This window comes from Colletotrichum gloeosporioides, assembly GCF_011800055.1.
Source record: "Colletotrichum gloeosporioides strain Lc1 chromosome Unknown consensus_63, whole genome shotgun sequence".
Taxonomy (NCBI): domain Eukaryota; kingdom Fungi; phylum Ascomycota; class Sordariomycetes; order Glomerellales; family Glomerellaceae; genus Colletotrichum; species Colletotrichum gloeosporioides.
The window spans coordinates 359,471-494,530 of NW_025544708.1; the positions used below are offsets into that span (position 1 = coordinate 359,471).

The 135,060-nt window shown below is 55.3% G+C and overlaps 35 protein-coding genes and 2 pseudogenes across 37 annotated transcripts in view; 16 read left to right on the forward strand and 21 right to left on the reverse strand.

Annotated features, from left to right (window-relative positions):
* Positions 1–5,365: 5,365 nt before the first annotated feature.
* GCG54_00003264 (uncharacterized protein) lies at positions 5,366–7,123 on the forward strand (the record flags this gene model as incomplete). Its single annotated transcript, XM_045403339.1, has 1 exon — positions 5,366–7,123. The coding sequence occupies one exon, from the start codon at positions 5,366–5,368 to the stop codon at positions 7,121–7,123; it is 1,758 nt and encodes a 585-aa protein (XP_045261620.1).
* A 553-nt stretch (positions 7,124–7,676) lies between these two features.
* Positions 7,677–8,611, reverse strand: GCG54_00003265 (uncharacterized protein; the record flags this gene model as incomplete). Its single annotated transcript, XM_045403340.1, has 2 exons — positions 7,677–8,326; positions 8,404–8,611. 2 exons carry the CDS (start codon positions 8,609–8,611, stop codon positions 7,677–7,679), a joined length of 858 nt encoding a protein of 285 aa, XP_045261621.1.
* Positions 8,612–9,168: 557 nt separating this feature from the next.
* Positions 9,169–10,515, reverse strand: GCG54_00003266 (Arylsulfatase F; the record flags this gene model as incomplete). The annotated part of the gene is made up of 1 exon (XM_045403341.1): positions 9,169–10,515. The coding sequence occupies one exon, from the start codon at positions 10,513–10,515 to the stop codon at positions 9,169–9,171; it is 1,347 nt and encodes a 448-aa protein (XP_045261622.1).
* A 1,585-nt stretch (positions 10,516–12,100) lies between these two features.
* Positions 12,101–12,629, reverse strand: GCG54_00003267 (60S ribosomal protein L26-1; the record flags this gene model as incomplete). The annotated part of the gene is made up of 3 exons (XM_045403342.1): positions 12,101–12,379; positions 12,435–12,547; positions 12,611–12,629. The coding sequence occupies 3 exons, from the start codon at positions 12,627–12,629 to the stop codon at positions 12,101–12,103; spliced, it is 411 nt and encodes a 136-aa protein (XP_045261623.1).
* Positions 12,630–13,304: 675 nt separating this feature from the next.
* On the reverse strand, positions 13,305–16,348 carry GCG54_00003268 (Cytochrome c oxidase assembly protein COX11; the record flags this gene model as incomplete). Its single annotated transcript, XM_045403343.1, has 7 exons — positions 13,305–13,363; positions 13,416–13,869; positions 13,931–14,000; positions 14,058–14,239; positions 14,779–15,565; positions 15,615–16,032; positions 16,084–16,348. 7 exons carry the CDS (start codon positions 16,346–16,348, stop codon positions 13,305–13,307), a joined length of 2,235 nt encoding a protein of 744 aa, XP_045261624.1.
* Positions 16,349–17,878: 1,530 nt separating this feature from the next.
* On the forward strand, positions 17,879–18,118 carry GCG54_00003269 (uncharacterized protein; the record flags this gene model as incomplete). Its single annotated transcript, XM_045403344.1, has 1 exon — positions 17,879–18,118. A coding segment is annotated over one exon (240 nt), but the record flags the coding sequence as incomplete, so codon positions are not given.
* A 1,716-nt stretch (positions 18,119–19,834) lies between these two features.
* On the forward strand, positions 19,835–20,652 carry GCG54_00003270 (Vesicle transport v-SNARE protein vti1; the record flags this gene model as incomplete). Its single annotated transcript, XM_045403345.1, has 3 exons — positions 19,835–20,014; positions 20,076–20,494; positions 20,565–20,652. The coding sequence occupies 3 exons, from the start codon at positions 19,835–19,837 to the stop codon at positions 20,650–20,652; spliced, it is 687 nt and encodes a 228-aa protein (XP_045261626.1).
* A 501-nt stretch (positions 20,653–21,153) lies between these two features.
* On the reverse strand, positions 21,154–24,974 carry GCG54_00003271 (Ribosomal RNA-processing protein 12; the record flags this gene model as incomplete). Its single annotated transcript, XM_045403346.1, has 2 exons — positions 21,154–24,849; positions 24,906–24,974. The coding sequence occupies 2 exons, from the start codon at positions 24,972–24,974 to the stop codon at positions 21,154–21,156; spliced, it is 3,765 nt and encodes a 1,254-aa protein (XP_045261627.1).
* A 511-nt stretch (positions 24,975–25,485) lies between these two features.
* On the reverse strand, positions 25,486–28,018 carry GCG54_00003272 (uncharacterized protein; the record flags this gene model as incomplete). Its single annotated transcript, XM_045403347.1, has 4 exons — positions 25,486–25,497; positions 25,552–25,819; positions 25,975–27,850; positions 27,907–28,018. The coding sequence occupies 4 exons, from the start codon at positions 28,016–28,018 to the stop codon at positions 25,486–25,488; spliced, it is 2,268 nt and encodes a 755-aa protein (XP_045261628.1).
* Positions 28,019–33,841: 5,823 nt separating this feature from the next.
* Positions 33,842–34,810, forward strand: GCG54_00003273 (uncharacterized protein; the record flags this gene model as incomplete). Its single annotated transcript, XM_045403348.1, has 3 exons — positions 33,842–34,177; positions 34,204–34,272; positions 34,391–34,810. 3 exons carry the CDS (start codon positions 33,842–33,844, stop codon positions 34,808–34,810), a joined length of 825 nt encoding a protein of 274 aa, XP_045261629.1.
* A 524-nt stretch (positions 34,811–35,334) lies between these two features.
* On the reverse strand, positions 35,335–37,203 carry GCG54_00003274 (uncharacterized protein; the record flags this gene model as incomplete). The annotated part of the gene is made up of 1 exon (XM_045403349.1): positions 35,335–37,203. The coding sequence occupies one exon, from the start codon at positions 37,201–37,203 to the stop codon at positions 35,335–35,337; it is 1,869 nt and encodes a 622-aa protein (XP_045261630.1).
* Positions 37,204–38,374: 1,171 nt separating this feature from the next.
* On the forward strand, positions 38,375–39,341 carry GCG54_00003275 (uncharacterized protein; the record flags this gene model as incomplete). Its single annotated transcript, XM_045403350.1, has 2 exons — positions 38,375–38,645; positions 38,695–39,341. The coding sequence occupies 2 exons, from the start codon at positions 38,375–38,377 to the stop codon at positions 39,339–39,341; spliced, it is 918 nt and encodes a 305-aa protein (XP_045261631.1).
* A 445-nt stretch (positions 39,342–39,786) lies between these two features.
* On the forward strand, positions 39,787–40,841 carry GCG54_00003276 (Pyridoxal phosphate homeostasis protein; the record flags this gene model as incomplete). Its single annotated transcript, XM_045403351.1, has 3 exons — positions 39,787–39,975; positions 40,048–40,219; positions 40,336–40,841. The coding sequence occupies 3 exons, from the start codon at positions 39,787–39,789 to the stop codon at positions 40,839–40,841; spliced, it is 867 nt and encodes a 288-aa protein (XP_045261632.1).
* A 2,290-nt stretch (positions 40,842–43,131) lies between these two features.
* Positions 43,132–44,397, forward strand: GCG54_00003277 (NADPH dehydrogenase afvA; the record flags this gene model as incomplete). Its single annotated transcript, XM_045403352.1, has 1 exon — positions 43,132–44,397. One exon carries the CDS (start codon positions 43,132–43,134, stop codon positions 44,395–44,397), a length of 1,266 nt encoding a protein of 421 aa, XP_045261633.1.
* Positions 44,398–45,033: 636 nt separating this feature from the next.
* On the forward strand, positions 45,034–46,071 carry GCG54_00003278 (uncharacterized protein; the record flags this gene model as incomplete). Its single annotated transcript, XM_045403353.1, has 1 exon — positions 45,034–46,071. One exon carries the CDS (start codon positions 45,034–45,036, stop codon positions 46,069–46,071), a length of 1,038 nt encoding a protein of 345 aa, XP_045261634.1.
* A 1,481-nt stretch (positions 46,072–47,552) lies between these two features.
* GCG54_00003279 lies at positions 47,553–49,758 on the forward strand (annotated as a pseudogene). Its single transcript has 4 exons — positions 47,553–47,613; positions 47,663–47,995; positions 48,060–48,323; positions 48,379–49,758. Coding segments are annotated over exons 1-4 (2,038 nt in total).
* Positions 49,759–50,261: 503 nt separating this feature from the next.
* Positions 50,262–54,106, reverse strand: GCG54_00003280 (Meiotically up-regulated protein; the record flags this gene model as incomplete). The annotated part of the gene is made up of 5 exons (XM_045403354.1): positions 50,262–52,493; positions 52,543–52,754; positions 52,803–53,220; positions 53,271–53,714; positions 53,777–54,106. The coding sequence occupies 5 exons, from the start codon at positions 54,104–54,106 to the stop codon at positions 50,262–50,264; spliced, it is 3,636 nt and encodes a 1,211-aa protein (XP_045261635.1).
* A 1,795-nt stretch (positions 54,107–55,901) lies between these two features.
* Positions 55,902–57,236, reverse strand: GCG54_00003281 (uncharacterized protein; the record flags this gene model as incomplete). The annotated part of the gene is made up of 1 exon (XM_045403355.1): positions 55,902–57,236. The coding sequence occupies one exon, from the start codon at positions 57,234–57,236 to the stop codon at positions 55,902–55,904; it is 1,335 nt and encodes a 444-aa protein (XP_045261636.1).
* A 2,210-nt stretch (positions 57,237–59,446) lies between these two features.
* GCG54_00003282 (Urea amidolyase) lies at positions 59,447–65,009 on the forward strand (the record flags this gene model as incomplete). The annotated part of the gene is made up of 2 exons (XM_045403356.1): positions 59,447–59,450; positions 59,548–65,009. The coding sequence occupies 2 exons, from the start codon at positions 59,447–59,449 to the stop codon at positions 65,007–65,009; spliced, it is 5,466 nt and encodes a 1,821-aa protein (XP_045261637.1).
* A 393-nt stretch (positions 65,010–65,402) lies between these two features.
* GCG54_00003283 (Vacuolar amino acid transporter 2) lies at positions 65,403–67,307 on the reverse strand (the record flags this gene model as incomplete). The annotated part of the gene is made up of 2 exons (XM_045403357.1): positions 65,403–66,278; positions 66,336–67,307. 2 exons carry the CDS (start codon positions 67,305–67,307, stop codon positions 65,403–65,405), a joined length of 1,848 nt encoding a protein of 615 aa, XP_045261638.1.
* Positions 67,308–68,553: 1,246 nt separating this feature from the next.
* On the forward strand, positions 68,554–70,856 carry GCG54_00003284 (Transcriptional activator protein DAL81; the record flags this gene model as incomplete). The annotated part of the gene is made up of 3 exons (XM_045403358.1): positions 68,554–69,005; positions 69,229–70,364; positions 70,423–70,856. 3 exons carry the CDS (start codon positions 68,554–68,556, stop codon positions 70,854–70,856), a joined length of 2,022 nt encoding a protein of 673 aa, XP_045261639.1.
* Positions 70,857–72,169: 1,313 nt separating this feature from the next.
* On the reverse strand, positions 72,170–73,925 carry GCG54_00003285 (putative aspartic-type endopeptidase CTSD; the record flags this gene model as incomplete). The annotated part of the gene is made up of 3 exons (XM_045403359.1): positions 72,170–72,441; positions 72,505–73,606; positions 73,701–73,925. 3 exons carry the CDS (start codon positions 73,923–73,925, stop codon positions 72,170–72,172), a joined length of 1,599 nt encoding a protein of 532 aa, XP_045261640.1.
* Positions 73,926–78,076: 4,151 nt separating this feature from the next.
* Positions 78,077–79,168, reverse strand: GCG54_00003286 (annotated as a pseudogene). The gene has a single exon. A coding segment is annotated over exon 1 (1,092 nt).
* Positions 79,169–79,545: 377 nt separating this feature from the next.
* On the forward strand, positions 79,546–80,416 carry GCG54_00003287 (Protein GET1; the record flags this gene model as incomplete). The annotated part of the gene is made up of 3 exons (XM_045403360.1): positions 79,546–79,653; positions 79,750–79,936; positions 80,022–80,416. Coding segments are annotated over 3 exons (690 nt in total), but the record flags the coding sequence as incomplete, so codon positions are not given.
* Positions 80,417–81,106: 690 nt separating this feature from the next.
* GCG54_00003288 (V-type proton ATPase subunit a) lies at positions 81,107–83,999 on the forward strand (the record flags this gene model as incomplete). The annotated part of the gene is made up of 5 exons (XM_045403361.1): positions 81,107–81,286; positions 81,360–81,438; positions 81,515–83,542; positions 83,595–83,774; positions 83,827–83,999. The coding sequence occupies 5 exons, from the start codon at positions 81,107–81,109 to the stop codon at positions 83,997–83,999; spliced, it is 2,640 nt and encodes an 879-aa protein (XP_045261642.1).
* Positions 84,000–84,384: 385 nt separating this feature from the next.
* GCG54_00003289 (Endoribonuclease YSH1) lies at positions 84,385–87,313 on the reverse strand (the record flags this gene model as incomplete). Its single annotated transcript, XM_045403362.1, has 4 exons — positions 84,385–84,863; positions 84,919–86,726; positions 87,013–87,110; positions 87,161–87,313. 4 exons carry the CDS (start codon positions 87,311–87,313, stop codon positions 84,385–84,387), a joined length of 2,538 nt encoding a protein of 845 aa, XP_045261643.1.
* Positions 87,314–87,971: 658 nt separating this feature from the next.
* GCG54_00003290 (uncharacterized protein) lies at positions 87,972–89,937 on the forward strand (the record flags this gene model as incomplete). Its single annotated transcript, XM_045403363.1, has 2 exons — positions 87,972–89,229; positions 89,282–89,937. The coding sequence occupies 2 exons, from the start codon at positions 87,972–87,974 to the stop codon at positions 89,935–89,937; spliced, it is 1,914 nt and encodes a 637-aa protein (XP_045261644.1).
* Positions 89,938–90,554: 617 nt separating this feature from the next.
* GCG54_00003291 (2-(3-amino-3-carboxypropyl)histidine synthase subunit 1) lies at positions 90,555–91,974 on the forward strand (the record flags this gene model as incomplete). Its single annotated transcript, XM_045403364.1, has 2 exons — positions 90,555–90,753; positions 90,812–91,974. The coding sequence occupies 2 exons, from the start codon at positions 90,555–90,557 to the stop codon at positions 91,972–91,974; spliced, it is 1,362 nt and encodes a 453-aa protein (XP_045261645.1).
* A 309-nt stretch (positions 91,975–92,283) lies between these two features.
* Positions 92,284–93,566, reverse strand: GCG54_00003292 (putative aldose 1-epimerase; the record flags this gene model as incomplete). Its single annotated transcript, XM_045403365.1, has 2 exons — positions 92,284–92,663; positions 92,714–93,566. 2 exons carry the CDS (start codon positions 93,564–93,566, stop codon positions 92,284–92,286), a joined length of 1,233 nt encoding a protein of 410 aa, XP_045261646.1.
* A 24,590-nt stretch (positions 93,567–118,156) lies between these two features.
* Positions 118,157–119,240, reverse strand: GCG54_00003293 (putative hydrolase nit2; the record flags this gene model as incomplete). Its single annotated transcript, XM_045403366.1, has 3 exons — positions 118,157–118,939; positions 119,062–119,154; positions 119,229–119,240. 3 exons carry the CDS (start codon positions 119,238–119,240, stop codon positions 118,157–118,159), a joined length of 888 nt encoding a protein of 295 aa, XP_045261647.1.
* Positions 119,241–119,661: 421 nt separating this feature from the next.
* GCG54_00003294 (uncharacterized protein) lies at positions 119,662–120,293 on the reverse strand (the record flags this gene model as incomplete). The annotated part of the gene is made up of 2 exons (XM_045403367.1): positions 119,662–120,029; positions 120,110–120,293. The coding sequence occupies 2 exons, from the start codon at positions 120,291–120,293 to the stop codon at positions 119,662–119,664; spliced, it is 552 nt and encodes a 183-aa protein (XP_045261648.1).
* Positions 120,294–120,696: 403 nt separating this feature from the next.
* GCG54_00003295 (uncharacterized protein) lies at positions 120,697–122,022 on the reverse strand (the record flags this gene model as incomplete). Its single annotated transcript, XM_045403368.1, has 4 exons — positions 120,697–120,771; positions 120,824–120,972; positions 121,028–121,742; positions 121,813–122,022. 4 exons carry the CDS (start codon positions 122,020–122,022, stop codon positions 120,697–120,699), a joined length of 1,149 nt encoding a protein of 382 aa, XP_045261649.1.
* A 1,533-nt stretch (positions 122,023–123,555) lies between these two features.
* Positions 123,556–124,767, reverse strand: GCG54_00003296 (Endo-1 4-beta-xylanase 1; the record flags this gene model as incomplete). Its single annotated transcript, XM_045403369.1, has 3 exons — positions 123,556–123,795; positions 123,851–124,486; positions 124,540–124,767. The coding sequence occupies 3 exons, from the start codon at positions 124,765–124,767 to the stop codon at positions 123,556–123,558; spliced, it is 1,104 nt and encodes a 367-aa protein (XP_045261650.1).
* Positions 124,768–126,637: 1,870 nt separating this feature from the next.
* GCG54_00003297 (uncharacterized protein) lies at positions 126,638–127,081 on the reverse strand (the record flags this gene model as incomplete). The annotated part of the gene is made up of 1 exon (XM_045403370.1): positions 126,638–127,081. The coding sequence occupies one exon, from the start codon at positions 127,079–127,081 to the stop codon at positions 126,638–126,640; it is 444 nt and encodes a 147-aa protein (XP_045261651.1).
* Positions 127,082–127,475: 394 nt separating this feature from the next.
* On the forward strand, positions 127,476–128,930 carry GCG54_00003298 (40S ribosomal protein S6-B; the record flags this gene model as incomplete). Its single annotated transcript, XM_045403371.1, has 5 exons — positions 127,476–127,481; positions 127,639–127,725; positions 127,834–128,196; positions 128,608–128,775; positions 128,835–128,930. The coding sequence occupies 5 exons, from the start codon at positions 127,476–127,478 to the stop codon at positions 128,928–128,930; spliced, it is 720 nt and encodes a 239-aa protein (XP_045261652.1).
* Positions 128,931–129,794: 864 nt separating this feature from the next.
* On the reverse strand, positions 129,795–131,287 carry GCG54_00003299 (Ribose-phosphate pyrophosphokinase 2; the record flags this gene model as incomplete). The annotated part of the gene is made up of 8 exons (XM_045403372.1): positions 129,795–130,021; positions 130,075–130,112; positions 130,166–130,491; positions 130,569–130,663; positions 130,723–130,853; positions 130,943–130,969; positions 131,105–131,134; positions 131,211–131,287. 8 exons carry the CDS (start codon positions 131,285–131,287, stop codon positions 129,795–129,797), a joined length of 951 nt encoding a protein of 316 aa, XP_045261653.1.
* A 1,198-nt stretch (positions 131,288–132,485) lies between these two features.
* The window catches only part of GCG54_00003300 (E3 ubiquitin-protein ligase TOM1-like), a gene marked incomplete at both ends in the record, with an annotated part of 12,367 nt that continues 9,792 nt past the window's right edge, over positions 132,486–135,060 (reverse strand). Inside the window, 2 exons of the mRNA XM_045403373.1 lie at positions 132,486–132,580; positions 132,637–135,060. The exon at positions 132,637–135,060 is cut by the window's right edge and continues 1,851 nt beyond it. Coding sequence (XP_045261654.1) covers positions 132,486–132,580; positions 132,637–135,060 — 2,519 coding nt within the window. The remainder of the gene's footprint in view (positions 132,581–132,636) is intronic.

Below are 135,060 nucleotides of genomic sequence, written 5' to 3' on the forward strand. Positions count from 1 at the left end.
CTCCCGCAACTCCATCAACGCTGTTGACCCATATTTCTCTCGATAGCTTCATCAAGCTCACCACAGCACACAACGCTCGGGGATGAGACCATTTGCCCATCCTTTGAATATCCAACATTCACGGTCTTGAAAACTTCGACCACCGAACAAACTCGCTTCAATTTGCATGAAATAGCTTTGGAACTTCTGCCCTGGCTAGCGTGCTGCACAATTCAACCACCCTCAGGGTGCAGCCGGACGGCACAGCAAACGGAGCTGGGTACAGATTGAAACAAGAACGACTTACCTTTTTTTTCCCGGAACTTGATGGCAACAGGGCTCTGTTCTGGCTTAACCACTATTCTTTCTTTCGGTGGCTCGTTCCCTTGATATCGGATCTTCTATCGCTCACTGATGGTCAACAGGTAGCGTAGCCTTTGAGTAACACAATTTAGACGGCCACTTTGCTCTATTCAGACGATTCTCTTCGTCTGATCGTGGCCTCCGCATCGTCAGATCGAGAAGTCAGCCTCTCATTAACCCCTTTTGCTTTCTGCCTTCTTTCTCACCATGAGTGAGCTAGCAAGTGCGCAACCTATGACACATGCGAGCACATTAAGTGTCATTCCAGGGTTATCTGGGCCTTAGAAACCGGTAATCACCTCTTTAAATGCACTCTGTGCTACAAAGGGCCTCATCGCACCGTGGCTATAAGTCATTTTTGGGTGGAAGGTAACGGATGTAGGCTGATGAAGATCCAGATCATATCTGTCCTGGACAAACTCCGTATTGCTTGCGCAGTCGCTAGAAGAAGTTTATGCTGGCCAGAGTCAAAAAGTTAATCCAGCTCAGCCGTTCAAACGACGGGCCAGTATGTGCTCTTTCCTCTCAATTTACAATCGCTGTCCGTCGACCAGGAGTCAGCAAAAAGAATTTCGGAAAAGCAACAAAGGAAGACATTAAAAAAAAAAGGTCAAAAAGTTCGGATCGAAACCAGGGCCCTGGTCTCAATCCTATGAAAACCCAACATAGGATTTTGCACTTAGAGATTGACGTGTTCAGCCATGCACGCCCAGTAACTGCGAGCTAGTTATCTGGGATTCGGAAGGCAAAGCGACTCACTCCTTGATAAACCATACAGTGAGCTGAGCAAGTTGACAAGGTGCCTCCGCCAGGGATTGTCTGAGCCGTCGTCTGCTCTACCGAGGTACCACCTCTTCACCCAGCAGCTTGTCAGGTACCTGCCCTGGTATTGCAGCTACCGATACCAGTACCTTTCATCGCCAAACGATGGCCATATATGGTGCAGCTACGCCGATTCCGAGGCCGAGTATCCCCGACGGGGGGCTGGTACTTTGGCTGTGCCATTTAGGCTTGGTGTAGCTGCCATTCTGGAAGCATTGGTTTCTGCATAGGTCGTTCTTTTGCAACACAGGATCCATTCCCTAAGCACAGAATTTGATGATATTTGGATATCCATTGATCAGTAACCTAAGTTGCAGCACGATATACAAAGATGATGTCTTCCTGTAAGCACCTCCTGCTATCATCATGGAGTTCGGTGGCTCTTCTGGGGAGTCAGGCCTACAGCAGCAAAACTATCGACCATCTAGTTTCTCAGGCAAAGGCATTTCTCAATCACTTCACCACGTCTGCTAGGTACCTAGGTATGGTACTGAAATCTTGTAGCAAACCTCGAGAATGCCACTCCATACGAAGTACCTGGAGCGCTGCTATGTGCTGGGGTCTACGGTTCAGCTTTGTCAGACATCTCTAGAAAGTTCCCAAGTCTTTCGATGAGTAAGAACAAATTCTCACCCATGCATAGAGTTCAGAGCGGTGAAGGCCAAGTGAAGATGGTGGAAGTTCTCGGAAAGAACCGTACGCAGCAGGTACTTGCCCGGTCCACCTTCCCTCTCGAGAGGCCACCATACTTTGCTGGATAGCGAATCTTTAGCGTATCGACCTTGGTGCCAAACCGATTGGCGAGCAGCAAGGTCTTTCTTGTGTCCTCTGACTGACTGTTGGTGTGCCGTTGGGAAGGGGCCACGATGAAGCCAGGAAGGGGCGAGATTTTCGGGAATGAAGAAGCCACGGCTTCTCTGACCACAATATCCAGGTACCTCAAGTGGATGATACACTTCCAGCAACGGCTCAGGAGCCATTGGTTTCCAACTGTCGAGCAAGATGGGAGCAGTCGTGGTTCACTGCGCACCATCGCGGTGCCTCCAATTGACCTTTGTGGTACAACGCACACTTGGAAGAAAGGAAGGGTGTGCGCAGGGTGTGCGCCAAACTGAGGCAAGGTACACTGTGCAGAAGCGAACGGGTGGGGTGGGGTGTAAGTGAAGGGGCGTGTCGGAGAAACTCGACAGGCAGGAGGGTGGGCGAGAGGAAGGGATGAGCGAGAGGAAGGGTTGGGCGAGAGGAGGGGGGGGCTGCGAAAGGGGACGTGTGAGGAGCTGCCACGATAGACTCAAATTCATAAGGGTGAGTGAGATGGGCAGAAAGATTGGGTGAGATGAATGAAAACCAGTTTCCAGGTGAATTTGGGGGCTGCGTCTAGTTGTTGTTTTCTCTCGGGGCGTGGACGATTCCCAAGCAAAGAGTAGGGGCAATGGCGAGTGAGTGGCCCGTCGTTGTGGTGAGATAAGAATGCGCGAGAAAGAAAACTTCAGGCCGAAGAGGGAGGATAATATCGTCAGCTTCAACTACTAGAGGGACACTACAATACTCGCAGCTTCGCGATCGCCTCACGTGGCAGCTGAGAGAGAACGTGGGCCCCGGACCAGGCAGCCGCGCAAGGTGAGGGCACAACACAAAGAATCGCGTCAACCACGACCACAACGGATCATACGGACTACAGCAAAAGCAGAACCCGGGGGGATATAGATCAACGCAGGACCAACTCTTTCGTCAGCGGCCAAGGGACGCCTTGGCCGCTGGCACAGTGGTATGAGGTCTAGGATCAAGGAGGGTGGTGTGGAGGATATGGGTTCGAGCCTACGCGACGACAGGCAAAAACTACCGATCGATCGAAAATTCCCGGCATGTGCACCAGAGATTAGCCCACACCGGTGGGTGAACTCTTTTGCCATTTTGACCTTTGATATTGCTATCGCATTTCATTTCGTTTCGCGGCAATTGAGTCTGAGATATACTGCGTTAGATATATTATTTATGCTGATATCTAACTGGGTGTGAGCGTCACTTGTGTTGTGATATCCACCCCTGAATGTCAATTATCGTGATCGCATCCTATATAAACGGACACTGGCTCACTGAAGCTCCAATTCCTTTAATAACACGAGAACGTCGATAGCAACAAATGATACCAGCGACACATACACAACGTCGGTTTGTCAATTGGATGGATCGCTTAACTTGGTTGGGCTGCGACTCCTTGGATCCTTCGTTCGCATCGACCCAACGCAGGCGTTGCAAATGACGGCCGTCCAGACGCTTGCCATCAAGATGTAATCAATGCGAATATCAAAATTATCGATATCCTGCTCTCTTTTGAAAGACACTCGTGGTCAAGCTAGCATGATATGAACGCCCCCTGAGAGTCTGCAGACACCCAGCCATCGTTCAACAGCCGTCATGCCCATTCCTTGATCGCGACCGACGCATATTCTACCTTGTCCTTGTCATGTTCACTATCTGTCTACTAATATCATATTTCTCGGTCTCTCTTCTCAGTCTCGAAAGGTAGCGAAGGGGAGAGGGCGCCCCGTCTCCGGTAGCGCAGCACCAACCCGGATGTGCTCTCTCTCTCTTTCTTTTCCAGACGCTTCTTCAATGAGCCAGGTAGTACCACGGAGTTATTACGAGAAGAACACCAACAGGGTTGAAATCGTCTCCCAGGCATGAAATTTTGGCCCCTTCACACCCGGGGAGCATCCTGGGCAGGCAGAGCAGGAGGGCCGAAGCAGTGCACCGCCACCAAGCTCGCGCTGTATACCTTGTCGGAAAAGATTCAGATGTACACTTGACTCACATTGTGACTTTTTATTCGCCAATTGATGGCCTTGGGAGGCGCTGGACGCTCGTTTACGGCCACTTACACTCCTATCCTGCTGCTTTGTAAACCACATGTCGTTGTTTTACGGACAAGGGTGCCTGGCGGGGATGGCTTGCGGGGAACCTTAAAAATCTCCGCGGACGCACATGTCCCCGATTTTTCCAGGAACACCCGTGCGAAGGCGCCCAGCAGGCCAATCAGGTTGGTCGCTCCCCTGGCTGTCGTTACCAGTGCCTGGTTGCCCCTGATTCCAGTGTAAGCGCAGCGCCCCGATAATTTCGACGACATCGCTCGGCAGAAATAGTGGGATGTTCTCAATTGCTCGCGACTGCGCATCCAATTTGAACCAAACTGATAGCTTTCCGATCGAGTCTGTAGTGAAGTTTTTGAGAGTTGTGACGGAACCGAAAGAAAATGCCTGTACACCCTGACAATTCGGTAAACCCTGGTGCTCAGGTAAGTCGACTTGATATGCGCATAACACCGTCATTTTCTGCATTTCTTACCCATCGACACCGACAGGATACCTCTTCAGCGCTTCTTTTTGCTTCTCTGGCGTCGTCAAGCTTTTCCCTACAAGCTTTCAGCATGTTCCCGTGTTGCTTACACTGTCTCGCTCGCCAGCAATGTCGCAACTCATGGTCAGCGGGCTCAAAACTGACTCACTCGCCCATGTTATTGTCTACCCAGGTCACGAACTAAATCTCTGCTGAAGTCAGATATCTGGGGCTATTCGGGACTTTTCGGCCGGGTAAAGATGAAGTACTCCAGAGGATGGACGCGCATGAATGGCTATGGGGCAGGTTGTACCCTCGTCATTGGTGCGCAGCTGCCGATGACATATCCTCATCGAGCTCCAAAACCCCTTTGATCTTCTTCAGTGCGGACTGTAAACTCAAATGGGCGGCGTCGTGAAGCCTCAAGTCGTGACCATAGAGGGTGCAATGTGGTCAGCCCAAACGGGGTGGCAACTAGCCAGAGTCATCGGTGGAATCACCAGACAACTTCCAGGTGTGAAATGGCTGTTGGGAGTTGCAAAGGTCTGTAAATATGTATGCCACAAGCTCGAGAGGTTCCTAATCTCAAAGTATATAGAGAAAGATTCGCAGCTCGAGTAGTCTGCCTTGTTTCTTCCCTCCTCTGCATCATCGTAACGATAGGTCAGATTCTCTCTTGTCTTCCATTATCGCAACGATACATCGCCGTCTTCCATCATCTTCACCATCGGTCACTGCCCTTCTATTCGTCTGAATTACCCGTACACACATTTTCGGTTTCCTCATACACCCCCTTTTACCCCGTGTGTACTAGCGGGCAATACTCCATACACCCAACCCCTGACTCTATTGGCATATTGAACCAATGGATCACCAGAGTCAAAACGAGCAGTTGATGGAGAGGGGCGTCACCCAAGCGGGTTCGGACGACGTTGTTAGTTCTAACAATGAAATCCACCCCCAGGCCTTCCCCCCGGCCACCAACGAGGAACTTTTTAACTTCCATGTAGAAGAGGAGGACGAAGTCTTTTACGAGAGGCTCACCGAAACACTCCGAATTGACGCCCAGTCGCCACCAAACAACCTCTTAGACGCCGAGCAAGACATGGTAGCCATCGCTACCGACGAGGCGAACAATGGACAGGCCCCGTTCGACCCACAGACATTGCCCCAGCTCTCCCTAGAGCAGGTAGATGCCGCCATTGCACAGGCCTGCCCCAATGGCACCGTAGAAGAGCTATCTGCCGCCATCGACCTTCTCAACAATCACCCAGTCCCGTTCTCGAGCAACCTCTTGGGCTTGGAGCAAGACAAGGTAGCCATCGCTACTGAGGGGACTTACAGCGGACAGGCCACCTTCCAATCACAAGCCTGTACCCAGCTCCCCTGCTACAACTCCCCATACAGCCCTTATGGTAACTACCAATCGAATGTTGCCAACACCTTGCCCAGCCAGCCCCAGTACGTCAACCCGGCTGAACTTCAGAACAACGGCGGCAACAGCTGCCAAAGGGTCGTCACCCAACAGATGGCGAACCCCGGTACTGGTTTCTTAGGTACCGGTGGCTTCGATCCTCGGACCATCGCCCAGGTCCCCAAGCCGTCCGAATACATGGACGTAGACTCAGTCCCCGGGGCCGAGAATATTGATCCGGCGCTCCTTGAGGACACAGTCCCGGGCCCTATCCACAATATGTCCGGACATATGGACATAGATTTCCCCGTCGCCGGTCAGCTCTCTACCCCGGGCCGGGCCCCGATCTCCGGCAACGGCAACGGCAACGGCAACGACGAGGGCAACGGCAACGGCGACGACGACGACGCGGACGCCGACCTGTCTCTGGCCCCACCTCAGCCTCTCATCGTCCCTGAAGCCCTCAGAGCCAACACCGCAGGCAACAGGGTGGAAAAGAAACCCAACAAAAGACAAGTCGGCAAGAAAGCCTGCTCTGGGTGCAGAAAGTCAAAGCTGAGGTGCAACTCCGTCCCGGGCGGCATTACTTGCCTCGAGTGCCTCCGGAGAAGCCGGCCTTGCGACAAGGGCCAGACGACTGACGACCGCACGAGGGAAGCGAACCGGGACAAGCTCCTTCGAACCGTCGAGAGATGCGAGAAGTACCTGGCGGATCTCCTGCTACTGATTTACAGCATGAAGATCGCGATGGACCAGGGCAAGCTGAACGACAAGATGACCATGATCAGGAGCCAGCTCTCAAGCGGTCTTACCGAGATCGGCATGTTGGTTTATTACCTCACAGACCAGCCCCTGACACCCCAAGATGAGCAAAGTGCTCATGCGTGTGTTCGCCTGGACGCGCTCGCCGGTCTACAATTAGACCTCCAAGGCATCGAAGAAAACCTAGCCGAGATGCGCAAAACGGGTCGCCTATGCGTTGAACGTACCAAGGACCGCGTCAAAACGTTGGGCCAATACCTTAACGTCGTGATGAACGATAAAGGCCATGTTAGGGACGCCCAGATTTCCTTGGGCAAGGTCAAAGGGTCGCGGACCCCTTTCAGTCAGATCGGCACCGATATGAGTGTCCAATTCAGCAACATCGCTGACAATAGCGATATTGTCCCCAGTCTTGTTGGCCATGTCGACAAACTCAAAGCCGTCTAAGAGACGAGAGAAACCGAGATGAGAGAGACGAAGGAGGCCGAGGGAGACGGAGGGAGACGGATGGGGACGATGGGGGACGAAGGGGGACGATGGGGGACGATGAGAGATAGGGGTGACGGAAACAGACGGAGAGGTTGATAATGCACAATACAACTTCGTCATCGCATTGTGTTCCATATTCATAATTTGATGTGATGTGATGATGAGTTTTGTTAGCCGGGCAATGTTCACCACACGCGTGTAATCCGTATATCGCCTCTAATTTCCTGTACTATTATCATATACTGTCGTCTTCGCTGTCTCCGTCGTCCATCATCTCTATCCCTATCGTTTTCTCCAGTACTATTGTCCATATAGAAGTATCAAGTACGCTAAGATCGGAGATATAGTGAATACTACCCGAATATAAAAGCTCATGATGATGTTTGTTTCCCATGTGTCTTGTCTCTCTGCTGGTGACTGGCTGGAATAATCGGAGAATGTCTCGTAAGCGGCGAAAGGCAGCCATATCAATTACTTCACGATGCTAATTCAACGGGACGACTATTCCCTTCTACCTCTGCAGCCCTTGTATTTGAGGACAGCTCAATCGCGTCGGGTATATGATTTCCATCTCTCTCTCTTCAGGGCCATAACCCAAAACACCGTGCTTGCTATCATAAGTCACACCATGGTGATTGTGGTCTCCTTCAGTGGGAGTAACCCCAGACCGAGAAACACGTTCGTCCCTTTTCTGCCTCTTTCGCAAGCCGACGAACAAGACACCTACAACCAGAGCAAGAAGTCCAACAACTATCCCTACAACAATTCCAGCTAAAGCTCCCGGCGACAAATCATTTCCTCCTCCGCTTTGAGTGTCGAAATCAACATCCTTGCCGTAGAGCGGGAACACCGGGTGAGTGATATAGATTGGCCCCGAACTCGACGGATCCGATACCGAAACTTTTCTGTAAGAGCCATAAATCGGTTTTCCTCCGCTTTCAGAAGCCCTGATCCAGACCTCTGTTGGCGTCTGAAGAAGACTCGTACAATCCCGCCATGGTGGGCCGATGGAAGCTGTTAGACAATTCCACCCTCCTGGGGGACAACACCAAGTTTGGACGTATTTGCCAGTGGGGACGTTGTAGGTAAGGGAAGTCGTACATGCGGGTGTCCAGCCGCTGATACATGCTGTGCCCGGGTATCCTAAAGTGGACGCTTCACCTACATTCAGAACATTGTCAGCGGAAGTACCCTTTCTTAATCAAAGCGGGAGTCGCCATGGATGAGCCGAGGTGAACGTAATGAAATCATCGCCCGCTGGGGACTGCACATCTTTTTAAGTCGTTGGGAAACATTCTTCAGGAAAAGAAGCTGCTGAAGAAGTAATGAATTTGTCGGCCCAGCAGCTGACTCCACGAGTGATGCTCTAAGTCTTGACTTCGTTGCATAAGATGGACCTGGGGAAATAGGTGCATGTTCTGGCTGGGGGAGTAAAAGGAACGGCATGCAGCGGAAGTGCAAAGGTTCTCTGCAAAGACGAGTAGCCCTCTGAATCGTAAAAGACTGTTTGCAACAACGTCTGGTTGGTAGTTGTTGAAGATGCCATGGCTTCTTGAGTATCTAGCTTGAAGCTTGATTTGGGTTGGAGGGTCTCAAGGGAGAACAATGAGCCATGTCAATCAGAGAAACAATCAAATTGAAACACGCAGCCAGACCCCCGGGACAGGGACCATGTCCCAGACTTTATGCAGGCGGGCTGTTTCACGAAATCTTGACTACCATGACATTGATGCTTGCACTCAGATTTTCACAGAATGGGGCTAGTCTATGTTTTCGGTCATACTTGAGACGAGAATTGAATCATCTAGTTGCATAAGTCGTTTATCGGGGCATAGCTGTTCACAGTAAGACAGGGTTCCACGGCTGTTCTCACTACTGTCCATGGTGAGATTTTGGACAAGGTCTAGAACCTGACGGCTTCAGCCTTGGATCGACAAGTGCGCGACGAACGGCAATGATATTTTCACACAGCCAAATGAAAGCTAAAAGCATGCTCAAGCTCCTCAACGGAAGAAGTCCTTCAACGGATCAGGCGGCGCCGGGTCCTTCATCAAACTCTTCTGAAATTCTGTCCTCAACCTCATCATCGGCTGCAAGACCCACGTGTTGAAGGCCAAGATGTCCGTCTCTTCCTTCGGGTCCCTCACGGTGTTGAACAAGTACGGCGACTCGAGGTGGCCCGAGGACTGGTTGACCTTGGGCTCCCACACCAGATGCAGCTTCCAGTCCTTCCATTTGACGGCCCGCAACTCCTCCTTGATGTAGAAGAGAAACCCCTCCCTCTCGGACTTGACCGTGCTTGGCTGCTTGAAGAACGCCGTCTGGTCGATGCCGTCGATTGGCCGGTCCTTTGGCAACTTGGACCCGGTGATGGCTAGCACCGTTGTGAAGATGTCTGTGACGTGGACGATTTCGTTGGACATCACGCCCTCCGGGACCTGGCCAGGCCAGCGAATGATGAACGGCACGCGCAGGCTTCCCTCCATGGCCGTGTGGTACGTCCCGGACCAGGGGCCGGCGGTGCCCCGGTATGGCTCTCTGAACTCGGGCCCGTTGTCCGAGGCGAATATGAAGATGGTGTTGTCCCTGACCCCCAAGGAATCGACGTGATCCAACAGCTCGCCAACGCGGTAGTCCATCTCGGCCATCGAGTCCGCAAAGTCACCCTGCCCCGTCTTCCCAGCGAAGTCTTTGTGGGGCAGGGTCGGGAAGTGAAGGTGGACGAGAGGGTGGTAGAGGAAGAAGGGCTTCTCTGCCTCCACCTGCCGTGTAAGCCAATCCTTTGATCGCTCGACCAACATCTCGTCAATCAGCCGCCTAGCCTCGAGGTCATAGATGCGAACATTCTCTGAATTCTCCCCAGCCACACCCTTCATGATGTACGGAAGCTCCGCGACCTCGGGCGTGTATCCGATGGCCGAGGTGAACTGCGTCTCGTCCGTGGTCCTCGGGATCCCGAACCACTCGTCGAAACCGCGATCAGACGGGTACCGCCCGGGAACGTCGCCCAGATGCCACTTCCCATGGTGTGCGGTGGCGTAGTGGTTGTCCTTGAGACACTCGGCGAGCGTCTTCTCCCACGGCGTGAGACCTTGCGGGAAGCCGGCCGGAACCGACTGCCGGCATCCCGTCCGGATGGGGTGGCGCCCCGTCATCAACGCGGACCGCGTGGGCACGCAGTCGCTCTCGACGTTGAAGTTGTGCAAGAGGAGGCCCTCGGTAGCGAGCTTGTCGATTCGGGGAGTCGCGGCGCCCCGGAGAGCGCCTCCGCCGTAGCATCCCAGCTCTCCCCAGCCCAGATTGTCGGCTAGAGCTAGGACGATATTTGGTCGATTTGGATCGCGAGACATCTTTGAGCGCAAGAAGAGTACCGTATCAATGGGCTGTTTGAATTTGGTCTCCTGCGTCAACCAGCCTGAGTTCGACAATGAAGTTATATGCATAATGGGCGACCGGCGTTCGCCTGATGGCCGTTGTCGCTGACCTCCGATCGCGTTACCGGACGGAGATGACCTCCGTTGCGCTGCTGAATCATGAGACAGACAGTCGGAAAATGACTAACAAAGCATTCCCGTTTGCGCTTTGCTGCTGTTTCGCATTTGGCCAAAGTAAGATTGAACCAGGACAAAATCCAGCTCGAGGAGAATGGTATCGCGCAACAACTTTTGAAGGTGAGCAAGTGCAGCCACTGATGTATTGATGCCATGCACTTGTAAGATGTCAACCCCAGCCAACCTCCTCTTCCCTCCTCCATAGAAAATGCAATAGATATGAATGATAAACCAATGTATCGTTGAATCCCTGATGGCTTACTTTGGCTTCAGTCTCAAGTAGCGACTGCGACTGTTCCGCCAACTTACAAGATCCACCGGGTGAAAACGCGGAACTGAGCGAGATGATTCAGTCAAGTACGAAAGCTTGCAATCAAGCCTTCATTCTCGAGAACTTCCCGCTAGTTGAGCGTCTTCCGCAGCATCACTTGGCTTCAAGAGCGATTCATATTGCAATTGGCGGCGGCCTTTGGTAGCGCCCATGGACGGCAGGTGTGGGGGAGAGAAACGAGAGTACTGGAAACTGTTTGTATTGGCCTTGTAACCTAGCTACCTACTTGAACGTAGCTGTGTGCGCAGCACCTTGGGCTACCTGACAGCAATTGCGTCGGATCTTTTCAAGACAACCGGGGTTCATGCCAAAAGACAAAACGCAAGGAGAAAGTATGTACCTCACCATCAAATTTCCGACCTCATAGACAAAGCTCAGTGAAAATCTTCGGGCGAGAGCAGGAGAGTGGTGATTCCAATTGGAAAAGTCTCTCCTACCGGTTTACTCTTCGCCAGTCGTATACCTCGAAAACCATGGATCTTGTTGGTTAACGCGGAGATATCCTAGCGTACATGCACACGAACTTCTACGACGGACCTACCGTTGAGAGGACATTCCAATTTCATGTAAGGGAACGAGTATCCTCTTCGCCAGCAGTGCTGTGGTCAGGTTAGCAGGTCACAAGATGTGTGTAGCAGAAAGGGGGGTGTGGCCCCAAGACAGCATCGCCCCAGGAGGGGCGGGCGATGGTGGCTTCGGGAGGACCTCCCATGGAGCACTTCACGGAAGACGTGGAAGTGGCCATTGAGAAAGAGTATTTCTCATTTGATTTTCTAGAAACTTTTTTGCTTTTTAGCCTTGTGATTCCCTCATGTCCTTTCCCATTCCAGGCAATGCCATTGCCAAAACGCGTTCAAGGTATTGCGTCGTCATCGCAAAACGCCGTCGATGGATATCGTAGTATGTCATTCCCGCCGCCGTGCTTTTGAGTAATACCGTTTTGTGTTGTCCCTTGAATTGCCGCTGATCGTTGGGTGAATCCCAGCCAGAGACAGAACTTTTTCAAACCCTGCTCAGGCTGGGATGGTCGTCATCATTGACATTGGAGAAAATTTAGGCGGAGGCGGTGGACTTGACGCGGAGCTCGCGGCCGACCTTGATGCGCTCAAGGATGGACTCACGGTCCTTGTCGAGCTTGAGCTTGGTGATGACGACGTTGGAGGGGTGGATGCCCAGAGGGACGGACTGGCCGGAGGCCTTGTCGCGGACGACGCGCTCGACGTGGACGACGTACTTGAGGCGGTAGACGGAGGTGATCTTGCCCTCACGGCCCTTGTTGGTGCCGCGGACGATGGTGACCTCGTCGTCCTTGCGGATGGGGATGCTGCGGACCTTTGTGGGAGTCAGTATCTGTCGTTCGGAAAACCGTCATGGCGGGTTGACGTACGTTGTACTTCTCACGGAGCTCCTTGGAGAGGGGAGCGCTCATGATGAAGCGACGGGTGCTGGAGGGGGCACCGAAGTGGGCAGCACGCGACTTGCGGCGGCTGGAGTGAACCACTTTGTGGAAAAGTCAGCATTTTTTTTTTGTCAATTGACCGCAAGAATAGCAGTTGAACGTACTCTTGTTAACCTTGGTCATTTTGGCTGGGCGTTAGTAGGAACGTCGTTGGGCGGGAATGAGTTCTTGATGGTTGTCGGAGAGCGGAATGGCCAAAAGAAAAGCGAAAAAAAGTTTCGACAGGCAATGGTCGATTTTGCACGCCCACATAAAATTCTGCTGCCGGCTGGCACGTGACCAAAAACTGCCCTAGGTGGTGGTCCACGTGATGGTTCCTGAGCGATGGTCCAAGCTTCTGTACCTGCCTAAACTTTCGAAGGTCCGCGGCATCGGCGATAAGATAACGAATCTCAGCTCGCATGTCGCCAGTGTATTTACCAAGGGACGAGTCCAGACAATGAAGTCATGCACTTTTTCCTTCTCTAAAGTGAGCTTCTCACGGAATATCTGAATATAATTTTGCACGGCCATTCAAGCGTCATGCTTCTCGGTTGCATTTACGATGTTCACAGGCCTGTGGTATTTTCTGACCATTGTCGGAATGATATCCTACAGATGTCCACCTACATGTCGCTTACTTCATGTCCTCAGATGCTTGTAGCCTGTAAACGCCTGTCAAAATGCCCCTCCTTTTGAAATGCCATGGCTTCATAGTATGACACGGGCGTAGGAGCCCAATCTTTTTATACAGTAGTGTTTCGGTGGATGGTATTGGAGTGGCGATATCCCGCAGTGCGGATTCGTTCAGGTCAAAGGTTACTTCTGCTCAATCGGCACAGGTGCCTTGAACCTGCCATTGTCGTCGTACTTGGCCTCTGCTCAACCTGTTAGCAACAACCCAACACTGTACGAACCAACGAAACGTACTGAAGAATGTATAATTCAACGTCACGGTCTCGATACCGCGCATATTGACATCGTTCACGATATCCGGATCAAGGTAGAAGAAGACGGGCATATCGACCGTCTCGCCCGCGTTCAGCCGCTGCTCTTCAAAGCAAAAGCATTGGATCTTGCTAAAGTACGGCGCCACCTGCCCAGGAGTCACGCTGTAAGTCGCCACGCCGATGATGTCCGTGTCGGAGGTGTTCGTCGCGGTGTAAAACGCCAGCGCCGTCTCGCCGGGGAGCACGCGCACCTCCCTCTGCTGGGGCGTGAACTTCCATGGGAGCACGTCGGAGACGGAGGAGCTGAATGTGACACGGATGCGGTTGGCCGAGGTCACGGGGACCAGGCGCGAGGCGAGGCCGTCTTCGCTGTAGTCGACGTCGGGGCCGTGGGCACGGATGGGTTGGCCACCCCAGCCTGTTGTTTGGCAGATCTAGAACAGAGGGGTCAGCTTTGCGGATTGCATATCTGAAGAAAGAGAAGGGAATGCGCACCATCTTGTAAAGAGGTACAGAACCGTATGACAATGCGACCGTACCAAGGATGACGCTGAGGGTGTAGTACCTGCGTACTCTCTTAGCAACCTTTCCGAGGCCCAATTGAATATGTATGTGTTCCTACGCTGTCGTAGCGTTCTTCCGTCTGTAATGCGCATGCACCTGTTCCATGGACGGGGCGCCGCCGAAGCTAGGACCGGTTTGCTGCTTCGGCGAAGGTGTGGTCGATGCGGCGCGGCGGGCGGCGGGAGAGGCAAGGTTTCGAGGGGAGGGGCGGGCGTGTTGGCAAAAGAAGCAGTTCCATCTCTGCGCCGACTGTCGCCATGGGAGGCGCGGTAAGGCGTTCATGATCGCGGACGATTTTGCGATTTGAGGATGGAGCGTGTGAGTATCATGCCATTCGGGAATTCGAGGTGAGGTGGGTTGAGCTTCTGGAGCGCCGGCAGACGCCGAAGGTGCCGGGACGGGTGGGGTTTGATCCGCACCACCGGGCTTTGACTTTAGCGGTTTTTAGGGGTCTTTGCGCTAAGGGGCTGGGTGGACATCCCGCTGTAGGTCCCAGGGGCATGTGCTTCACTTCCTGGGCGGCTGCGGACTTGCATGCATCGACACGACACCTGCATATCTGTGTAGTATCGACCTTTCTTTGGATGATGGGAATATAATAGGTAGGTATTTATTTACGGTGGTTTGCCAGCCTGTACGCTGCCTCATGCAGCCTTCCCGTTCTTGACGGCCCTTTTCAGGCGGTTTGCACGCGGAGTAACGACCCTCAGCGCTGCGCCAATGGCTCTCTCCAACACCCTCACGACAAAAACCTGAATTATGAGAATGATGAGTCTCACAAATAAATCAGCAAGTCCCAGTGAGGGCTTCCTCCCTCGGCTATACGTGGAATCGACAAACTGGAACGGCAGCTTCGCGTAGAGGTGATCCTGTGCAATGTGCAGACCGCTGCTGAAGCCGTCTTCGTGAAAGCCGTACTTCGTCCACGCTCCGGCGTAACTGATTCCACGCTTGTTCTGAATGCGTGGCAGGAGCTTCTGTGCGCGAACGGCCTCCGGGGTATAGAGGGGGTGGCGGTAAGTGAAAGAGCCCTGGATCGTGTCCGGGTTCGGCTGGTGCAGGGGGTTCATCGTGACGAGGACATCGCCGAAGGTCTCGCGGGGGATATGCTGCAGAATGTTCATGTTGTACGTCAAGGAGACCTGGTCAATATTCTGCTTCCCAGTTGAGGGTGATGAGAGAGTGAGGTAGTTCCAGCTCGACCAGGCCTTCTCTGAGGCTGGCATGTGCGAGAGGTCGGAGTGCAGCACGACTGAGTTCTCTGACGTCTTGAACGCAGACAGAATCTCCTTCTCCTCTGGCGTTGCGGATGACCCAATTATCCTGAGGGCCTGGTCTCCATGAGTTGCCAAGATGACATGGTCGTATACGTCGGACTTTCCGTTGTGGGTGTGGACTCGTACTCTGCCGTCCTCCTCGCTCGTGACCTGGGTAACTTGCGTGTTAAGGAAGAGGTGGTTTGAAGGGAACCCGTGCATCACGGCGTCAATGTATGACTTTCCACATTTCTTCAGGGTGAGCCACTGCGGTCTGGTCGAAATGGTTGACAGGAGATGGTGATTCCACCTGCATTGATGTCAGCATCAACAATTGTCCATCAGCGGGAAACACTTACATGAAACGAACGAGGGTGACAGCCGGGAAATCGAGTGTACACTTGTCTGGGCTCGTGCTCCACACCGCAGCGGTCATGGGAATAAGGTAGTCGTCCCTGAAGGCGTCCGAGTAGCCTTCCCTATCGAGGTATTCGCCAATCGTCTCCTCCCGCTTTGCTCCCTTGCTGTACCCATTCATTGCGGCGGCATCATTCTCATCATCGACCATCAACAAGTCCAGGGCAAACTGATTGAAGCGAATGATGTCGAAGATCATCCTCCACATGCGCAGCGAAAAGATGTTCTTGCGCTGGGAAAAGAGGGCGTCCAAGCTCGTGCCGGCCCATTCGAATAAGCCGTGATCTCGCGTTACACCGAACGTCATCTCCGTCGGGACCGTATCCACCTTGACCCTCTTCAGGAAGTTGATGAAGTTTGCTGTTCACCGTGTGAGTAGAAGCCCTCATCTGGCCAGTATGGTGGACTCACGGTACGTCGCCGCGTTGAGGACGATGAATCCCGTGTCGACCCTCGTCTCGTACTTTCCATTCTTCCAAGTTACGGTATTCGTGTGTCCACCGAGCCTCGACGCGGCCTCATACATGTAGACATCATGATAACTTCGATTCAACGCCCAGAGGGCAGCAATGCCGGCACATCCACTGCCGACGACGGCGACCTTTTTCCTAAGCTTCGGGTCAATGGGGGAGCCCACAGAACCCACGGATTCCAACGACGGAGGTCGACGGGGCATTATTGAAGCAGTAGACATCACTGAGACACCTGCAAACGGTACGAACAATGCAGAGCCTCAAGTTTGGCCAAGCCACGTCTCGTAGGTGCAAGGTTGAGAAGAGATTTTGCGATGTTACAGTAACATAAGGTGTATAAAAGGCAAGAGCGGGCAGAAGAAAGAGACAGGAATCAGGGAGGCCGGTAAGCTTCGCAGCTTGCGCAGCTCTCAGCCCGAAATGTCTTGGAATGGCGGGGTCCAAGGTGCAAGCCACGGGCGTCGATTTGGGGAAGAAGAACAATGGGATGGACGGGTTTCGCACATGCCAACCCCGCGCCACCGCTCATCCCAAACTTGGGCTTTTGGAGAAGAACTAAGTCTCGAGAGTCTCTGGGAGTTTGAGGAGTCTGAGGAGGCGAATGTGGTGGGCATGGTTGCACACACCGCACACACCGGGCTGTGGACCAATGCACCTAGTGCTGCAACTCGCGCAGGTGACGGACGGGTTCGGGGGGAGGGGAGTGCGGCAGCAGTGGTAACATGCAGATACTTGGTGGACGAGCATGTGGGAAAGCGTTTGTACGGGAAAAGGATGGAAAATCCACTGGCAGGAAGACGTGCAGATAGACAGGGAACAACAGAACGAACAACTTACAGCGGCTGACCTGGCGCCATTCCTGCTCCGTTTCGTGGGTTTCCGGTATGGATCCGATATGGGTATCCCTCAGAGGACTGGACTGTAGAGCGATCGACACGTGGCTACCAACAAGCTGCACCGGGTGCGTCCTCCGATGTTTTTAAGATAAGTTTTGATGTTTTTAAGATAAGTTTTGACAGCGACGAGGGAGAAGGGGTACGAGGAGGAGGAGAGACGGTATGCAAATGTGTGTCGGGAAAGGGAGCGTTCGGTTCGGCCGCGGATCACGATGCGATGAAACGAAACTCTGCTGCCGGAGCTCCCAGGCGCAATGACGCTTGCATTGACAATCCCTGCAACCTGCGCGCCTGATCTTCAGAAGTCCCCAGCGCTCCCCAGCCCCTCCTTGTCACGACGTTCTTTGCGACTGTTCACGATCCCGACGCCACAGGGTGGCTGGCCGATTTCCTTGACTACACACTTGTCGAACGAAGACTGATGGAGGCTGATATCTGGATCAACGTTTGACAGTGCATCTGCTTTATTTGATATCTGACGAGTCCGCGCGACAGCTTAACACGTAAAGGGTGAGACGTCTTGCATGTCGCAGCCCAATAATCGCCTCAGGGGCGTTGACTATCGCCGGCGTCTGCAGCATCGCATACTCCTAGCTATTGCATCGCGAGACCCCTGACCGTTGGTCTGGCATTGGTTCCTCGAGCGACAAATTTCGAATGGTGGCTGGCAAAATCAGCAGGAGCGGTCCTTCGAGAAATGAGTGACTGCAAGTTCGGACGTGTGATCATTCAATATTATACGGAGACACAAGCGACACACGAATACTCTAGGAGAGAGCTTCTTCTTCGCAACCAGGGCAAGCCCCAGACAGCAATGAAAAAGAGAAAAAAGACACGCCTGTCAGACGTCCATCGACACCCACCCTGACCGTGCGCCCAAGGGCAAGACCACAGTCAGGGACGAGATCATCACCGCCTTCTATACAGCCCAAGCCTCAAGGGCAAGAACCGCCCTCCAGAACGGAGAGTGCGAAAGCAACCAGAGTTCTTCACTCTAGGGTGTCGAGGATATCATTCATCAACCAGGGTGGGATCTGTGGCTCCTGTAGGGAACCAAGAATAGGTCGAATACTATAGAAATGATTCTCTGAAGTATTGTCGACATAAGGAAAAAAGAAGAAGAAAAGTCTAAGATTCGCGTCGAGAGGTCGCCCTTATATAGATCTCTGGCGGACGGCCAAGACGCACGGGCCAGAGTGGATTTTTCTGTGGGGGTTTCTGCCTGCGGTGGGCGACGACGGCGCAAATTTTTAGAAAGAGGCGGGTGACCGCCTTGATATTGCCGCTTTTTCGGCTCAACATGTTGCTGACGCCAGAACTTGTCTTTGCAAACCACGAAAAGTGAGGGAGAGAGTCGATCCAAAGTGGTCTTTGTGGGCGAAGGCAGGTTCCAACCATTTGACTGGCAGTTAGGCAGGTGTATTGTGTTGCGAACGTGGTTCTGTGTCGTGGCGCATGATAGATGATCGATGCGCCTGGTAAGCGCGCAGAAAGCGTCTGCTGGAAATCCCTTCACTTCCAACGCCTCTACCATCAGAAATTTCTCGAGATGCCTCCAGTGCTCCCGGTGCCTGGTTGACCCACATGGGCGATAGTGGATAACTGTCACATGAAAATTTCAAGAAGCAGTCGGTCTGCCTATACTGTTACTCACGAGACGGACACGCAATATTGAGTCCCTGTCTTAAGACGTGGCATTGCGTCGGACGTCAGGCAGATAGATATTCTCACACCCAGCCTAGGTACTTGAGAACGACTTAAAGGAAATCGGTAAGACGAGGCATCAACTTCATCTTGTGATTCTTGGCGATAGGTTCACTGTCTGAACGGGAAGTTTCCATGTTGCGGTTGCCTTATGCTTGGGATCTGCACCAGCGGAATACCCATACAGACAGACATAGGTCACCGCGAGAACTTCAGGCCAACAGTGAGCCGAACGCGGCAGTTTCTCTATCGTAGCAGCGTTCATGTCGCTTGCCTACGAGACACATATCATTTGGAGACTTCAAAAAATTGTCTACGATGAAAAAATGTCGAGCACTCAACGGGATCGGAAAACGTGAGATCGAGTTCCCAATTCTTAAAAGCGACGTGACGAGGCATCTTCCCGAAAGGAGACACCCACCATCCTTCTGCCCGGCTTAAGTTCAACTCGACGTCCGTCAGGCACCGAAATGCCAGTCGACGCAGAGCCGGTTTTCCTCGAACCGGGGGTATAATCAACTTGAAGAAAAAAGAAGAGAAAGGAAAGAACTTCGTTTGCGCCGCCAAACTGCCATTAAAAGCCTGCAGCGGACGGGGCCAGCAGCCGGCGCACGGTCCAGGTTGGTCACGTGTTTCTGGCGTTCTCCAGGCACCGGCCGCCAGCCGGGCACTAGCCACTGTGGACCTGAGCGCCTCGTCAGACCCCATTGGAGCACCAGCCACTCGGGAGCATGATGTCGCCAAGGCCGGTCCAGACTTACGCATGCTACTTGCCCGACGACCTTCCAACAACGCAATCGCTCGCCCCCCATCCCACCCTTTGATCGCATCCGGCCGTTCCAGCGCTCCTACAACATCAACGTTCCCGACAATCCTATCTGTTTCCACAATTCGACTCCCGACGAAACGACGTCCGCATTCGCTGTGAGATTACACGCAGAAGTCCATAAAGGAGGCGCTCCGCTGTCCATCCAGGGTATCCGCCGTCCCCTAATCGCCGTCGAGGGCGAACACCATCTCTTACGCTTGCTTGGCCAAGCCCTCTGATCATCCTCGAAACCGCCGACTTCGACGCAGCACTCGCCCAACATGTCCAACCCTCTCGAGACCGAGCCCGGCTCTGAGCGCTTCAGCGACTACGAAGCCGAGCTCAAGCTCGTCCAGGCCGACCTGGTCCAGAAGCTCGACCAGATCCCCGAACTCTCGGGCGAGCCGCGCAAAGCAGCTCTCAGCTCCGCAGAGCGCGCCCTCGAAGAGGCAGATGAACTTGTAATTGCGAGCCCCATAACCCTGAGCAAGGCAAGACGGTGCTAACAGTGACATATCACAGCTCGCCCAGATGCGCCTCGAAAAGGCAAACATCCCCACGACCCTCCGCTCCAAGATCAACGCCCGCTTCCGCAACCACGAATCCGACATCGACTCCCAGAAGCGCAAGCTCCGCTCCCTTGCCGACGACCGCGCTGCACTCTTCGGCGCTCGCTATACCGACAACCCATCAGGCTCCGGCCAAGACGTTCAGCTCGAGCAGCGCCAGCAGCTGCTCAACGGCACCGACCGTCTCGACCGCTCCACCCAGCGCCTCAAGGCCTCCCAGGCTCTGGCCAACGAGACGGAGTCCATCGGCGCCAGCACCCTCGCTGACCTGCACCGCCAGCGCGAAACCATCCAGCACACCCATGACCGCCTCCTTGAGAGCGAGGGATATGTGGACCGTAGTGTCAAGACACTGCGGGGGATGGCCCGTAGGTAAATATCGTCCTTTTCCCCATCTACTGGATTTGAATGATGGCGAAATGCTAACGCCGGTCCGCTGTAGGATGGCTACCAATCGGGTGATTACCATCTCCATCATCACGATCCTTGTTCTCCTTATTGTCGCCGTTATTTTCAGCAAGTTCAGGTGAAGCAGCAGCATCGGCAGCAGCAGCCACCCACTGGGTTCGGAGTTTTGGGTTGTACGTTTATCATCACGATGTGCCTTTTGTTTCTCGGGAGCTTCGTGGGGTTGTTGTATTATGTGTCCCCCCACGTGTTTTATGCAAAGAGAATGGGCTTCAATGCATGTTATATAACGATGTGAAAAAATGAAGCCCCTGGTCTGGGTTTTAAGCCGGCCGCAAGTCGCAACAGAGACGTCTTTCTCTCAATCTTTCTCTCTCTCTTTTATTTTGATCAAACCGTGCCACGATAAAACACAAACTTGAAAGTCATGCATACAGTAGATGGGATTACGAGTCGTTCGTTTGTAAATACCAATTTCGTTCTTCTTTTTCTCTACCTGCCGTTAAGACGCCACGTGAAAGACCCTTTTCGGAAAAGAGGGATCGCTTTTTACCTCATTTAGACGGGTATAATCAGACTGTACATCCCAAAGAAAACACACACACATATATCAGACGTGTCCACTACCTTCGGCCGCCACCTCTGCTGCGGCCCTTGTTCACACCACCACCAGACATCGGGCCCCGTCTCCTCTCCTCACCAAGCCCCTTGCGCCCGGCAGCGATACCACCCCTGCCACCGCGTCCGCCGCGCGCACCACCGCCACGGCCACCCCGACCGCCGCGGAAAGGCCTGCCGCCGCCGGCGCCGCCTCTGTTCCTGTCGACCTGCGCCTTGACCGCAGCCGCGTCGCCCTCGTCCATGTCCTCCATGTCCTCGTCGTCCTGGCCGCGCTTGTTGCTGAACTTGAGCTTGCCGCCGCGGCCCTTGCGGGCGACGTCCTTGCCCTTGAGCGCCGCGACGTAGGCGTTGACGCCGGAGCCTTCGCCGGCGCCGCCGTCCACCTCCATCTCGTCGTCGCTGTCCTTGCCGAGGATGAGCTTGCCGTCGAGGTCCGTCTTCGCCTTGGACCGTGCCGGCTTGCGCATCTTGACGGGCTTGGTCGAGGAGATGTTGGCGAGGGCGTTGCGGTCGAGCAGGTCGAGCGGCTCGTCCTCGTCCTCGACAATGTACGTGTTTCCGCCCTTGCGGTTGCCGCGCTTGGCCTTGAAAGCGGCGGCCCCCTCGCCGTCGTCGGAATCGTCGTCGTCGGAGCCGTCCGAGTCACTGCTGTAGAGGGCCTGGTCGAGCTCATTGTCGAACTTGCGGCCGTGGCGGGCGTCGCCGTCATCGTCGCTGTCCTCGCCAGCCTGGCGCGCGGCCTCCTTCTTCTTCTTGCTGCGCTCCTTGGTCTTGCGGATGTTGTTGATGAGCTTGCGGTCGGACTCGGGGCAGTTCTGGTTGACGAGGTCGTAGCCGAACTTGCGAACCATGCGCTCGAGAATGTGGCGGACCTTGCTCTTGAAGTGGCCCTTGTGCTCGTGACCCCAGATGATGAGATTGGGGATCAGGCTCGACAGGCGGGGGATGACGAGCTCCGAGGGCAGACTGACGACGCAGATCTTGACGAAGCCCAGGACGCTCTTGACGATCTCGCGGTTGTTGGAGGTCAGGAAGAGGTCCATTGTTTGGACGAGGTCGGCGAGGGTGTTCGTGCTGAAGGAGCGACGGAACTCGTAGAGGACGCGGCTGAGGGCCGTGATGGAGGCGGAGATCATGTGCGGCGTGCTGCCGACGAGACCGGCGCTGACCATGGTGAGGAACTCCTCGATGTTGGCCTTGCCGGCGGGTGCATCGGCGGGCATGTGCGGGACTCTGGAGTTGTCAATGATGGCGTTGTTGGCGGCCTCCATGCGCTGGCCCATCTGGACGAGAAGGTCATAGGCGGCTTCTCTGGCGCGCTCGTTATTCTCCTTGCAGCAGATAACGACCTCGCTAAGGATTGCGGGGATGAAGTGAAGGGAGGTGTCGGGGATGAAGGCGAGGAGAGATGAGAGGGCGCCGAGACGCTCACGACGAGCTGGAGCGGAAACCTTCTCAGCACTGTTGAGGAACATTTGTTGCAGCTCTTCGGTACGCTCCTGGAGGGCGAGCTTGCCAGTCTCGGACTCGGCCAGACGAGGAACCAACTTGTAGGCCTTCTTCTGCAGTTGCGGCTCGTTCTCTTTGAAAATGATGACGGCGGCGATCTCGAAAAGAGCAGAGAAGCTTTCACGGGGCAGGTAGACCGAGATGGTGATGATCAGGTCCATAAGCGTGTTGCTTGTTGACGGCATTTGTTCCGATGACTTCTGCTGCTGCTTGGGCTTCTCTTGCTCGGCAGTCTGCTGCAGTTCCGCTGCGAGCATTTTGCTGACGCGATCGAAGGTCTCGACAAGCTCCTTCTCGGGAGTGACGCTCAGGAAAGCGTTGATAGTAAGTAGGATAGGTCCCCTTGACTGGGGCAGGGTCTGCGTGTAAACGTTGAAGAGGACAGCCAGCATGTTGGCCGCAAATCCGCCCAAGTGCTCCAGGTTCTTCTTCGCTGTGGCCCTGGAGACACGGCTCTGAAGGACGAGGTCTTCCTCGGCGTCCTCAATAGAGGCGATGGCCTGGTTCGACTCAACAAGGATCTTGAGCGCACGGCAAACCTCCAGGCGCAACTCAACCTGCTTGTACAAAATGTTGGCCAGAAGCTCGGCAAAACCCTGGTCGAAGGCCTGAGTCAGGTCGAGGGGAAGGTCGCAGTATCCCGGCAGAGTCGCCCAGATTTGTTGCACGAGGGTCTCGAAGATCTTGACCTCCATCGTCTTCTCCGCCTTACCATGGTCCAGGACCCTTTGGAACATGAGCTCACTTAGAGGAACCATCTCGCGGCGGAAGTGAGCAAGGTTGGTGTTGCTGACGTAGTCGCGGAGGATGGGGAACATCCACGCACGACCCTGCTGGCCCTTCACAGGCTTGGCCAGGTTCAAAGGAAGGATAGAGAGCACCGCCTCAGGGCCCATGGCGCGGATGGCCTTTCCAATGACCTCGTCGGCCTCTTTTTTGCCCTGGAAGGAATCGCTACCACGAAGATCGCCAACGGCCTTGGTGATGTTGAGCATCATGGGGTGAGCGCGCCACCTCAGGGAATCAAACATGGCTCCGAACACATTGAAGCTCTCCATCCAAGCCTGCTGATACTTTACGCTAAGAAGGGTTTCTGCAATCTTGGCAATCTTGTCCAGAGTCTTCTCGTCGTAGATGGATGGTTCGAGGATGACTTGCTTAGGAACGCAGTTTGCAAGAAACGAGACTAGGCACTCAGACGCAGAGACACGGATGTTGTGGGCGGAAGACTCCAGGTACTGGGCGACCATGGAGAAAATCTCGGGCAAGTTCTGAAACACATCCTCGGGCTCAAGCTGCGCAGAAACGTCGTAGCCTCTTGAAAGGATAGCGAGCCATGGCGGAATAAGCTGGGTGTCGTTTGCAGCAGGGCGCAATTCGGAAATGATCTCCATAAGTCGGGGGAGCTTGGCCGAAGCAACCTCATCGGCCATGCCCTCGAAAATCATCTCAAAAATCTCAAAAGAGGCCATGGTCATGTACTCGTTGCCTGATCTGGAAATACCCAGGAGCAGCTCGCACAGAGACTCAATCTTCTTGCTGGGCCAACCACCGCTGGAGGACGCGACGGTCTTGATGAGCTGGAGGGCGTGGATCAGAGCGGGATCGTGCGCTGACTCGGCTCCATTCTTCTGCTTCCTGGCCTGCGCAGCCTTGGTGGCTAGATCTTCTAGGTTCGCGAGAGCGGTGTGCGCGCACATGTCGGCGGCCGGGTGATCTAGCGAAGGACTCGGAGGCGGGTTCGTCAGAACCTTGCGTAGGGCCTCTTGCGCCCTCTTTCGGATCTTCGGGCGATGGTCGAGGGCAAGGTTCAGCAGGCCAGCAACGGCTCTTCGGGGGCCAATTTGGGTGATGCCCAGCTCCCAGGCGGCGGAGTCCTGCGCGAGCAGCAGAGACTCCAGGCAGCCGATAGAGGACCTGAGAAGTAGAGCTTCGGCATCTTCGAGGAGGAGGACGGGGGCGAGGGAAGTGAGGATCTGGGTGAACTTCGCTCGGAGGATTGGTTGGGGCGCAAACGGGGTAACGGTATCGAGTAGGTAGACAACGGAGGTCGTTGTTTCGGAGGCAACGTTGCCGCTCTCGACGGCTTGTGTGAGAAGGGCCAAAAGGGCGGCGAAGTAGCCGGTCGGCGTGGGCTCAGTTTTCTGCTCCTTCAATGTCGTGTCGACCGCCTCGAGGACTACTGCGGTCTTGACTTCGGTCAGTGACATACCCTCAAGCAAATAATGGCCCGAGCAAACCATACCCTCTTCTGGCTCTGGAGGCCGGGGGACCGGATCTTGTCCAGCTTCTCGGCAAGAGTTGGAGTCGACATTGTGCTTGTCGTATTCCAATCCGTCGGGACCAACTGTGGAAGACGATGGGACCGATACTTCCAAGAGCGATTCCCACCCAAATTTTTTTCCCAGGCGCAAAAAAAATCCTTATCGTAGCACACCCCGCCCCTCGCTTATCGCAATGTATACAGTGCATTTCGTCGCATCTCGGGCAAGTTCCCTACCTTCGCACTGTCCCATCAACCGGCTTGCGGTCGAGCATCATCGTAATCACAGTTGATAGGCGGCTTCTTTCACCATTCCTGAATACCACGCAAAGTGGACCTTTGGCCTCTGACACGCCATGAACAAGGCATTTTTGACCGTGTAATATATCAATTCTCTATTGCATCTGTTTTTGTCCTTCTGCCATTCGTTTTGATCGTATTCATACCATTATTCGTCATTACACCCCTGAATACTTGAAATCATGCCTTGATCTGGGCTTCTGAACGCACTTCATAATCATACATTGGATAGCAATTTCTCGCAACGTTCGATGTGATGCGTTTACTTGATTTGCTGTATGCGTCTGTCAGTGTCTATCTTGATGTGGTCCATCCACAAGCAACTTACAATGGAACGATGAGGAGGCTGGTTCTCGGGCCGACCATCGGCTGAGATCGCCAGGCGGCTAAGCGCCGCATGAAGATTGTCATTGTCATTTGCCTTAGCAGGAGACAAGCGGACAGGCTGTCCTGCGGCTTTGACAATGGCAGGAGAAAGTGAAGCGGCAGCGTGGCCGATGGAGTATTGCGGAAGGTAACCCTGAGCATTCTCCGACGTGACGGCGCCGGGAAGTGCGGCCGCGGTGGCAGTCACTCGCTCAGACCAGGCGCGAACGCTTCAATGTGTCAGCGATAATCTCGGCGAAGATAGACGGAGGTGATGGGCGAAGTAGACAGAGCAGACGACAGGAACCAAAGACAGAGAGAGACGACAGAAGGCACAGGAAAGGCCAAATGAAGTGGTGATGAGAGACAATGACAGCTGACTTACCAAGAGTTGAAGTACGCCCGCTCTGACTCCGTCTCGCCAACCTGGTCAGACGAGCCGGAACTATCCTTCGACTCGACACCTTGGCTGTTGAAGTAAGCTACCGGGCGAAGCTTGTTGCCACTGCGAGGCTTCATGGGAGAAGTCACGTTATCCGACTTTGTAGCTCGCTTCTGGTCGCGCTCGCGGGCCGACACGGTTCTGGTCTTCAACACATTGCGGTATGGCTCCAGGGGCGCGAACGGATCCAGGTCAGTAGCGGCAGGCAGCGAGAAACCGTAGTCCTTCTCAGGTCTTCCCGTAGGCAGCTTCTCGACAACATTGCCTTCGGGCCGGGGCTGCTTCTCGGGAGAGACTGGGTAGAAGTCCTTGCCATCGAACTTGGGGAACTTCTTGCGCAGGTGCACAGGAGCATCGGTCCAAAAGAGGTGTTTGGCCATCTCCTCGTCTTGCGTGAGAGAGCGATGGTAGATGTAGTCGCGAAGATCAGGGCTAGGGTCCAGTCCGAAAGGCACCTCTCCAACAAGATAGGGCAGTCCCAGGCCCGCGTTATCACGTGCAAAATTAGAGAATGCGTCGTCGGCTGGTGTAGGGGGCATGGAAAGATAGCGGCTTTCCTCCAGATTGGCGGGAATGGGGCCGTGGTACCTACCACCGTTGAAGGCATCCTTGGGTTGGTCTTGAACTGTCTTTCGGTGAATCGAAACGCTAGGCTCACGGACACTCTCAGCCTGCGGCTGGAAGACGGGAGCCAGAGCCGCAGAGGGTAGCAGAGAAGGCTTGAAAGAGGTGTCGACAGTTAGCTTGACCTTCTCCCTCTTGCGAGGCTTCGGCTTGTCATCGCCGTCGCTCTTGGTCTTGGCGTCGGCGCTGTCCTCAGTCTTGTCCGCCGAGTATTGACGACCCAAGTTGTTGCCGGCCTCGCGAGCCAGCTCTCCCTTGAGCTTGAGCTCGAAGTGCTGAATATCCCCCCGAAGCTGGCGTGCGTACTCCTCCATGTGTCGCTCATCGATTTGGTGACGATTGTATGCCAGCTGTGCCTCAGCTTTCTTGAGACTGGTGCGGAGGCCTGCGAGCTGGTTCTTTGTGATGATACTAGGTCGAATGCTCGAGAGGTACTGGTCAGAAGCGGCGTCACCAGAGGTGGGGGTCGGGGTGGGAGCGGTCTGGGGAATACCGGCCGTCATGGGCGTAGGGGGAGGCTGCTGCTGGTAAACAGGGCCAAGAGGACCCATGATCGGGCCAGGGAACGGCATGCCCATAGGCATCATGGGGTGAGGAGGGAAGAACCATTGGCCGCCAAAGGGAGGCGTCATGAGGTAGCCGGGGTGCATAGGCATCGGCATCGCCGGCATACCAGGCTGCATGGGAGCCATCATCGGGTGACCAGGAAGGAATGGCATGTTGGGAGCTTGGGCCTGACCGAAAGGCAGCTGACCATTGTTCTCTGTAAGTCTCTCCTTGCTGCCCTTGCCAGTGGGCGATGAGTGGGAGGGATCAAGAGTGTTGGGGACAATTCTTCCGCCAGCAGTCACGCGGACATGCGTAGGAGATCGCACGGCCTCGTAGAACTGCTCGAAACCTTTCCGCTTCTGGTCAGGCAGAGTCGGTCGCTGTGATACTGGCTCGGGGGCCAGGATCTCGGGCTCGGCATCTTGTCCGTCGAGTTGGCGGCTGCCCTGACCATCGAGCTGGTTGGCATCAGCAGCGGCGACAGTGGCGACAAAGGCTTGCTCCGGGAGCTGAGGAGGAGCCTGTGTCTTGACAATGGGTACAGTCTCCGATTCCGTGGAAGACGACTTGCGGGCCTCGGCATTGGCTGCTCTGGACAACGAAGGCAGGCCTCTTCTGTAGCGAACTCTGTGGCTCATGATGTGGGCTGCAAACTTTGGTCAGTTTGCATAGTAGCAACAAGTGACAGCGATAGGTACTCACAGAGGACCTGGCTGTCTTTGGTTGTCTCGAACAATGCTTTCTCCATGTACAGCTCCCGCTTGGATCCCTTTAGGGCCAAGAGCTGGTCGGCGGTGTACTTTCGGGAAGCCATCGATATCTCCGGACGACAGAGGACGAAGATGGGTGAAGCCGAGCTACGCAAACAAGGACGATGGTGACAACGACGGTCGTGACAGTGAGCGAAATTGGTTGATCTGCCAGGTAAGCTTATGAGAATGATGCGGCAAGACGGATGCGCAAGATAAGAGACAAGGAAGAGCGCCGTCCAGGTAAATAGCGAAATGTAAGGATGGATGACGACGAGGGTAGCTTGAAATGGAAATTGAGAGAGGCAAAGAAGATGCCAGCGACAGCAGGAATTGAATAAACTTACCAAGTTCGACGGAGCAATGGTCTCTTCGGCAAGCTGCCGCGTTCCAAAATTGAGGTGAAGCAAAGTGAGGCCGACGGTGAGGGTTGAGGTGGGTGTTGTTGGGAGAAGAATGGGGGTGGGTGAGGGTGAGGAGAGGAGAAGAAGTACGAGAGGAGGTTTGGGGACTTGAAGATCAATCAGACGGATGAGAGGGTAGCGAGTCCTCTCCAGAAGCGAAGGTGCGGGTGAGAAAAAAAACAGAACAAGGTGGGAAGGTGGGATGCCAGTCTGAGAGTGAAGAATTTTCAACGGGATATCCTTAGGGGAAAGAGGAACGAGAACCTCGCCGAAAGGGCAAGCACAACCGCATATTTGGTAGTCTTTCTTACTGCTGGTTGGACAAGTGAAGGAAGGAGTGAATTGTGCCTACTTGGTGCGCAGGGTTGGAAGGAGGTGAAGGGAGTTAACTGGACCAGCTTAATAGTGAAATTATGGACTTGCTGTGACTTCTTTCCATTGATTGCACCTGAGATGACGCCGGGCTGGATGCTGTAAATCCTTTCACCAAGCAGCACCCAGCCTTCTGACACAGCAACAACAGATGAAATGAGACATTCTTTGATCCGATACGACGACATCAACTGGCACCAATTGCACGAAGGTCTTTCAAAGGCGTAGACCTCTGCAGCACCATAGCTTGTGAAGAGGGTGCAATGAACTTTATAGGACTTCTTTGTATCATTGACAAGTACTCTTTCTGGACTGCTCAAGACTGATTTAGTTGTTGGGAAGCTAATACATACATTGTCCACAAGCAATACGATTACCCAAAGTTATCAGCAGCCTGAACCAGACATCAAGAGATCCAGTCAACTGGAGCAGCTGTTGAAGCAACTGCCTCTTCAGATACAGGGAATAAAGGCATGGGAAGCTTCGGGTCCCAAGCCTGGAGTCAATGGAAGGGAGGAACCATGAAGTCAATATAAGGTGTTACCCACTAATCCAGATCGACAAACACAGAAGACAAGGAAGGTGGTGGCCAAGGCGACGACGTTGCGTTGGCTAAGGGAAGGCATGGGAAATTTGCAGTGCCCTTGCCATTATGTACCTTAGGTAGATGGATCGATAAGCGAGAAAACATGAGCTGCCATCAGAGATACCCCTTCCGCTTCTGCCAACACATTTTGCCATAGCTGCCCCATCCATTCGCTACCTTACCTACCTAGGTAGGTACAAGGCAGCCTCCAGCTTTGCCGTCTTTCCGCACGGCAACATCGATACCCCAAGCCTGCTTCAGTTTCTGCCATTACATCAACCTCCTCTCGCCACTGCACGCGTGCAGTCCGATAGGGTCGGAAATCACCTCCCGCCGAATATCTTTTGTCCACGTCGAGTTGACTTTACCAAAGAAAGACATGGTAACCGCGCACTCGTCCACGGCTACGAGCCCAGATACCAGACCCTGGCAAGTTTGAAATTCCGAACACCCAGAAAAACGCCAACGGGGGAGTGACCGCATTGGTTCTTGTTGCTGAATAGGAAATAGGTGGATGCCGTGCCTGCTACCCTGCGCAGTAGTCGGCAGATCCTCGCAGGGATGTCTCTCAAACTGGCCCAACTGAGCTGGCAAGCATCGCATGAGCATCCCAGAGGGTGATGTCCCCCCCATGCGAGCTTGCCGCAATTCCGCAATTCCGTCAACTTGCCGTGTGGCTTTGCTATTTGGATTTGAGGATGCCCGGTGTGCTGGCATGTCGTATCGTACGAGTTGGAAACACCGAAACCAGAGAAGAAGCGCCGTGTAGTCGGTCCTTGTCTTGCAGCGCAAGGAGACGGAGCTGTGGGAAGTGACCCTACTCTGTGCTATCCAAATCGGCACCCAGGAGGATGGCACAGAACTGAATCGACACTACCAGCCAGAATCATTGGTCCACAGTTGGATCCTAGACCCGCTGCCTGTCGTCTGGATTGTCGGGGACAGGCACCGGAGGATCAGGTTGGGGCTTGGGGCGTGGCTTGTCAGCCTCCTGCAATGGAGCAAATGCTGATGCCGCCTGCATGTTGCGGGAGATATCTTGGAGAAGGCCGCTGATACCCATGATTTGCTGCGTCTGGTTGTCCAGCCAGCACCAGTCTGGAACTAAATATGTTCTTGGGTAGTAAGGTTGACGAGGCGCCATACGAAAGCGAGACAGAGGCCCGGTGCGGATGAGCGCTGGTTCAAATACTGCAACAGCTGAGTGATCGAGAAAACAAAGACGAATGGGATGATAAAGACCGCCATCAAGGCAGGGAGGCTGACCATCTGCATCTTTTTAAAGAGCTTCTCAGGGCCCTGCCTTACCTTGCCATGCCACCCCACCCCACCTTCGCGAGCCCAAGACGCTCGAGCGGCGGGAGGGATTGGATGCGGAGCTCACAGCCCTTTCGGAGGCCCTCCCAAGCTTCCAAGTTACCCGACGGTAGGGACGGGAAGGATGTTTTCTTGGTTCTCCTATGGGAGTCTCTGCCGAAGGAGCACGTGGCTCGCAGCAATGAAACCTCTTGATACTTTGATCACCAGGATGAGCTTCGAAGGCGACGAGCAAAAGACAATCGGCGGGCGGCGGTGGGCTGCTGGCGGGCACCTCCCAGGAACCCCTCATAGACTTGCCGATATGACAGGCCCCGACCTGAAGTCTACTAGGAGTCGACCTACGCACAGGCTCTCACCTGTCACACTTTCTTTTTATATATCAGGGACATATCACGGAGGATCATGGGTACGGACAGGGATACAAAACCTGCTTAGTCCGTCCAGCTGACGATGACCAAACACGGGACCAAATAATGAAAGACGGCGGAACACAAGACGGTCAGTCCAGATGGCGTGTCGAGCTCGACTCTGCCGCCCTTGCGGCCTGCGCACGCGCTTCTCGGGGTTCTTGTATCACAACAGACGACTGCTCCGCTGGCATCAGCTCAAAACGAACGCTAGGGCGCAGCATGGGAACGTATTAGACCGGGCAGGCCGTCAAGGTTGGGTTCGGTGAGCGGCAGATCGACTCGGGCGGGGCCACTGAACGTTGGGCTTCGGCAGGGCAGTCCTGCGCCGCGGGAGATGTGCCGGAAATTGGACAGATTGGACAGGATTTTGCGGTTTTGACAGGTGTTTATCCGCTGGAGCTGAGCTTCGCTGGAAGCTGCTCGCCATTGCCGCCCCTCAACTGGAGCCTGTCATCAAGCTTTACGTCCTGAAACGACAGGGACATGAAAACGGCGACAGGGATCCTAGTTGGGATTGAGCGGCCCGTGAAATGGACGACAACTGCCTGAACGGGACGACATCGACCCATCCGCTTTACGCTCTCTGATATGGGAGAAACTGAGTGAAACCGGGATGCCCGTCATTCGAGACTCGTCTACGACTTATTGAGGGAGAGCCATGCTGCCACAAGACCGATTGTTGTCTCCCTGGCTAGAACCGAGCCGATTCGGCGGGTCTTGCATACGGTAACTTGGCCCGAGAGTCACAGTCCGCAGCTCCGTTCCGGTCAAGGTACCCGGCGAAAGGCCGCCCACGCGCGTCGCAAACCCCCCTTCTTTCCGCTCGCACTTACCGACTTCACATGTTGCCTCCGCCGAGGACAAATCCTATCCGCTTGCAGCAGACACCACCGTCACGCCATTGATGCCGGAGATACGTCGAAAAACCAATCCATGACGAACGAAAGCATCTCAATCGGTCGATGAGGTCTGGCAGTCCTACGGTTGTCGTCGATCGATGATGGAGTCGGGCGCAGTAATGAAGCACGCGAGGACGGGATGTGAGGGCGGCCCGAGCGGTGGACGCGTGACCGTCACATCAGTCTGGCTGGTGTTGGTGGGATGGGACACTCTTGTGGGACACTCTTGTTGTCGTACAAGGGGGCATGCCAATAAATTGGCAGCTGGACAATGCCTCAACGTATTCACCACCGTTCTCTGCCAGGGTCGACTGCAGCCTTTAGATATCGGGAGAACCGGAATGGAGGAGTGTCCCGCGATACGGGCCACCAGCAGCAAACATGGCCGTCTGTGTGACCAAAATCATACCCTTACCGTACCATTTGGGTCGAACACTACCTCAAAGGAATGGGGAAGTGCAACGTCGAAACACACACGCTTGCACATCCTGGGTACCTAATGGACAGGCTTCCAAGTGCCGGAGATCTTGACGATGTCTAGCCAAACGACGCAAATACAAAGGCCGGCAATAGGCAAAGTCAAATAGCCCAGCCCTCGTCGACGGAGATTCTGTTTCTAGCGTGCATGCCACCACTGCCTCTGCTGCTGGCATGGGACATAGGATGGAAGTTTCGGCGATGGGAGAACCCACCTCGAACAAGTAGGGTCTGCGTCATCAATGGCCATCATCCTCGGCCGTCGGGCCAAAGCAAACTAGGGGAAAGGGGGAAATGGACGCCAATGTACTCCGCACCCAGTTTACTGCCACTCAGTACAGCCGGGACCCCCACTCTCTTCTGGGAGCACTAGGAAGAGTTTGGATGCACCAGCAGAACGCACAAAGAGGGGCAACACGGGATATCTTTGAGAAGCAATGAGGGGTATTCGGGGCGCTGCAGACATCGAGCATCCCTCAAGCAACCACACCCCGTGGCCCCCGTTCCGACCCTGTATCATGACTTGCAGCTAGGCTAACTGTGGTCTAGTCAGGCTGTGTACAGCGTACATGACCTGCACCGTCAGGGGCTGGAGAGGGGCCGCTTTTGACCGGATTCGTCGCCGAGGCTCTTGTCATTGGCCGGCTTCAAGGAACCTCTCTTTTACCCGCGAGAGCCAGTCCGCGCCGGAGTCCCTTCTTTTCCTACTGTACGACCTTGTGCAGCGCCGGAGACACTTGACCGACGGATTTCACAAGTCTTGGATTGCTTGCACCCGATTCTCAATTCAATGCTCATCCCCATCCCTTGCCCCGCAACGCCAGAACACCAGCGAGCACCCCGCAACCCAATGCACAAATGCATGTGAGGGCGGAAGAAGATTGAGCGATCCAGCAACGAATGAGCCTCCTGACTGGCTGCGGGCCTCAACATGATGCTCGTGAAACCTTGGACAACCTTGGGAAGCTCGGCACATGTTGATGTCAGACGGCTTACCCCTCCTGTTCCGTACAAGAACACCTGGAGTTGTCCCCGATGCTTCGTCTGTTCTGGTACTCTCTCTTTTCCCTCTTCACAATCACAACCACCAACCACCCCGACCAATTAGTGCGAACTGAGGGTCTGATCACTCGACACACCAGCCTTTCTACTTGTAATATACACATTAGCCTTGGGGACACAAAAAGCTTTGTTTTGATCCCTGACATTTCTTCTTCACGCATTTTCATCCAGTGTCTTGCATTCTTCGAACCAGACCCCCACGTTGGTGATGTCCCACCCTCAACATGTGACGACGCGACTGACCCAACAATCAGGAACCACCGTCTAACCGTCCGAGCGACCGCACCCTGTTCGTTCGACATCTAGACGAGACGACTGACGACCAGCCTCGTCCTCGACTTCAAAATCTTTCACAACCATGGCACCACTCACGCCCCATTGGACCCAGCCGTCCCACCCGGACATCCAGGATGTTATCAAGGCGAGCGAGACTGAATTTCTCACCAAGAGCTTCTCCAAGGTGGCTCTGCCGCCTTTCGCAGTCTATGCAAAGATGTCTTTCCCACCTTGCAACTTGGCAGATGAGCCAACATACGCGACCGTCCAGTGCGGCAAGGATAAACACCTCAACCTCAACAGTGACCTGCTGTACATCAACCACTCCTGCGAACCGTCTCTAGTCAGTCATCTTCCTGGGCCCTCGCCAGGTCCCCAGAACCGCGAGCACGGACAGGCAGGGTCATCCTGGGAATATGTGAGATTGACAGGTGCTATTTATAGATCTTCGACACGGGCAACTTTAACGTTCTGGCTGGCCCGAAAGGACTCCAGCCAGGCGACGAACTGACTGTAAGTTTGATTGACATCCGTCACAATTTCTCCCGAGACCGAGGAAACCCCCTCGCCCCGCGAAACCAGAACATCACTCATATACCTGGTCATCACATCCGTACTAACCGGACCACAGTTCTTCTACCCCTCTACGGAGTGGCACATGGCCCAGCCCTTCGACTGCTTCTGCGGCACCCCGTCTTGCCGCGGCCGCATCGCCGGCGCACGCGACATGCCCCGCGCCCAGCTCGAAGGCCTCTGGCTGAACGGCCACATCCGCGAGCTCCTCGACGAGCGCGACTCTGGTCGCTCTGGAAATGACGACCCGACCGCCCAAGCGCTGAGAGACGCGCTCAAGGCCGCTGAGCGCGTTGTCGAGGCAGCCCGCTCCGCTCTGAGGACCTACACCGAGTCATCCTCCGCCGGTGGCAACAACGCCCCGCAGCAGGCGCAGGCGATCAAGAACGGCGTCAACGGATCCAAGACCAATGGCAGCAGGAACGGGGCGAGTGCCCGAGAGCTGGGCGGCGAGTTGGGTGGTGACACGACTGCGTAGATGCGGGCCGGTAGCGGAAAGGTGGCCCGCTGAAAGCGTGGGGAGGCAACTCAACTTGTCTTGCGCACACTTGATCTGAACTGAGCATTTCCCCCGTGTTTCTCTTTCCTTGCGAATTCAACATCTCGCTTCTCATATCTAAAACGATGTCAATTGAATTCAGGAACCGAAGACGAGATGGGCTGGGTTAGAAAATCGTAGAAAATGGGGATAAAACAGAGGATGATTTAGACAATAGACAAGCCATCAGCCCCCATTCGACACATTGCTGCAGAGGCATTGTTCCGTGATTTTTCTGGATTTCTTGACTCGATTCTACACGAGAAAATGACACTCTAAAACTCCAATGATATGCCCGACCAGAAACCAACCAGGAAAAAAAAAACCACAGCATCACACGCGATCCTGGCACCCCTGACGCCTGTACCACCGTACTACTACAATCGGCAACAGCATAATCATCAACACTGTCTCATTTTCTCTCTTTTCATTCGCCCAGGTGACGAGACGGCCCTTTGGCAATCTTAGTCGCGATCAAGCCAGCGGTCTCCCAAACTCTGCCTACGTCCCTTCTCGCTGCCGACGCCTCCGGCATATTGGCTCTCGCTATCCTCCCACTCCTTCCTCTCCACGATCCTCCGAGCCAGGAACGCCCTCGCAAACTTCCACGCCTCCGTGTCCGCCAAGTTCCACGCCTCGATGGCGCTGCGCACGGCGAGGTCCTTGGGGTCCTTGGTCTTGCCCATGTCCCGCGCGCGCTTGAGCAGCGGCGGCTCCTTCTCGAGCTCCTCCTCGGAGGCGACGGGGCCATCGGCTGGGTCGTGCTTGGGCTGCGGGCGGCGCTCGGGGCCGGGGACGGGGGTCTCTGAGGTGCCGTCGGTGGCATTGTGGGGAATGGCGAAGCCGAAGTGCCAGTCGAGGTCCTTGGGCAGGTCCTTCTCGGCGGTCAGCCAGAGGGAGTGGGCCGTAGCGAACTCGCCGGCGACGGCTTCCTTGAAGCGCAGGATGCGGGGCTCGGAGCCGATACCGACGCCCATCAGCTCGGTCGTGATGGCGGTCAGCCAGGCGTCGCGGTCGGACTTGCGGCGGATCCAGGGAATCTCGATGTTGTCGTTGAGGTTCGTGAGGAGGACGGTGGTGTATGGGTGCGGGACGGTGCCGATCGTGTAGAGGGTTGTCGTGTTGCGGTAGCGCGGGGGCGTGGCGATGTGCATGGACTGGGCGGGCACGCAGGGCTTGCACTTGGGGTTGTTGGGCGGGCAGGAGCCGGGCATCGGGGAGTCGGGGCACATGGAGAGGTCGTCGGCGAGGTGCCAGGCATTGTCGATGAGGTGTGTCATGTGCTGCGGCAGGGGCTTGAGGACGGCGATGCCGTCGGAGAAGACGTTCTGCCAGGTCGTGTGCAGGTGGGCGTTGATGAGCTGTTTTAGGCCCCTGAGACCGGCGGCGCGGTCACCGGCGATGGCCTCGGCGACTTTGGGGTATTTGTCTTGAATGATGTCGACGTCGTAGTAGGCGATGGCTTTGGGGAAGTTGTCGATCTTGAATGTGTCCTCGGACGCAGCAGCAACGAAGTCCTTGGTCTCCTTGAGCTTGGAGCTGGCCATGGTGGCCTTGATGGCGGCAGTGACGTCCTTCTCAGCGCCGGCGAAGAGGCCGTTGCCCAGGTTGTTCCAGCGGGTGAGCTGGGGGTACTCGCCGCGACGGAGGTAAGCGATGAGGGGATCCTCGTGCGAGCCCATGGGAAGGGTGGTGTGGTATGCGAGCAGGCCGCCGCGCATGTTGTCCCACGCAAGCCAGCGCATCATGTCGGTCTTGAGGTCGGGGTCCATCTCCTTGTTGCGCTGGAGTTCGTCGTAGAGGGGGTTCTTCATGGCCTCGGCAGCGGAGAGGATGATGGGTTTGAAGCCACGGGCCCACCAGGCACGGCGCCAGGTGAGGAGGAGCTCGCTTTCGGCATCCTTCGCATCGGCGGGCTTCTTGATGGTGGTATCGTAGTAGCAGTAGATTGGCGGGCGGGTCTTGAGGGGCGGGAGGAGAGAGCGCTCCTCGTCGAGGGTCAGGGAGGAGGAGAAGGGAACAGAGAGCCACTTCCAGTCGGCCCACCAGGAGGACTCGCCATAGGTGTCGTTCTGTTGGCGCGGGGGCGCGTGGGATGGTGTGCGGAAGGGATTGAGGCGGCTGGTGGCGGAGAAGGGGTTCTTGATGGCGGCCGGGATGGAGAACTTGTGATCGGTGTACTTGCTCAGGCTCGGGCCGGAGGGGATGGTGCTCGGCAGGGTGAAGAGGAGGGAGAAGACGGCGAAGATGGAGATTGAGACGAGGAGGAATGAGATGCGTCGTGTGCCGAAGCGGGGGAGGGGACGGCCGAATATCATGTGTTGCTTCGGCATGATGGGCTAGGTCGCGCGGCCGACTCAGCGGCGGAAGCGGCGGCAGTGAGAGAGTGAGCTTGGCAGAGCGCCGGGACCCGGTGGGATGGTAGGTTCGATTGAGGCTATCGTCGGCCAGTCGACTCGGGTCGGAGAGGGTCAGGCTTAGTTGGGAAAAGAGGTGGACATTGACAGGGAGCTCTGATGAGGGCCAAGCCAATTAGACGCACAATTGGCTTCTGCAGATGGCAAAGAAATACAAAGGCTAATTGGCTGGTTTGGGGAAGAAGAGAAAACGCAAAAAAGCTTAAACGAAGGAAAAGGGAGCCTCGAAGGGAGCTTTGAGGAGGAGGAGCGAAGGCACGCGATTGTGAGAAAATTGAGCTGACGACTTATCATCGATAAACGTCCAGTCCTTTCATCCCTTTTTTCCGGGCTGGGGGTCCCGTCGCTGACGACGGCAAGGCACTGGAGTCTGGACACGGTAGGCGGCAAGGGGAACTCGGCACAGCATCTATCTGAACCAACCAACCAAGGAGCTGCTGGGCAAAAGTGTCATCCGTCATCCCGCGCCCCAAAGGTCTGGGCGCGTTTTCAGTGCCTGCAGGGATCTGTACCTACCTTAGTCGTGTGGTGTGGCTTGACAGCTTGCGTAGCTCCTCGATAAGGGCAGGTCACTGGCTTGTGGCTCAGGCACCGTGTGGCTGGTGGATCATCTGGGGGAACTGGAGTGTTCGGTTCCTTTGGTCTCCATCTCACCTCCACATCACCAGACGTGCTTAGGAACTCCTGTTGTTGATATTACCGCCAGAGACGATGCAACTCAACATGACTGCGCCTCACCCTATCACTCTATTCTTTCCGCTACAGGTGAGAACTTCTCGTGTTATCCACATTGGCCCTAGCGGTTAAGTTCGTGCTGCTGCAGTCCAGCGGCACAGCATCCAATTTCAGTCCATCATGGTCTTTAGCCATTGAACAGCCCTGGAAGGCCATCGTTGGATGCAACCCTCGCTTCTAAACCCATGCAAAATATCCTGTGTCTCTGAAATGGGACCTTCTTTGGGTCTAGTCAAGGCAGACAGGAGATGAGCTTAAAATTTCCCGCGGTGCCTAATTTGCACCTTATGAGGCCCGATCCGCCCCTCTCTTGATCCTCTGACTGCTTTCCCTCTCTCACGAATCACCCACCATGCTGTCGCATCGCAAGCACTGGCTCGGCCAAGTGCTGCTGAGCCTGTTGTGTTTCTGCTTAACTTCCGCTCGAGGTGACTACTTCACTAACCCCGCGAGCTTCGAACTCGACCAAACGGGTGCCCAAATCACCACTCAAAACCTCAACACGACATACACGCTTGGCCAAAAGGTTCAACTCACTTGGGTTGTTCCGAATGTGCCGTACATATCTCTTGTTTTGGTGCATTGGGGAAAGGATGAGGGCGTTCCAATGGCTTCATTCATAAGTAAGTTGGTTCAACCCTTTTCCATTTTCCTTTGGCTAACATACAGCAGCCAACGATCGCAACAAGGGTTACTACACTTGGTTTATCGGAGAGAGCGACGGTCTCACGGAAGGATCAATAAAGAATAACCCAAACTTCGCGCTGAGGATCGTCGATCCGACCGGGAACTACACCAAGACGGGCGACCCTCCGGGCTTCATCGACAACGAACTTCAAAGCAGGGGTTTCGTCATCAAGGGCAAGGCAGAAACAGAGGCCAAGGCCTCTTCAGCCAGCCTGTCCATAGGCGCTGTTGCTGGTATTGCCATTGGATCATTCGCAGTTGGCGCGCTTGTGGTACTTGCGGTGTGGTGGCTCTGGCTCCGGAAGGGACGCTCTCATTCCAGCCACGACGATGCCCGCCACCATATGGCACCTGCGATGCGTCACGACTCAGCCTACGCAAGTCCAAACTCCTCGGGAGACCACATGTTTCAGGCCCATAACCCTCACGGATCTTCTCATCTATCGCATCAAGTCAGCAACGTAAGCCCCATCAGCCCGGTGCGTCGGCATACGCCCCCGCCGTCATATCCATCTCCGATCGACGAGCATCCGTCGCCCATGACGGAGCTCTCTGGGACACGTGAACCCCAAGAAGTCTCGTCGGCCAGCATCAACTACCCAACTGAACTTGCTGGATCCCATCGACGTTGAGACTAGGGAAGCAACATATGTTCGTTAGGTGTGGAACGGCGTAAGCGAGGCGCAGTACTCTGCTGTGAGCAGATATGCTACAAGCTGAATTGATCCTATAATAGAGGTCTACTTCGTATAGTTATGATGTCCGCCGCCATCCTAATCAATTAATATTTATAACTGAAAATACCTATCGTGGATCTTCGTCTGGGTTCCACGTCGGCGTCCGATCTTAACTATACTGATATCTGATTTCATACTCTCTTCAATGCATTATGCAAAAACTCGAAGCCCTGAGATCACTTTCAGTATCAAGTCCTCCCGGACGTATGATTGAAAGCGTATTTTCGAAGTTGAAAGGATGCCCTAACACAGATCCGGCATATCTCTACCAAATTTGCCGGACGATTGCCCCACAATTGTTAGGCCATCAATAGCCTCCATTGGAAGACACTGGAAATCCATGACTCTGCGCCAACCTCACTCACTCATCACTAACTTGAACCTCGTCACCAACTTCCTCAAAACCCGCACCCCTGCAATGACAGACGCCCAGCCCGAAATGAAAATCGATCCCGCCAGAGCAAAGGCGCTCGTTTCGCAGCTGCAGGCCGTGCAGGAGCGCGTCACTGCCGTTGCAGCGGGCCGCAATGTGAGTTTCCCGCGGGGTGTCATACCCCCCGCCAAACCGGGAATGAAAAGTCGCTGACGAGACGGTGACAAGGTCCGCTTGGTGGCCGTATCCAAGCTGAAGCCGGCAAACGACGTTCTCGCGCTTCACCAAGCCACGCCGCCGCAGCTTCACTTTGGAGAGAACTACGCGCAGGAGTTGGGGCAGAAGGCGGAGCTTTTGCCGAGGAGTATCCAGTGGCACTTCATTGGCGGCTTGCAGTCTAGTACGTTGACTTATTTCCTTTACACAACATCTCATCATCTCTCATAATGAGACGACTATTTTCAACTCGAAGTGAAAGAAGAGGGAGAATAAATGAGAAGGACTGACACACAATAGCCCACGCCAAGAAACTGGCTAAGATCCCAAACCTCTTCTGCGTCTCGTCCGTCGACACCCTCAAGAAGGCCCAGCTTCTCAACACCTCCCGCGCGGAGCTCATCGCCTCCAACCCTGACGCTGCTCCCCTCGGCATCCACGTCCAGGTCAACACCTCTGGCGAGGAGTCCAAGTCCGGCGCATCCCCCGGCGAGGAGACGGTCGCCCTCTGCCGCGCCGTCGAGAATGACTGCCCCTCGCTGAGGCTTCTGGGCCTCATGACGATCGGCGCCATCGCGCGGAGCAAGGCGACGACGCCCGAGAACGAGAACGAGGACTTTTTGTGTCTGAGGGAGCAGAGGGATCTGGTTACCAAGGAGCTGGGGCTCGACAGGGAGCTGGAGCTGAGTATGGGTATGAGTGAGGATTTTGAGGGAGCTGTGAGACTGGGAAGCGGGGAGGTCAGAGTTGGAAGCACGATTTTCGGAGAGAGGGGGCCGAAGAGTGAGGCCAAGGTTGTGGTTTAGGGGAATGGGCTTGTGTTTGGTGGGTGATTTACGGCTTGGTTTAGAATACAGTGTGACGTTTAGACTTGGTTTCTGTTGCTCCCTTCTTCTTGGTTACTGGCACTATCCACATAAGCGTGTTTCTGTTGCATATCCAATAACATGATAGTCTTACAGGCCTCTTCCGTACATCCCCAGCATTCTACCGTGCAGAGGCTGTAAGGCTCGGTGATGTTTCAAAGGATCACGTTCTCGGTAGCCGAAGGAATAGCGGGTGCCCTCGAGAGATTGCGCAAATAATTTCGTCCATCCAGCTGCAATAGTACACAACATATGCGACTAGAAAACGACGTCCTTGGCCGAGTGAGACTGGTCACAACATGCGAAAACTTTTGCATACAACGTATCTCGAGGTGTTACATTTGTAGAACAGTGAGCGCTGACTCTGGCCACATATTTCGGCCTTTCCACTTCAATTCAGGTATTCTCCCGGCATTCATTTCGAAAGCTTTTGGCCTTCAGTCTTGCGCTTTTATTCCAACGGTCATGTTTCGGTCGCCTCATTTCATGTAAACATCCAAAAGGATATGCCGCGAAGTCATGGCGAGCTCAACGCAGATCTATACCACAGCGACAACAACACACTGGTCGGTTACGAAGGGACAAAAATTGTCAACGGTCTATGAGTTGGCGCCCCAAACAACGCCGTTTTCTGCCACAGACAGCGTCTGCTCTGTCATTCCCAAGGGAATCCGGTGCGAAGGAAAAACAAACGAAGTGACGCCACGGACGATTTGCTGGGGGCTTCAGTTCGTGGAGGAAACAACAACGTGGTTCCCGACACAATGTTTCCCGAAAACCTACACCAATATCTTCAAACCTTTCGACGACTTCGGTGAGAAAGACCACGCTATGGGTATGATACAAAGAAGTGGTTGACAAATCTTTGATTTCAGATGATGTGACCAGTTTAGCCTACCCGGGTACAGCTTGCATCAGCGACTGGACGGCGGCTTGCACCAAGACCTTAGACCTCACAAGCTCACAACGATACATCCAAGTATGGTGTTGTCCGCCCGGCTGGAGCTGCTACAAGGCACCTGCAGGGTTCCCCGATACCCGCGATTGCTACAGTATCGTCAGCACGCCGACCGATATCTGGTTCTATCCCATCGTGACGACGGGACGGAGCGATAGTACTATTACGACGTCTTGGACGAAGGTGCCTCTGGCAGATCTCCCAAATCAAGGCCCTATTGAAGTTCATCACCCTGTCTTTCCGCTCGAGGTGCGCGTTCCGACTCAAGATAGCAAAACAGAAGCCTCTGGCATGTCAACAGGAGCGATCGCCGGGACAGCTGTTGGCGTCATAGTTGTAGTGCTCGCTCTCGTCGGCGGCGGGCTGTTCGTATGCCTGCGCAAAAGGAAGCAAAAAAGAGAAGCAAAAATCTTGCAGATTGCTGCTGGAGAGAGAGATATCCATCAACGTGGCTACGACAACAAGCAGGAACTCTCAGGGGATCACGCCCATGAGACCATAGAGCTGAGCAAGACGTCACCGCCCCCAGTCGAATTATCATCACAACCTCGAGCTGCAGAAGTAGAAGGAACAGTTCGCCCTGTTGAACTGGCATGATTTTCAGATAATGTCTGTTGTTTTTCGTCCTGTATATGCAGCAACTGTCTGTTAGTCTGTGTATTAGACTTGCACTCTACCATGCATACGATAAAGTAGTAATAATGGATCAATAGCAATAGATCATCCACGCCATCTCATATAAGACGTATATATGAAAGTTCAGTTCTATGGGCCGCCTATTGAAAGCCATTTGGGTGGCAAGTGATTTCTTCTATCTCAATGCCTCGGCAAGGGGTCTATTTGACCGTCGGCGAAAACAGCTATTACACCGAGCCCATTACTCGGTGCCCTTCAGCCCCCAAACACGCATTTATTAGCTACAGCGGTAACGAAATCTCTTCTTGTTCTAATGGATGCGGATACAGTTTCCGACCATTGGTACTACTCCAGGAATTCCACTGTGATTCTGTCGCTCGCACCACGGATGAGCTGGCCGAGACCCCACAATCCGGCCGGCTCGGTGACGGGACGCATGCGCCGAGTATCATCGGCTTCGAGATCGAATGCGCTGAAGGCCTGATGAAGATTCTGACCAATTCTAAGAGCCCTGATAGCTGTTTTAAACTCGTATAAATCACATGGACTTTTCAAAAATGTCAACCCAAATTCACTGAATGTACCAAGAGCTGTTCAAGTTGGTCACTGTCAGCCCCTCGTCACCTTTTTTTCAAGATGCCACAGATCAACGGAGCCTCGGAAGCCCTTCACTTCCCAGCTATAGACAGCCCTGCGGCAAAAGGTGCCTCGTACTACACTCCGCTTCAAGATCCAGTCTCCGGCACCGCAATCAGCACAACCACCGGCGCCCCCATTCCCAAACTCTTCACGCCGCTGACCGTCCGTGGCGTCACCTTTCAAAACCGACTCTTCTTGGCGCCCCTCTGCCAATATTCAGCACAGGACGGATACGCAACTGACTGGCATCTGACACATCTGGGTGGCATCATCCAGCGCGGACCTGGTCTCGCCCTGATGGAATCTACTGCAGTTCAGCGGGAAGGCCGCATCACACCTCAAGACATCGGCTTGTGGGAAGACAGTCAGATCGAGCCGCTGAGACGGATCATCGAGTTCGCTCACAGTCAAGGTCAGAAGATCGGCATCCAGCTCAGCCACGCCGGTCGTAAGTCCAGCACCGTGGCGCCCTTTCTGCACATGAACGCTACTGCAAGCGCGGAGGTTGGCGGATGGCCTGACGAGGTGTATGCGCCTTCTGCTCTGCGGTTCAACGATGCCTATCCGCAACCGAGGGCTATGACACTCGAGCAAATCCAGGAGTTCAAAAGGGCGTTCGTGGACGCAGCAAAGAGGGCCGTCAGGGCCGGCTTTGACGTGGTCGAGATCCACGCCGCCCACGGCTATCTCATCCATCAGTTTCTTAGCCCCATCAGCAATCAGCGCACAGATGATTACGGCGGAAGCTGGGAGAACAGAGTGAGGCTAGTCCTTGAGATCACAGATCTTGTGCGAGCCTCTATTCCAGAGGATATGCCCCTTTTCGTTCGAATCAGCGCGACGGATTGGTTTGACAACATGAAGAAAGAGTTTCCGGAGAGCTGGACTGTTGCTGACTCCTGCAAGTTGGCATCGATTCTTGCCGAGAGAGGTGTCGACTTCCTTGACGTCAGTTCCGGTGGTATTCATCCTCTGCAATCTACAAGCATCAAGTCTGGACCTGGCTACCAGGCACCTTTTGCCAAGGAGATTAAGAGGGCGGTCGAAGACAGGATGGTTGTGTCTGCTGTTGGCGGAATCAGCACGGGTGCCATGGCAGAGGGGTTTCTCCAGTCTGGTTTGGATGTCATCATGTGCGGACGTTGGTTTCAGAAGAACCCAGGTTTGGTGTATTCGTATGCTGATGAACTTGAGGTCCACGTCAAGATGGCAAACCAGATTGGTTGGGGCTTTGGTGGGCGCGGAAAGGGCACAAAACAATAAACGGCATAGACTGAGCGGTACGCTTGCAAGGTTCTTATTATAACACTTCTTTAAACCTTAACCTCGTATCTCCGTTTTGAGACAACCTCGCTCTTGCTGCTGACATTCGCTCGTGTCTGTCGAAAAACGAGGAATTTCGAGTGCACTGTCCCAAAAATTTTGACTGTATGGCCTTCTTCAAATGGACATTGATTTTTTTCCCATAGTGCTGAAATCTTTTGCCTCCAATGTAAATTCTGGTAGGGTTGGCTCTCCGGGTAGATGGGCATAGCTAGGTACCTATCTATACCATCACTCTATCTAGCGGAGGCCCCGCAGTCCTTATTGCGTTTTGCTCTACATGACATATTCCTGTTGTCTCCGTTACCGTCTGTTTAGGTTTCTATTTCTGTCGTCCGTCTTCCCTGTTGTCGTCTGTCGCCCGTATTGTCTCTGTTGCTTCTGTCAGTTCTAGTCATCGGAGGAACTTATCGTTTTACTATTAATAGGTAGGCCCCAATCCTGCAGTAATCAAATTGATCATCCAGCGTGTCAATCAAATCTACTGACGAAGGTACTAGGCCCTCGACGCCGATTCTCTCCTCTCTGAAGGTGGACACTTGTCTTCTTGGAATAACCTCATACAAACTTCAAACAATGTTTACTCGGTTTATGGAGCTCCCTCCTGAATTGAGACTTCTGATCTGGGAGCTCGCCGTTCGTCCTCTTCTGCCGAGTATTCACTACTTCATGGTAGACAGAGAGGAGGACGACGACGGCGGGAAATACTTTACCACGTTGCCCATAGATCGACACCCGGATCGGTACCTGCTGGGCGGAATGGAAAAAATCTCCCTCATAGGAGATGATTCTGGGTTATGGACAGCTTGCAAGGAGTCGAGATGCGTCGTGCAAAGAGCGTTCGAAAATCGTTTCCCTCGGACCGAGGGACCTGCCCCAGTCATATTCGGTACACGTCGTTACAGAAGACTTGCAGACAGTTCCAATGCGCGTTCGAGAGCCGATGAATATGCGAGAACGTATCTCAGTACAGACGCATGGATTGCGGATGCCAGCTTCGGTGTGCTTCCGCAGAAAGACTTGACAGTCTTCCAAGCAGTACCCCGCAACACATGGGACGTGAACAAGTTCATCAGAGACCTAGGATCTACGAAATGGGGTCTGGGAGTTGCGTTTGACGAGCCGATTGCGTTCGAATATTTTGCATTCTGGTCCTTCAATTACGACATGTCGATAGGTTTCAGCTCTGAGCGTCGGGCTTGGGAATACACGTTTGCCAAGCTCGCTGAAATGATGCGAGCCCCAGGCCCCCGTGCTCTATTTATTCGCCTTTTGATGGCAAGATACGCTGGTCGGATTAAATCCAAAATTTATCTCATTCAGTACGGCACATCGCAGAAGCCGAATTTCGACCAACGACGAGAAAACCGGGCCACTTTCTCCGGCTGCGGTTTTACTTTAACACAAGCCAGTTCAGGCGACATTGCAAGCCTCATATACTCTCCAATGGAAATGGCAGGCGTTCACAGCGGGTGCAAACTCATGACAGCGTGGGAATTCGAAGATACGATCTGGTTCATGTTCTTCCGACTTTTCGGTTTCCGGGATTCAGGGAACCATGTTCGGACTCCGCATCATGCAGAAGTACTGGTATGCGAAATGTCAAAACATTGAGAGCTACAGCATGAGGGATCAAAGAGGTCCCTCATATCGATTTTGCGTCCAAGCTTTGCTGAGATCGCTATTTGTAACTCCCTCGCTCCTTCGGCTGCGCTTCGCTGCGCGCCAGGACGCACGCTGCAAAAGGCCCACGAAGACAAGAAAAGAAAAAGTAAGGGACGACCAGGGACAACAAGGACGTAAGAAGTAATAAAGAAGAAAGATGGAATAGAGATTAAGCAGTAGTTGCAGTAAAGGGATTATACAGTCCCAGCTATCCACAGCCTCAGCTCGCAGCGTCATGCCAGAACGTCAGCGTAGATATGGCTCTCCTAATCACACCATGGCAGCGTGGGATTTCGAAGCTAGAGTCTGGTCCATGTTCCGAATACTTTTCGGCGGTCTTTGGATCCTGTTCCGGCTCATACAGACGTTCTGATTTGTGAATTGCTGAAACATTGAGGGCTATGGCAGCAGGGACGACAAGTGATGACGAGGACAAAAGGAGAAACAGAGAAGAAAGAGGGAATCGAGAGGTAGCAGCATTCGCAATAGAGAAACTTTGCTGCACATTTGACACAGATTTGCGCTGGTTTCATGTTGGTTATGCGCGGAAAACTGTGTGATTCGAATTGTGTATGTCTTTATCAAGATCAACATACCCTCAGCTCAAAGTGCCATGCCAGAACGTCAGCGTGATCATGTCTCTCCAAGTTGCTTGAACCTGCAGCTCGAAACTGTGGCCAGAGGGCCGCGATTCCCCTGACCACTACATCACATCCCAAGGCTTCCACAACCTAACCAGATAGCCTTTCAGCCTCCGCCTCATAGACGCCAAGACAGGGATCTTCCGACCATGACCACGCGTGATTCGCTCCCGACCGAGACTCTCAACGACAAGGCATCCAACGCTCAAAAGTCGCCGGAAGGGGTATTTGCTGACCGTAGCTGACGGCATGCCCAGCACGCACCCACGCAACCGCGAGACAAAGATTTCGTCACGGGAAACGGGGGGTCACCCCCTCCACCTTCAAGCCACAATCTGATTTATACGACCAGAAGTGGACGATGTCGTGATGTCTCGCAAGTCGGTGAGATTGTGCAGAGTCGTTCATTGGCCTGGTTCATGCTGACATGCCGAGTGTTTGCTGCGGCTGAGCCGCGCGCCCGAGCTGACATGGCTGGCTGGAGATCATCCCCGCACCGCGGCGCGCGGCCGGTGTGACGGGATATGCCCAGCGGCCCGGGTGTGAGACAGCCCCTTGCTGAGTAGGGCTGAACGAGGTCCCGAGGTACCGGCGTTGTCGCAGCCGTTCGGTGAGCGGGAGAGAATCCCGCGGCCATGGAGTGTAAGTAAGAGTTCCGATTGTGAGAAATAAAGTATATAAGCTTAACATGCTGACCTCTAGAAGCCGGTATGACAAGAGGATCCTCACCTCACTACCTTCGCTCTCTTCACTCTATTTTGCAACACTAACACATAACATCTTGTCAACATGTCTTCCGACGGCACTAGGGGCCCTATTCTCGTTCACGGCATCCCAGCCGATGATCCACGTAGGTTACTTGCAAGTCTCCCTTCAATTCAACTGCTAACAGCTCGCAGAGAACCCTCCGGTTCGTATGGAGGTTAGGGACATGATCAAGGACCAGCCGGATCAGTGGAACCTATACCTCCTTGGTCTGGAGAGATTCAAGGAAAATGTGCCAGAGGGGATGCCCCTCTCCTTTTTCGAACTCGCCGGCAAGTTGTCTCCTCCAACTCGGCTCCCACACGCACCTAACACAAGTGTCAGCCATCCACGGATTGCCCTACAAGAAGTGGCCAGACAAGCCATGGAACAACATGGTCCGCGTCGACAACGACTTCGGAGGCTTCTGCACTCACAGCTCGATCCTTTTCCTCACTTGGCACCGCCCCTATCTCGCCATCTTCGAGGTGAAGCTTCTACCCCTGAAAGCGTCATGTACGATGCGATGAGACTAATCACAATCACGACCAGACCGAGCTCTATAAGCACGTCAACTTCATCGCAAACGCCTACACCGAAGATGAGCGCAAGGCCGACTATGTCAAGGCAGCAAAGACCTTCCGCATGCCATACTGGGACTGGGCCCGTCCCGATCTCGGCGTTTTCCCCCCTCAAGCCGCCTCCGCAGCCCTCAACAAAGTCGTCAGACCGAAGGCGTTGTCGGGCAAGTCCGAGATCAATCCCCTGTCGAACTACACCTTCAGAGAGTCCGCATCTCTGCGGGACATCAACACCGTACCTGGAGTTCCCTTCCCCTCTGCCGGCAAACATACTGACACCCGCACCTCAGGTCCCCCGCGTCGGAGCCACAGTGCGCTACCCCAACATCCGCGACGGCGACGCCGAGATCAACCGCCAGCTCCTGGCCTTCTTCCAGGGCGAGCAGAGCAGCCCCAAGGGCAAGAACCTCACGGAGCGCGTCAACTTCATCCTACAGTCCTACACCGAGTTCGCCACGGCGTCGAGCAACCGCTTCGAGGCGCAGAAGCCCAGCAACATCGACTTCCGCGGCTGGGGGAGCATCGAGGACGTCCACAACGCCGTCCACAACTACACCGGCGGCCGCGGCGGCCACATGGCCAACCCCGAGATCTCCTCCTTCGACCCCATCTTCTGGCTCCACCACGCCAACATCGACCGCCTGTTCGCCATCTGGCAGGCCATCCACGACAAGCCCTCCGACCCCCTCACCTACGTGACGACAAAGCCCTCCGATGCGAACTGGGGCAACTTCATCGTGAAGGCCGGCGACCCGGAGGGCATCGATACCCCGCTGGCCCCCTTTGCCCAGTCCAGCAACGGCACCGAGCAGAAGTTCTGGACCTCGGAGGGCGTCCGCACCACCGAGGTCTTTGGTTACGCATACCCCGAGACCCAGAAGACGAGGTTCCCGACCCCCAAGGACGTCATCAACGAGCTGGACCGTCTCTACGGCAAGATGGCCACCTTTGCCAACATCATGCGCAGCAGCAGCGCCGACCTCGACAACGCCACCCAGGAACTCCAGCAACGCGCCAAGAACCACATCAAAGCCGAGCGTGGACAACTCGCAGCGGCCTCCGTAGAGCAAGCCCCCCTTGCCCAGACCAATGGCGTCCACCTCCCCAAGGAGCGCGAGCTCAAGAAGCTCGTTGGTGCCGAGAACAAGTACCTCGAGTGGCTGGTCAACATCAAGGCCGAAAAGGCGCAGCTCGGCGGCAACTACGTCGTTCACGTCTTCCTCGGCGATGTCGACGACGCCTCGCCCCTGCTCTACCCCACTCAGCACTCCCACGTCGGCGTCTTCGCCACTTTTGGCCAGAACGAGAACACGGCCTGCCGGAACTGCCAGGAGGGCCGCGCCCGCGGCCAGCAGATCACGGGCCAGATCCCCATCACCCTGGCCCTCGTCGAGCGCTACCTCGCCGGCATGGTCGACAGCCTGGCCCCCGAGGACGTGGTCCCGTACCTGCAGAAGAATCTCCACTGGCGCGTTGCCCTGGTCAACGGCGAGGTGCAGGACAGGCAGAACGTGGACAACCTTCTCGTGAGCGTTGTCACTGACGAGGTCACCATCCCGAGCAATCCGTCTGACTTGCCGGTTTATGCGCCTGACGTTGTCGTTCGTCCTGATTGCACTACGAACCGACAGGGAAGTGGCCGTGGACATGGCACTGGGTACTCTGGATGAGAGTACCTCACGGAATTATCAAGGACTGAAGACAGTCCTATCCGCCTTATCATTCGTGTATCATAGTCAGAAAACTTGCAATCTTCTTTTCGTAGTCTGCAACATTCAATGAAGAATGTGCCCACGGGGCTCGTTGCCAGGCTATTTCAGGTGTCTTGACTTGACTTTACTCACCAGCTTTTGGCCATCTAAAGTTCACCCTCCAGGATGCTATCGTGCTTGGTCCTCCTGGGTCATAGACAGCCCAAGCCAGGACAATATCATAGGTTTAGAGTATATTCAACTCATGGGCATACACTCAAACAAAACGGTCGACTAATTCAAAACTGCATTTGCCTGCTTTGACTACTAATACATTTCCTAACGCCCCCATCATCGCAATTTGCGTCGTTTAGATATGCTTCGTAGACATTACAGAAGACTTGCGAAAACAAAAGACCGTTATCCGTGTTCCATTCCCTCGTTTCCCCATCCGTTCCTGTGGTGAACAAAGGAAACTATCATTAAACCTCAGTCTCGACATCTGGCTTACGTCCGTTCAGAGATCCAAGCTTCGTAATCTTTCGCACAGCATACTTGGCTTCATCCTTGGCGAACTGCACGTTACGCATCGGACGCCACTGCATCAGGCCTCTGTGCTGGCGGTGCAAATCTCTGCTCCTGCTCTGGTAGTCCTTGTAAGCCTGGACAGGACCGTTGCTGTTCTTCTTCGAGACGCTGGATGATGCGTCGCTGTTGGCGCTATCGACAGACTTGCGAGCATCATCGCTTCCTTGGTTGGTGCTGCCCGGGTTGGTGCTAGCATCCGTAAGTCCGAGGTCGACATCGCTGCTGTCATCGTCCTCGTCGAAGGTGTCGCGTGACTCATCGTTCAAGTCCTCCTGTTCGCCATCCATGAGTGCCGTAGGGTCCTTGCCGAAAGCTCCACTCCAGTCCGTTCCGTCCTTGGCCATCCACTTCTCCTTCTCCTTGGGGTTTGCTTGAGCCAGGACGTCGCGTCCATGTGTCAAAGACTCGTCGTGAAGCTTCTGGACCGCAGGGGGCACCTCAGGCGTCACCTCCTCGCCACGGACACCCTCAGCAAAGCAGGCTTCCCAAGTTTCAATCGTCTCACGAGAGTCGTTGCTAGTGACAAACTTGATGTGGTCACGGTCGGTACCGGTGGAGAAGCGGCCACGGAACTTGAGGCGTCCAATCTCTTCAATCTCGATGTCGGGGATGTCCTTGTAGTTGTCTTCGGTGATGTAGTTCTGAGAGAGCCGGAGACCTCTGTCGCACTTCCAAATCGGGATGTCAAAGTCCTGCTCTTCCTGGTCGGGCAGCGATTGCAGCCACAAAGATGCGTAGGCATCGGCATGACGCTTTCCGGGAGGGTAAAACTCGAAGAAGACAGGAGACCTGTATCGATAACGGACGGGAAGACGGATCTTCTCGTGGTTGTTCTCGCCGCTGATGTCCCAAGAGTATCCTTCCGTCTCCTCCAGCTTTTGGCAAGTATCACGTTTGACGCTGACGGAGCTTCCGCCGGTGCGAATGCGAATCTTGGTCTTCAAGTGTCCGTAATTCGTAGCGTTCATACTGTTGGAGGTAAACTCGAATGTTCCGACTTCCCAGCCCAGCTGAGGGGGCGGCAGGCGCAGTTCGACGGATCTGAAAAGCAGAGAGATTCTGATCCTTCCAAATCCGATACCTCCGTCTAGAGGGTACCAGCGAGTGGCCTCACTGCCCGTCTGCATGATGTCGGAGAGTTTCAGAGGAACAACACCAATGATGGGATCGTGTTGCCTGTTGCGAGAATCGCGAACGGTGATGGTGGTGATGCACGATCGCCAATCCCGGATGAACTTTTCGGTACCGGCGTTAAAGATGGGCTGGGATGAAACAGCCTTTGTACGCGTCTTGTAAACAAGCTCGTCGTTGACAAGGATGGTGCAGTAGGAACTGGGCAGCTTGCTACCTTCCTCTTCTTTGACATCACCAGCATCGAGACGGGCCGGCTCGTACTCACGTCCTTTGCGCTTTCCATTGGAGCCCTTGACGTTCGCCAGTTCGAGTCCGACGATTTGGTGCACGACAATGCTAAGAATACCAGAAGGCCAAAGTGGGTCGGGAGGAGTGTGGACAACCGCATCTTCCTCGGCGGTCTCGATGGTGCCCTTCTCGTCCTGAAGCTCCTTCTTGTCCTTCAACTCAGGAGGAAGGTTGACGTCCTTACCGTCAGTGCGAAGAGCCTTGCGGAATTGAGTTTTTCCAAAGAAGCCAACCTCCCAGTGGAGTTCACCAGGCATAGTACTGTCGGCCTTAACGCCGGCCAACTTGGAAACCTGAGGGAACATCTTTCCAGGGTGCTGAATGAGCTTTTGGATGCTGAGTTCGACCTTGCCGACAACATCGTCTGCAGAAGAGCGATCGCTGTCCCACAGCTCGACTGACAACTGTTCGTCAGCCTTGATCAGGTCGGCGGTAACCAACAGCCCGCAGCTCTCCTCAAAGACGGGGTTCAGGTCATCCTGAATGACGCGAGTGCAGAACTGAGGCTTCGAGAACTTGCTCCAGGCAACGGTGATATACGGGTCCGAGCCACCACCCTGGCTGCCGCGGCGGTCCTGCTTGCTCAGACCGACGGCCTTGTGAATGCGGATGTAGAGCAGACCAAGAGCAAGGGTTTCCTTCTTGATGTCGTCGCCTTGGAGCATCTTGCTCAAGTCCAGAGTCATGCTCTTGGGAGCGACATACTAAATCCTGATTAGCTAGGGTGAAAGCATATGTGAGAGTACTACTTACCATGGAAGCAGCAGTGCCAATAGCCCAGTTGACGAAGTTAGAAATCAAAGGCAGGTTCAGGATGTTGACTCCCTTTTCAATCATGGGAGTGCAGCCGGCCTGGACCTTGGGAATGCCCATGAGCGTAAAAGTCAAAGTCTTCAGGAATGGTGGCTCAGGGGTAAGTTGGAGACGAATGCGTGCTGTAGCAACAAGACCTTGAAGTTCGACCCCTAGAGAATGTTAGACGACATTATGGTAGGACAAGTGGCCTTACTCACAGATCGGCAAGGGAACTCCAAAGAGGCCGCGAACACCAAGGTAGAACACCAACTGCATGCCCATATTGCGTGCCTTGGAGGAAATATCAGCTCCAGAGGGCTTAGCATGGTAAGCGACGGATGCTTCAAGGTTGTAGAAAGATCCGGCCTGCTCCATAGCGGCCAGCTCGTTGGGGTCGGTGTTCTTCTGGTTCTGCTTGTGGGCTTCATCCTTGATATCTTTGACGTGGGAGTCTGGCAGAGCTCGCAAGCTGAGGATGCGCAGCGGGTTGCTGCCCTGCGAAATATCGGCGACGCGGACGTTCTCAATAACGCCAGGGACAGAGGCAACCATGACGTCCTCCAGAGTGTCAGCGACACCGGCGAACATCTCGGGGTTGATCAGGTTCCACATGATGCCGAGAGCGGTGTTCATCCACTGTGGTTCGTTAGCGCGCCATCACCATCATTTGAACTCGATCTTCTTACCTCGACGGATTCAGGGACGAGGTTGATGGTGGCCGTCTCACCACGCTCCTGCTCGCTGGACCATTCCGTGTTTCTGCCCTGGGTGATGAGATCCTTCACCCAGAGAAAGACTCCAGACGCGACGCAGGCACCAAGGGGGATGAGTCCATAGAGAGCGCCGCCAAAGAACTTGCCGACAATGACGATGCCGAAGAAAATGCCGGCACAAAGGACGTTTGCCTTGCGTTCCAAAGACTCGAACATCGGCTCGTAGCTGACGCTTGGCGTCTTGAAGAAGTTGACATTGGTCTTTTCACTGTGAATAGGTACGTCGGACGTGCTTCCGGGCTCGACGGGGTCGGGTGGTGCGGTGACATCTTGAGCTTGGCGGTACTCCTCGCCAGACTGCTTCGAGGAAGTGGCAACGGTTGCTGACTTTCCGAGGTTCTCGTTTGGCACGGAAATCTGAGGAAAAGCTTGTCAGTCGACCTCAATCAAGTGATATGTGAGGGCTGTAAACGGCATACCTGGGGGTTCTCGACCACCTCCTTGAAGTCCTCGTTTGCGTTTTCTATCTCGACATCCTTGCCTGTCACGGGATCCCGCACAGTCTTGGTTTTCCTCTTGCGAAAACGGTGGTCCTTCTCGGGGACATGGGCTTTCGCGTCCCCAGTTTGGCCATTCTGGTGGTGCTGGCGCTGTTCTTGCTTGATCTTCTTGTCCTCGGCGTCAAGGGCAGCATCTCGCTCGCGCTTCTCCTTGTCGAGCTGTGCCATAAACTCGTGGACATTGGGAATTCGGTTGCGGCCGCTGTAGTGCTGGCCGCCGGTCGGCAGTTGGTGCTCGTCGATATTCATCTTGCTGCCACGCACGACCCTGTGAGTGCGACCTGTACCTGCGTGCCTGTTTGGATGAAAATAAGAGTGGGTATATGAGATCAGTCGTAGCTCACACTACTAGACTGTCGCAGGCAGGCTCGATTTGCCGAGTCAATTGGGCTTCAGACTGCACTTGCACTGCACTGAGAATATTGGCAGGCGGACAATCGGCAGAGGAAATGGAGAAAAGCTAAGAGGCACAAGAATGAGAGCGCGGAAGCTGGATCTTGGAAATATAATTCCAAGAAGCACCTAGCGAAAGAAGGAACGGAGCAACCCCTCCAATTGCCTCATAGCTCCTCTTCAGCTTGCGCCAGCTGTGACAGCTTGTTTGGGCTGCCTTAGTCTGCCCATCCCTCCCCCTTTCCCCAATCTGCCTTCAGCTGCAGCTTGCACACACTCACTGGACTGGCTTGTTTGGTCGGGCTGGCCTGGCATGGCTGGAAGCTGTGATGGTCAATGACGTAGCTTGTCTTGCGACTTGCTGCCACAAAGCCCACTAACAGCATGCGCGGCCCCACCCCCGGCCAGCCCCCGGCACCTTGCAGCACCTATGACGGAGCAAGTCTCCGGTACATCGCATGGCTCGTGCGTTTTCCTGCTACTGCCACTGCATTTTGTCCGTCGCCCATCATTTGAAGACCGAGCAAAACAATCCTGCACCAAGTCTTCAGCACCAGAGGCGCGTTACGGCGAAGCGACCGTGGCTGGACAGGACGACGCTAACTGGCCCTATCATTTCTTGTGCGTGGCTTCTGGCGGGAATTCAGCATTCCCGTCACGTTTTCCTGTTTTTTTACGGCCTTTTCGATGGCTTGTGCAACAGCGATGCGACGACCTGTGGCCGATCTGCGGTAGGGATCGCCTTTTGCTTGCGTAAATGGCTGGGGGGAGCCGCTGTTTTGGCTGCATGTCCATTGGCCTTCGTGGCCTCGAGCTGGCTAGGCCGTCTGGCTCCCAACCCACGTCGTGCCTTGGCTCTATGTTTAGTTCAGCTGCGGACTTTGACAGCTGGAGGGGGCGGGCGGTTGTGGTGGGATGGTTTGCTCCGTTGTTGGTTTGTGGCCGGCGTCGTCTCGTTCCTGTGCTGTTTTTGGAGGCACAGCAGTAGGATGAGGAGGTCTTTGACTAAGCTGACTTTTGTATCGGACATGGCCAGATGGCTGTATTCACTGCAGATCGTCGAGAAAACAGCATCTTCGACCTGGTCAGCCGCCATCCGCCCTCCGCCATATCGAAAACTCTCCGTGCGGCTCATCGGCGTCGACATGGGTTGCCGCAGTCCCGATGAACGATTGCGTTTGCAGGGGATGGCAAAAATATCACCACCCCTTACGCAAGCCAAGGTTGTCCTCGTCAGTCCACTTCTCCATTGTGCCCCGCTTACGACGATACCTTACCTCATCGCCTCGTAACGGATCAACCATCAACCGAAATGCACGGGAAACTGTGATCGAACTCACAAGTTGGCCAGACCGCCAGCCCATCCCTGTCCCCCAGGGCCAGCTAGCTCCTTAGCAAAGACGGTCAAACATCCAACCGCACGCTAAGCATTGCTATTCCCCAGACCAACACCAAGACACGATGAGTCCACTTGTCATCGATGATGGAACTCCGAGAACTTGGTCGTATCGCGTGTGCTCATTAGATCCTAACCGATTCTAACTAGTACATGTGTATCTTACAACGCCGAGCCGCCATTTTTCCCTATTTCCCCAACACCATGCGAAATCATATGCTTCCCCTGCAAATTAAATCCAAACGCTGTGTCACTTCAAGCAACTACCAAATCAGGTGGAATGGGCGTGTCCCTCCTACTCCCAGTTTCCGGGTTGAAGAGCTCCGCCGACCCAAGCCTGTCAATGCGCGACGAGGACGGCCTCAGGATCGTCGGCGTCGAGAGATCCACGTCCATGTCCCCGGGCGTGAGCCCCCGATCGCACGAGACGCTACTCGTGTCTGACATCTCAACGTCTCCAGCCTCGTCGAACGTCTCCACGCTAGGCGTCGGGAGATCGCCGCAGGTTTGCACCTCCACGACGGGAGGCGCGGGCTGTTGCTTGCCGTCGTCTTCTGCTTTGTTTGCTGCCGCCTCAGCCGCGCGCAACGCAGCCACAGCACCGCCAAGGTTGTCCGGGTCCTCTTCCTGGTTGCCAATCGTCCAGACCCAGCGGCGCTTCTTCTCCTTTCTCTTCTTCTTCCTGATGCCGCCTGAGGGGCTGGCTCCCGCGGGGCTGGATACCACCGGTGAGCTGGCTGCGAGGCCAGCCATCCGTCTGCGCATCTCTTCAAACGGTCCGGGCGTCATTCCGCCATCGAGTGTTTCGTTGCCAGTGAAGGCGAGTGCGAGGTCTAGAATAGTGTTCTGGTCCTGTTGTGCCCTGGGAGATGCGGGAGACGAGTCTTCGATGAGCAGGTCGATGTGAGATTTCGTATACGTGTTGGTTGTGATGGTTTGCTCGATCGGGCTGTTGTAAGCTACCCGGCGTGCCGCCTTCTCTTGCAAGCGCAGGGACTGTCGACGGGGTGATGTGGGCGTCTTGGCTGTCGGGGGAGGAAGCGGCGAGTTGCGGAGAATGCTGTGAAGAGATCGAGGGTGGCTGTAAGGTGGCTTGGTGCCAGCCAGTGTGAGGTTGGTTCGTTTACTCAGATATCGTGGTGTCGGCTGGTCGTTCATCAAAGCCGTCAGAGGAGTCTGGGCGTCGATTGGTGAAAACCCGAACATTTGAGGGCCCTCTACGGGGCCTGCTGATAGCGGCGGTGTCGCAGTCATGGTGCTTGGAAAGGTGATTTCCATGGCAGCGGCGGGGGAGAGAGGGTGAGCTGTCAGCGGCGTCTCGGGATAGCAGACTGTATACGGGGTTTGTATCCGTAGCTGGGGAGTCACGAGATCCTTGGCTTCGTTGATGGCAGTCAAGGGGTCGGCGATGGCGGGAGTCGACCTCTCAATGGCGGTGGTGTAGACATTGGAGAGGGTGTTGAAGGTCGTTGGGGACTTGGGGTCAACGAGAGCCAAGGATTTGTTGATTCTCGTATGAGGAGCCGGCGATGTCTTGATAGACAAGGACAGCTTCGGCCTCCTTGAGGCAGTTCCAGTCTGGGTAGCCATTATGACCACGTGATGCAGGTCTCGGACCACAGGAGCGGAGATGAAGTTAGTGGGAGATGCAGTTCTGCGGCTCGGTCCTAACAGCCAGCAGAGAGTTGCTTCAACCGGGATCAGGCAAAGAAGGTTCTTAGCCTCCCGAAGCGATGGAATTACCGGGGATGAGACGCGCAACTCGGGTCGAAGAAGGGGGAAAACGTTGGTTGAGAGTTTGGCAAAAGAAGGGGACAGCGGCTATATAGATTGGGTCGTGTTGCAACGCTGTGGATGGTGTGACAGTGTGTGGTTGTAGTGAGGGGTTAAAGTCTCAAAGGTTGACCAAGATGGCGGGCGTATCGAGTCGATAGTGGAAGATGGGGAAGCGCCACTAAGCAAACATATATGCAATGCAGTGTGACTATGTAGAGGACAATAACCGCGATGGCACGAAGGATTGTGTCGCACGCAGCTCGACAACCCTCGGCTCAGGCGTCTCCAGTTCTGGTTGGCTATTTTGGGCAGCGGATGTGATGGGAAAGAGGCGCAAGCGCCGGACTCAGAGGGGACCCCTGTCGAGTCGACTCGCATCCCTGCACATTGGCCAATCAAGACGCGGCGCTGGTCGGCTGTTTGTGCCCGAAGCGGCGTCTATTTGTTCAACGACCGGGGTGATTTTTCAGTAAGGATTGCTCGCCATTTCCGGGGGCAGAAAAAGACGGTGAGAATGCAGTGGCAGCGGAAGAGTCATGTGATGGTCTTGTGGACAGCAGCTGAGCGAGCGAGCAGTCATGTCCAGTCGCTGGTTGAGGCACACAGTATCGGCGCGACGTGCGGTGCCGAAGGGGCGAAAGAGGCGGCTATTCAGACGCCGTTGTCCAGTCCTGAAGCCGGGTGAGCGCCATACAACAAGCCACGGCCGAGTGTTCCTTTGACGGCGGTCGAAACAGAGTGCGTATGCGTCCGGATCCTACATCCAACTCCGGCTCGTCGTCCGGCTGCCGGAGACTTTCAAATTAAACGAAAGAAACGTTGTTGAAGGCTAAACATTCCGCACTAAGATGGGATGACGGCGGCACTGCGTAAGCTGTGTTTGAGTAGGAGGGGGAAAACAACGGGCTGAGTGTCGGAAGGAAGCGAACTTTCGTCTCATCTCTCCATCTTTTTCGGTCCACTTTCGTCTGTGCGAGACAGCCTGAGAGGGCAGGACACTACTGGAAGCGAAGGCGAGAAGACGAGAGACGCGACAGCCGATGCCAGGTAATTTGCAGCGTCTGCTGTGCCACTGTTGAGGCGGATCTGCTGGCTGGGGAACGATCCCAAAAGCGACGATCAAAAAGAGGCTCTGAGGAGGCTCTTTTGCTGCCAAGCCACCTGAATACGATTTTGAATCGGCTCTGAGCCTTTGACCCCGGTGCAAGGCAGGCTGCAGTGAGTGCACTTGGGGAGTTGGTCCCAGCCTGGAGACTCCCCAGTGGAGTTGGCCCGTGTTCTCCTCGTCCCAAGTATACCAAAATTAGGTAATCATGCAAAGTTTCATAAAGTTGACCCCCACTTCCCAATCTGATGCGGGGGCACCTGCCACAAACCGGGGCCGGCAGGTGCTCCCACGCCGGCTGCCAGCCCCAACACTTACTCGATGGGAGAGAGCCCCATCCCTTCTCTCCAAATTCGACTTCACACCCCGCCGGCGACCCTCCATCACTTCTCCAAAGCCGCCGGCCTGCCCGAAGCACGCTCGTCTGCCGACCATCTCCAAGGAAGCCAAGAACTTCACCCATCCCGGGCACGCCCACGACCGTTAAACATCTTTCAGGGGCCGCATTGACGACTCGGCCGATTCCGATTTCCCTACGTCACTCTTCTCTCCAGATTGGCATTTAGATAACCCTTTTTGTTTTTTGGTCTTACCCCACGATCATTGGATCGGCCACGCGACACTTCAGCCAGCCCTACAGAACTCAATGGATAACGGTTTTGAAGGCCGCCGGCGACTTACACGACTGCCCGAAGGCTTTGCCGAAGATTACCTCTGGGCAGGACGACGGCCGCACTGATGAGTCTGTCTGCTTGATGGGAGCAGATTGATCATAAAGGGGCCCGAATTCCAGAGTGCAACCAAAAGGGGAACTGCTGTTCGCTTGTCATTTCAACTTGCATCGTTTGAATCGTCTTTTTTGAGAGTTTTTGGCAATTTTTTTGGCATTTCGACACATATTGCAGCCATATAATCCGTAATGGGTGCGTAGCTATATCGCCCTGACGTTGCACACGTGCATCTGGGCATCCCGATCGCCTGGGACGAACTGACTAACAATAACTCATCCTCATCCAATAGGCTCCACAATCCAAGACACCTTCCCCCTTACCATCCCAGAATGGCGATCGGCTCAAGAATCTGGGGACGGCCTTTTCCGACTCCTAGCTTTGCGTGAATCTGAAGCTCGATTCAACTCCAATGCTTGGATTGCCTTGGCCACACCTACCCAGATCGAGCAGCAATGGGCTTATGCCGAATCCCTGCGCTCGTCTGGTGTTACCCTACCACTTTTCGGCGTCCCCTTTGCTGCAAAAGATAATATCGATGTTGCCAGCTTTCCTACGACCGCTGGCTGCCCCAGCTTCGCTAATGGTCCTGTTGGCAAGGATGCCACTATCATCGCTCGTCTAAAGGCGGCCGGCGCTATCGTACTCGGCAAGACCAATCTCGATCAGTTCGCGACAGGTCTTGTGGGCACGAGATCTCCTTATGGTCCCGTGGGAAACTCTTTTGATCCCATGCGGGTCAGTGGTGGTTCCAGCTCCGGAAGCGCCGTCGTTGTTGCCAGGGGCGTTGTCCCCTTTTCTTTGGGAACGGATACCGCTGGCAGTGGTCGCGTGCCTGCAGGCCTGAATAACATCATCGGGTTGAAGCCTACGAGAGGCGCTCTGAGCACGACGAGAGTAGTCCCTGCGTGCCGCAGTCTTGATTGCGTATCCATTTTTGCTCTCACAGCCAACGATGCTGAGACGGTGTTGTCGGCTGCAGAAGGATTCGACCCCGAAGACTCCTTCTCGAGGACCAGATCGGGTACTCTTGCCGCTTCAACGGGCCGACGCATGGCCATCTGCGACAATCCACCATGGTTTGGCAAGACAGAGCAAGCCGCCGCCTATAATAAGGCTCTAGTCAAGGCGGGCACGCTCGGGTGGACTCTTGAGCACAGGGACTTCTCGTCGTTGTTCAAGCTCGCTAGTCTCCTGTACGAAGGCCCTTGGGTGGCTGAGCGCTATGCTGCGATCAAGGATTTTATCAAGACGCACGAGAGTGATATGGACCCTATCGTTCGGGAAATCATCTTCAAGGCCAAGGACTTCAACGCCGTAGACCTCTTCGAGTCGGAGTATATTCGTCAAGATCTGACTCGCAAGATCCATGATGTTTTTGATGAGTTCGACGCGATTCTGGTGCCTACTGCGCCTACCTTTCCAACTCTTGAGGACCTTGTCCGAGAGCCGATCAAGGAGAACGCCTACCTTGGCACTTATACAAACTTCGTCAATTTTATGGACTGGACCGCCCTCTCTATCCCTGCGGGCTTCCGATCGGATGGTCTACCATTCGGGATCACGCTGATTTCTTCCACGTGGGAGGAACCCAAGTTATTGGCCTTCGCCCGCGAGTGGCTCTCCACGGCACCTCGCCTTCTCGGTGCAACCAAGATTGAAAGGCTCGAGAAGATCAATTCCGACGCTGTCGCCGCGGGCGAGCTGAAGACAACTCGTCTTGTGGTGGTAGGTGCTCATTTGGAGGGGTTTCCTTTAAACAAAGACCTGACGTCTCGAGGAGCGACACTAGAGACGGCAACAACGACCTCACCCAACTACCAGTTCTACTCTCTCAACACGGACGGAAGAGTGAGGAAACCAGGCCTTAAACGTGTTCCCGTCGGCGGAAGTGCCATCCAAGTCGAGGTCTGGAATTTGCCGACCGCAGAAATGGCCAGTTTCATGAAGACCGTATCTTCACCCCTTGGCATTGGCTCAGTAGAGCTGTTGGACGGAAGCTGGGCCCCTGGGTTTGTCTGCGAGCCATATGGCCTGGACGATGCCACCGACATCACCTCATTCGGAGGTTGGCGTGCCTTCATCCAGTCGCTCGACCGCCCCAAGTTCAACGTAGCCAATCCTGTTCCAGTCACTCAACAAGTCAGCGGAATAAAGTCTGTTCTCATTGCCAACCGTGGCGAGATTGCCATCCGAATCGTTCGTACACTGCACCGCTTAGGCCTGAAGGTCATCGCAATCTACTCCTCTTCTGATGCTCGTTCCCCACACGTCCGCGATGCAGACGTCTCGCTCCTCCTGGAAGGCTCTTCTGTCTCGGAGACTTACCTGAACGGCCGGCAAATCATCCGTCTTGCCAGGAGTGCTGGCGCAGATGCAATCATTCCAGGTTATGGATTTCTGGCAGAGAACGCCGAATTCGCCTCTGCCGTCGAGGCTGAAGGTATGATCTGGGTCGGCCCTACACCTGACCAGATGCGACAGCTGGGTTTGAAGCACCTCGCTCGCGATGTCGCGATTGCTGCCGGAGTACCTGTCGTACCGGGTAGTAAACACCTCCTTACGAGTGCCGAAGACGCTTTGGCTGAAGCCATGCGCATTCGCTACCCTGTGATGCTCAAGAGTACTGCTGGTGGCGGAGGAATCGGGCTAAAGCGCTGCAACAAGCCTTCGTCACTTCTAGAAGCGTTCAAGAGCGTCCAAAGGTTGGCGAAAGCCAATTTTGGTGATGCAGGCGTTTTCATTGAGCACTTCATCAAGAATGCGCGTCACATCGAGGTGCAAATCGTTGGCGATGGTAAGGGCAATGTAGTTGCGGCCGGGGAGCGCGATTGCTCACTGCAACGACGAAACCAAAAGGTCATCGAAGAGAGCCCGGCTATCTTTGTGCCGGTTGACGTGAGATCGAGAATGCGCAAAGCAGCCGTTGACCTCGCCTCGGCCGTGCAGTACCGCAACGTGGGCACGATTGAGTTCATCTTCGATGTTGATAGCACGGAGTTCTACTTCCTTGAGGTCAACACTCGGCTCCAGGTTGAGCACCCGATTACGGAGTCTGTGACGGGGCTTGACTTGGTAGAGTGTATGATTCGGGTAGCATCCGGGGACATCGGGAGCATCTTTGAGAATAGACACGAGGGCTTTGAGGTAAAGGGTCATTCCATCGAGGCGCGTGTCTACGCTGAGAGCCCGCTCCAGAATTTCAGGCCCTCTCCAGGCCGGTTGCTGGATGTATCCTTCCCCGATGAGGTGCGGGTTGACACTTGGGTTGACGCCGGCACAGAGATGTCATCATCCTATGACCCTCTCATTGCCAAGATAATAGCAACCGGCGAGAGCCGAGCGGAGGCCATCACGCAACTGGCTACCGCCCTGGACAATACCGTGATCACGGGAGTGGAGACCAACCTGGAGTATCTTCGCGATATCGTCGACTCCGAGTTGTTCGAATCTGGCGACTTCACAACGACGTCACTAAACAACTTCGACTACGATCCGCTCGTGGTTGAAGTCATCGATCCCGGCATCTTGACCACTGTGCAAGACTACCCCGGCCGCAAGGGGCTTTGGCACGTTGGGATTCCGCCATCCGGTCCCTTCGATGACTATTCTTTCAGGCTTGCCAACAAGCTAGTAGGGAATGATCCTCGGGCCGCTAGTCTGGAGTGTACCTTCCAGGGGCCCAGCCTCCTATTCCACTCTGGTGGCGTGATTGCAGTCACCGGTGCGGCTGTAGAGATACTCGTGGACAACGAGCCCTACTACCAGGGACAGGCTCTCGATATTCGTGCGGGGCAGACGCTCTCCATTGGTGCACCAAAAGCTGGCTACCGCACTTACATTGCTTTCCGAGGTGGACTGCCCGTCCCAGAGATATTTGGCTCTCGCTCTACGTTCGCGCTGGGACAAATAGGGGGTCACAATGGTCGAGCTCTTCGTGCGGGGGACCTGCTGCCCACAGGAGGAGATATGGTGTCAGAACAGGTCTCAGACTTTGTCAGTCCTGAACTTCCTCTGCCAACGGGGCCGAACGGGATTTGGACGCTTGGGGTGATCCCAGGGCAGCACTCAGCACCTGAGCACTTTACCGAAGAGGGCCTCAACACACTCTTCAACGGAGAGTGGATTGTTCACTACAATAGTAACCGGGTCGGTATTCGTCTTGACGGACCCAAGCCGCGATGGGCTCGACAGACCGGGGGCGACGCCGGATTACACCCATCCAATATCCACGACAGTCCCTACTCTGTAGGCAGCATCAGCTTTACCGGAGACGAGGCCGTTATTCTCACTTGCGACGGCCCAAGTCTAGGCGGCTTCGTGGTCTTTTGCGTCGTTGCTTCGGCTGAGATGTGGAAGTTAGGACAGCTGCGCCCAGGCGATAAGGTCAAGCTCAGGCCCATCAGTGTTGACGATGCGTTGGCACTGGAAGCCGCTCTTGAGGATTCCATCACCAATCTCAAGCCGTTGGAGTCTACTTTGCCTTCCAAGAACGATATTCCCATTCCGGCTGGGCGGAACCCTCTCCTCGGCAATATAGGCACCGCTGGCCGCCACATATCTGTTCGCCAAGCAGGTGACTCGTCAGTTCTCCTAGAATTTGGGACGGAGGACGTCTTTTCCCTCCGTCAGTCCTTCCAAATCTTCTCCTTCATCGAACGCCACAAGCAGGCCCCAATCCCGAACGTTCTCGACCTCTCTCCTGGTGTTCGCACTCTCCACATCCAGTACACACCAGGCACGACCCCCTCAGAAATCATTTCCGCCCTCAGATCTCACGAAACCTCCCTGGGCACCGCAGTCCCCTCTTCCCTTCCGTCGCGCACAATAAGTCTCCCTCTCGCCTTCGACGACACCGTCTCCAGCGCCGCAGTAGCCCGCTACGCTGCCACGATCCGCGCAACCGCCCCATGGCTACCCAGTAACATCGACTTCCTCCAGCAACTCAACGCTCTGGGGTCCCGCGAGGATGTCGAGCGCATCTTCCTCGACGCAACCTTCCTAGTTCTCGGCCTTGGTGACGTCTTCCTCGGTGCCCCTTGCGCTGTGCCGCTAGACCCACGCCACCGCCTCTTCGGCACAAAATACAACCCCTCCCGTTCCTTCACGCCACGCGGCGCCGTTGGTATTGGCGGTCAGTATATGTGCATCTACGGCATGGACTCCCCCGGCGGCTACCAGCTCGTCGGCCGCACGGTGCCCATCTGGGACGATGTAGCCGCCTCGGCCGCCTCACAAAACACCCAGCCCTGGCTCTTCCGCCTCTTCGACCGAATCTCCTTCTACACCATCTCTGAATCGGAGCTCGACACCGCTATCGCGCAGGGGAAAATGACAGATTTGATCAAGGTCCAAGAGGGGAGTCTCGATCTACACGCTTACGAATCCTGGCTCGAAGAGAATAAGGACGACATCGAAGCCACCCGCGCGGCGCGCGCCGAGGCCATCCGGACAGCGCCGTTCATGGAGGAACTGCTCCAGCCGTACAATCCCCCTGAGACAGAGCGTCGCCCCGTTGAGGAAGATGATGTTGCCGGGGAGAGGGTAAAGAGCCAGATGCCTGGTCGATGCTGGAAGTGCGAGGTCAGTGTGGGCGACGAGGTGGAAGTCGGGGACGCGCTGGTGTGGATCGAGTCCAACAAGATGGAGATCAAGATTGAGAGTCCCGTGACGGGCACGGTGGCCAAGATGTTGGTTGTCGAGGGGGACATTGTTGGGCCGTATGATGATTTGCTAATTATCGAGACAGAGTAGACGGTTCTTTAGTATGTATGCCTGCGATTTCTTCGGCATTTTTGAGCGTTTATACCTTAGAAGCCTATTTCATAGAGTTAGAACAAGAAATGAGACCCCAAACCACTGTTTTGCAAAGAATGAGACACGCATCTCACAGCAATGAACACCGAATGGGACCAATATGCAGTGTAAACGCCGCCTCTTTCGAGATTTTTGTAAAACCAGCTTCTGTCGAGCTTCTACAGTACACCATTTCGGTATGTAATCCTAACAAACGTCCCCCTTTCGTCTCCGTGTTGTACAAACCGCGAGGACTCTATTCAAATGCGCCAAAGTTTCCCCGCGCTTCTCTATATCAAGTTTGAAAGCCACCACACACCCTCCTCCTCTTACTTTCTAATAATACATATTTCACATGCACTTGGCTGGGCCGCTGTCGTCTGACGTCACGTTAGCATCAACATCCTTACAACAGAAGAGAAACAGGGGCCAAAACTCACTGCTAATCATCTTGGCGACTGCCTGAATCAAGGTGATGACCATCACCACGGTGCCGAAGACGACGATGCCGCCCGCGACGTACGTCTTCCACGAGCGGGAGCTGAGCTTAATGTAGCACAACGGCGGCAGGATGTACGCGATCGCGCACGCCGAGGTGGCGCCGACGAGCTCGAAGACGGCGCCGACGTCGCACGTCACCAGGCTCATGATCATGGCGGAGACGACCAGGCTAGAACTAAAAATGAGGTGCAGGTTCATGTTGAAGGGCTCGCCGGGGAAGAAGTAGTTGAACATGACCTCTCGGCAGACGAAGGCCTCGAGGGGTAGGGTGGTCAGCATGTTGAGACCGAAACAGAGGCGCGCGATGGTGACCATGACGTTGTCGGCCGGGAAGTTGTTGAGGACGTTGCCGAGCGTCTTGTCGCCGAAGGTGAGGAAGCCGGCGAGCGCGACGATGAGGCAGGCGACCGTTGAGATGCCGACCGAGTAGTGCGTCACCCGCGAGAAGCGGTCTATGGTGGGGGTCTTGAGAGACCCGTAAATTAGGAGGGAGTTGTGGTGGCAGACAAAGGCTTGGCTTGTTAGTTTGGGAGAGTGAAGAGGAGTAACGGGGAACGGCGTACCAAATGAGATGACACCAATGGCCTCAAAAATGCCACTGTTCACGGTCAGGAGAGCAGGTGTGAATGAGCCCCGGTCCGCCTTTGGAGTCAGAGCTCCCTGGATCACGACCGTCGCCACGATGACGCCCATGCTGATGAGCGCTAATGTGCTCGCCTTGGCCAGCTAGAAGACTCAAGTCAGCGATCTGCTCGTTTCACTCGCGAGCTCCTCGGCGCTTACCTTGGCGATGTCCCGGTACAAAGTCAACGGATAGCTGATGCCCAGCACGAAAACGACAATAACAACCTGCCTATTTGCCAAGAGACCCAACACGGGCATCTCCCTCAGATCAGGCCAAATGGCCGTCAACACGTGAGGTATTGAGTCGCCCACGATGATGCCGAACGCCACCATTCCGCCAAAAGCAAACGCCCACTGCGCGACCGAGATGGCGATCAAGCCGGTCCGCCCGAAACAGTGCTCCACCGTCCCCTGAAAGCTGTTGCTCCCGGACAGCTTGCTGTTGACCACAATCAAGCAGATGGTCCAGTCCACGACGATTGTGAGCCCCAACAGCAGTATGATTCCGCCCAGCATGCCCGCCTGCTTGAACGCGTACGGCTGCCCGATGATGCCGGCCCCGATGATGGAGTTCGCCATGTTCATGAATGCCATCTTCAGCCCGGACTTGGGGCGGTTGAGCTCGGTCTCTGCCCATTCGTGTACATCCTCACCCCACTGGCTGTTGGCGAGCGCAACGGAGGGCGCCTCGATGTCCGTCAGAAGAGGCAGGCGGTGGTGGTCGTCGTGGTCGTCGTACCCCGGCGCGTGCTGGAAGATCTCGTCGTCGTCGACGTCGAAGCTGTCGCGGCTGGGGCGCGAGCCATTGCTGTTCGTCATCGAGGGCCGGGGCGGTGAGGGCTGGACGATGGAGGGGATGGGGTCGAAGCGGACGCGGTTCGGGGTGCGTGGCGTCCCCGGGGACCGGAGGGCTTGACGGAGTGGCGCGGCGGATTGTTGTTTTGGGGGTACGAAGTAGTCGTCGCGGGGGCCGGCGGCATGGCCGGCGGCATGGCCGGCCTGGCGATCATGATGGTAGTCGTGGGAGAGGGGGTCGTCGGTGAGGAGGCTTCTGTCCTCTTCGCTTGGGCCCGGAGTAGCGCCCGGATGGGAGTCGTCTCGGCGGGCTCCATGGTTACGGGCCTTGGCCATTGTAAGTTATTGCGCTGTCATTTTCCGGCGGGAAGGAAAGGAGGAAAAGAGGTCGGACGGGGTTCGAAGGCGGCCTCGTCGAGTGTGTGCGTATGCGCCGTTCTTTCCGTGGTTTCGTGCTTTGCAATGGAGAGTCAAAGGTGGTGCCGTATGTGAGCTGCGAAACGTGGAAAGACAAGTGTAGAGAGAGCTTGGAGTCTGTCGTCTATTGTCGGTTCAGTCGACGTTGCTGCAAGCTGACCTCAACTCTCGAGTGGAGGTACGTACCTCCTTTACTTTTAGGGGACCGGGAGCTGTCAACAGTCCGCGTACCCGGCGACAGGGGCGCGGTAGGCCAGGCCCCGCCCGTAGTGGAGAAGCTGGACGCTGGAGAGTGAGAGTATCGAAAGGTAGCACTTCGGCCAATCCTTGCCTGAAAGTTACATCCGTGGACTTGCCTAAACAGGCTAGGTGCCTTCACTCTTCACTTATCCCACACAGCGCTTCGGCGTAATGACGGTGAGCGACTTATCAGAGAAAAAAATTCCCACAAGGCCGTACGTACGGTATTGCGATAACAGCACAGCACAGCACAGCACCACACGCAGCCCAGGCCGAATCAGACGAGTCGCGACCTCTCAATCCCCGAAAGAGCCCCGGTGTTAACGGATTGTATTGGCTCTGTTGATAGTTGAGACACTCCTTCAGAGGTGGGAGAAGCAATCCTCGCAGCAGCCTTTGAAGCTGAGAGTCACTCCATCGTCCGACTCAGCAACCAGCCTGGTCCAACGACCACTTGGCGAGGCTTGACTCTGGACTTTCTAGAGCGAACCCCCAAAAGCCAGGGCCGTCGATCCCTTGCAGTTCCCAATTGGAGGTCACCTCAGTCTGACTGATCAGCCTCAATGCCGCTGTAGCCCACACCACACCCTCCCAGGCGGTTGGTAGCGTTGGCGCAGAAAGGAGCCTCACCTCGGGCAGATACAGCCCGCAAAGTAGGAAAAGTCGCCATCGCCAGCGGGGAAGAGGAGGGAAGGACCTTCGTTCCCTTTTTATTTCATTCTCAGTCAACACTCACTCTCACATGTGTGTCACCACTTTTACGTGAACCACAGACCACACACACCCAAGGTCTAATCGCAATCAGCCTACCTTATCTCATCCTCTCACACACATACACACACAAACTCATCACTCACCCCGTCCTACCTTATCTCATTCCCACCCCCGCGCGCCCGGCCCCTCGCCCGGTCCCGCCCGCCGAACGATGGACGCAACACCAGCGCCCTACGGCACCACCACACGAACTCCCACCCCCGCCTCCGCCTCCGCCGGCCCGGTCCCAACGACCATGCCGGCGCCCGCGCCGACGCCCCCTTCACATGAAGCTCACCCTTCATCATCATCATCATCGGCGGCGGCGGCGGCAGCAGCGGTAGCAGCAGCAGTGGCGTCGTCGGCAACAGGGGCACAAAGCCGCCCCTGCGACATATGCCGCCAACGCAAGACACGCTGTGTCCGCGAAGAGGGCCGCGACAAGTGTGTCATGTGTTCATTCCATGGCCAGCCCTGCACATATCTCCGCGGCCCGCTCCCGCGCAAGCGTCGGAAGGCCACAGATCCCCCGGAGGTGCGGCCCCAGACCAATGGGTCCGGCAGTGCGGCCGCTGCTGGTCCTCCACCAGCTCCCATGCCGCTAGATCCCCAGGAAGAGATAACGTAAGTCTCATTACATTTCTTCATTATTGTCATCTTTTCCTATCGCCGTTTTCTGCTTCTGTATGAAGTTAGTCGCCCATGTCGCCAGTCTTGTATGAAGCTAGTCTTGAAGGGGCACGTCATTGTGCCCAGGTCTCGTGTCATGTCCTTCCTCTTTCGACCTTCACCACCTCTCTCATTCGCTCACCCCCCTCGAGTAACCTTCTGACCCGTGTCACAATAGACACCCTTCCCCGGAACTGCTCGAGGCGCTCTCTCCATCACTAGCCGGCTCCGAGAACATTGCCCACTTCAGCCCTCAACCCTCCCTCTTAGACGGCACTCTCGGCCTACACCTCAAAACAAACTCCGAATACGTCGGCAACACATCCTACCGTGAACCCTCCCTCCTAGACCTCCACCGGCCCTCGGACCCTTCCGTTCGCTCCGTCCGCCGGCTCGACGACTCTACGGTCTTCCTCATCCACCGCGACCGCGAGACCTCCTCGGAGCCACAACGAATAGCCGACCTCGACGCCATCGAGAAGCTCGTCCACCCCCTCGGCTCGACACTCGTCAACCTCTACTTCCGCATTGTCCACCCCAGCTTCCCCGTCCTCCACAAAAAGGTGTTTCTCGAAAAGTACGCCCGCTCCTATCACGAGTTCTCCCCGCCCCTCCTCGCCGCCGTCTACCTCATCGCCCTCGACTGGTCCCTTTACGACCGCACTCTCGCCACCTCCTCATGGCAGCCCGACCAGGCCGCCCTCGAGGCCCTCGCCCTCCGCACAATGAGCGATGACATGAAGCGCCCAAAGATCTCAACCCTCCAGGCCGGCCTCCTCATCCAGCAGCGCTTCCGGAATAACACCTGGACCTTCACCGCCCAGCTCATCGCCCTCGCCCAGGGCCTCGGCCTCCACGTCGACTGCAGTGACTGGGCCATCCCCGAGTGGGAGAAGGGGCTGCGGCGCAGGCTGGCGTGGGCTCTCTTCATGCAGGACAAATGGGGTGCCCTCGTCCACGGCCGCCCCTCTCACATCCGCCTAGACGAAGACTGGGACGTGCGGCCGTGTCGTGTCGAGGACTTTCCTGAGACTGCCGCGGATGAAGACTACGACCCCGAGGGCAGCGCCGAAGTTGTCGTCGGACGGGAGCTCTTCCTCCGCCAGATCGAGCTATCCCTCATCCTGAGCGACGTGCTGGCCACCTTCTACACGGCCAAAGCCACCCGCCGCGGGGGCACCCTCGACCAGATCGGCACCGTTGGCGTCGCAGAGCTAGCAAAGCCGATAGTAATGATGTTGCGGGAATGGTACGCCAAACTCCCAGAAGCCCTGCAACTCCAAGAGACCCGTCTCAAGAAGCTCTCCGCAAACGGTACGTCCCAGAATCCCCCCATCTGCAACTCCCTATCCCAAACACTAACTCCCCACAGGCTCCCTCCACCTCTCCTACATCTCAATAGACCTCGCCCTCCACCGCTCGCTCGTCCGCAACATCTCCTCCAACGCGCCCCCAGAGCTGCGCGCCGCCATCCGCACCGGCGCCCGCGCCCGCCTCGCCGCCGCCTCCAACATCATCTCCAACCTGCAGATGGAGCACATCCAGTCCTTCTGGGGCTTCGCCGCCTCCGCCCAGCTCGCCGGCATCGGCTCCTTCGCCGGCCTGCTCTGGGCCACCTCCGACGACGACGCCGAGGCCATGTACTACGCCGACCGCGTCGAGGAGTACCTCTGGAGCCTGCGCGTGCGCGCCCAGGCCGCGCCCTTTGCGAGGGAGGCGCTGCGCATGCTCGAGGCTGACGTCGGCGGCCTCGGCGCCGTGAGGGCCGCCGCGACGACGGGGCTGCACGGGGAGATGAAGATGTGAAGCGGAGAAGAATGCCAGAAAGCTTATACGGCGCGGGCTGCACGCTTCCTCAGTGTTGTGTGCTGTTTCGTCCGCGCGCAGGACCCTCATGAGAGGCCCCTTTTCCAGCGCAGCTCTTCCCTGACGTCAAGCAGCGCATGAAAGGCCGGCCAGTGTACCGTTCGACCGAGGATCTCACCACGTCGGTCGGACAGGACGCTGGTTGCTACCGCAGTGAGCCGCTAGATGTCCTCACACCCCTCAGATCTGCTCTGGAAGGGGGGACTCTGACGAAGTTCCTGCACACGGACGAGGGGAAAAACAAATGTAAGCTCTCTTGAGATGACGCACCCGAGACGTGACCTTAAACTCCCCTCCTCAAGCTCATGCCCGATCAGCATGCCCAGACGGTATCGCCCATACCCTATAGTGGCGCGGCTTGAGTCAACCCTCCTCAAGTCGCGGGTATGGTTCGTCTGAGAACGCTTGAGGAGGGGAGTTTAAGGTTACGTCTCTGGGAGGAGGGGGAAAAGCTCACCAGGCGTCAAGGCTTGATAAGTAGAAGAGAGCCTGCGTCTTTGTAGACATGCCACCACACTGACCAAGGCGGTGTCCTTAAACTCCCCATCCTCAGGCTCATGCCTCGCGTATGGGCATGCTCAGACACGTATAGTAGGCGCGTGGGACCAAAAATCCGCCTGTAAGCCCCGCTTGAACTACCCCCTCTTCAAGTAGCAGGTTTGTGGTTTTGGTCGATCTGAAAAAAGGCTTGAGGAGGGGAGTTTAAGGATGCGCCTGAGGCCGATGAAAGGCATGTCACTCGGCATTTTTCGATCTTAAACGGTGAAGGCGGGAGAGCGACGCATATATCATGTACATATGAAATGAATGCAATTAAGCGGGACGGGTGGCCTTATGGAGGTGGGGCTGGCTGGGTGGTCTTTTGTCTGGGATATATACCCCTTAAACTACTGAAGGGACGGGGTTATTATGGACGCTGCGACATGTTTGATGAGATTCCTGCGAGTTCCTAGCACACTGAGCGCCTTTGATGTGCACAAATTCCAAAAAGCTTTCTGAAAATAGATATCAGTAAATGAAACATTGTCATTCATCACTGAGTGTAATTCATGCGTCGAAAACAGAAGATATGTGGCCGTGAGAAACAAACGCTTTTATCTACATTACAAGTAATATCTACAATGGCCATCTGTAGCGGGCCGTCTGTGTCGGTCCCTTTGGGGTATCATGTGCACATAACCATCCAATTTCCCATTCCGTAATCCCGATCGTGCGGGGATTGCAGCGCTTGATGAAAAAAAAAAAACAACTCCTCAGTAGAATCCGAGCGTGGTGAAGAGGCAGAAGGACGCAGCGGCAGCGACGTTGACCCAGGCAAAAGAGGCAAAGGCTGCTGCGCCAGATTGCGTGCCTGTGGACTGCGTTGCGGCTGCGGCAGACGTCTCATGGCCGCTAAGGCCAAGAGTGGCCGTCGTCCCTGCTGAGACGACAGTGGTGATGCCGGGCTGGTTCACCACTGCGGGTGTGGCGGTGGCATCAGCTGTTGTAGTGGTGGTTGGCGGGGGATCATTCCTGGTTGCGAATCCTGTAAAAGGGTTAGCACATAGCCTACATAGCCTATGTATCTGTTTTCATTGTTGAGACTCACCAATACGCTTCTGGTCCTTGTCAAAGGCCGCGTAAACGTTCTTGAGGAAAACATCACCCAGCAACCAGGCTCCCGGCACAACCTCATGCCCATAGATGTTGCTCGTGCAAGTGCCATCGCTGTTCTGAGATCCCCGCCAGTCCTTCGCAGAGATGACATAGCTGGTGCCAGAAAAGGTGTATGTAACGTCCTTGTTGCTGTCACACGGTACCTTGAATGTGGTGCCATCTTCCGAGGATGAGCCAGGGATATTGGCGTGGAATGCGGCTACGTCAGTCTGGGGTCCAAAGACGTAAGACGTTCCAGTGTCAATGTAGGCAAGCTTGCCAGCCGCACCGGACTTCTGACCATCGTAAGCAATGCCGTCCAAAGGAATCGCCCAGTCGCCGTTCTCAGAGCCAACAGCGGTGTACGTGAAGTTGCCAGTGTATTTGTCGGGGTTGCAGGAACCAAAGCTGATTTCGCTCGTGTTCGGTCCGTCGGCGGCTCTGTTCAGATATACGCAGAAGATGGTGGCATCAAGCTGCTTGGAGTTCTGGACAACCTGAACGAAGTTCTCCGTCTCGCCACCTGCCATCGAGAGTCCCAGGATGCCATCAAAGGGGAAGTGGTTGAAGTCGTCGGAGGTTTCGTTGGCAACACCGAACTGGAAGTCAAAGTTCATGCCGGCAAATGAAATGCTATCTGAAATCTTCTGGCCCTTGACTGATCCAGAGCCATAGGCAACAGAAAAGCCTTCAGAAAGGTCCTTGTACGAGTCGGAGTCGGTTGGACCATAGGAGCCGTGCTTCTCGCAGGCGGATGACTTGCAGGAAGAGCCCATCACCCAGCTAGTGCCAGCTCCGGTATCGATGAGCATCCACAAAGCTTTCTGCTGAGAGCCGAACTTGACTTGGGCGAAGTAGGAGAAGTCCGTGCCATCCTGTGCGACAGGGGCGGCGTTCTTGAGGGTGGTGTCCGCTGCGGTGATGATGCGGTAGAGGCTTTGTCTCTTGGCATTGCGAGCCCTCTCCCGGACTACCTCGGCGGATTGGAACCTCGCATACTTGCGAGTGAGACGTTCGACCTCACGTGCAACTCGGTCAGATTGAGAATCCTCCGTCTACAAACAGAGTGGTTAGCTTCTTATAATGGTGATTGGATATGACCATGGGGCTCCATCGTCGGACCCAACAACCGAGATACACTCCACTTACCGAGTCTTTGGTAATCTGGGGACCGACATGGAAGGCCGGGTTCTTGATGGCCTTGATGGCGTTTACCGCATCTTCTCCAAGCGCTTCTTGATCCCTAGTCTCCTTTGCTCCAGAAGACCCGCAACCGCCAACAAATGGACAGTGACTGTCGACCTCAAACGGAAAGAAAGCTTGAGCAGACGAGAGAAATAGCGAGAGATGAGCCAGAACCTGGGCTGAACGCATCTTGAGAGTGAGACGGGCCGGGCAGTCCTGAGCAGTAATCGATACGAGTTGTGATGTCGACTGAAGTTAATCAGTCAATACCACTCAGTTCGAACTCGCCAGGTCGGGAAGAGGCAACTGAGCAAGACACGATCGATGGGACCAAGATACTGCAGCAATTGACGTCGGGAACTCGATAATCTGGGTTTGGGGAGAATCGGCTTTCAACGGGCTTTGGTGCGGGTGCCAGACTCCGCGGCGGAGGACAGATTAAGGTATTAAGAATTAGTTGTCGCGCAAGTAAAGCGGAACGTTGATGGAATGAGTCTCGAAGAGTCAGGGGACTCTTTTAATTCGGGACTCGGACTCGGGGGAGGCGGCGGGTATACAAGCAGGAATGCGTAATGTTTGAGAGTGATGTTGGCGTATGGATGCGAAAATGCTGTACGCTGGCGGGTCGAACCAAGGGCAAGACAATGGAATTGATGGACGGGTGACGGCGAGCGCCACTAGCGAGGAGGGCCAGAGACACGATGCAAGACAATGAGACAAGCGTAGATGGCTGCGGACGATGCTGTACTCTCTGCAAGGGAAGCGAGTTGGGGTCGAACAGGCAGAGATGGCGATGATGTCTGGTTTTCGGGTGTTCTAAATCTGTGCCAAACCACACAAGACAAGAAAACACACAAAAAATGGGCGACCTTGAAATAAATCAAGATCAGACCGGACGGCTCGAGAAGAAAAAAGAAGAAAGATGCCCGCCGGATGGTGGAGAGGATTGGCGAGGCAAGGCGAGGGGAGGTGGAGGGTTGAGAGGCAAGAGGAAGAGAGGCGAGGCGGGAGGGGATCGTGGGGAGTAGTTATGGAGATGCACCTGTGCGAATCGGAGGTGGAGGAGACGCCAGTGGGCAGGCCGCTGCAGTGAATACCACCGCTAGCAGGGGAAGGTAGCGACGATGGTCGTGGTCTGGGAAGGTCCAGTGTTGATGGCGTCCCCAGTGACAGGGGGGAAAGAGGCAGGAGACGCCGCTCACTGGTCAGACATGGCTGGCAGTCTGGCTCGCTGCCACGGCTCCGAGGACTGTCTGTCCGAAAGAGAAAGGGACCTGCTGAAAGAGATTGGACGTCTGTCGTGATTATTGGCCAGAGAGGCCAGGTGCTAGCCCGGTGGAAGTGGATAGCCTGCCCGTTTCTGCTTGCTTGCTAGCAGCAGATCTGCACACATGCATGCAATTGCGCAGGGGAACTGACAGTCCGGTGCTTCTTCCATCTTACACTACCTAAGGTACCTAAGGTAGAGTCTACCAGACCTAACAAGCAAGTCCCGTCTGACCAATTCTGCCCATTCCTTCTGCAACTCGTCCTGCTGGTCCCAAGTGGTTGATGATGATGAGTGGCTCTCCCAGCTGTCGCCTCTGTCTTACCATCGAAAAGCCATCCAGCCATGTCCCGGGTCGAGGCAGCCCCTGCCACCAATGACAGCCCTGGCATCTGCTGGGTCGCGTCTGTGGTGGGGGACGCCTGGTCCGTGGCTTCATGCACGTATCTCTTCCCAGGGAACAGACCACACACCACCAAACTTACCTCACAGGTACGACAGACTTTGGACACTGCCGTCAACGGGGAAGGACCTGACAGCGCTGACAGTCACTGTCCACGGCTACCTTATCCACTGGCAGACAAGCTGGTTCAGCGCGTTTTGCTGCCGTTCAACGCCTGAACGTTTCACGCAAACAGACGGACCCGTGTTGGGATGAACTGACAACCCGCACTTGCCCCTCCCGTCCTGATTGGCGGGCTGTTTTACGCGTAGCTCCCCCTTGGCGAACATCGACTCCCTTCCTCTTTGGGACGCTGCCTTCAGGGGCACCCGCTCATCACCCATTCTTTCTACGGGCTCCCACGGACCGCAAGCTTTCGGCTGCCGTGCTTCCTTATCATCCCGCCAGTCAATTGCAACTCGACAGGATCCTTTCGCATGCGGCTGCAATGCGTCCCGGCCTTCTTCGAATATTCGAGCCCGGCAATCGTGTCTCATCGCCCTCAGCCTCGACTCCCGGCATACAGGTGGCCATCTCCTCGCGATGCCGTTCACGTCCTCTCAGCAAGCCACAACCTCGTGGCCCCAACCGGTTAATTGCCTCTTCCCTCGCACTCTGACCGTTACCGTGGGCAAACGACGAGCGAGAGAAAGCCAATTCACTGCTAGCCGCAGCCACCGAAAAAGCCGCCTTGCCTGCTTTAGCGCTAGGAAAACAAGCCTGCAAGGGAGCGCTGCTCTAAAGACTCTCCACTTCCAATGTCCCCTCCATGCTGCTTCGGGCCATCGCCTCCAGCCCAAGTAACCACGCCTATCCTTCCCAAGCTTTCTTCTCCAGGTCGACCCTGGTAGCCAGACCGGACGACGGCTCATTTGAGACCTCCCCCATTGACTTCGACATTGCGCAACCTTTGCGCGTTTGTCTCACTCTCGCAATCCCGCTGAGAGCCAAAAGCCTTGCCCGTGGGTTCGGAAACTTCAACAGCAAGCCGCAACTTACCTACCGTCGACTCCACGTCTACGAATCTCGACTCCTCGAGATCCGTCGCCGCTGCATGCAATCTCGAGCCCTTTGTCAACGTCGTCCTCTCCTCCGGGAACGTGCATCATTTCTCGGCGGACTCGGCCATGGCCCATGGCTTTACGCTCATAACCACGTCAACCAGCCCAAACGATCCCACGGACGGCGGGCGCTGAGCCTGGCTCGTGCTTCCATGTCATTTGGATCTCCCTTCAATCCCTTGCCGCCAGATGGATACTCGGGAAATTCTCTCCTCGAGGTCGAGTCGTCCACTGCTCTGTGCTCACTGGCTCACTGCGATTTGGCACTGCTGCCCATCGCTCGAGCCATTCGCTACCTCCCACCGCTGCTCCTCCTCCATCTTCTCCCTGGCCGTCTAGACTCGCTATTTCGGCCGTTCTCTCGTCACCTCTCATCTTCCTCGACTCTCGACTTCCGCATCCACTCTCCATCCTCTAGGGCCCCCAGCTGATTCAGCCTGCATTGGCCCGACATTGAAGCGTTTGTGTCTGGGGTTTGGCAGAAGATCGACCAACTCAATCATACGCAAAAGAGGGGACATTGGTGGTAGAGGTTCGATTTGCTGTGAAAACCATCAGTCTTGTCGACCCTGCGCCGCTGGCCCCCAGGGTTCAATCTGCCTCGAGCCACCTGAGCCCTACTGCTAATTACACGACTCCCAGCCTTTTCCTCTTGCGCCAAAGATTTCCTCTGGTCAATCTTACAACTGACAGCTATCCCCGCCACTAAGCCGTTTGGTTCTCGTCACAAGGCCGCCCACAGCCTCAAGGCTGGCGAGGCCTTTCCAACGCCGTCGCAAATGCCTCATTCCCCAGCCGTTTGTTCGGCCGACGTCTTCCTGACCCGAACATGGCGCTGCTCAAACGCCAGCCCAGCCGGCTCGTTGCAGGCCGATGCACTAACAAGCCAATGCCATCTGTCGCCTTGAATAACGGCCGAGGCCTTGAAAGGCCTTCATATGGGTATTTGCAGATGTTATGCCCATCGACTACATCATTTTGCTGCGTATAAACTTGAGAATGACGGAGGCCTTGGGCGCTGTCCATCCGGGGTCCTTGCCCTCCGCTGGCGGTTCACGACCACATCACACTGTCCGCAGATCCGATTCTTTTCGCGCGCTGCTGACTTCGACAGAGGAGCAGGGGCGTCCATTTGTGGACATGATGGACAGGGGCCCATCGCCAAAAAGTTTCAGCCTCTTATCACCGACGACCAACCATCCTGGGGGTGGCTTGCTGAGGAATGCATCAATCAACCCGAGATATGCACGACGACCGCTGTGGCACGGCAGTCAGCAAGGCCAGTCTATCGACAATTTGAGCAGCAGCTGTCAAAATTCGCGAGAAAGAATGTGATTGCACGCGGCTTTCCCATCTGCGGTGCAGGGAATTCCTTGAAAATGGGAGCATTTCTGCCGTGTCTTTTTGCGCTTGAAAGACGCGAGGCTCGCTCGTATTCCACCAACGTGATGGGACCAATTTCAGGGCTCAACCCAGAACGAAATCAAGCAAATGAGGTTCAAGGGTCCTCAAAATAGCCTCCCAGTTCAAACGGCAACGCCGCAAGCGCCACCCACGCGACTCGAGGTTTTTAAGCTTCAATCTTATAGCTTTGTTCTAATGCGCTCGGAATAAGTCCGCCATGAGGGCCATACATATCGCACCACTTCCGGGCCGCTGACAAGACTCGAAATCCCGTAGAGTCTACAGGTGCAGTAGCAGAGAGCTTCTCCTGGACGTTGACAAACTGTTCTAGGCCAGCCTGCCCCATTGCTGTGTTGGATGCCGTGGTGCGCAGAAACCACCATACTGACTCGTTCTCCCACCGCAAAGACTCGGCCAGGTCAAGTGTCTCTTTGAACACCGATGAGAAGACTTGGTTATCAAAGTTGCTCCGGCTCTCACCCAAGAGATGAGCAAGGAACGACCATCCGGAGATGTCTGTGTGGTGTCTAAAGGACCACCTTTTGACACTCTGAACGAGCGAGAAGATATCCTCACCGCTGGAAGCAGTTTCGAAAGTCTTCGTCAACCATCGTGCATGGCCCCAGGCGTAGTAATTTCGTGGGTGTCTTTCACCCGCTATCATGATGACTGCTTCGACATCCTGTTGAATGGCAACGGACAGCCCCAGTTCACGGAAACGCTCAAGCAGCCATCGCCGATGACTCCATAGCGTCGGTGACTTTGTGTGCCGGTGAAGTCGGCTGGTGAGCAAGCTGTCAACAAACCACTTCTCCTGCATCAATGCCGATCTCACATCGCCTCCTGCAGACATCTCGCTCCGGAGAAGACGTTTCCTGGTGTTGGCGGCCGTCAGGTGCTCGGGATCCATGAGGAGTAAAGCGCCTGTCGCTAGCCGCAGCTTTCCCGCTCCCACAGTGCCATCGGCCAGGTGATTCTGCAGGATCTGCCGCGCGACGACGAAGGCTTGGACCAGTCGAAGTTTGGGAACGGCGACGGCGTTATCGTCTCTTAGGAAGTTCTCTTCCGGGCTGATGGGGTGGCTGCGGCCTAGGATTTCGATTTCAAGAAGACGCTTGTCGTGCGGATTTTCAAAGAGCCCGGCGATTTCGTTGAAGATCTTTTGGTGATCGCCTTGTTTCAAGGCCGCGATGACATGTTTGTCCAGTGCTCTCGACATTGCATTGGCGTTGGCGGTGACTGGCCTGACTCACGGCATGTCTGGGATGCCACGCAACAAAGCACATGCAACAGCAACTCCAGAATATCCGCAGTGCCACAGATGCAAGTGAAAGCCTCGAAACTATGCAGTTGCCGATCTAGACGTTGATGCCGTTATTGTCTTGTTGCGAGGAATGCACCAGGTGAGGTAGAAAGGTGGTGGAGATGATTGGCTACCTCAATGGTTGGGCCAACCCGCTATGCTTTTAGCGGGGCAATGACATAGGACCACGTTTTCCTCCCGCTAAAGGGCTTCTCCGGAAAGTCGTCACACATCGTTTGCAATAATCGACCAGCCTCGCCCAACGCAAACTCCCCCAGCACAGCATGTGCCGATAAGCAACCGACCGCTTGCAAGTTTCTGAATCTTCCAAGCGCCGCCGACCTCTCGACAAAATGCCTTCCCTGCTCGTCATCATCTTCGTGCTGGAGGTGGTCTCCCACCTGGTCAACTCCATCGGAGCTGCCACCATCAACAGCTTGGTGAGTATCTTCCCCCTCTCTCCTTTCTTGTCTCATTTTATGCTTTGACGGCCGCTCCGGTCGCGGAAAGATCGACCATGACTAACCGCTGACCAGCTCTGGACGTTGCTCAATTATCTCCCCGTTTCGACCTCCAAGACCGCGAAGCAGCACCGGCAGCTGCAGGCAGAGTTCCTGAAAGTGCGAAAGGAGCTGAATGCGACTAGCAGCCAGGACGAGTTCGCCAAGTGGGCGAAGCTGCGCCGGACGCACGACAAGCTACTGGACCAGCTCGAGAAGAGCAGTACGTGGCCCTTCCCCGCTCCCTCCGGATACAGATGCATCTCCGACTTTGCAAAGCAGTCACTGACGCAGGTATTTTGTCACAGAGCAATCCCAAGAAGGAGCGAAATCCAAGTTCGACACCTACCTCACCGGCTTCCGACTCCTCGTCACGAAGGTCCCCCAATATGGCCTGCCCTTCTGGTACTCCAAGGAGCCCATGTTCTGGCTGCCTTACGGATGGTTTCCGTACTACGCGGAGTGGCTTATGTCCTTCCCCAAGGCGCCGATGGGCAGCGTGAGCATCGTGTCGTGGCAGTTGGCGTGCAACGGCATGGTCACCCTCCTCACGGAGCTGATCACCTCGATTTTGGGGCTCGTTCTGAAGGCCAAGCAGGGCCAGCCGCAGCAGGGTAAGGCAAAGGTCAAGGTGCCCGCCGGAGCCGCAAACGCGAAGTCGGAGTCTGCTGCCTCCGCTCAGCAGGAAAAGAAGGAGCTCTGATACCAAGCAGGTGTCACATACCCCGCCCGAAGCCGAGTAGAGAATTTAAAAAATCATGAATGGCTCTGCGAAACAATTTGCTTCTACAGTGGTGGGATGTATCTCGTTTGATTTGACGCAAAGATCTTAATTGCAAGGCTAAGACTTTGTAACACGACGTAGACTACTCTTGGCAGAGTATATGGGGTTTGCTCTAGGCGTCATATTGACTTTGTTCGGCCATTGAGGTGCCGACAAAGCTTCGAAAGCGCCATCACTGTGGTAATTGGGGTTAGTTCAAGAACATGTGGTAAGAGAACAAGAGCTCTGGCAATCGCGATAAGCGCTGCGCTGGCAAATTTTTCAGATACAACGTAGGACGGCGCGACGGTACGGCGCAGAGAATTCGATTCTCTTCGACTTCTAAGATTAAGAAGATCGATTGCGCCGAGGAGGCGGCAAGCAGCTGATAGTTCGCGATCACTGTTTGTGTTGTTGTTGAGGGAAGAGTTCTGAGAGAATTTGCAGTGGATAATCGCCAAAAATATTTCTTTGGCAAGTGCACCGCCACGACCCACTGGGACTTCGCGCCACATCTCGGCTATCTGTGTTCGGAACAACTTTGCTCCGGTGCTCGGCTCAGCCCCATTCCCCTTGGAGGCAACGACATCAACTTGGCAGCTCCGTGTTTGGCCCTTGCTATCGTCAAGCTTGAACTCAACCACCCACTTACGGCTTCGGAGCTCCCGCCACACCATCAAGATGGCTCCGGCACAGGATACCATGTTTCGCTCGGCGAACATGAGTATGGTGCAGCTGTACATTTCCAACGAAATAGGTCGTGAGGTCGTCACTGCACTTGGAGAGCTTGGTCTCCTCCAGTTCCGCGATGTATGTCGTCAGCCCCCGAGTCCCTCCAACCCGCATCCGAGTCATCGAAGCTAACAATCAAACCCCATCGCAGCTCAATGGCGAAGTCAGCGCTTTCCAGCGCACTTTCACTCAAGAGATTCGAAGACTCGACAACGTCGAACGCCAGCTGCGTACGTCATCAACACCCAGGCCGCGCCCGGGCCGCGACGAACGCGATCGAGACCCCCAGCTAACATATATCATCAGGATACTTCTATGCTCAGATGGAGAAGGCCGGAATTCCTCTCCGCAAGTTCGATGTCGATGCCGAGCGCCTCGCCAATCCCTCTACTTCGGAGATCGACGAGCTTGCTGAGCGCAGCCAGGGCTTGGAGCAGCGTGTCTACCAGCTCAACGACAGTTACGAGACCTTGAAGAAGCGCGAGGTCGAGCTCACCGAGTGGCGCTGGGTCCTCCGTGAGGCTGGCGGCTTCTTCGACAGAGCTCATGGCAACGTTGAAGAGATCCGCGCGTCCACCGATAACGATGACGCTCCCCTGTTGCAGGACGTTGAGCAGCACAACTCGGCCCCCGAGGTTGAGCGCTCCTTCTCCGGCATGAACATTGGCTTCGTTGCTGGTGTCATCAACCGCGACCGCGTCGCATCCTTCGAGCGTATCCTCTGGAGAACCCTTCGTGGAAACTTGTACATGAACCAGTCCGAGATCCCTGAGCCGCTCGTCGACCCGACCAACAACGAGGAGATCAACAAGAACGTCTTTGTGATCTTCGCTCACGGCAAGGAGATTCTCGCCAAGATTCGCAAGATTTCCGAGTCCATGGGTGCCGAGGTCTACAACGTGGACGAAAACAGCGATCTCCGTCGGGACCAGATCCACGAGGTTAACGCTCGCCTTAACGATGTCCAGAACGTTCTTCGCAACACGCAGCAGACCCTCAACGCGGAGCTGCAGCAGATCAGCCAGGCACTGTCCGCCTGGATGGTCTTGGTCACCAAGGAGAAGGCAGTCTACAACACGCTCAATCTGTTCTCGTACGACCGCGCGCGCCGTACGCTCATTGCTGAGGGTTGGTGTCCGACCAACGACCTCCCACGAATTCGCTCGACCCTGCAAGACGTTACGAACCGTGCAGGTCTGTCGGTGCCTTCCATTATCAACGAGATTCGCACCAACAAGACCCCTCCTACGTATATCAAGACCAACAAGTTTACCGAGGCTTTCCAAACAATCGTTAACGCGTATGGTACCCCCACGTACCAGGAGGTCAACCCGGCACTCCCGGTTATTGTCACCTTCCCCTTCCTCTTCGCCGTCATGTTCGGTGATTTCGGCCACGCTGTCATCATGACGCTTGCTGCCCTCGCCATGATCTACTGGGAGAAACCTCTCAAGAAGGTCAGCTTCGAATTGTTCGCCATGATGTACTACGGCAGATACATCGCCCTTGTCATGGGTCTCTTCTCGCTCTTCACCGGTCTCATCTACAACGATATCTTCTCCAAGTCCATGACGCTGTTCGACAGCGCCTGGGAGTGGGATGCCGGTGACAACTACACTGAGACCAGAACGCTTGTTGGCAAGCTCAACGACAAGGGCTACCGCTACCCCTTCGGTCTTGACTGGAGATGGCACGGTACCGACAACGACCTCCTCTTCAGCAACAGTTACAAGATGAAAATGTCCATCGTCCTCGGTTGGGCGCACATGACCTACTCTCTTATCTTTTCCTACGTCAACGCTAAGCACTTTAACAAGAAGGTCGATATCTGGGGCAACTTCGTTCCCGGCATGATTTTCTTCCAGTCCATTTTCGGCTACCTGGTGCTTTGCATCATCTACAAGTGGACCGTCAACTGGTACGACCCCTCGGTCACGGAGGGTCCTCCTGGACTGTTGAACATGTTGATTTACATGTTTCTGTCGCCCGGCTCAACCCCCGAGAAGCTTTACAACGGCCAGGGCTTCGTCCAGGTCGTTCTTTTGCTGCTTGCTTTCATTCAAGTTCCTATTCTCCTGTTCCTGAAGCCTTTCTGGCTCCGCTGGGAGCACAACCACGCTCGCGCCAAGGGCTATAGGGGTATTGGCGAGAGCTCTCGTGTTAGTGCTCTGGATGGCGACGACGACGACGAGGCGCAGCCGCTTAACGGCCGCCCGAGCTTCGAGTCAGATGGCGAAGGCGTTGGTATGATCACGCAGGACCTGCACGGCGATGGCGAGCACGAGGAGTTTGAGTTCAGTGAAGTCATGATTCACCAGGTCATTCACACGATTGGTAAGTCAACCGCATTCGCTGCTTGGGAAGACAATGCTAACGGCATACGTAGAATTCTGCTTGAACTGTGTTTCCCACACGGCTTCCTACCTCCGTCTCTGGGCTCTGTCGCTTGCCCACCAGCAGCTCAGTGTTGTGCTCTGGAACATGACTCTCAACAACGTCCTGCCCATGACTGGTGTCCTTGGTGTTATTGCCATTGTCATTGGTTTCTACTTGTGGTTCTTCCTTAGTGAGTGTTCACTATCTGTTTCACCTTCTCCGCCTGCTAACAACCGTCCCAGCTATCGCTATTCTCGTCCTAATGGAGGGTACCAGTGCCATGTTGCACTCTCTCAGATTGGCCTGGGTCGAGTCCTTCTCCAAGTTTGCTGAGTTTGCCGGTTGGCCTTTCGCACCGTTCTCATTCAACACCTTGTTAGAGGAGACGGAAGAGTTGAAGGAGTACCTGGGTTAATTAGAGCTCCGGGTGCTTGCTTGTAGTGTATTGCATCGCATTTGATTTTGCTCATTGTAAACTTATCCATTGTATCATAAGGAGCCCAATGCATTAGACATTCGGCACATAAGACTGCTGCCGCTTCGTATTTGATTGATCAATCCGTGAAGCGTAGCATCGATGCAATTAATGCTGTGCATGTCCAATTGGCTTAAGATAATGGCCCCATCTTCTGTGATTTCAGTCTCATTGTATCATGGCTCGGTGCTGGGCTATTCAGCATCTCTAGTGTTTAGGTGCCATCGTAAACTTGTGACTATATTATACAAAGCGCAAACGCCCTTTTGTTTTCAAACGCAAAGACAGCCAAATCAATTCCCGTGGAAACCACATTCTTATCCGCCTATCCCCAAAGAGGAGCCGTCACCTCAGCAGCGTGCTCGCAAACCCGTCTCACGCGATCGGCAAACGCCTTGTGACTGCATTCGACCTCCAGATCCTCGAGCCACACCACGGCCTCCATCTTGTCCACCTTGACCTTCACGCCGGGCACGGGAATGCCGATTTTGTGGAGGCGCTCGATCTCGGCCTCGCGCCGCGCGGCGAGCTTCTTCTCCTGCTCCGCCTCGCTGCCGTCGTCCTCGGACACGTCCATGGAGCCGTCGCTCTCGCCGTCGGCCGTGAGTTTCTTAGGTTGCGCATCGGCGGAGGTGTCCTCGGCCGGCAGGCGGGGTTCGGCGACTGGGTTGACGTTGTCCGCGCCGAACTGGGCCTCGAGGAACATGAGGAAGCGCTCGAGGCGTTGTTCGGGGAGGACGTTTGCGTGGGGGTTCTTGGGGAGGGGAGGGGGCGCGTGGTCGTGGGTGTGCGAGCTTGCGGAACCTTTTAGATGATGTTAGTGGTTGGTAGGCAGAGGGCGAGAAAAGGGGGGACGTACGTTTTACCGCGGCGGGACTGCTTTCAATGGAAAAGAGACATGACATTACGGCATCGGCGATGCCGTCGTTGAGCATGTTGCCCTCCCACTCCAGCTCGACCTCGCCGTCGCTGCGATATCGCACCGCGACGCAACCCATGACGAGGTATGCTGCTACCAGACGCGCGACCTCCTCGTCTGCTTCCTCCTGCTGCTCGCCGTCTTCCATCTTGGTGTCGTCTCCATTGCCGTTGACGGATTCCTTGTGCGCGGGGTGTCCCTTGCGCATCTCTGGCAGCTCCTCCACGCTTCCGAATACGCCTTCCAAGCCCCAGCGGACGAGGTCAATGCCAGCGGCCGTCAGACGGAGACGCTGCTTGCAGGTGATGGTCGTCGTGTTCAGGCCTGCATACTCGCGCAGGTCCTCGGGGGCCATCAGGGACAGTTTAAAATCGTTTTGCACGAGAACGCCCGTGACGAGCTGCTGTTGCTCCTGCGCGGGTGTGAGGGAGGTGGGCGGAGGGATGGTGGCGAGCTTGCCGACGACCTTGGCGGTCTTGTCCTGCTTGAATGGGATGCGGAGCTCCTCGCAGTTCTTGGGGCTGAAGACCTTGACCTTTGTCGTCTTGCCCGCATTCAGGGAGAGGAGCTTGGACTTGAGACGCATCATGTTGTGCTGCTCGCCGTGGACGAGGATGACGACGGGGGCGGCCACTTCCTCGATAAACTCGCGGTTCTCCGTGCCGTCGACGTGGGCGGCGAAGGAGTACTCGGCGACGCTGCAGCGGCGAGGGAGGAAGACCTTCTCGCTTTCTCCTCCAGGGCCGCGGCGGGCGCCGGCGGTGGTTCGGCTCATGACGGCCTGGATCTGGTCGGGCTCCTGCATGATCTGCTTCGCCATGGTGCCCTCGACGCTGTAACCCGTGATGATGACGCCGTTCTTCTCGTTGGGCGCCCACCGCTCGAGCAGCTCGCGACTGACGCCGTTCTGCAGCATACCCGGGGATGCGAGCATGACGCAGCCGCCGACGTCGTCGAAGCGATCGAGGTTCTTGAGGGAGCGGATGTACTTGAAGTCCCAGGGGCCGCCCTTGCCCGACCCGTCGCCGGAGGCTTCGGCCTCGGCCATGCGCTCGCGGAAGAGGCGCTTGATGTTGTCGTTCATTGCGCCGACGTAGGTCTGGTAGACTACCATACACTTCCTGGCGAGGTTTGAGGCGTAGTAGATTGGGAACTTTTGATACTCGCCATGCTTTCCCCAGTACTCGTCGAGGATGAGAAGAAGTTCCTGGGCGCGACCGAGGGCGAATACGGGCATCAGGACACGGCCGCCACGATTCAGGATGCCGGTGATTGACTTCATCAGGGCCTGTTCGCGCTCGAGACGGGGTACGTGGGAGGCGATACCGTATGTTGATTCGGTGATGAGGACGTCAATCTTGACGCCCTTGGGAACCTCGGCGGAGACCAGATGACGATCCTGCTCGCGGGAGTAGTCTCCCGTGAAGAAGATCTTGAGGCCGGCGATCTCGATGAGGAACATCGCTGCACCGAGGACATGGCCGGCTGGGTAAGGGGTAATGCGGATGGAGGAAATTGTATGGGTAGTGTGGTAGTCGATGGCTTCGATCTGCGGGAATGTGTTGAGATGGTCTGCCTCGGTGTAGACTGGTTGTGAGGTCGGGTTTGAGGACGTGTTGCCGACGCGAACACTGTCTTGGATGAGCCATTTGTAGATTGCCTTGGTGGGATGGGTCATGAAGACGCGGCCCCTGAAATTCGTCTTGGAGAGGACATATGGTAAGGACGCCGCGTGATCGACGTGGAAACTATTGGGCCATTAGTGTTCTGAATAGGAGTGGATGGACACTACCAGCCCCTAGAGGGCTATCACGACAACGAGGATGGCAGAGCAAGGCAGGTGGGAAAGAAGTTTGTATTATTCTGTGTACAAGAGATGATGAAGTAGCATAGAGACGTAGCAAGAGGCTCCGTCAGGGGCACCATCGTCATCGACGACGCTGTCCCGAGCCTGGGCACGATCCCGTGTATAGTTCCAAGTCGTTTCACCGCCTTGCCCTGTGATCCAACAGCATATAGGAGGGGGGCGCTTACTGGCTGATCAGGAGGACGTCGACCGTACTAAGGTCAAAGTCGTCGAAGAAGGGCAGCGCCGCGAGGCCATCGTAGGCAGGATGCTGACCGGCATCAAGCTGTGGCGCATGTGAGCAGTTGTCTGCAGAACGATTGGAGTAGTGCGTACCATAACCGTCTTCCCCTTGTATTGAATGATGTGGCATGACCGACCGACTTCGTTTCCTCCTCCGAGGCACAGAAACATCAGCTCGTCGGAAGGATCTACTGGCTCGTCGGCAACGGTGGCCGCCATGGCCGATGCCTTGCGTTTCGCAGCCATACTGGTCAACGAAAGGCAGAGATAGCGGTCCGGCCGTCAGTTCGGGAAAAGTCCACCAGTGTGTCTGGTGATTGTCACTGAACAGTCAGTTCATTCGCAATGGGTCAAGCAGTGTGCGCGATGAATCGTCGTTGACGTTTCCCCGCGACAGAGACACGGAGGCGAAGGTTGTGGAGCGCCAGAGGGAGAGAGCGACGCGCATGCGGCAGCTGTCGCGTAAAAAGTTGGCGGCCAAGGTGCCTGACGTCTAGCGATGGGTCCTGCCTGGACGCCCGGACCGCAGCGCAAAACCGGGGGAGCAGGCTGAAGCATCACGTGACTTTAAATTTACGCGGTCCTCAGATCCTTTTGGCGACAGCTCCTTCCTCCTCATATCACCCACCCATCACGACTATTGTCACCCAACTACCACAACCACAGAACACCGCGTCAACGTCAAATTCGACCTCAAGCTGCAGCGAACACATCGAACGACCCGCGCGAAGTCGAATTTTGATTATCTCGCAAGTACAGCGAACCAGCAGATGGGCAGAGTCGCGTGAGGCATTGCTAGGCTTCTCGGCCTACAGAGCTATCAGAATTACCGGAGCAGCGCCTCTGAACGACACTTCAACCTGACCAAATTTTTATCTCACTATCTCTTTTAATAACAGCAAAGATGGCACAGCCGCAACCCCAGATGCCCCAGAGAGCGTTCTCGCCTCCCCAGCCCACTCCTTCCCCCGCCGCGACGCAACCGGGCTTTGCGCTTCCTCCTAACAAACGACCGCGACTTTCTCCTGGCGCAACACCGCAACCCGAATCTCCATACTCTACTTCGCCTTACGCCGCGAGTCCCGGCGCTCCCGTTACTCCTTCCACAGCTGCGACATCCGCAGGCTCGCCAATCTACCCCAACGCCCAGCCACAGCAGCAGGCGCAACCGCAACAACAGTCCGTTGCGAATAATTACTCCACCCCATACGCAAACGGCAACAGCACTCCCACGTTGGCCCTTCCCGAACAGCGACCGACTCCTCAACCTCAAGTTACCACGCCTCAACCTCCAGCACCGCCAACACTACCATACACCAACGCGCAATTGGCTCTCGGCGCTACACCAGGCACTCCCGCCATGCAGCAACCCTCCCCTACCCCCGGCGCCATGGGTCCGCCCTCGCGTCCTCCCGACCGACCGCAGAAGGAATACGATTACGATCCTACCGATTCGCTTGCTGGAACAGGCATCGACCTTCGCGCCGAGGAACAATACCTCTCTGACCTCTATGTCCCTGATGGACAGAGAACCGGCTATGCCCCATACCCTCCGGGTAATAAGGGAAGCTTCTACGGTGCTGGCCCCGCGAACCAGCCAGCTCAGCCGGCCGGAGTAACCACACAGAATGCGCTCGTCGCGCAGGAGGCGGAAAAGGCATGGCAAGAATCTGCGAAGCGCTTGGCTACTACTAGAACTATGGAGCTGAACAACGCATTCTTGCAAATCCCCATCATCTTCCGCAAGGCAGAGAAGTTCGCGAAGGAGCAGGGACTGTCGCTCAACTTGGAGATCAAGAACAACAACCAGCCTATGGGGCGGATGCGGTTGCCCGAGGAGTTTCCCAACCCATCTGTCACGGTCTCCACCAAGACCGGGCCCGACGCCACAATGGTGACCACGACTGGCACCTGGATACCTCAAGAGGCGTATCTGGTCGACCAGTTGGCTTTGTTGTCGCTCGCCACCAAGCAACGCCTGAGGACTCTCATGGAGGATAGCAACCGGATTGCCAAGAACCGTCAGAAGTCGTCACACGGCGAGGTCCCCGAGGAGTGGCAGACAGCAGCCGCACCCCTGAAGAGTGCCACGGAGACGCAGGAAGTCGACGCGACGCAACAGACGGGGACTGAAAACGGCTCCAGTCCTCGCCCTCAAAAGCGTCAGTTGTTGCGGGCTTCGCCGTATGTATACCATGCTAACTTTCTATCCAGGTTCTCTCGAGGATGCCCACTCAAGTCAACCTAACAAGGTTCAGAAGGTCGCTGCTACAAACACCATGAGTCACACTGTGAGAGAGGTCGGTAAGGCTGAGAGAGACTGGGAGGAGAGACGGCTGCGAAGACGCAATGCCAGAAAAGACGGCACTGCGGAGGCCGGATCAACGACATCACGCGCAGGCTCAGTCGCGCCTGGAACCCCTGGGGGCTCAGCACCAGACTCGGAGAAGCAAATTTCCAAGAAAGAGCAGAAGAAACTTGACGCGGTCAAGAAGGCTGAGGCCAGTAGTCACGCCAATCAGAACATTACGAGCAGCATGTTCGTGGGTATGCCCAAGACGGGATCCCTATTTGGAAAGAAGAAAGGCGGCAAGTCATACTCGTGGATGACGGGAGGTAGCGGTGCTACTACCCCCAGACTTGGCACTCCCGGAAAAGCGGGCGGTGCAGCTGCTTCGGGTCCTCCAGCCCCGGCGAACCACGCGCTCACAGTCGAGGGTAGAGCCCGACTTGGCAATTGGCGTGAAGACAAAGAGAAGGGAAAGAACATCCAGCTCAGAGACTGGGTGGCTGCCCTTGAGGGTGACGAAGTTGAGCAGAGGGCCATGCAGGCGGCATATGACAAGATGGACACGTCTGATCCAAAATAGACATGTCCGTGAGCGCAACAATATTTTTGGGAATTCATTAGAGGCGTTTGCCTCTGTGTTGTATTTTTATTTAATCCTTTAGCATGGCGTTACGCACACAGCATGGTTAGGGGGCGGTCGGCTGCATAGTAGCCCTCGGACGAAAAAGGCTATGCCAACCAGCTGGAGGACGACAGGAACGCGGGCGACGCAGGGCTTTACACTACTTTAATATCTCAAAGGGAGATCATCAGACATAGCCGAATACCAAGCGTTACCTGATCAACTAGTCTTGAGCATAATGAAGATACAATTTTGACCGAGCCTCACCGAACTTCAGTTGCTGTGGAGTAGCTGGAGATTGAACCAATGAACGTTACGCCATTTCTGACAACCTCAGTACGTGCATGAGAGCCAGTTACGTTATCTTATCGGCCAAATTGCCCCGCGCAAAATTCAGTTAGCAGAACATACAATCGCGGGGCATTTACGAGTGGGCTCAGTCACTCTCTCACGATACAGTTGACGATACACGGAGTTACGCAGTGAGGCACGTCTTAATTTTCACTGAATTGGAAACTCTGCAAAATAATCGAGGTTCTAGGCGGAGAGAAAACGAAGCAGAAAGTGTCGCAGTCATGGAGGAGGACCGGGCGCAAACCGACCTGGGCATCGCCGCAGACATTGAGGCGTCTCATCGCGAAGAAGCAGCCGCCGCCGCCGAGCCGGCGCTGAAGCAGCCAAAGAAGCGCTTTGTAGGACGAAGAACGGCCGCCGAGGCCGCAGCAAAGAATGGCGGCGCCAACGGGTCCATCGAGGACAGCAATTCCATCCAAGGTGCGAATCTTCACTTCCCCCTCTCTCAGCTCAGCACTCATCTCATATCTCTCGCCAGTCGCCAAACCAAGACGAGGTCCACGTCTGCTGAACCAGGTGCCCCCCGAAATCCTCAACGACCCCGCGCTCAAATCCGCCATCTCCATCCTCCCCTCCAACTACAGCTTCGAGATCCCGAAGACGATCCACCGCATCCGGACGTCGGGCGCCAAGAAGGTTGCGCTCCAGATGCCCGAGGGCCTCCTCCTCTTCGCGACCACCATCTCCGACATCCTCACCGAGTTCTGCCCGGGCATCGAGACGCTCATCATGGGCGACGTCACGTACGGCGCCTGCTGCATCGACGACTACACCGCGCGCGCCCTCGGCTGCGACCTGCTCGTGCACTACGCCCACAGCTGCCTCATCCCCGTCGACGTGACCAAGATCAAGACGCTCTACGTCTTCGTCGACATCAGCATCGACACCTCGCACCTGCTCGCCTCCCTCGAGCGCAACTTCGCCTCCGGCAAGACCATCGCCGTCGTCGGCACCATCCAGTTCAACGCCACCATCCACGGCGTCCGCGGCACCCTCGAGAAGGCCGGCTTCCGCGTCCTCGTCCCGCAGATCGCGCCCCTCAGCAAGGGCGAGATCCTCGGCTGCACCTCCCCGCGCCTCGACTCCGACGACCCGGACAACAAGGTCGACCTCATCCTCTACCTCGGCGACGGCCGCTTCCACCTCGAGAGCATCATGATCCACAACCCGCAGATCCCCGCGTACCGCTACGACCCGTACTCGCGCAAGCTGACGCGCGAGACCTACGGCCACGACGAGATGCAGGACCTGCGCCGCACCGCGATCCGCACCGCCAAGACGGCCCGGAAGTGGGGCCTGATCCTCGGGTCGCTCGGCCGCCAGGGCAACCCGAACACGATGGCGCTGATCGAGAAGAGGCTCAAGGAGCGCGGGATCCCGTGGGTGAATTTGCTGCTCAGCGAGATCTTCCCCGGCAAGCTGGCCATGATGGCGGACGTCGAGTGCTGGGTGCAGGTGGCGTGTCCGCGGCTGAGTATCGACTGGGGTTATGCGTTCCCGAGGCCGTTACTGACACCGTACGAGGCGCTGGTTGCGCTCGAGGTGCGGGATGACTGGGGTAAGGGGGTCTATCCCATGGACTACTACGGCAAGGAGGGTCTGGGACGGGTGAAGCCCGCGCCATTGGAGGCCAGGAGCTGACAGGGTTTGTTGGGTTTTATGGACATCAAAAGTTATGAAATAAATGGGAGCGCGAAATGATACCTTCTTTTCTGGCATGCACACACTAAATCTTTCAAGCGTATTACCACTGGACTTTTGATACTGAGAAAAAAAGGGAAAGTCACCATATGGGAAGGAGTTTGATCACCAGAAATCACATATCTACTGCACGGGGTCATGCGTCATTTGTCCCATTAAATATTCAACAACTAGGCTAATTAAGACTGCAACTGGTATCATTAATATCATTTGTTTCACCATCACTCCTTTCCCACTTCTTCTCGCCTTCTATGCAGACAGGGTCGAGTTGATGCTGAAGCGGTAGCTAGCCTGAAGGACGTACGGGTCACCACCGGGCTCAAAGATTTGCTTCTTGCCGCGGCCCCAGGAAGGGTTGTTGATGCCGTCAATCCAGTCCTGGACCTCGAGGACAAGGCAACCGTACTTAGGAATGATGCGGGGGAAGTCCTTGTTGTCGAAGAGACCCTGGGTCTTCTTCAGGGCCATGGAGCCGTCCTGCTGGTTGCAGCTGTACATCTGGAAGGCGTCCTGGTCGGTGTAGACGTCGAGCTGAATGCCGGACCAGGCGGACTGGAGGCGGGCGACGTAGCCCTCGTTGCGCCAGTTGTAAGAGCCGAGGTCGTTGCGGTTGACGATCCAGCAGTTGTCTACCGAGGTTAGCTTGTTGAACGGTGCGCAGGGAGGCAATGTGACTCACCATAACCAGTGCAGTTGAAACCGCAGTTGTTCTCGAGCTCCTTCTTGCCGAGGTCAGCGCCAATCTGCTTGGGGGCGCTCCAAAAGTCATTGACGGAGCCCTTCTCGTTGGCGAGGATCTCTCCGGTAGGGATGAGGATGTTGTCAACAGCCACTCTCTGGCCGTTGTAGGGCATGTGGAGAGTGTGGTTGAGGGCCGTGCTGGTCTCATTGTTGGCAAAGCCGTCAAGGTTCCAGTAGGTGTGGCTGCTGAGCATGATAGGAGTCTTCTTGGTGGTCGGAACGGCAATCATCTTGAAGTCCCAGTTCCAGTCATTCACCGTGTAGGTGATGAGCGAGACGACCTCGCCGGGGAAGCCCTCCTTTCCGTCAGGATCGGTGAAGGAGAAGGTGATGCTGCTGTTGGTGTGGGACACAACAGTGAAGTTGCGCCAATCCCAGCCGTCAGAGCCACCGTGCAGAGTGTCGAGGCCGTTGTTGTCGTTGGCGTCAATCTTGAACTTTTCGCCGTCAATCTCAAAGGTGGAGTTCTTGATGCGGTTCGCGTAACGGCCAGGAACACCGCCAAAGTGAGGGTGTTGGGTATCAATGCTGTAGTAGCTTGCATTGTCGAAGCCGCCGACAATGTCGCGGGGGACACCGTACTTGTCATTGATGAGCAAGTTCGAGATGGAGGCGCCGTACGGGATGAAAGCGGCCTTGATGTGGTCGCTGAAGATCCAGTACTTGCCGTCCTCGTCGGGGCTCGTCTTCACGGTGGAGGTGTTTCCTCCTGGCGAGCCGACGAACTGGGCAGTCGCTGCCGGGAGGAGCAGGGCAGCTCCGGCTGCGGCAGAGAGGAGAGACGAGCGCATCGTGGAGGTGTTTGCAGCGGTGGTGGTAGACCAGACAAGGAAGCAAAGGACTGCAGCGCAAAACACCGTGGACCAGAATAGACGACGATGGTGGCGGGAGGGCGGGCGACAAGGTCTGAGTGAGGGGAAGATGGGGTGAAGACGAAGCTTATATCCCAAAGCACCCGTCCCCGTCCCCTCTTCTTCCCCCATGGGGGAGGAGGCGCGTGGAGACTTGCGCATGGCAAGAGAGGTGGGACGATGGGACGACTGGATCAGCCGGACCTTCGCCTTGCCCTCACTCAATGGCAACACGGACAGGACTGCGGACTGCAGAGAACCAGCTCCACTCGGTTGGGGTTTTGTCAATTGGGTATCGGGAAGAAGCAAACAGCGAGAAGCGGAAATAGCAAGGGTCGATCAATGGTCTGGTTGTGACGGCATGATGTGACTGGAGCGTCTAGACGAACATGTGGTGGAATCCTTTCGCTTGACCGGTCTAGGTCCAGGGCCAGCCTGGATGGGCAGACAAACAAGGCGAGAAACAAGCTCGAGGCGGGTGGGCGAGCTCGGAGCTAAGGCAGGCCAGGCGTAGCGTGCGAAGCTCTCGTACCTTGGCCTGCTTTGTCAATGGAACGTAATGTTGTTGGTCGAACCGAGATGTAGGACGCCGAGATTGGGGAGGAAGCGTGTGCGGAGCAGGTGTTCTGGTGCAGCTTGGAAAGCGAGAGAGAGCGAGCAGGGCAGGGAGCCAGCTCCGAGGCAGGACAAGGCTAGTCAGGTTCGATGAGGAGAAGAGGCGCACAGCAAAGGCCCGATGACACCCTCTCCAATGGGACTCGGAGATGAAGCGGGGGATCCAATTGGCGTGGCTGGATGGTGGGATGGCCGGCTGGCTGTTCAGGAACGCACAGCGGGACCAGATCGAAAGGCCTTTGGGAGTCTTGTTGGACCCTCTGGGTTGGTTGAGCTCGCAGTCCAACAAGAAGAAGAACAATGGATGGCGGGTGAAGCTCACTGCCAAGTCCGGGGATTAGGCGGGTTGGAGGCAATGACGACGTTGAAGGAGCGGAGATGCCGGGGGACAGAGTTGGGGAACAGACCTAGGCAAGGGAAACATGTCGTCAGAAGCCGCCTTTGCGGGGCATGATTGGTGCGCCTCTCGTCGTGTTCACCGTCGGCAGGCCCCACAGGTCAGCACTTACAGGGGCTTGTGCCGCTGGAAGGGTGCTGTGCCGCAGTGCCGCAGTCCCTCCAGGCATTCCAGGTTGTCTTGGAGCGGTGTTGCTGCTGTTAGTCGGGGAAATTGGCACCAACGGGTGCGGGGTTTTAGTGTGCTTCCCCAGATGTTGTTCCCTGTTTCCCCGCTCTGCTTCTGCGCCACTTGGTTTATTTGATGTCTGCTCTTTGCTGTCCCCGAGGTCAAGCTTTTTTTTTTCTGCCGACGCTGCACCAACACATTACCGGATACGACGAAGACCTGCTTGTCTGGGTCACCTGGTGATGCCTGAAGATGAGGGTGAGAGGTGAGGCATCTCTGCGTATCTCACTGCAAAGTGAAGCGGAGTATGGTACCAAAGAGACCGCCGGGTTTTCCTGTGTCTGGGCGGCTATATCTCCTGTGTACTTGGTGACTATGATGAGGACGATGGCCGACGTCAACAGCAACGGCAACAACAACAACGACAACAACGATGATAGCAGCGACGATAGTAGCGAGGACGTCGACGGTAAGGTGTAGTATAGCCACAGCAGAAATAGGCAGTCTCGTGGTATCAAAACCATAGTCAGTGTGTGCGTGCGTAAAGCAAAGTCAATTGGGCAGTTAAAACAAGTGTTATGGAAGGCAATTTTGGGATAACCACGGCCTCCCAGCAAGACTTCAAACTCGAGTCAATCTCCCCCCATTAACCATGAAAACCGTCTGAAGAATCCTCCCCTCCCTCCTATTCGAAGCCCCTGCAGCCCTGTCCATGTTAGATCCCATGTCTCGATCTGGTGGCTTGAGGGTAGTTTCGACGCGTACCAATCACAAGTTTTCCCGTAAAACTTCACATGTTCCTTGTGAACACGGCGCTATCCCGGTTTGACACGCATAATCCATCCCATATTTCAGTTTGAGCAACTCTCCCTCTGTTGCTTCACATCGTCGTCTTGCGCAAACAGCCAGACGGACCGTTCCTAGGAAACGCAATAGTTTCTTGGGTCCCATCAGAGGCACATTGCCCACCTACGCCTCGTTCTGCGCATTGTTCTGCGCATCGTCCTGCGTTGGCATCAAGAGACGCTCGATCCACAGCGGCAACACGCGTCTGGTGCCGTTGGGGAAATTTTCGCTTCCGCACACGCGGTAGGGGAAGATGGCATCGGCGACAGGCCACACGATGGGATCGCTCAAGACACTAACCATTCCCTCGGTAACCAGCCGCAGGCTGTTCTTGGCGAGTGTTGGTGCCCGCATTAGGATATTCGGCAACCTCCAGGTTTTCTGACGAAGCTGCGCCCACTCATCTGCGCTGGCCCGGATCTCCACCGTGGGCTTGTTGTCGACGGTCCAGACTTGGCCACTAGGCGATAAGCCTAGGTAATGCTGAGGGAGTCGAACCTGCTGCTTCGAAACGTATATCAGTCGCTTTCTAAAACCCTCAAGGGTCCGTATGATGTCCATGTGGTCCAGAAACCACCGAGCCAGAGCCGTGCCCTCTTGCTGGTCCTCGTGTAATAGCCGGTACCAACTCTTTCCGGTGAAATTATGATCATTAGCCCGATTGTTTTCGTACAGCTCCCCTCCCTCGATCGCATCTCTGGTATTATCCGAGAACTGCTCAGGCTGAACTTCAAACTGAAATACCGCAAGCTTCTAGCAATCCTGATCAAGAATTGGGGAAGGGAGGAAGTCGTTTTCCGCCTCCACATGTCGGATAGTCAGACAACCCCATCTCACACCGGCATCGTCTTGCTCCTCTTTGAAGGATATCATTACGAACACTCTTGAGCTGGGTGGTTCAAACGACATGATGGGCTTCTAGCTGCATTGTGCAGACGAGTATGTTGATGGGGTAGTGTTGCCGAAGTGATGTTGACGAGTAATGTTGATAAGATGACGTTGAAGCAAAAGTCCTTGGCCAAGGATTGTTGTTGTCGGGACGGGCGACCCCAGAACTTTTATCCAAGGAAGCGTAGGTATGGGCGGCGGATGTTCTTGCCTTTGTGGAGATTCTACAGCATTTGCCCACTTGCCCCTGCCTGCCCGAGGAGTGCTCAGAAATCTGCAGTAACCCTCGATATGCTGGATCGTACCTGCTTCATTACAACTAGGGGCTCAGAGTCCAGCACGATGACATTCAATGGTGCAAGGGAAACCAAAAACCACATGTCCCTGATGAAGAATTTGCGCATTCAAAGAGGATCAAGCTTTGGTTTGCTTAGATAACTAGGGGCTTGGGCTATGCTCAACTACCATCAACTTCACGGTTTTGAGACGCTCAGCTAATATGAATTATATTTATGCGGAGTGCCCGACAGCCATCGCAGCAACAAATAACTATCCTCTCGTCTTGGGACCTACGATCAGTCTATGGAAGACTCTGTGGGTGTCTGTGCCAAGTATATCGTATCTGTCGAGATTCGACACAGTTCCTGAACTTATGCAACCTAAGAGATGAAGGCTCAGCATGGTTCCAATGGGGATCATAGGCACGGATAAGATAATGACTTGCTGTTTGTACGGTTTTGGAAGTCATTTACTCGAGGCCGACACTGTTCCAATACGCTAGCTATTATTTCCACGCTTGTCAGACTTGTCAGTAAACTTAGTGACCTCGAGTGGAAGACATCTTTTAATTTTGGACCGTCAGTACATACATCATTGCTATTCGTCACAGTTTATACTAGCGCCAGACTTCTGATGGCACTGCTGTCAGCTTGATGAAGTAGTAGTGTCTGGATAACATCATCGAAAGTGACGCTCGACACCCTTCAGCAAGCTAGCCGGTCGCACATCCCGCGACGTATCGGCCGAGGCATCTCATTAGGCGATGCTTCATTTTGGAGCAGGGCAATTTGATCCTCCTAGGGTAGGCTTATGGGCCTGTTTTGAGTGCTTGGACAGCGATGATGTGAGGTAGAGGTACTGCCTGCAGACTTTGCTCGCAGAAATGTCGAATTCACGTCTCAAGACGCAGACAATTGAGTACATGCTCAAGACTCTGCTGAAACACCTCACTGAGAGCTCGGAATCGTTTCTGTTGGGGTGATCTATGCGTGATACAATTGGCGAGGCCGACCTTATCGGCGGCTGGTTCGGCAATATCATCACCATCAAGGCCACAACTGAAGACCTTACCATTACATCTTCAACACTTATGTTCGAATGCACATCGGAATCTGTTCCAGGGGTCTAGAAAAGCCAGCTGTTTCCACCGCACTTTCATCTTTGTACCGCAGTGTGGTACCGGTCAAAGTTCTGGCATGGTCTATATAAACTGCAGGTGTATATCGGGGACAAGCTTGACATAGGCCTTCTTCCTGGTGGCCGCGTCGTGACTTCAAGATGATATCTCATTGGCCTGGAACAACTCCTAAACTTTCTTGAGATGCTACTTCAACGTCGAGTCCAAGTCGCGCTACTTGTGCGGCAACCAGCAGATGGTTTGCGCCCAGAGAGATCTCGCGGTCAAGGATATAGGGCGCTGACAGTAAACCCACGATTTGTATCGTCATTTACTCTATGGACAGTAATACAGGGGAGTAGTAGAGATATGAGCCTTCACAGGTGTTGAACCATGGCGAACTTGCAGTAGGACATTGGTTTGGATCCGGAAGGGTTCGAGCTACATATGATATTCAATGTTTGCTTTAGAACCAGTACAGCACGTTGCGCATCTCTAAACTTTCATGTTGTCCACACGCCATCCCTCAGCTTGTTGACTTCTCCTCGATCATCATCAATCGAGACGTGGTAATCCTACTTACTGTTCCTACGCAGGCATGATCTGTGTCACGTCTTCGTTTAATCGATCGAAAAGCCCGATTATCCCTTCATCCATACTATCACTCTTCTTGGACTATCTGCTTTGAGAAGACACAATTGGAGAGGTCAGAAAATAGACTCTCGAGCATTCTCTGGCGATAGAATCACTCCCGTCCAGCCCGAGCTGACGTCAAAATCTACTGGAACGCAGTACCTGACGTGACTGCTTCTGTGGCCGACGCGGAGCAGGTTCACCGAAGTGGAGTCTCATGCTACCGAATACAGGGACGGGAAATTTAGCCGGTGGGCTCAACAGTCATCACATCGGCCGGATGACCTCAAGGCCGTTTCTTCTCCCGAAAAAGGCAAAGTGGGCGGTGGACGGGTCCGCGGAAGAAGAAACAGGCATCGTTCACATGCGCTGCTTCTTCTCGTTGCTTCTTTCGCTCTCGCGAACGCAGAGGTCTTGTGGAGTTCAGCGACCCAGGGGTCGGTCAAGCCTCGGTGAAGGCGTGAGTGGCAATGCGTGGGAAATGACGTCCCCGGACAATGTCTCTCCTTAATTCGGTGAGGCACCACCCAGAGATGGGCACTGGATTACGGATATTGACCTTAGGTAGGTATCCAATGCTCGGTAGACCGAAGACAACAGCCGACTGCAGGCAGGCACGGGCCGGGAGTAGCAGCTCAGAAGGGCAGTCGCGTCGGTTCAAGTGAGGTGCCTTCCGTGTAGGTACAGTAATACGAATATTGCACCTCGAAGGGGGGTGGAAGGCACGCTGCATGCCCAAGGTAGCACCTACCCTCACTCTCACTCTCGCTGTTCTTTCTTTTCCCAGGTTCGCGACTTCCCCTGCTTTGACTTCTCTTGAAACTGCACTCTCGACGAGGCAGGAAGGTCAGGTACGGATAGGCAGGTAGGTAGGTCCCTTACGTAGGCCGGGTACGTAGCCCTCCTCCGTCACTGCTGGACCTGTCCTCTCCACCATCCATCCATCCATCCATCCATCCCTCGTCGCTGCTGTCGTCGTCGTCCTCCTTGAGCGTCGACCTCCACAAGTCTACTTTGACAGCGTCACAGCGTTTGTTCACCCCCTTCTCCTTTTCCGCCCTGCCACCAACACAGATATCCACGAAAATCCCATCTTCCAAGCCTCCCGGCTCCTCGTTTCCCCCAGACGGCGACAATCATTCCCAAACACAAAGCCCTCTCGCCGGCCCCGCAAACACCCTCCTATCGCCTCGGACACGACAGGGTGACACCGCAGATCCTATTTTCCAGAAGGACAAGCGAACACACATGGCCTTCGAAGGTTGGACTGGGGTGACGCAAACAACCAGCTCCACATCACCCAGGACCTTGAGGATTTCCCGGGATATTAACATCAGAAAAAACGAGAAAATTTTTAAAATTACCAACATATTCGCGAGACCATCCTGGCCGGACGGATGCACTGCGAACAGTGGCCACTGCGACCTGCTCCAGCCTCCAGTACTCCAGCACTCCAGCGCAGGTCCAGAGACCCCGTTCCCGTTCAGCCAGCGGAAGCCCTTCCCCGGTGCCACGAGGTCAATCCCCATCCCTCGTCCCATCTCTTCCCCGAGAAGGTTTCCACCACACCTCTGTGACAGGTCACAGCGCCAGTCGCCAACCTGGTAAGCAAGCAAAGAGCTTGTTGCTTGCCAGTCGCCCTCGATTTGTCGTGCTGTACGGATACATCCTACCAGTTTGCCTCCAACTCTCAGACGAAGATGGGCCTGCCAGATGCATCACATTTTGCGCCATGCCAGCTATGGCAGCTGCGGCCGTTAGTGCCCATGGATGGTGGCCCTCATCCATCAAGAGCGCCCGGAGGCGACGACCAAGGCAATACGCCATTTGCAAACGAACCTCTCGTTATTTTGCAGGCATATCCACGCCTCTTGGCCGAAGGCGCCACGCGAAGAAACGTTCGTTCGTGCGCTGCCGCAAACACCAGTGCCCGCAATGACTCGTCACAGAGTTCGTCCCCCGAACATCTTCATCACTTTGGACCAGTCGCAATCAGCCGGCTTAGACTTCCAAGATGCCGTGTGGCCTGTGCTGCCAATGCTGCCGAACCCTACCCGGCAAAGCTCTGCAGATACGGCCTCCGATGCTTGCCAGCCATTTAACTTACCTGGGCTCTAAGCTCAAACGACAGGGCTGAGTCATGACCTGTCGTTCCGAACTCTCAAATCTTGGACCCAAAGCTTCTGGAACATTTCCATGGTCTCGCTACAATCGAACTTTCATGACTTTCATGACTCCTGATGAGACAACGTTGGCATGCTTTTGCCCAAACTTCAGGACTAGCTGTGCAGGTTGCAATTGCGAGATCGCTCAGCTGCGTGGCACATTTGATAGGCCGGATACGTGACCAATACTTGACATTTGCGACTGTCGCATGCTGCGGGACGCAACTTTGAAGATTGCACACAACCTATCGAGCATGAGTCCGGCTCTTGCAGCGTCGGCCCTTGATTGCAGCAAGTTCTGACATGACACCGAACCAGTTAACGGTGTGCCAGACACTCACCAGTCACCAGGATCAAGGCTCTGCCGATCCGTTTGGTGTCTCTACACTATGGCCTCGATGTCTCTCAACATTATCCAGAACACGACTCCTTTACCCGTCAACAGAGACATGCTTTCCGGGCCCCTTCCCAAATTATGGAGACGATGGATCTTCATGCCTTCTTCGGACCTTCCAGAACGCAGCCTGGAGCATTTCAAACTGTTAACGACATTGGCCTGGTCCTCCCAGGAAAATCCCCTGCGAGGCTGCAGCCCTTGTGAAGCGGTATCCACGCGGTGAACAATTCGTCGGAACCTGCTCCGGGGAGGCCTTCGCAGGATCACTTCACCGATTTGGCTCAAACTCCTAGTCCATTCCAGCCTGAGACTATCTCGCTATCCCTGCCGAAAAGCCAGCATGGCTAGGGTCATCAGGAGGGCCGTTTTCACCGAGATCCCGTTGGTGGTCCCAAGTTCCCGGCAGCGCAAGCCTCGACTGCAAGGTTCCCTGACATTGAAATTTTTCCGGTCTTGGATGATTTGGCGTTGCCGTGATGAGGCCGCAGCTTTTTCAAGCCACGGCACGGCAGGTGGACACAAAGAAGAACGGCTTCATCCGCCAGCCCAGCATGCGGGATCGCGGATGGAGGCGCATGCATGGCTTGGTGGAGCCGATGAGAGTGTTGACAGCTTCACCGTTGGGCTGGATTGGGCTGTCACCAGGGTGCAACCTCACCGAGACCTCAGGGTCTTCTCATTCGACCGTCCGTCGCAGACGCATAATGGAAATCACATGACTTGAATTGGATGCAACAGGCGCGGAAGATCGCTCTGCAACCAGGCATCGGGGCCACACCGTTGAAGAGGGAAACTTTGCAAGTGTCCTATCAAAGAAGTACCACCATCAACATCTTCCCAGACCGCGAGTCGCACGTAGTCTCTGGCCAGCAGCTGTCAGCGATAGACTTGCCAGATTGTATCTGTACAGTGGTTGAGTGGAAGCACGAGCTTCTCCTGTGGCTGACCGGATCCTCGGTATCCAGCCGAGGAGGGTCACAATTTTACCCCTGTTTCATCGCATATTTTCCCCAGCGGACCCAAGCCGGCGACTGGGCTAATGCAGGAACGACGGTACGAAGAGTTTTGATTACCTTACTTTAGGCGGTACGGGAGCGTAGTGCGGTACGTACCTCACCATCTCTTGACACGTGTGCCATGACATCGTGGTGCCGCGGCAGAACGGGCACCTGGACATCCGCCAGCCGCGACTTTGGGGCGGCGTCTTTGGCGATGCTGGTCGGATGTCTGTCACGAGATCAACCTTTTGCAGATGATCAATACCCGGCCAGTCGGGGCGGCTCATCAAAGTCGAAAAAGTCGATTCATCCCAGACAAACCCACCACAATCGGCCTTCGCCTGCCTCTTAGCAACGCTGTCCCCCCTGAGAACCAGATGCCCGGATACAGATCACCTGTCTTGAAGCCCATGGCATTGACCAGGTGTGTTGTGACAAAGTCCCGGAGAACAGGGCTCAGCAACAAGAAGGCCAAGAGAAGAAGATCCCATCAGACCCCTGAAGGACTACAGTGCAGACCACCCTGTTGAGAGGAAATTGCATACGGTGAGTAGTACTCTCAACTGCCCCTGGTACAAATAGAAACCAGTGGACAATTGAGTGGACTCTCCACCGAAATGGGGCACCCTCAACGGCGGTATTTATTAGCGGCACCGGGGAGCACTGCTTCAAGGCTTCGACCTTTCCACAGCTTCTGGAAGGCTTCCATGCAGTGGAAGCCCGCTGGAGGGACAGTGCTTACTGCCCTGCCGCGGAGCCCAGCGGCGAACAAAGGTCCCTGAATGCCTCCAGGCAGGGGGGGGGGGGNGGGGGGGGGGGGGTCCTTGGCCTTGAGCTGCAGCGACGGCAGCAGAGGGTAGAGCAACTAAAGGCGACAGACAAGTGGCCTCTGAGTCTACCTTGCCTAGGTCGGGAACCATATGTAGGGTTCCGGATTGATTGGGCAGCATGTCTCGCCCGCCTATTTCGAGCGACGGAGGCTGCACTGCTACGCGAGATGGACGCCGAGACCAGACAACAAAGGGAAGCCCTGTTGTTTGCCGTCGTTGTCTAACCTGCCGAGCCGAAAAATTGGGAGAGTTTCGTTTGACTTGGCCTTTGAACGTGGACGCAGAGCGGCAGGAGTAACTGCAGCTGCGGTTTGTCCAGGACATCAGCAACCAAACGGTTCACTTGGCGTGCGGAAATGTGGCACCGGGCGGCCGGCATACTACCGCGACAGGAAAATCGCTGACGTCTAAAGTCAATCGCCGCTCATTTTGGACGAGATGGGAAACGTGTTTCCTGCGACAGAGTGAGAGAACACTGCGCCTTGTCTTGTCTGGGAGCTCAGGGGCTCTGATTGGGGGCCGTGGGGAAACATGGCATTGAGTGCGATCTACTGATAACCTCACATATGTCGCATCCAGAGAGACGGAATGACCGGACGGCCGGGCCATCGGCAGGGTGGGCACAAACAGACCTCAATCAACATTCAATCGGGCCATTGTCCACGGATGCTGATGATCGGGAACGAATTCCTGTCATAAATCTCGCTAGCTGGGGGCCGACAGATGTTGGGCGTCTCTGCAATCTTTCAGACTCTGTGTGCCAGTACAATTCCATATCTGCGACTCAGGCGAGCGGACGGGATCGATCCGCTCGCTTCATGCAAGCACTCAAGCCTCTCCGGCTTGTCTCTTTCGGGTCAGCGGTCAGCGTTTGGTCGCTTGCCCGTCAAGTCTGTTACATGCCGTATTGAGAGAAGAAGCCGCAGCGATCGCTCCTAGATGAAACAGTCTTACCGCGGACTGATCTTCGTCTGAGGGGCCTCACGGTGGGAAAAGCTGCCTTAGTCTGGAATCCGCCGAGAATTCATTCTGGTGCGGTGTACACTCGCTGCTCGGCGTTGACAGACACGGAAGGTCGCTGGCCGAGTACTGCTCGCTTGCTTATCCACACGGGAACGACAAACACATCAAATCGATTATGAGCACATTCGCAATTCTTGTTTCTTTCTCCGAGATGTGCGCAAGAAACAGGAAGCCTACCATGTCCTGCCGTCATGATCAACGGCACGTCACCCTTGCTCATCCCATCTCGGATCCCAACGTCTCTCAGGATTTCTGGATCAAAGGCGGCGACAGCCGATCGCGAAGGAGACCACCAACTGAGTTTTGTAGACAGGTCAAGCCAAGCCAACTGGGTTCGCAACTGGGTTCGGACGAGGGAGATTCTGATTGAGCGGAGTTAGGAAGAGGCAAATCGCGCGGCTGTCCACACCGAGCCTTGCACGCCAGACATCGACTGAACGAGTCGTCAGATAGTTGGGAGGTCAATGTCTTGGCTACGCGGATCTTGGGCCGCATGCCAGTTGCCATCCGTTGACATGCTGGTGCACAGCTGCGTGCCGCTCAAGAAACATTGGCAAATCCCGTGTTGCCGGTGTGAGGTCGATGGTTACCCGTCCAGCCCGTTCCTCCGCGCTCGCCGTGGAAACCTTGGAGGCAGAATCTGCTGTCGCTTCTTAGTCATTTTCTCGGTACATTGAGTTCGTATTTCGCGACAATGACGACACGGCGTTAAACTTTTCTGGAACCTGCAAGACGAACATGGCACAGGTCAAATCTCGGTAAGACGTCAACCAAACTGTTGGCGGGGGGTTGTGGTGCTCTACGACCTGATCACGACGAATCCTCTCGCTTTGCTGAATTTATTTGTAGCTGTGTTGTGCACCTCGGACAAATCCACCGATCTGGGTCGAAAGTCTAGGTTGGACTTTGGACGACAAAGGGCGCCGAGGAGGTGGCGGGGTGTTCCCGGGTGAAAATAGCAGCTTCGAAGGGAGCACAACGTGGACAAGACACAGGATGGGGTTGCAAGCACCAACCCGGCACGGGAATGGAATATCAGATGCAGTGCTTCAACGCGCGTCACGACGAATTGGTCACACACAAGACTCAGCAACGGCCTTGGGGGGCCCAAGTCTCACGCATGGCACGGGTTGGCTACTGACCGAAGTTTGTGGGAATTCGCTTGCTGTTCGACTCGTTTCTGTCCAACGAGATGTAGACGGGCGACCATTTTCGCGGCCTGCCCTCGTGTTCGGCCTTAATGTGCTGTCGGTGAGGATAAGCAAGCGCAGACTTTGCATCCTGACACCATCAGGGATCAGCCGATAGAGGGTATTCGGAATGGAGAAAAGTTTTCGGTAGAGTTTTTCTTTCTCACCGTGCAGACCTTGGATTTGGATGGTCGGCGCGGAAGCGAAAATGACGGGAAAGAAAAGAACCAGGATGAGCCACCTGGACACTTGTGTGCTCACCGACGGGACATCAGCCCGGAGGAGGCGTGAATGATGAGCGACGGATCGCTCTCGCCATTCCCTCTCCGAGGTGAGGAGCACGGCAGGGAGAAGGTGGCCCCGTCCGGGACCTCAAGCCGTCGCCCGCCAGAAGAGCGCAAGGAGCTAAGGGATGGAATGTGCGAGATGGCGGACGTGCTCGTTTGGCAACATGTCGGGCTGGGCAGTCAAACTGAATAGCTCCATTGCGCGCGTTGTCAGCCTGGGCCCGGCCAGGCCAGGCCGGAGGAGGCATCGCAGGGAACGCGACACAGGACTTCGTACGGGAACATCCCGAAATTTACCAGCCAGCATCACCCGCTGCGCGCAAGGAATGACCAACGACGTTGGCCGGCCGTTCATTCTCGTTGCGCACACGGTTTGGCCCGCCGCGGAGCTCACGCCGCCGGCCCGCCTGAGTTGCTAGACTGAACACGCAACTCTCATCAGAATTCAGAGGTGGGAGTGCCTTGTCAGGAAGAAGCAACGAGCAGCAGAAGGGGGTGGGCGGTTTGGCAAACGACTCGATAAACCAGGGTGGAAACATGCCAGGAATCGAGCTGCGAGAAGACCAGTCGTTTTCCTTCCTTCTCTCCTCCGTCTTGCAGTCTACTGCGTATACGACAGCCCCCTTCAGCTATTTTTACTCAATCACAGCATCAACAGCTTCAATGCTGTGTCCGGTCGCGTCGGGCTGAGCCGAGCTGAAGGGGCGAAGCTCCAGCGAGGCCCTTCACTTACAGACTTACCTGACTAAGGCAGGAAGGGCAGTTACAGAGTATCCAGCCAACTCTGATGCGACAACACGTTTTGCGTCGGGCTGCGACGAGCACCGCGAGCGCTAAGGGCCACAGCAGATTGACAGGACGGCATCAGACAGGACAAGGATTTCAGAGACCCGTTTGGAGGAAGCTTCCGGACGTGGGACTGGAAGCATTCGAAGAGAAGGAGGGATTGGAGCAGACGGACACAAAGCATGGCGACAGGGGAGGGTGCATCCACGGGTCAGTGGTGGATGGATGTATGGATGGATGAGCTGCACCCCTGAAGGTCCCAAAGGCACCACCACCGGCCCCTGCTCGCCGTGGTAATCAAGGAGGATCCTCGCAGAGGCGACAACCGTCAGTGCAGAGGGCAACAGGAGACAAGCAGACGGACAAACTGCTAGCACGATGGGGACGGGGATGAATTTGTGGTGTTCCGGTGAGCTAAGGTGAGGTGAGAAGCGGTACGGTACGTACACTACTGGCTGGGCACCATTTACCTCACCAATTGCCCTGTGGATACCATCGAGCTTTAAGGTGCCTGACCTGACCTCACTGCCGTATCCTCTCTCTGCCGCGGCGTGGAAGGTACTTTCCAGACGTCCAATCTGCCCGGGTGGATGGATGCGCACACAGTGTACCGTACCGGCGACGCGGCGCCAGGTTCCCTGCTGTTGGAGGAGCCTAGCACTCTTTCTGCTGCTCAGGTGGACCGGCATTTTGCCTTCTTTTCCCTCTTCCTCAACCATCTGTCTGGTCTGTTTCTTTTGCTCGACTGGGTTGATCTGCTCACCGGAGGTGCATAGAAGACATTATCAGATCTACGCGGACAGACGAGCAGACTCATGGAAAAGCATCGCAAAGTAGGATCAGCAACGACGTGAACTAGAGGGAGACCAGGAGGGCACTTATGTGTGCCTGAAAATAGCGAGTAAGCAGCTTCGGAACACAAGCTACTGTTCTCATCAGCGACTACGGCCCTGCGTTAGGGTTCTCCCTGAAGCCAAAAGAAGCCATACTTTGCTGCCACACCAGACTTGCACACCACCGGCAAGAAGCCACGACTCGGCCCTAGTCTCTGTTTGGCGCAGCTCCCAGCATCTCAACAGCCACAAGGGGAACGGGACCAGGTCTCTACCGCCTCGCCTCACTGCGGGTGAAGTGGTAGCAGCAGGAGCCCTACGTGGGCTTCTGCGTGTGTGCGCGGCAACAAGATGGAGAGGTTCCGTCTGTTTCGGTTGCTTGGCTGCTGCTGGCTCTCGGGAGGCTCCTCTGTCTCTTGCTGGCTGCGTGTCTGCTGCAGCATGATGTGGTGGGATGGGTAAGGTGCCTTTGCGGCTTGCCTCCTCGCCTTACGCAGCTCCAGAAGGAGACAAAAGTACGTAGCCATGCTCCCGACGGCTCCTTTGGGGGGAGCGGTACGGGTACCTGGCATGGCATGGCATGGGCATGGGACGGGGCAAGGATCAGAGAGGCATGGGCTGGCACCTCACGGCATGGGCCTGGCATGGCGAGGTGTGGTGGTGGCTAATTCCACGCTCCCCTGGAGAACATGAAGGGGCCTGGTCTAGGGCCTGGGGCCTTGCCGTCTCGCCGGGGGGGTAGGGTGCGCCGCTGAAGCTACCGGCGCTGGAGGTGTGTGTGCTGGGTTTGTGGTGGTGGTTTGGCTGCTGCCGTTGCTGGTGCTGGGGAGAGGAGAGCTGGCCCAAATCCCCAATCCCAGTCAGTCTAGGACCCCCCATCCCTTCACTCTGGTTCCCTTTTTTGCCCTTTAATTTTTGGAAAAGGAACCAAACCTGAGGAACACTACATGGCCCCCTTCCCTTCACTCCCGCCCTGACATTACATTGCGAGTGCTCCAAGGTACCTGACGGCTGTACCTTACCTCTCTACGGATACCTTACCATTGACATTGGACATTGCTTTTAGGGAAAAAAATTTCCCATTCTCGGTCGGGGCGTCTGGAATAATAAGAGTTCATAATCCTCTCCCTCCCATCCGTCATCTCTCGCTCCTACTTCACTATCCTCACTCACCTCTCTCAACAACATCAACTACTACATCTTCCCGTCTTTCCCCGGCGCGAATAACAGGCTTTGGTCTTTCTTCACCTACTTTTCTCTACGCCAGCATCATTCATCATCACACCGACTGCTCCCAACAAGAGCCCAGCAATCCGCTCCTCTTACACGCGCCCCCCTTTTTCCTGCAAGCTCACCGCAGTCTTTTGGCCAACCTTCTTCTACACGCCTCGCCTCACAGGACAAGCTGTTCGCGCGACCCACCCTGCAGACTGCCAGCTTCCTAGCTTCTTAGCGAGAGAACCGGGCCCTGACCAGCGCGAAAGCGAAACACAAGGAGGGAAACGAGAACAAGACGGCATCAGAAATCACTTGGACCGGGGAACCCATTAATTCAGAGACCCGATAATATCACCACGACACAAGAAGCAAATTCACCAACAGCTTCCGAGACCTGCGCAACCGTCCGACCAGAGAAACGCCAATACAGCTTTCAATACTTCGTCTGCGACTGCGCAAAAAGCACACAGGATATCCTCATGCAACAACGGTGCCGATAACTCATCCCTCGCTTCCTCCGCTCCGCCTGTTTTGCCTCAGCTCCATCATTTTTTGGCTCTTGCGAAACACCCCAGCAGCAGCGGTTACGCCCAATTCGGCAACATAACCCAGGCCTCCTTGCATCATCACCGCTTCTTCACCCCCGTCGCCTTTCACCAATCCCATTCTCAGAAGACGATTTTCTCAGAGTCTTCATCCAACACGTCGCACTACGACGTTCTGAATTGTGAGTCAGAGCTGCAGCAACAGCATCCACTAGCCAATTTACCCCCTTGTGCGCATCTGCCCAGTGTCTTACCGCGGTGAGGCCTGGCGAATCTCATCCTCACATGGCGCTCAGCTTATAAAGTTGTCGCCTTATCCCCAAACTTTCTTTCTTCCTCAGGATTCAAATCACACTCTTCATCATCTCATCCAACCAACCAAACCGACAACATGGCTAACAAGCTCGGTGCTCAGAACCAACGCATCAGAACGTGCTCTCGCCGTTTGATCAACACATCCTCCTCCAAGATGGTTGTCAGAGAAATCTCCAGCACCTCCAACATGGGCCGCGGCGCCTACGACACGACTGGTGTCCCCAAGCCTCCCCCTCGCCCCAAGCCTCGATAAATCTGCTTCACGCCGGTTTTTCCTCGCAACATCCACCGACGTGCCATGAGCATGATGAACGACACACACATCTTCCCGCCCGCGGGCCTCGCGGCTGACGCGCTGGCATTCTACGCGCCACCGGACAGGGGCAACAACCCGCTTTCTGCCCGCTGCTGCAGCGTCTCATTCGAACATACGCACACCATTACATCCCTACAACACTTCTAATACTGGCGGTCTTTTCTCCAAATGTACCACCTCGTCTGTACAACGTCCTGGCCGATTTCGCAACAACATTACCATACAACCATTTTAATACGCATTCCTGTCGAAGACTAGAACACACCGGCTCGGAGCCACAACTTGCTTCCCAGCAGCAAGGCGAATGGGAACGCTCAATCACGGTTTTCATGATGCGGCATCGAAATTTTTCTTTGATCTTTCTGGGATCACAATCCCAGCTGTACTTTGGGTGGGAAAACACAAACGGCATGGCGTTACAACATAGACGGATCTGGGTTTTTCTGGGACTTTGCCCTATGGATGGCTCGTTTTGGTTATCCATCCTGTCAGCTCTCACATCCTGCATCTGGGGTCCCCTTCAGCGTCCTACGAATCGAAATCCGACGACGACAACAATATCCCCGGCGGATCCATTCCAAACTGTCGGTGAGCCACCATAGACAGCATGGTCGGGCAGCAACGCATGAACAACGCAACCACCACCCTCGACGCACATGGCACTTAGCCGCCTCAACCGTCGCTCAGGGTGTGAGACGACAATTTTTCTTTTTTATTCACTCTTGGGGGGTTTTCACTTTGGACACGGGCGAAAAGCAACGCGAGAGTTGGGGCGATTGGATTTCTTTTTTTTCTATCTCTTCTGCTTTAGGCAACTTGATTTGGGAGACGGGCTACAAAAAATTCTGGGATACGGGCTGGGAAAAGAACTTGATTCGCATATAGACTCTGTTTTTGGATTTCTTTTTACTTTGTATCACTACCCATTTGTTTTGTTTGGCTTTTCTCTTTTTCCCCTCTCCAGGCTTTAGGATACCTCGCGGGTCCCCTGAGAGCGAGATCGCCTAGGACATGTCAGCAACGCTTTCCTATTACCTTACTTTATTCCCCGACCTTGTCAGAACAAGGCAAAATGGCGACGAAGGACAACTTTTATCCATCACTTACACCATTTATTCCCCCCCCTGCTTGGCTTTGCTCTTCTGTTTCTTCCCCAACGTGTAGTCGAGAACCACCAAAAGGCTTCGCGGCCACTGTTTTGTTTTTATTCTTTCTCGTCTTGAGTCCTTAATATCGGAAGCGGCTTGGGCTGGACTCAGGAAAAAGAAGATACCCCGCGGGTTTAGCCCTCTTTTAGACTTGTATCTATTAGTTACCTTTCTCTACAAGAGTCTAGGATAGCTACACAGCGCTCAATCGTATGGAAACAAAAAGCTTATTTCATCACAACGCATTTTGAAGCATCTGAATATTTTTTTGACATTTGCATCGCATCTTCACGACATGATCAACCAACGGAGCCCTAATTACATCACTTGGTCCAATATTGCGACGCACACATAGATAAAACCACCACACCCTGACGCGTTTGTGCTCATGTTCGGGCGCTCTCTCTCTTGCTATTCGTGACGTAGCCGGGCACATTCCAGATCGGTCAGATTGGTGCGAGTGTGTGCAGGATGCATCTCGGGCGGACAGGGGTGTCGTGCGTACTGGCGGGCGACTTCAACATTCCTGATCGGTATGCCGGGCGATTTTGCTTTTACGAATTAGTAGAATGGAGGGGTTGTTGAGTCGTTGGTGATGATGGTTGGCGCAAAGGACCCAAGGGGGCAGGCGGCGAAGGGAGAGAGGATGACCGATGACCAACCGGTAAGCGCCAAACTAAACTGACAGAGCAAAGAGAGTCACAGAGTGTCATTGAAATCTGCTCATTCAAAGAGGCGAAAAGGCTAGACGGGTGATGTATCCGGGGAGGGAAGGGAGAGTGAGACTTTTGAGGAGGAGGGGGAGGGGATGATGGATGGGGGNGGGGGGGATCGGAAGCCGGGGGCGGATGCGGTGCGCGGGAGTGAGTGGTCTGGTTGGAGAAAGGGCCCCGGTTTGTCCCAACTGACATGACTGCGACATGCCGGCGGCGGGCCCCCATTCATCCATCCATCTTTTTGTCTCCCCTTTCCCGACTCGGTACGGGGTCTCGATCCTGACTAAGAAGAGGTTCTTGATGTGTCTGACATATCGAGGACGAGCGAGGGTTTTCCTTGGTGGTGGGCGGTGGTGGCTGCTGCGAACTACTACTACAAGTCAGACTACGCGATGATCGACACAGCCGTGCCGTCCATCCAGAGACCATGATTCTCAGCTAAGACGGTAAGACCTGGACCGGCGCTTATGCGCGGGCAATCATTTTTTTTTTTTTTAGGCCATTGTATATGCTGAAAGAGGCAAGGGAAACATGTTGGCCATCCTCCAAACGGAAGAGCTTGCAACAGAGGGGGGCCCAGGTTGTGGTAGTACAAAGGTGGTTTCTTATTTTTCGAGAGGAGGATGTCGTAGATCGTGCATACGGGCCATGCGGGTTTGGGATGTGTGCAGCCGGGGAAGACGGTTTTGCATGGGGGGGGGGGGGGGGGGNTTTTGGGGGGGGGGGGGGGGGGGTGTAGTGGTGTTGATGATGATGGTGATGACTATGCATTCTGTGGCGCTTTTTTTTTTTCTTTCTTTCTTTCTGCCCGTCCCCTTTCCTCAGTGACCGCAGAGGCGCATCGCATCGCGTTGCCAATACGCAGGACGGTATGCAGGGAATTGAAAAGAAAGAAAGCAGACCGAGGCAGCGGACAAGGTGAAGCCTTGGAGCAGAAAAGCAAGAATAGCACACCACGGATTTTAGAGTCCAGTTGAGGTTCGGATGGCATGGGACATGGTTAGGGGGCCCTTGAACGGAAGTAACTTGTTGCGATGCAGTGCTACGACCTACACCAAACCCTCGTCTCGTTCGAACTCACGTCGAGAGAGAGTGAGTGCAGAGAGAGAGACAAATGCGACGTTGGGAAAGCTATTTTTGCGCATTGGATGTTTTACACTTTGCTTTATCCCCTTGCGGCCGGCAATGGCGCAGCGCAGCGCAAATCGCAGCGACAAGGATAGTTGGGATCGAACTCGACTCGACTCTTTTGGCGATTTTTTGTTTCGATGGAGCCAGTCCAGTCCCCTTCGGACCGTCGCCTGCCGCGTAGCTGCGGCCCGACTGCGTGGTTGGGAGGAGCCAGCTGAGAGAGTTTTTGCCATCGCAGATGATGCGCCTGACGCCATGAATGCGACGTTGGGTAGGTCCCCCGAGATGAAGTGCCTACCGCGCTACCTGGACAGGCTGGATGAAGTTGGGGGGTGGCTACGCAATGCAGTGCGAACAGACACAAGACCGAGCGACAGAAAAAAAAGTTGCCGGCCCGGATGTGTTACTGCAGACGTTCCGGTTGGAAGGGCGACTTTTTCAATTTTTTCATTCTTGGTTCCTTTCGCGTACCGTGTCCAACCAATTCCCCGTCTGGGACATGGTTTCCTTGATGGACGGGCTCCGAGACTATGGGTTTAGCTGAGTCTGATGCTGTGTGTGTGTTTGTGTGCTGGCTTGGTGCGCCGGGACCTTCATCTTGGGTTTAGGTCACTGTGATACTGAGGATTGTCGTCGCATACGAGAAGCGGCGCGCGTCGGTCGCGCGGGAGCACCGCGTCGGACGCGTTTGGCTCTTTGGACGACGGATACACTACTTCCTATATGGGGCGATGGTGCCTTGCATTAGACTATCCGTTTTGCGCGACGATGGACGGAAGAGGCAGAGGAAGAAAAAGGGGATTTAGACTTTAATTTGGGGTAGGGGCAGAGATCGGGTACGGCGCGGTAATGAGGCGGCTAGTGGTAAGGTACACGCAGCCTAGGGCTAGTGGGACGGGAATTTCAGGTTTTTGCGACTAGACTGCGTAACAAACAGGTGATGGGCTATCCGGTCGACGATGGCGGCTGCACTAATAGGACTTGGGGGCAGGACGATGGACGGGAGCGATTTGCGCGAAAAGAAAGGGGGTGGTTGTGGTGGTGGTTGTGGTGTGAGTATTGTTAGCCAGGCACACTTGCGACTTTCGCACGCAGCGCAGTCCAGGCGCCGCCGCCATCAGAAACGGCCGTGGTGATGGTAGTGGTGGGCAGCAGGGAACAGGAAGAAAGAAAAAGGGGGTGGTGTGTGCTGGCAGAAAAAAAAAAAAAAAAAANAAAAAAAAAAAAAAAAACCGACGGGACAAGCTGACTGCTTGCTGCTTCCTCGGCTTCCCTCTCTGCTGGCTGATTGCGCTAATGCAGCCGGCGGCGTCCCGGGAACCAAAGCGCTGGGACCTTCTTTTTTCTCATTCTTTCTTCCTCCCATCGGGAGTGGCCCGCGGTGGGCCAGGGGTTCCCTCTTTTCTTTTTTTCCTGCTGTTTCTGATTTCCCCGACCAATCAGAGGATGCGCTTTGACCGAGATGGTGGCTTGTCCCACTCTTTTCTTCTTCCTCATCAGCTGAAGCCCGGGCTCGGTGAGGTCCAAGGTGTGACCCAGGTGAGGGATGGCCTTCACCTTGACACACCTTATCTCACCTCGTCGAGGAGGACGGTGACGACCCAGCCCAGCTGGAAATTGATAGGGGCTCTGATGACACGACAGCTTGTTTGCCCATTCTTTTGGAGTTTTGAATGCACATTGATCGCCTTTTTCGAGCAATCAGATATCATTGATTTTGATGAGACTTTCTATTGGTGGATGAAATGCATTCGTGTTTGTGCGTTTTCTTTTCTTTTTATTTGCATCGGTGGTGGTGCTGTGTGTGTGTCGTCTCGCTTGTTTCGCATCGAGAGGTCACCCTCCCATTTCGCTGTTTGCAGGGCCCCTTGCAACTCAACCACCAACAACAACCTGCTGTTTGTGCCTCGACCAGCTGTTGGTTGGAAGTCCGGTGTTGTTTCTGAATGTCCCATTGTTGGTTCCTCGTTCCAGAGTGTTTGCCCTCTGTTGGTGATGCGAAATGTGATAGGATCAACATCATCTCCAGGGGGGGTGACCGCCCGCCGTTATCATTCTCCCCTCCAACCATCTACAGCCGGCTCAATCCACCATTGCCGTTGGTCGCGTCCGTTGCGAGTCACGACAAACTCTCTCTCCCCGTGGGATTCTCCCTTGGCCTCCTTATCTTATTTGGGGGGGTTACATCCAAACGACACAATGCAGACGCAGAGTCGCACTCCGGCACACTCAGTTGCGACGTCGTCCGGATCCGGAAATACAGGTACAGTGCCACGAGTGCCTGAGTCTGGCTTGCCTTCCTGTGGCGCCAACCGGAAGTTTGGGAACTCGTGGCCAGCTACGTACCCACCACTTCCTTCTTGAGCCTGCTGCAGCAACTTTGATATTTCCCCAGGCTATCAAATATGGAGATGGTTATGGCCAACACGCAAACCGCACCGCACGAGGTATCCATCCTCCGGATATGCGCCCCGGTGGCGGCGGGAACTGGAAGCAGCAAACATGTCATCGTGATGCGATGTCTTGATGACGTCCCCGGCCCCGTTCGCCGACGATGGCGACCACGACTGCGACAGCGACAACAGACACACGGTGGCTCGACGCTACGCATTGCGCGGGATCCAGGGACGCGGCCATCCAGACCAAAGAGATCAAAGACCTCTTTCCCTCCTCTCTTCGGCCCCCATCCTGAGGCTATGCGACGCTTCATCGGCCGAGAAGCGAGAAAATCCGGAACCGCAGAGTAAAGACCGGGTTTCGGAAGTCTCGAGACCTCAGCTCACCGGGGCCTTGGATCATGCGGCTCAACACGCCACAACGAGAGCGAGACCTCACAGCATCCGCAGCGCCTCCTGGAGCGTGATCTCCCCGCCTCGGTAGAGTTTGACATCCCACGCACTGCGACGCCTCTTGCCGTCGGTTCCTCTCTCTGGGGACCAACCGTCCGTCACGAGGAGGCGAAAACCCCCTTTTGGGGAGCCCAGGTCTCGCCCAGATTGCATAAGATGGGCCAAACATTGAGGAATTTGGAGCCCCCCACCCCACACAGGAGGAGCGACAGAGGAGAGGGGGATGGGACATTTGACAGCAGAGATCATCCTTCCCACGTTTCATCCCATCTTTCCATATGTTCGGCGCACACAATCTCTCTCTGTTGTGTGCCCAAACCCCATGACTTTTCCCTCAGGATGGGGGCCCTCCTTTGGGTCCCCAACCTCCTGGTAAAAAGCTCCTGCCCATCTGTCGATCCCCCTGCCCTCGCCCTCGGTGGCATTGGAGTTTGGGATTGGGGGTCCATTCGGTGAGAGGGAGGCACTGAGCGAGACCCCTCGCCCTTGATCGTCACGGTGAGAGAAGGAAAGCAAAACAAAAGTCACCACCAGCCGGGGGCAGGAGGAGGAGGAGCAAGGTCCTCATTCCCAAACGCTCCAAATTTCCCGGGGCTGTGGTTTTGGAACTCTTCTCTCTGGCTTCTTTCCTTCTTTCCAGAGGGGCCCAGCGAGGGAGCCAGCCCAGGTTCATGGTCCAGGTCCGGGTTCAGGGGAGGCCCCCCGGAGGCCCGCAAACGACGACAGACAGGGCGGACGGCCGGTCCCAAGTTACCAAATGCCCTTTTTTCGCAGCGGTGGGGCCTTCATGGACCATGCGGACCGGGACCTGGACAACGGCATCCCGGGGCATGGATTCCGGGTCCCCGGGGGCCATGATGAGAACAATGTCTCCTCTTGTTCTTTTCTTCTTCTTCGAACCCGGCCCATCTCCACTCTTTGCCTCCATCCACTGGGAAACACTGCCGGTCCACGTCGACGGTGGCCGTCTCCACCCGCCGCGAGAGAAAGTGACAACGGCCCCGGGCGACATGAACACCGTCCACGAAAGCCTGCACCGTGGTCCGTACCGCACCGCTGTCATCATCCATGGAAATCACGATTGACACACACCCTCGACGAGGTTGTTGCGTGGACCCCTCCCCCCCCAGCTGAAGCAACTGAAGCAGATCCACAGCTTCTTCTCGCTTGGCCTCTGCTCCTAATTTACCACGTTATTTCCAAATTTCAGATTTTCCTTCTAGCGGGACCCTCTTTTTCCTTCTTCTCGCCTTCTTCCGTGTCTGGGCAAAATGCCCATGCCCAACACATAACTCCACCAACAGACAGACAACGGGCTTCACCTTCTTCTTACCAGGCCCCCGGGGACGGGCAAGAAGACGACGCACCATGGCCGCTACCACCCCAACACCCCTCCCCTTGAACTGCCAGCGCAGCACCCATCACACCGCAAACCCCAATTTTAAAACCGTTGGGCTGCTGTGCTTGCTTGCCTAGCTGGCCTACGGGTACCACCACCGCCCATCCACCCCTTCACCGATGGCCGCGCTGGCTGGCACAGCTGGGCGCTAACACTGACGCTACCGTTCAAGCGCTGGGCGGCTCATCTCATCATCTTCCCCGGTGACCAGGGCGATGGTGAATGTTTTCCGCTGCCCAGGGAGAGAGACAAACACACATTGCAGTTTTGACAACGACCACCGACCCCCTGGGGATGTTGACTCACCGGGCCATCACTGTGAGAAAATTTGCAGTCGTTCTCGGTCAACACACGCAACTAACACTACCATCGGCATGGACAACTGGCAAACATGGGGGCGAAGGAAGATCCAGCCCACCCCCGTCATAGCTTAGTTATCTGCGGTAAGTTGACCGCCGCATCGTCCTTGACCGCATAATGGTCCCCAACGGCACGCGGCGGACGGCGCACATGCACATGCATCGCCCATCATCCACCGTCCCATTCCCATTCCCATCCCCATCCCATCTCCCTTGCTGCCGCTACCGCTACCGCTACCGCTGCCCGCTACGTTGCGTTGCGTTGCCTCGGTGAGGCCTCACCGGTGATGTGGACATCTCTGCCAGCCCTGTCAAACACGGGCGGTGGAGGGAAGGGCCTTGCTTGTCTGATATTCACTCATTTGCCGGCGCCCCATCCATGGAACATTTGCAATTCCTTCTAGAACTCCCGCAGACGTGCCGAGTCATTGGGTCCTACCGCTCTTCCATCCCTTGTCCCCCTGCCTGTCTGTTCCGTCTGTCCCCCGGACCCCGGGGGCGCTCTAACTCTTATCACGGTGCTACCGAGTGCCAGGCTCAACATCATCATCAAAACGTATCCGTACGCCGTACACCCTGACCGCCTCCCCTCCCCGGCGACGAGGCTTTCTAGAAGGACTTTTTTCCTTTCATCTGCAAGATGACGGGGACACTGCATCTGCCGTACCCAGCTTGACCCTGCTCCTCGGGATTGTGACAGCTCACATGGGGAAGGGGAGGGAGGGGGGGCGTGCCGCGTGCCGTGGGCGGGCGGCTTACACCTAGATTCCAGGGTACACATCGCTTGTTTCCTCTCGTCAGTCAAACCATCCAGCTGGTACCTTTCTCTCTCACGATATGGAGAAGAGAGGGGCCGGACGAAGGGGAAGGGAAGATCAGTGGGATATACGGGGGCGTGTGCGTCTGCAGGGGAGGGTTGGAGGGGGATGCGGTTGTGCTGTTCACAATATGGAAACACGAGACATGAGGCTCAAAGGCGGTGTGACGATGTGCAGCAAAAAACGTGTCGTCCGGGAACAAGACACACACAAAAAAAAAGGGAGGCGGGGGCAGCAAAGAGGAGGAGCAAAGGCAAGGACAACTCACGTGCGTCTGACCAACGGCATGCCCTCGCGGATCCTCGTCCACTCATCCAAATCCACGTCGACGAAGCCAATGGCCCCCTCGGCGCCCTCCTCGGCCCTGCCGTCGGCGTCCACACCGCCGAGCTCCAGCCTGACGGCGCCCCAGGGATCGACGACCATGCTGTGGCCGTAGCTGCTGCGCTTCGCGTTGTGCGCGCCGACCTGCGCCGCGGCGACGACCCAGCTCTGCGTCTCGATGGCGCGCGCGCGCAGCAGCGTCTCCCAGTGCGCGCGGCCCGTCTTGAGCGTGAAGGCGGAGGGGTACAGCAGGACCTGGGCGACGCCGGCGCCGCCGTTCTCGGGGAGGAAGGTGCTGCGGGGCGCCGGGTGGGTGAGGGCGAGGGCGGGCTCCGGGAAGCGGAGGTCGAAGCAGATGAGGGAGCCGACGCGGCCGACGGCGGTGGGGAACGGAGCGGTCAGGGCGGGGCCGGCCTGGACGGTGGCGGACTCGCGGAGGGCGCCGTAGTCGAAGAGGTGAAGCTTGTCGTAGGTCGCGGCGGCGTTGACGGAGCCGTCTGCGTCGATCCAGAGGCTGCGGTTGAGGAGTCGGGGGCCGCCGCCGGGGGAGGGTGGCGAGGGCGGGGCCGGGACGTGGATGCCGACGTTGACGGCGAGCGAGTGCTGCTTTGCCGCTTCTTGGAGGCCGAGGACGAAGGGGGATGTGGACTCGGGCTGGGCGAGGGAGAGAGATTCCTGGGGGCTGGACGCGATGTAGTCTGCGGCCTCGGGGAGGAAGAGGACCTTGCGGGTGTCAGTTGGGGATGACTTTGTTGCGGGACGTCTTTTATGAGGCGTTGGCAACGAGCATGTCTCTCTGCCTTCGCGACGACTCAGAACGAGTGTTTTGGGGAAGAAAGCCATACCTTTGCGCCACCAACAGCGGCCTTGGCGACTAGTTTGACGCACTGCTCGAGGTTATGCGCCAGCGACGCGGTTGAGCATATCTGACCGACAGCCTGTGTGATGCCAAGACGTCAGTAGAGTTGCGGCTACACCACGTGGCCTTGCGTCGAGATGTGGCAGACCGTACCGCGATCGCCATTGTCTGGGAGTGAGATGGGACGATATGTTAAGACCTGGGATTGTCCTGGGATGAGACACATGAACGTTGGGATCTGAGATGGTGTGGGTGCGAGTGTACAGCACCACGTGGCGGGGAACAACGTTCAAAAGAAACAAGAGGACCACAGGTCAGAGGTGGATGATGGTTCATGCAAGTTTGACGAAAGTCAAGGTTGTCGATGAAGAGGTGAGTGATGCCGTTCATCGGCATGTTTCCTGCCTTATCGCTTATCTTGCGGTGGGTTGCAGCGGGGTAGACTTGGTGTCGCCATCCCGACCGTCTTTCCCGCGGTCAATGACAACATCAGATGAGACAAGCCTTTTCATTAATCAACTCGGTCAAGTCGATGGCATTGGAACGCCCTATGAAGTGAGTCGCTGGGCCTGGCTAGTCCTTGGACTCAGTACCACTCATCAGCATCGTGCTCCCCATCCAACTTCCCCTCCTTCTCCAACCGTGCCAACGTCTCCTTGCATCTCGCAACCACGGCCTTGCCGTACTCCGGCCCGATCGGCGGTGACGGCTTACTGGTATCGTGCCTCAGCCAAGGTACCTTCTTCTTGACGCCCCCAGCCCCAGCGACGCCCTTCTTGATGGTCTCGAGCGCCTCGTCGTCGAACGCAGCCCCGAGGATGATGGCGCGGGGTGGGACGGAGTAGTTCCCCGTCCCGATGGCGCTCGAGTCCGGGTGGGACGGCGGGGTCTGTCCCGTTAGAATCGCCGGGATGATGGCGGCTCCTGAGGCGGGCGTCAAGATGAAGTGGACGACTGCGTTTTGGGGGGAAAAGGTGTGAGCGGATCGGCCCGTCATCGATGCAGCCCGGGTGTGCCAGACGACAGAAGCTTACCTTCATATTCCGGCTTCAGGCCTTCGATGACGACACGGCCGACGACCTCCGCCTTGCCGCAGACGACGACGGGGATCGGTGCCTTGTTCGTCTCGGAATCCATCCCGAGCAGTTCGCGCAGTGAGGACGGCGCGTCTTGTTGGTTCTCGGCGTCTTCTCTTGCTTTTATCTGCCATTCATGCATATCTCTTTTGGGTAATTGTCACTGTTGATGTTACTCTTGGATCCTCGATTGTTGTTCGCTGCGAGTTGCCAAAGTGCCCTCGATTGAGAGGGCGACAATCGCTCTTTAAATGCAATGTCTCACGTCAGACTCGGTTAGTTGCCGTAGTCCGCGGTCTTCAAAGTCGCCCTCGGTGCCGAAACTCCACGGAATTAACGCAGCGATCAATTGCTCCGAATCCACGCTGGCGTTGGCCGACATGTGTTGTGTCACCCAGTTTGCATGAACCATTTCTCTCGTATTGGTTTTGTGCTTGATTCTTCAATTACAGTCCTCTTAACTATTATGATTATGACGTAGATGGCTGGCTCCATCACACGACTTTATGCAATGCACTTCTGTATTTACATGCCAGGCTAATCGCCTAGATTAGGCAACCCAGACCATTCTGGTACAGGAAATCAGACATCTTGCTCGTCACCTCAACGTGAGAAGTGCTCTGTTGGGTGGTTAGCATTGTGTCCGCCCACGATTCAAGGGGGTCAACTTACGAAAGCCAAGCCGTGTCCAGCCTTGGGAACAATGTACGCCTCGAAAGCGCTGGCATTCTTGAAAATCATACCCGACGACGCCGGGATCGAGGGCAGATCCGGGTTGCCCGTCGCGAGGCAGTTTCCTCCGCAGAACGGAATATCTCTCTCTGCAGGAGACCGTCAGCGTCTAATCACCAATATTCACAACAGTCGTGGACTTACCACCAGTGACAATGAGGACAGGCCCCTTGAACGCGTTGGGCGACGCAGCCTCGCCGCCAACAGTCAACAACTCGCCCACCGTGACCGGCTGTCCCGCCTCGTACACGGCCGTCAGGATCTCCGGCTCGAAGTTGTCCGGCCCGAAGAAGTTGACCTGCACGCCACCCTCGTACGCGGACGCAATGTACCCGTCCGCGTAGTTGCTCAGCGCCGGCACCTGGTTCGCCTGGATGAAGGCGCCGCCGAGGATGAAGTCCGCCAGGAACGACCCGTTCTGCGCGAAGCCCGTCAGAATGATGCCGTCCGAGACGTCCGGGTACAGTGCCGTCAGCGCGTAGCTGTGCGCGGAGCCGAACGAGTGGCCGACGTGCACGACCTTGGCGAACTTGCGGTCCTCGAGGCCTGGAAGGGTGCTGTCGCGGACCTTGTCGGTCAGGGCCTTGAGGGCGGCGACCTCGAGCATGGCCTGGATCTCGTTGACGGGCTCGCCGTGCGAGGACTGCGCGATGCCGAGGCGGTCCCAGGTCAGCGTCGAGAAGCCGTAGTCGTCGACGACGGGGCCGACGTAGCTGTACTCGCCGCCCTTAGCCGAGAAGTCCCAGTAGCTCCTGTCGAAGCCGATTCCATGGGTCAAAATCTGGATGACGGCGCCCGGGCCGGCGTCGGGCTCGCAGTAGGTCGAGGCCAGCTGGTAGGTTCCGCTGACGTCGGCATACTGTTTGAGTTGTTAGTTGAGGGCTCCGGTCGGTGAGCAAGCTTGAGAGTGCTGGTTCGCATCGACTTACATCTTTCAGTACTGTCGCGGTGTAGTTGGCCCCTTGTTGTGAGAGGTCAAGCAAGAAGTTGGTCACTTCGACATTCGTCTTGGGGACCTCGATATCGAAGACGGCGTTCCGTGCCGAGATGTCGACTTCGACAGTGATGTTCTTGCACATCCTGGCCGAGGCCAGAGCCGCAAAGGCCAGGGGTAGTGTTGTTGAAATTAGGTTTACCATTGTGATGAATTGTGTTGCACTTCGTCGTATGTAATGCTCACAGTAGTTGATCTGGGCTGCGTCGTGATAATCCAAGACAATCAAGAATTGGGACATGGACCAGGCTCGCGGGTTATATACGTAAAATGCCGAGAGGCCGCGATCATCGTCCTCCTCTCCGCAACAAGCTGACAGGCAAATTGTGATAAGCCCCCGACCCGTAGTCAGGACCCATCACCACCGGGCCAGCCGCCTGCGCACGCATGATGTCAACAGTCATTCCTTAAGCCTCGGTATCGATGGAATTGGGCTCAATGAACTCACCGTTTAAAGCCAGCCGTAGCCATCCAGGCACCTGGCCGCGGTCCGGTTGTCGTCCTAGGCTTGAGCCAGCCGGACTAGCCGTCTAGCGTGCCAAAAGCCAAGCTACAACTTTTCTGGAATGTTTTTGCGTTTCAAAGGAACCTTGAAAGTGTAAACACGCTTTGTGGGTGGTATCTAATAATTCCATATATCCTGCATGCTCCTTCCCGCGGAGTTTGCTCCGCCTCGACCGCGCTTCGCTGCGCCCAATCCCAAGAACAAGCATCGTTAGCCTTCAACACCACAGCAAACAGATGCCGGATAGGCTATTTGAGATATTTCAAATTGTCGCAGATCTCACTTCGCGTGCGCTTAGTGAGCGACTGCTAGCCCGCAACAGATGCGCAAGATGACGGCACCACCAGGTGGACTTCCACTCAACCCGTCCTAGCTCTTAGCGGCAACGCCTCAGCCGGGCGCCGTCGACATCAAAGACTGCTGGACCCCGAGTTTCTTTGCCCAAATTGTTAAGGTTATTTGTCACAACCATCCTGATTTACTAAAAAACAAAAAACAAAAAAACACTGCAGACTGCAGGATCAAGGGTTCGACAAACCCACAAGATGGCTCGAGGCACCTGCTTGCCCAAGCTCTAAGCCATTGACAACTAGCGGGCCCTCTCACGATCACTAAACTGTCAAAGATCGCCGGGGAAAATGCCCGACACGTTGACCAGCCCACGGGCGCTGCTCCGCCTGACTCCGGCAGATGAGAGGCGTTGAGGCTCCGATAGATCCGGGAGTATTAGTCAGGATGATCTGCAAGTCGGGCATAGTCCGGGCCAAATTGTGACGGATGCTTGAGATTGTTCTTGTCGAACAGATTCAACATTTTTTGTTCGATGCAGCTTTGTTCGCTCAAGATGTATGGCACCCAGAATTTCCATTGTTGTTTGGCTGTTGATGGAGCAAGCAGTCCGGATTGTGAGACTTGGTCGTTGTGAGTGGGGACTCGAGACACTGATATCGGGAGTGACCAGCGGCGTTCTTCGTAAAACTGGTGACTTATATTAATCTGCCAAACAGCATATTGGGCATTGCAGAAGTCCGAGTTGCGATGTCATGAAAGTGATAGTCATATATGTACGCGCACGTCCTTAGGTGACGCGCTAGACTATATATTTTGAGTATTTACGCAGTCTCTCAAAGCTAAAGTATCTTTCATTATGCATTATACGAAGCCTCTAGGTACTTAAAGAAGCTTCCTGCTCTTGCTGGAATCAAGTCCTCGTCGCCTCCTGCAAGGAGGAGCGGTCTTGTTCTTCAATGCCTCCAAGGCACCGTCATAGGCGGGGTGCTTGCTGAAGTCGTCAAACCAGAGAAGGGCCGCGCCCTCACCCTCAAAGGTGTAGGGAACCCAGCTGAAAGGGTCGTAGAAGTCCCAGATAGTGATTCCGACGCACGCGGGGACTTGGACACAGGCTCCAACGGACTATTTGGCGTGTTAGTGTCAAGCAAAATTTTGAGACTTGTGGTCCTCTACTTACAGCCTTGTAGGCCTCTTTCTGCCACTCCAAGTTGGTCTCGTTGACGGGAAGCTCGATCCTGACGTCCAACTCAGTCAGGGCGACCTCGACGCCGAGCTCGGCGTAGCTGCTGATGACCTCAATCTGCTGGTCCAGAGTCGGCGCGCGGTGGGCGACCAAGTGAGCCTGCATGCCGATGCCGTCGATCCTGATGCCGTCAGCCTGGAGCATCTTGACGATGCCCCTGGCCGCCTCGCTCTTGGCGCTGACGCTCTCCAGGTTGTAGTCGTTGTAGTAGAGCTTCGCGTCTGGGTCGACCTCGGCCGCCGTGCGGAACGCCAGCTTAATGTAGTCCTCGCCGAGCACCTTGTAAAACACCGACTGGCGCCATGTGCCGTCGTCCTCGAGCGCCTCGTTGACGACGTCCCAGGCGTAGCAGCGGCCCTTCCAGTGGCCCGCAACGTTTGTAATGTGTCGGACAATCACCTCCTCGAGCTCCTCGGGTGTCCACTCGGTAGTTTCGACCCAGGGGGCCAGCTGGCTGTGCCAGACGAGGGCGTGGCAGCGAAGGAGTTGGCCGTTCTCCTCGGCGATGGAGGAGACGATCTCGCCCTCGGTGTAGTTGAAGACGCCGGGCTCGGGCTCGGTGAAGAGCCACTGGGCGTGATGTTAGTTGATTCGGGAGGCACTCGACAGAGTAGGTGACTGACCTTCTGCCCGTTGGTCGGGGTGGTCTGGCCAAACTCATTGATGTCATCTAAGATGGCATCGTACTGGGTGTAGGAGGCCTCCAGACCTGCGCGTTCACGCTGTCCCGGAGAGTCGGTCGCGGCACCAAAGTAAAGCAGGCCGGCTTTCTTGGCGTAGTACTCGAGCTGGGCCGAGGCCAACGGCAGCGATGCCGCCAGCAGTGGCACGGTGAGAGACTGAAGGTGCATGATGACCGCGGACCGAGTGAAGAAGACCTTTCTCTAGAGACTGAGACGGGGAGGTGAAGGACAATAGTATCAGCAGCTCCAGGTGCACGGGAAGACAGCTCAATTCATATATGCAAGGTCCCATGCAACACCGTTCCCCATCTTTACCCCAATTTCGCAGCCGACGGGACGAGAATGCTCTCCGGATCATCCAACATGGCGGAGGCGAAGCCGGGGATATTGCTAGCCCCAGGTGACGTCCTCCAAGTGAGGAGAACCTGGTCTGGCGTCGCCCACCGTCTTGGGCCCAAGACCTGCAGGCCTGGGTAGCATTCTTGTTGTTTGGGTAAACAAGTTAGAGGGCCGCTTGGCCCGTTGGACTCAAGACGTATGAGAGATGGTGAAGGGAATACCGGTGATGTGGGTTATGAACCAAGAGCGCTAGAACAGGAGCTCATTCCGGCGAGAACCAGAAGTTTAGAGGTGCCGGTTGAACAGAGCCAATAGTGCGACCACGGCTAGCGGGTGGCAGGGGTCGTCCCTGGCATGAACATCTCCATCTCCGGCTGGGGCGAAGGGAAACCGGTCAATCAGGCTGTCTGCGGTTAAATTAGAGTTGCAATTGCAAGATGCGCCAGCTATTTATCCTAATAGCCACCTCGGGTAGTCCCCAACGTTCCCCCTCACGCAGTCCGCGGAGGTGTGGAGAATCCTTGTCGGACATGAATTGAACCATTGACTTTGTGATGTTGTGACGGCAACGTTTTCCCCCCCTCTCTTGGCTTGATGTCTTGATGATAGTAACTTGTCGGTGAAGGCCGAAATCAGAACAGTGATAATATCGTCATGGGTCGAAATTCTGGTTAACGTGGGTAAATTGCCAAGTCTTTTGGTCGGTAAGGTATTCAACGGCTGGTTTCAATGTGTGTTTTCGTCTGTTGATGACGCCTTCTCTTGACTGGCTGCTGCTGCAATAATGGCTTTTTTTTTTTTTTTTTTTTTTTTTTTTTGGGGGGGGTTTNAATGGTTTTTTTTTTTTTTTTTTTTTTTTTTTTTTTGGCAGTCGATCTGAGTTTTTCCTCCCGAGAGCTTACTGGGCCTGTCATTGTTCTCGTGAATGCAATCTATATTTCTGCCGCCGCCATCCTCTTCCTCGTCCACGTCCTTAGAAACCCCAGATCGGACGGGATACGCCGCAGGACGGCTGAGACGGGCGTTCAGATGAACGAAGTAGAAGCGTGAGGAGTGAATGAACCTTTGTTCATGCGACTCCACACCTGGGAACTGGTAGCCTCTTATTGACATGCGCTCCGTGATGAGAGATGTGCCGATATTCTGACCGACGCTTTCCACCAAGAGACTCAAAACCAGCCTACCCTTCTGTCAGGTCGGCTGCTATCTCGATCGTTTCGAACGGCGCGTCTCTGTGGTTTGTATGCTGCTTCGGGACTGAGCGACATGGTGAGGTGTTTCCGACTGATGCGACCGATTTTTTTCGCGACAAGTCTGGTGATCTCCATCATTCAGCGTTGGCCGAATGACACGTTATGTGAAATACCGCGACCCGGCGGGTTTCGTCGCAGCGCTTTTGTCTGCCATGCCGGTGATGTTCCTAAGGATGCCTCGTCCCGAACGCTCATGTTGATACTGTGCCAGTGACAGAGCAGCCGCCGGCCTCAGGTTTCCTAGCTGCAAATGTACCAAACCGAGCTAGCCTCCAAGAGATGCATTCCCGGTCTCGTTGGACGATCGAACGTTGGGCGATCCAAGGCGCATGCGAAGGCCTCCAAGAGAGCAACTCGTTGCACTTGAGACCCACCACTTCGGTCTTTGCCCAGAAGTCTCAGAAATTGCTTCGACGGCCTTGAGCCGTCGCGAAGGACAACTTCCCCTATGAAGTATGCTCTGTCCCGACGGGCTCGGGCCTCTGCCCAAACATGATCTTGTACTTGACAATCTCAGCAATTTCCAGCTCCTCCTCCGTCTCGCCGTTGGCACTAATCTTCGCCTCTCCCTTGCGACGAACAATGGCCATCGCCTTTGGTAGTTTCTTGACTTCGCCGCTGAGTCTCTGGTGCTGACCGACGTAGAGGAAGACCCGCTTCATCCAAGCTGTGCTGTCATCTCCAGGATGGTATTCCGGGAATACGATTCTGCCAACGGGGACCTCGGGCGCGGTCTTATCACCCTCGCCATCGGCATTGAAATGAGGCAGATTGATTGTGCCTTGCATCTCAAGCAGTGCAAGTCCTGATGGGGTCTTGATGGTTTGCGGCAAAGGGTTGTCAGACCCTGGAGAACCCTTTTTGGGCGGGTAGATCTTGACTTCCGACATGGCGGATGATCGCTCGAGGTGCGTCGATATTTGAAGTTCCAAGAAGCGTCGGGAGTGTATGATGTCCGCAGCTGGTGATGACCGGGAATCTTGTCAATGAGATGGACTGGGATGTGACGATGTCGAGATTACCTAAGAAAGAGCGCGTCTGGTGGGGTACGTACTTTCCGGAATCCTCAGTCACGTGAGAAAAAGCTCGATCCACGTCGACTTACCGCCGCCAGACCTGGACCCGGCTCAGTTCGTTCTGATTGGCCGGTCAGCTCCCCAGCCCTGAGGCCCCTAGCGACACACACATCTCGAATTTCGGCCATTTTCACTTTTCACTCTTTTTTCCCAACTAACCGCAGCCAGTCGACAACTTCACGACCCTCATCCCCAACCCGCCGGCAAGATGAAGGTAAGAAATCACCACTCCTCACGAGCACGACGAGCAGAGAAGGAGAATTGCGATCACGTCAATTCAAATTTGCTGCTGTCGCTGCATGACCGCCAAATTTTCGGCGGGGAAAACTTTCGAGAAAATTGACAGGCGCTGACCATTTTTCCGCAAATAGTTGAACATCTCCTACCCTGCCAATGGCAGCCAGAAGCTCATCGAGATTGAGGATGAGCGCAAGCTCCGTGTCTTCATGGAGAAGCGCGTATGTTTTTCCTCTCTCCCTCGCGCGAAAGACCTCGTCGACACCGAACAGACGACCCGAGTCGAAGCAGCGATAGGCAACAAACACATAGACTAACAATCACAACAGATGGGCGCTGAGGTCCCCGGTGACTCCGTCGGCGACGAGTTCAAGGGCTACATCTTCAAGATCACCGGCGGCAACGACAAGCAGGGTTTCCCCATGAAGCAGGGTGTCATGCACCCTACCCGTGTCCGCCTCCTCCTCTCCGACGGCCACTCCTGCTACCGCCCCCGCCGCACCGGTGAGCGCAAGCGCAAGTCCGTCCGCGGCTGCATCGTCGGCATGGACCTCTCCGTCCTTGCTCTCTCCGTCGTGAAGCAGGGCGAGGCCGACATCCCCGGCCTGACCGACGTCGTCCACCCCAAGCGCCTCGGCCCCAAGCGCGCCACCAAGATCCGCAAGTTCTTCAGCCTCACCAAGGATGACGATGTATGTGTGCTCCTTTCGCAGTGTCCCCGCTCCGGGAACATCAGCCACTTCGTCATCGCCTACCAACGGTGCTGCGGTGGAGGATTTCAGCAGACCAGGTAGAGTGTGAGAGACGGGACCGTGTTTCCCATCCCTTTTCCTTCCCGAAACCCCACTTCTTGCTCTTTGTTGCGTTGCCTTTCCTCAGGAACCCAGAATCTTTTCCCGACTCGAATACTTGTGAAGCCCACGAGAGCTCAAGATTTGCGTTACGAAGAGAGGAGGACCTTCGAGGGAAAGAGCAGTCACATGAGGAAGAAGGGGGGCCAACGGAAAGAAGGGGAAGGGAAGCACGCGTCGGCTTTTGCTATCCAAATCACAGACCCAAAACCTGCAGTTGCTAACCTAGGCACTCTTTGCCGTAACTCATAGGTCCGCAAGTACGTCATCCGCCGCGAGGTCCAGCCCAAGGGCGAGGGCAAGAAGCCTTACACCAAGGCCCCCAAGATCCAGAGACTCGTCACCCCCCAGCGTCTCCAGCACAAGCGCCACCGCATCGCCCTCAAGCGCCGCCAGGCCGAGAAGGTCAAGGACGAGGCTGTACGTTTTCTTCTACTGGTTCTTCGTCCTAGGATCATTGACGCTGACTCCCTCTGCAGAACGAATACGCCCAGATCCTCGCCAAGCGTGTCGCTGAGCGCAAGGCCGAGAAGGCCGACGCCCGCAAGCGCCGTGCCTCCTCCATGCGCAAGTAAATCTAACCCTTGCGTATGGCGTTGGTTCAGGTGGGAAAAATGTGAAAAGGTAACGAATCACTACTTGGGGTCCCTTCTGGTTTCTCTTGCATCCGGCGTGGGAACGGGAAACGTTTTTCAAAAAAGACGGGGAAAGAAGGATGCGGGACTGGATTAAAGGTCATGAGACCAGTCTTGAGTTCTTTCCTCAGTTCACGAATGTATTAGGGCATTCAAAATGGAAATGCATCCTTGACGCGCAAATACCACAGCGATAAAAGTTTTTGTTTGAGATGTTTCATGACATGTCCCCTCGCATCTTCCTCGGTCGTCGTAATCCTGATATCCCCTCCGCATTATCTCCATGTTAAGGACGCTCATCGACTAGATGTCTGTCGGCCGGGGAGATCTTCTTGGGCTTTGCCTCAAGAAATCTGATCCACACATTTGACGTGGGCCGTTGCTCAACTTCAGGGTCTAAAAATTTCTTACCCCAGACTCACCGCCTGCCTCCAGTTGGAGCCATGGGCTGAGACCCACCTTTGGCTTTCACAGATGCGCAGCAAGTGAGTCGACGTTGAAATTCGACGTTCAGTGGACATCAATATGGGTATCAAGACATGAAGGACGATATTGATTCTACCTCGTGGTATCAGTTCACATGAACCTGGATTTTCTGTCTAAAGCAGTTCGTAATCTGCCTGAAAAAAGCAACCTTGCCTGAATGCTATTTTGTGCCGTGACGCCCACCCCTTTTTTGAAAATGAACAAAAAGAACAACGATGCCCATGATATTGTTCCAATCTTGGGCTACTGCTGCTGCTGCCGGCCCTTGGGAAGAGAAACCTCAGAAAACCATTTGGAAAAAACCTATCCCGATTTCTCCTACACGGGGACGTGGTTGAAGAGGTAGCTGACGCTCTCGCCGTTGTGGGTGCGGCGGATGGCCTCGCCAAGGACCTGGCTGATGTCGATGACGCGCAGCTTGGGGCAGCGCTCGATCTTGTCGCCGAGGGGCACGGTGTTGGTCACGACGATACGGGACAGGCAGCTGTTGTTGAGCGTCTCGACGGCGTTGCCGCTGAGGACGCCGTGGGTGACGATGGCGATGACTGGAACACTAGTGAGCATAAAAGACGATATCGATGAGAAGGAGGAAACCTACCCTCACGAGCACCGGCGTTGTTGAGAGTCTCAGCAGCCCTACAACACAGTTAGCAGATGGAACCGTCGTGAGTGATACGGCTGTCACGAACTTGGCGAGGGTGCCGCAGGTGTCAGCCATGTCGTCAACCAGGATGGCAATCTTGTCTCTGACGTCTCCGACGAGAATCATGCGACCGACGACGTTGGGGCGAGGGCGCTCCTTGTGGATCAGGGCGAAGCCAGTCTCGAGGCGATCGGCAATACCGGTGGCTCGCTTGGCACCGCCGGCGTCGGGGGAGACGATGACGGTGTCCTCGACACTCATGTTGGACTTGATCCACTGGAGCACACTAGGCTCGGCGTACAGGTTGTCGACGGGGATGTTGAAGAATCCCTGGATCTGCGAGGCGTGAAGGTCCATCGTGATGACGTGATTCTGTGTGTCGCGAACAAGAAGAAGAGCGTCAGTCCTCACCGTGTCCCTATTACCGTTCTCCCGCCAGCGGTACTTACGCATCCCGAAACCTGAAGCATGTTCGCAACCAGCTTCGCGCTGATCGGAGCACGACTCTTGTCCTTCTTGTCCTGTCTAGCGTAAGGAAAGCAAGCTGTGTATCTCCTCGTCAGCAGGCAAAACCCCCATGATGTGGAATACGGTGGTACTGACGAATGACGGCGGTGATTCGGCGGGCGGATGCGGTTCTGCAGGCGTGGATCATGATCAGAAGCTCCATGAGGCCGTCGTTGACGTTTCCAGGCTCGCTCGATTGCAGGATGAAGACATCCTCGTCGCGGACGCTCTCGCCAACGGTGACACAGTAAAGACGTCAGTTCAAAAATGCTCCCAAACTCAAGCCGCCCATCTCGGCGAGAGATTGTTCGCTAACCTGGTTTCTTGGTTGGAGTAGTTCAGACTGCAAGGAAGCACAGCGGTCAGCAATCAATTGCGGCAATCGGGAACGCATAGATTTTTTTCGGTTTTGTTTGTGGCAGTCGGCGCGCGCGGGAGAATCGTGATCGCTCGGCGAAGAGGAGGGGGAATCGCTCACCTCATAGTCTTCGCAAGAGGAATTCCAAGACTGTCGCGGCGCAAAATCGCAGGTCAGCAAGAGTCATTTTCCGCCGAGCCGTTCAATTGAAGAAGGAGAGACATACCGCTGTGCGACCTTCTGGGACAGCTCCCCGTGGGAACTGCCCTTCAGCAGCTTGATATCGTTCGCCATGTCCCCCATGAGGTCGGTCGTAAGTGTGACGACGGGAAGAAGAGGAAAAAAAGAAAAGAGGTCGAGAGGGGGTGGCTGGTCGCGTAAATAGGCAAGGCCTGCAGTACCTGCTGATGTTTGCAGGCTAAGGTCGAGTTGCTCGGCGAATCGAAACGCAGCGCGGGGTCACGATGGAGGGGTATGGCTATCGGTCGTTCGGAGTCGCACCCAGTTGTCTTTGGAAAATGTTGTGAGACGTGTGGTGGTTATGCGCCAGAGTAGCACGGCAAGATGGTTTCTGGGGTGTGAGAACAAGAGGGTCGCGTTCAGTTGTCAACAACCAGATTGCAGATTTTCTTGTCAATTGTGAACTTTGCGGTTGTCACTGGAGAATACTGCGGGAGGGAAAGGAAAGGAAAAAAAAAAAAAAAAAAGAGGACTAGCGCCCTGCCGTCATTGTTCCGCCATCGCTGAGAGGTCAAAATGGTCTGTGGAGAACAAGCAAGGGTCCCCAGGTCCTCGGCTCTTCTTCACATTGGACCACCTTTTGAGTGCTGGTTACCATACCTTCACACAAAGTCTTTTGGAAAGAGCTCCTCTGTACTAGATGGACCACTTTAAACGTACTTTGTAAGATTTGGACTTATAGAAGAGAAAACAAGCCACGTTCCCACTCAGCAACTCCAGGAGTTCCCTATTCTGACTTTCGTGTGGCTTGCTCACTTACAGCAGATCCAGGCCTGTTTCCCTTCGACCTCTCCTCTTCGGAAAGGCCCGTGCTGGCCGTCAAGCATTCGACCACTCAGATGCATTTTGGGGTAGCAATTTAGCTGCAGCCATCAACCGTTGAAGCTCTGTCACAAACTTTGATGCACTATAGCACAGAACCAGGAATTGTCATCTAGTGGACTTGTTGAGTACTCTACATACTAAGCCACCAAAATCAAGAATACTACCTTGTGTTCCAAGCAGCCTGCACTCCGCGAGGACACAGCCAGCATCTCGCGCTTGGGGCCGAAACAAAATGAAATGACGAGAGCATCGGGCCTTGATCGCCTTCGCCTCAAACATATGTACATGCGGCCCAGGGTCCAATGATGATGCATCTCCGCTGAATAACACACACAAGTCATCCACTCCAGTAACCGTGTCCTGTGTCGCCCTTCCTCAATAATGCAAATGCTCACGTAATCGCAATTACCATGGTCTATGTCTGCGCGTTCCCGTCTTATGCAAAGCCGAAGTAGTCGCTTCCCGCCGTGATGGCCTTCATGACTTGTGCGCGAAGCGTCTCGTAGCTCTCGTACTCAGGGAGATCAAGTTCTGTGTAACTTCGTTAGTCAACTGTCATTAATGTTGTATCTATGGGGAACACTTACGGTTGAAGCATGTGTGAGAGCTGGGAAGGCGCTCCTTATTGCCGTAGTCCCGATGGATATTGAAACGGTTAATCCCATTCATGCCCTCCAATTCCTTGAATCCATTGAGAGGCACCTTACTGGTGCCGGTGACGAATTGCAACAGCTTAGCCCGCTCTTCCTTGTCAAATGACCGAATCGCTCGCCAAAACCACTGAATTTGCTGAGAAGATGGGGTGTAGTTGTGGTACTCCGTGTTGCTCTTCCAATCATCGACGTCGATGTCAGGCAAGCCCGAGATGAGCAGTTCGAGCTCCTGTTCGTTGAAGATAGAAATGAGGTCGGCCGGAATGATGTCGTGGAAACCCTTGAGGAAGTGCTCCATCTGTTCCCGGACCGAAGAGAGAAGCTTGTGCTCCACTACCAGTCTTACGTAGTCGTGCTTGTTCTCCTCGGTGACGGCAATGTCTCGGCCGTTGTGGCACAAGTCTATTGTGCGAGTCACGCCAAACTCGTCGTCTTCAACAGAAAAGGTCTCGGTGATGATGTCGGTGATGTCATTGTCAAGCATCCATACGAGCGACTTGTAGTAGTCTGGGTCAAACGACTCCATATCCTTGACAGACACAGACTTGCCTAGGATGCGCTTGTAGACTGCACGGCTGAAGTAACAGTCAAGAACTCGGCCCTCGTAGAGAGCTTTGCCGATGATGCGTCCGATAAACTTGAAGAACATGAGATGCTCATCGTTGATTCCGCTGAGAGAGTTGGGGTGGAATGTGGTGCGGTCGGAGGAGACGGGGGTGAAGAGTGCGTAGTTGGCGTCGAACATCTGTCTGGACAGGACCTGGAACCATTCGCGTGTCACACCTCCAGCGTCAACACCTTCTTCATTGTGGAAGCGAATGTTGAGTTTGCCGTACTTCATCTCATCGCCAGTCTTGAAGTAAAGCGACTTGAACGAGTCGTGGAAGACATGTTCGCGACGGACGGAAAGCTGGAGCGCGGGGAATGACGGCCGCTGGTTGCTGTTGGACCGGCTATGGACGCTGCGGTTGAAGTAGTTCCGCTTGTTGTCGAACTCCAATACCTTTGGATTCTTGACGAGGAGCGCAAAGGTTCCCGACATGAGCTTGGGGCTATTTCGCACGAGCTCGTTGAGGATACGGCGATGGTCCTCTGTGAAGGTGAAGAAGAGACCAGCCATGCGGTTCTCTGGGGGAGGACTGGAGAGCAGCATCTCCTTACTTGATTGAGTCTGCGCCTGAGGATCGTCGTTCATGGCGGTGTTCTTACACACCACCATGAGTGACTCGATAAGAGGCAGCAGAATCGTGGCAACATTGACCATGTTCTCCCTCTGGCGGATGGCACTGAGACAAGCGCTGAGCTTTTCCCACATGGTGGAGAAAGTAGAATTGTGATACAGGGAGGTAACGAGGTCCTGCTTCTCCGTCTTGCTTGCCTCAGCCTCCTCATTGCCAGTCTTCTTCTTGCTATCAAAGAGATGGTCCAGGGCAGTCAGAACACGAAGGAGCTTGTTCTGCTCAGATGCTCCAGGAGAGAATTTGGCAAGAGCGACTCCTTGGATCTCGGTTCCTGAGGTTGCCTTCTCAATATGAGGAAGGAGTTCATCAAGATCCGCGACGATATTCTCGCTAAGAAGACGAGCTTGGCGGACCAACTCTTGTCCGAAGGTGGCCTTGGCTCCAGGAATGGCAGACAAGTTCTTGATGGCTGAGATGGTGTTTTGGAAAGTCTTGGAGCTGCACTCACGAGCCACGAAGATCTTGACAACCAGCGTCAGGTTGTGCGGCGGAATGATCGGGACTTGCATCTGCTTCGGCCCCTTTTGGCTTGCATCCGACTTGTCGTTGCTCTTCGTGCTCTCTGCCTCCCCAGCAGCCTTGGGTTCTTTGCTGTCGACAGCGGTAGGGGGCTCTGTGGCCGTCTCAGCTGACGGGTGCTCTGTGGATGCTTCGCCAGCCTCTGCTGCGTTCTCCGCGGCCTTCTTTTTCGCGTCTCGGGCGGCTCTCTCTTGCGCATCCTTGCGCCTGCGCTCCATGGTTGCCAGGGGCACAGTGATCTTATTCAACAAATCGGCCAAGTACGCCATGACTACTGAGCTCTCCATGACCAAATCTCTGTCGAGGAGAGTGAGAAGTGAGTTGATAGCGTACTTGTGAGACTTAGAGTCCTTGGTCTTGCCTTTCCGGCTGAGCGTGCGCTTGAGAGACGACCCAACCGCCTCATGCTCCGTAAGAAACAGCATAGGAATGTGCGGGTTCTTCGCTGACAGATCCTGCAAAAGGTCCAAGCACTGGTGAACAACCATGAGAGGGGAGATTTCTGAGTTGGGCTGATGTTGTCCCGCGGGAATGAGCGATGTCAGAGTCCGCTTAAGATTCTGAGGCGTCCTCGGGTCCGTATCCTTGTCCTTGGGCT